The following is a 142,200-nucleotide window of genomic DNA, read 5'->3' as shown; positions in this document are numbered from 1 at the left end:
TGATGTCTGATTTTGTAGCTGAACCTAACCAGACAGTTATTGAAGTGCAAAGGACAGACTCAATGACTGCTGAGTAGAACTGTATCAGCAGCACCTGTGGCAGGTTGAACTTCCTCAGCTGGTGAAGGAAGTACAACCTCTGCTGGGCCTTTTTCACAGTGGAGTCAATGTGTGTCTCCCGTTTCAGGTCCTGTGAGATGGTAGTGCCCAGGAACCTGAATGACTCCACTGCTGCCAGAGTGCTGTTTAGAATGGTGAGGGGTTCAGTGTTGGGGTGTTCCTCCTAAAGTCCACAATCATCTCCGCCGTTTTGAGCATGTTCAGCTCAAGGATATTTTGACTGCATCAGACAGCCAGCTGTTCAACCTCCCTTCTGTATGTAGACTCATTTCCCAGGTTGGCCTATTCGGCAACACCGTCGAGAACTTTGCCCAGCAGTTCTCGACGGTGAAGCAGCTGACGGAGGCAACCCGGCACATCCTGCCCCGGTGCGGCTTAAGATCCCACACCCCGCCTGCTTGTCGCCAAGGGCGTCCCCCTGCGGTGACTGCACCGGCTCTGCCGCAGCCCACCCCTTCGGCCTGGCCCCAGCATGGAGCCCACCGCAGGAAGCAGATGCCACCTGTCTCACGGCCGGCTGCCAAGAACCTGCGAAAGGCTTCGAAGCGCCCCTGAGACGGGATACCCAGGGACGACGGAACCCACTGCCTTGGAGCAGACCACTCCATCCCCCGGTGGAGGGCTGAGAGGAGAATCTTTTGTTGCCTTTTCATTTAATTTCACTGCATGCCCAATTGGCTGCAGTACCCAACAGTTCAGCAAAAGAGTGGTTTCCTCGTTCCCTGGGTCACATACCCGGTGTGCACAGCCGTCATCATGACCACCGTCCACCATTCCATTTTGGCAGGTTTGGTGCTCCAGCGGTGGTCTCCCCGCCCCTGCATGCCCAGCTGTGGCACAAATCCGCCCTCGATGTGACAGTCTCCACGTGTCACGAGGACAGGCCTCTTCCTCCCCCATCCCAGGCTGTTCCGGGAGTGATCACAAGGAGCCAAGTAAGTGCTTCGATGTCCCTGAACTCAGCATGGCCACAACATGGCATGGCACCTCAGGCTCCGCGAGGCCCCACCCGCCGGTACATCCGACGAGATTGTCCCCATGGTCCCCCTCGCCTGGAGCTTGGACGTGTGGCTTGCGCTTTCCAATCCGTCGCGATGGCTGATCCGGACCGTCCGACTCGGCTACGTGATTCAGTTCACCAGGCGTCCGCCCAGTTTCAGCAGTATCCACTTCACCTCAGTGAAGGGTGAGAATGCTGCTACCTTGTGTGTGGAGATTGCTACCCTCCTACAGAAGGATGCGATAGAGCCTGTCCTACAAGTACAGAACCGGGCTTTACACAGACTCCCGTTCAAGATGCTGATGAAAAAATGCATTCTGGCGAGCGTCTGGCATCAAGATTGGTTCACGCCGGTAGACCCGAAAGGACGCGTACTTCCACGTCTCGATTCTACCTCGACACAGACCCTTCCTGCGGTTTGCATTTGAGGGTCGGGCATATCAGTACAAGGTCCTCCCTTTCGGCCTGTCCTTGTCCCCTCGCGCCTTCATGAAGTTCGCAGAGGCAGCCCTTGTCCCGCTAAGGGAAGTGGGCATTCACATCCTCAACTATCTCGATGATTAGCTAATCCTAGCTCACTCTTGGGATGTGTTGTGTGCACATAGGGACGTGGTGCTTTCGCACCTCAGCCGACTAGGGCTTCGGGTCAACTGGGAAAAGAGCAAGCTCCTCCCGGTTCAGAGCATCTCTTTTCTCAGCTTGGAGTTGGACTCAGTCTCATTGACAGTGCGCCTCACGAACAAGCACGCATAGTCGGTTCTGACCTGGCTCCTGGGGCATATGGCATCCTCAGCGGTGGCCACTCCACTCGGGTTGATGCATATGAGACTGCTTCAGCACTGGCTTCAGACTCGATTCCTAAGATGGGCATGGCGCCATGGGACACATCGCGTGGCCATCATGCCAGTCTATCACCGCCTCTTCAGCCCTTGGACCGACCTCACATTTCTATGGGCAGGCATTCCCCTAGAGCAGGTCTCCAGGCGTGTCGTGGTTACAACAGACTCCTCCAAAATGGGCTGGGGCGCTGTATACAATGGGCATGCAGCTGCCGACTCATGGACGGGCCCGCGGCTGCGTTGGCACATCAACTGCCTCGAGTTGCTGGCAATTCTGCTCGCCCTGCGGAGGTTTCGGCCATTGATCCAGGGCAAGCATATGTTAGTTCGGACAGACAACACGGCAATGGTAGCATATGTCAACCGTCAAGGCGGTCTGCGCTCCCGTTGTATGTCACAACTCGCCCGCCATCTCCTCTGCTGGAGTCAGCAGCACCTCAAGTCGCTGCAAGCCACTCACATCCCGGGCGACCTCAACACTGCAGCGGACACACTGTCACGGCAGGTTACCCTCAGGGGAGAGTGGAGACTCCACCCTCAGGTGGTCCAGCTGATTTGGAGTCGATTCGGCAGGCACAGGTAGACCTGTTCACCTCCCAAGAATCCTCCCACTGCCCACTCTGGTACGCCCTGACGAGGCACCTCTCGGTATAGACATGCTGGCACACAGCTGGCCCCCTGGACTTCGCAAATATGTGTTTTCCCCAGTGAGCCTACTTGCACAGACCCTGTGCAAGGTCAGGGAGGATTAGGATCAGGTCATCCTGGTTGCACCCTACTGGCCCACCCAGATGTGATTCTTGGACCTCACCCTCCTCGCGACAGCACCCCCCCCCCCGGCAAATTCCCCTGAGGAAGGACCTTCTTTCTCGGGGACGGGGCACCATCTGGCACCTGCGACCAGACCTCTGGAATCTCCATGTCTGGCCCCTGGACGGGACATGGAAGACTTAAGCGGCCTACCATCCGCGGTGGTAGACACGATCACTCAGGCTAGGGCCCCCTCTTCGAGGCACCTGCATGCCTTTAAGTGGCATCTGTTTGCTAAGTGGTGTTCTTCCCGACGCGAAGACCCCCCAGAGATGCGCAGTCGGATCAGTGCTTTCCTTCCTGCAGGAGAGTTTGGAAGGGCGGCTGTCCCCCTCCACCTTGAAGGTGTATGTAGCTGCTATAGCGGCACACCACGACACAGTGTACGGTAAGTCCTTAGGGAAGCACGACCTGATCATCAGGTTCCTGAGAGGCGCCAGGAGGTTGAACCTCTCTGTAGTTCTTCAGGGTCTACGGAGAGCCCCCTTTGAGCCCTTGCAGTCAGCTGAGCTTAAGGCACTCTCTTTGAAGACTGCCTTCCTGACTGCGCTCACTTCCATCAAGAGGGTATGAGACCTGCAAGCATTCTCTGTCAGCAAAATGTGCCTGGAGTTCAGTCCGGGCTACTCTCATGTGATCCTGAGACCCCGACTGGGCTATGTGCCCAAGGTTCCCACAACCCCTTTTAGGGACCAGGTGGTGAACCTGCAAGCACTGCCCCAGTAGGAGGCAAACCCAGCACTGACGTTGCTGTGTCCAGTGCGCGCTTTACGCATCTATTTGGATAGCACGCAGAGCTTTAGAGTCTCTGAGCAGCTCTTTGTCTGCTTTGGTGGACAGCGGAAAGGAAGCACTGTCTCCAAGCAGAGGATCGCCCACTGGCTCATTGACGCCATAACAATGGCATATCACGCCCAGGACGTGCTGCCCCCGGCAGGGTTACCAGGGGTGTAGCGGCCTCCTGGGCCTTGAACAGTGGCGCCTCTCTAACAGACATTTGCAGAGCAGCAGGCTGGGCAATACCCAACACCTTTGCGAAGTTCTACAATCTCCGGGTGGAACTGGTTTCGCCCCATGTAGTGGCATGCACAAGCAGGTAAGTCCGGGCAGCTGGCCAGGTGTATCACATGTGCATAGCGCCTTTCACCTCCCCTGAGCTGAAGACGTGTGCTGTTGACTCCCAGTAGTGTTCACAAACTGTGTTCCCTAGATGATTTCCTCCGAGCCCTGTGGCAGATGAGTTTGTGGAGAAACTCACTGCCGGCTCAGAACACGTGCTAACTAAGCCCTGTACTGGGGTAGGTGCTCTGCATGTGGTGGTTCCCCATAGGTAACCCCATGCAACGTATATCTTCCGCTAATTCGTTTCCCTGTTGGTAAACTGCGTCTTTCTTGGGCAGAGGCCCCTCTGGTGGCCCCAGTCGGTTAATTCCTTTTTTGGGGGGAGAGGAAAAGAAAAAAAAGAGGATAAGAGGCCTGTCTTGGGCTAGCCTGTCTCTATCTTTTGGGCAGTCGACTTGTCCCCAAAGGGCCGTTCAACACTCATAACAGCGTTGGGGGAGGTTACGTGTCAGCCTGGTGCGCTGGCTACGAGGCACACAGTGGTCTGCCCATCACACACTGGCAGTTCACGTAACACAGTTCAGCCAGTTGCGGCGTTTCCTGTAGGGACCCCTAGTGTCACTACATCGACACAACATCGAGTGAGTGACAGATAGGGAATGTCCTGGTTACTTGCATAACCTCCGTTCCCTGATGGAGGGAACGAGACATTGTGTCCCTCCTGCCACAATGCTGAACTACCCGCTGAAATGGCCGGGACCTTGTCTCCTGAATGAGTGGTTGCATACCAGCTCCTTTTATACCCGTATGTCCGGGGGAGTGGTATGCAAATACCACTCGCCAATTTTCATTGGCCTTTTATCAAAGACCAGAGGTGTCTCGGGCTCCCAAGAGTGACCCCTAGTGTCACTATATCGGCACAACGTCTCGTTCCCTCCATCAGGGAACAGAGGTTATGCAAGTAACCAGGACGTTTGTTGTTGTATTAACTGTTAGTAGCAGCAATATTGGATTTTGCCTTGGATTTTGCAGCACTGATGTTTGGTGGGTTAAGGAATGTTGACCATCTGAGAGCCATCAACTTGTATTCACAGCACTGATGCGCACAGGCCTTGATTATGCGTATGTGAACCAAACACACAAATAAAGAATCTACCCAAAAAGTATACTTACTGTTATAAGTCCAAAACATTTGTTATTTTCCCAGTGTGTCTGTGGGGCTAATTCACTAATTCAACAACAGTTGCAACACAGTATTTCAGCACAAAACAATGTGACTTATTCACTAACCATCCACAATCCAGTTTATAGGCACTAAATACACTGAATTAAGTGGTTGTCATTCTTTTGATCACAAACATGCCTCCTTTGTAAATCAGGCTTTTTATAGGTTGTGCTTTATTCACAAAACTCAGCACTGTTTTCCAGGTGTAATGTACTGTACAGTACAGTCCCAATCTTAACAACCTACAGTAGTACTCAGAATCAACCCACAAGATTGTGAAATGCACCATGCAAAATGCATTCAGCACTATATCTGTGGGTGTGTTCATGGCGTTACCTGATTTGCATAATTCCATTAATGAATCTGGTGCTAAAACAAGACAGGTGCAAATTAACTTTTTTTTTTCTTAATAAATTTCCCCATGTGTTTTTTAAGTCAAAGCTACATTCATTCATCAAGATTTAGAAATGAAATTTCAAGGGAGAAAACAAGGAAGAGAGAGAGAGAGAGAGAGAGAGAGAGAGAGAGAGAGAGAGAGAGAGAGAGAGTGTGTGTGTGTGTGTGTGTGTGTGTGTGTGTGTGTTTTGCATTCATGCATGTGCTCTATGCTCCCATTGGCACTGTGTCTACCAGTTAGCCGAGGCCTGTGGCAAGGTAAGTGCCCTCTTGTACTATCAAGAACTTGCTTTTTCTTCATGAGCTGCCTCCCTGAATGAAATAATCCCGACATACCCAAACTGGCTCCTGTCAAAGTGATTTTACCCATTAACACACACATCCTGCACTCCTCACTCTTGGCTCTTACATTAATTCAAGACGATTAAACAGACATCATTCTCATCTTTAAGTCACCAGCAGAAGGCACTTCATGAATAGGGTACAAAATAGGGCCTGAAACATTTTTTATTATTATTATTGATTTCTATTTTAACAAATGGTCAGTAAAATAAAGTGCTTAACCAACAGAAAAAGGGCTAGCTAGTTTAAGACCACCAGAGGCTGGTTTTATTGATAAACTTATATTTCCAATAAACAATTGTGGAGCTTAATGAATGCAATCAACACACCACTATTTGTAAATATTGAGAAAATGTAATGAGATTATTTACTTTTTTTCCAACCATGGCGTATAGACCATTTCAAGGACAATAAGAGGGGAATTAGAATGCTAATGCATGTCTGGCTCAGAAGCATTTCCGGTAGGGGCAACCCAGAACTGTCATAAGAAAATGACTAGCACGTCCTTTTGAAGTCAAGCTAAAATAGAACAAATGAGATGTTTGAAAAAACTGAAAATAAACAATGAGGAGTCATTACCGGATCCTTTAAATAAGTCAACAAATTTTCTCAAAGAACATCAAAAGTTTACCTGAAGTGACTTATCCATGCTGATACTGAGAGCATCTATGCAAGAGAGATGCTCACAATTATTTTCTCAGCGGGGAGATCAGGAATATTGGATTGCTCCTGTTATAATCAACAAAGCCTTTCAATAAAGCTGTCTACGTGACCTGCGTCAGCGGAAGGATTTCTTTTTTAATGATAAAAATATTTTTCTTACTTCTTTCTTCTGGATAAAAGCATCTGCTAAATGACTAAATGAAAAAGTATGACTTCATTCATTATAATGGGAGCAATAGTCACTTTTAGAGCTCTACCTCTCAAATTTAAAATTTGTTGTTATAAATTTCAATCACCTACCAGTAATAAGATGTTTGCTACAGTTGTTAGTACTGTCCATCCAGTCCATCCAGCTGTCTTGTTTCACTGAAGCAGTTCATGCGTCCGTTTGTCTTTGCTTTTTCAGAGATGTAAACACTTTAATTTCCATAAGTTCCAGCACTGTAAACTCTAGTCATTAGTCATTATTCAACATTTTTGAGGAAACCTGCTGCACTACCAAGTTTTAAGTAAAGTTACTCAAAACATCTTGGTTACATTCGTAACCTCCATTCCCTGATGGAGAGAATGAAACGTTGTGTCGATGTAGTGACACTAGGGGTCGCTCTTGAGAGCCCAGAACACCTCTATTCTTTTTAGAAAAGGCCAATGAGAATTGGCGAGTGGAATTTGCATGCAACTCCCCCGGACATATGGGTGTAAAAGGAGAAGGAATGCCCACTCTCATTCAGGTTTTGTGCTGAGGAGCCGAGACAAGGTCCAGCAGAGAGGGCCCTGCCCAAGGGAGATGAGGGTCTGCCGACAGGGAGACCGTACCACGGAAAATACATCACAGGGGGTTACCTGAGTAATTGGCACCTGTGGAGCACCTATCCCAGTACAGGGCATATTAGTACCCATAGTGGGTCTGGCTGCGAACTCCTCCGCCAAATTCGCGAGCCACGGGGCTAGGGAGGAAGGACATCCAGGGTCCATGACTTCGTGAACTCGACTGGGGATAAAAGCACACGCTTTTGCCTCAGGGAAGGGGAAAGGCGCTATACGCAAGCGATACACCCGGTCAGTTGTTCCGTATTACCAAACTCTACCTGTTCGTACCTGACAAAACACGGGATGAAACCGGCTCAACCCGGAGATTGTAAAATCTTGCAAAGGTATTGGGTGTAGCCCAGCCCGCTGCTCTGCAGATGTCTGCTAGAGAGGTGCCATGGGCCAGTGCCCACAAGGATGCCACACTCCTAGTAGAGTGTGCTCATATTCCCAAAGGGGCGGGCACGGCCTGGGCCTGGTATGCCAGAGCAATGGCATCCACGATCCAGTGGGCAAGCCTCTATTTGGAGACAGTGTTCCCTTTCCACTGTCTGCTGAAGCAGACAAAGAGCTGCTCAGAGCATCTAAAGCTCTGTGTGCGATCCAAGTAGGTGCGTAAAGCACGCACCGGACACAGCAATGACAGGGCTGGGTCTGCCTCCTCCCGGGGCAGTGCTTGCAGGCTCACCACCTGATCCCTGAAGGGGGTCATGGGAACCTTGGTCACATATCCCGGCCGGGGTCTCAGGATCACTTGAGAATCTGCCGGACCGAACTCCAGGCAAGTGTCGCTGACAGAAAATGCTTGCAGGTCCCCAACCCTCTTGATGGAGGTGACCGCAATCAGGAGGGCCGTCTTCAAGGAGAGTGCTTTCAACTCGACTGACTCTAGCGACTCAAAGGTGGCTCCGCGAAGGCCCAAGAGGACTGTGGAGAGATCCCATGAGGTGTGCTTTGTCGGCGTCCCTCCTCTCGACCAGATTCAGCCACAGGTGGCACTCCTGGACCAACAAAGTGGACATCACCTGCCCGAGTGCTTGCGCTGTGACCTTCATCACCCAGAGGGTGAGGTCGGTCGCCGAGTGCAGCTCCTGCAGCACATCAGGATCAGGACTACCCACGTGCAGTTCTTTTAATGCCTTGGCCTGGTGTACCTGCAGGAGGGCCATGGCATGCAGGGTGGAGGCGGCCTGTCTAGCGGCACTGTAGGCTTTGGTTGCCAGAGACAACGTAGTCCTACAGGCTCTGGAGGGGAGCGCTGGATGATCCCGCCAGGTGGCGGTGTTTTGTGGGCACAGGTGCATCGCAACTGCCTTATCCACCCGAGGGACCTCCATGTACCCGTGGACCACCCCACCATCGAGGGTAGTGACAGCGGACGAACCCGGAAGTCTGTTTCGGGCAGCAAAAGATGCCCTCCACGACCTCGTCAGTTCGCGTGCACCTCCGGGAAGAAAGGAACTGGAGGGGGCATGGCCATGAGCGGCGCCCCGAACCCAGGAACCAATCATCAAGCCACGAGTGCTCAAGGGAGGGTGGAGGGTTCCAGTCCAACCCAATACTCGTGGCGGCCCGGGCAAGCATGGCGGACAGCTCTGCGTCAGCCTCAGACTGGGCGGGCAGACCTGAAGGTGGCAGCCCAGTCGAGTCCTCAGCGATGCAGCGATCGAAGACTCATCTTGCTCGCAGGCCCCGAAAGAGACATCAAGCTGGCCATGAGGCGGGCTGGTCTCATTTCGGAACCGGACTGGAGCAAACGAGCATGCTGGGGCACGGGAGGTCCGCGGGGAATTACCCGGCAAGACCACGCCCATTGAACTCCCCAAATCGCCTCCAGCGCCAGCCGGGCCGGCCTCATACCTGTGGGTAGAAGGTGCAGCACAGGGGCAGCTAGAGTGACTTTCCCGCTTCGGAAGAAGGAAAGCCGCGACCACAACATTGCCATGGTCATATTCTCACAATGAGAACATGAACCATCCACAAACGCTGCCTCAGTGTGATCACTGCCCAGACACATGAGGCAGCGCCCGTGGCCGTCGGAGGTGGAGAGATAACGAACACATCCAGGAATCGCACAAAGATGGAAAGGCATCTTTATAAAGACGGGTCTTTAGCCTGTAAACAGTGGCACAGCTTTGCATTATATTTTTGGTAATTAATAATAATAATAATAATAATAATAATAATAATAAAATCTACTATAATTAAATGAATATCAATTCAACAGATTTGGTATACATTCTGACTTTTGGCAGATACTGTCAAGAAGGTCAAAACCCCTGAGGTGATAAAGGCCAAAATCCCTGACCAGTAAAGGAGGCAGTACAGACATTTGATGTGTTTAAAACCAGCTACTTATCAGCTAGGTTAATTTTATGTTAAATAATAATGTATTTAATTTATTTAAAAGTTCTAATTATAAAAACAACGATATTTGTGCCTTTGATGCATTAAAAAAAAACTCTTGGTACACCAGAGTGAGTATACAGCATTCATGGAAAGTGCCAGAAATACTCAAGAGGAAAGCAGGGAATTGTCTAATCTTGCTGAAGATCTTGTATAATGTTGAATATGTGAAGAAATCACATACTGTATCATGGCAAATCTCTCAACGATTACTGTCACAATATGTAGCACAGTAATTTTGCTAAAAGTGTTAAGTTGATAAAGTGAATACACATGTGTGTACTGTATACTGTATGTGTGTGTGTGAGAGAGAAAGGGACTGACCTATAAATCCAGACTAAGGAGGGTTGGGCTGAATGTTCTCCTGCGTGTTGCTTTGCACTACATCCCAGAGTATCCAGATAAAGGAAGGATGCAGGATATAAAAGGGCTGCTCAGGGAAGTTCTTTCTGTGAGTAATGTACGGAGTAAACCAGTCAAACTCAGGATGCTGGTACTACTGTAAACAAGAAAACATTACAATCAGTAGAACGTCCTGACACTTGAGCCCCCTTTACACCTGTCATTAAACTGTGTTTTTGGTGATCGGATGAATCATATAGCACTTGACCACTTTAAAAGCCAGATGTAAATGCACCAAAGACACATTCAGATCACTAAAACCACATTCGGAGGTAGTCAGGAAAAGAAGCTCACGACATATGATGAAGGTGTAAATGCGAATGCATTTTCAACATGTCCATATACCTAAATAATATAATATGTAAGTGCTGTTTTCCATTTTGTGCAGGTGAGTGCAACCATATCCCTATCCAATCACACTGGAGAGAGTAATTGGAATGCAAGGTGTTCATACACTCCAGCTGGACAAGAAACACGTTTATGCCAGGTGTAAAGGGCCCCTTAGTTACAAAAAATACGGTCTGTAAAACTATATACAAAAGTATATTCATTACAGGTCTGCAAACATTTCACTACATTGTCCAAGAGTTGAAAGGATAGAAACATTATTTCAAGCAGTGTTCCCTTTTTGCTTAAGCCTATCTTAGGATCTCACTTTCATTCCCATCCATTCGTGTTCCTCATCCACTAACTGCATGCCTCTCAAATTAGCTGTTCTAGAAATTGAAATTGAAATTTTTGATTGCATCAAAAAGCAAACTGAAAAACATGTAGTTATCATTTTAGACATGGAAGACCACAAAAACTGGATGACCTCCTTAATGGCTCTTGTATTTGCAACATTATTACAGTGCAAATACACAACACTGTATTTTTGAGCTGCAAGACAAACGATGACATAAAACTATACAAGCAAAATTTAACAGGGTTGAATGCCATGAGTTTCAGGTTCTCTTTTCAACACACTATGAATTACTTACCTTCTGCATGTCAACATTTTAAGGAGCAGGATCCCAGGCTACCAAGGTAATATTCTTATATAGTGAACTGCTGCTGAATTTGTGGCTGGGGTTTGCTAGAATCTGTTAGAAACCAAAAAGGACATGTCCATTTAGCCCCTGCAGGCAGAGAGAAAGAATAATATTGAGTGTTTCTTTGTGTATTACTGCAAATGACCCTCACCTGAGAGTTAACAATATGAATGGCTGTCTTGCCGCCCAGATGTTTTTCATAACCCTTGGAGGGTGCACCATTGAAATGGAGCATTGCATCATGGGAATCTAGAATAACAATTTGTGGCAAAAATGGATGTCAATCAAAAGCGCTATTTATGTTCATATTCATGTACAGTGGGGTGGTGACAGTGAAACTTCTCCTTAAGTAATAAAATAGTCTATTTACTGGACAGATTAAATGCCAAAGATAGGCTAATAACACAGGGTACTACTAAGTGGTTAAGGTTTTAATGGTTAGCATGGCAGTTCTATACTTGGCAAGTTAATCACTCGCATATGCGTCAAAATTTCACGCTATGCGACTAACACATGTCAGTTATTAGCCACTGGCTAGTACATATTCAGATTTCACTCACCAGTGATTGAGCTATGTATCACTGCATGTTGTGTCTCATAAGCGCACACACTTTGAAGGAAATAGGGACAATCATACATTATGAAATATTTTTACTTTAATATAACACTGAAAATATTAAAGAATTTAACAAATAGGCAATGCAGGTGTTTGGTAAAAATTATTAGTTTTGGTATAGTAAATAATTGTTATTATATAATTATAGTACACAAAAAAGCAGAAAAAACGTCTGCGGCAAATACCGAAAAAGCTTACATATCCACACTGCTTCGGTGCGTATGCTCAAAAAATTTAATCCAAAGAAAGTGAAGGCTCGCACACAGATTTCCATAGAACAAATCTTTCAGGAATTTTCAGGAGTCCAAAAAGTGCAAAAGTGCTCATTGCAGAAACAAAACATTTTTGAAAATGTTTTGTTTCTGCAATAAGCACTTTTGCACTTTTTGGCCTCTTAATAAAATTCCTGAAAGATTTGTTCTATGGACACTCGTGTGTGAGACTCACTTTCCTTGGATGTAATATAATTCTAAGATGCTATTCTACTCACCACAATTGTACAGAGCGGTTATCTGAGTTACTGTAGACTTTGTCAGTTCGAACCGGTCTGGCCATTCTCTGTTGATCTCTCTCATCAACAAGGCGATTCCGTCCACAGAACTGCACCTCACTGGATGTTTTTTGATTTTGGAACCATTCGGAGTAAATTCTAGAGACTAGTGTGAAAATCCCAGGAGATCAGCAGTTAAAGAAATACTCAAACCAGCCCATCTGGCACCAACAATCATGTCACAGCCCAAATCATTGAGATCACATTTGTTCCCCATTCCGATGGTTGATGTGAACATTAACTGAAGCTTCTGACCTGTATCTGCATGATTTTATGCACTGCACTGCTGCCACATGATTGGCTGATTAGATAATCGCATGGATGATTGCTGGTGTCAGAAGGGCTGGTTTGAGTATTTCTGTAATTGCTGATCTCCTGGGATTTTCATGCACAGCAGTCTGTAGAATTTATTCTCAATGGTGCCAAAAACAAAAAACATCAGTTCTGCTGTTGGAAAAGCCTTGTTGATGAGAGATGTCAACAGAGAATGACCAAACTGGTTAGAACTGATAAAGTCTACGGTAACTCAGATAACCACTCTGTACAATTGTGGTGAGAAGAATACGTCACGAGGGGGAGCTACACAATATTAGGCAGGTGGTTTTAATGTTGTGGCTGATTGGTGTATGTGAAGATGCCCCCTTCCTGTTTAGCTTAATATATTTGTTTCAGTTTTCAGTTGCATTACACTTACATGTCGTTTAAAGTCTGGTGAGTAAAAACTAAAGGCAAAATGTTACAGTTTTGGTAACATTTGATGGACAAGTATATTATGCATGACTAATCAAAGCATCTGTCTACTGTTCCCTATCTGTCACTCACTCGACATTGTGTCGATGTAGTGACACTAGGGGTCACTCTTGAGAGCCCCGAACACCTCTGATCTTTGAGAAAAGGCCAATGGGAATTGGCGAGTGGAATTTGCATGCCACTCCCCCGGACATACAGGTATAAAAGGAGCTGGCTCGCAACCACTCTCTCAGATTTTCTTTTCGGAGCCGAGCGGTTCTATTCATTGAGCTGAATTCTTCCACCCAGTTCATTCACCTCATCGACTGGATTTACGGCACATTTCAGCGGCTTCTCCCCCTCTGCACCGGTGCAGTGCAGAGAATGCCCCTGGGTGCTTCGGCAGACAGAAAGAGTATATTCTTCTCTCTGAAAAGAGTATATTTTCTCCTTCTAAAAGAGTGGCACTTACAGGAGCATCTTTTTAAAGATGCCTTTCCGTTTGTGTATAATTCCTGGTTGCGGTCGTTACCTCTCTGCTTCTGATCGTTGTCTTATGTGTCTGGGCGCTGTAGGTTCTACTGGTTGTTTAGATCAGTGTTACTATCAGAAATAATTAATAATTATTTCTTTAGTTATTAATTAATATTTAAATTTAATAATAGAATCTAACTCATTAAAACCTCATACGGGGCACCAGTAAATGTAGTGCGCTACGTTCAGGAGTGGGTTTGGTTATTAGCAATAATTAATAATTATCAAAGATAATTATCAATTATTAAAATCAATAGAACATTGATTTGAATCAGTATTAGCTCTTTTAATCCTTCACATCAACAATCAAAGATAACCATCAAATTCAATAGAATATCAATTATTATCAAAGACAATCATTAATTATTAAAATCAATGGAACATTGATTAGAATTAACACTAGCTTATTGATCCTTCAAATTCAACAATCATCAAAGATAATTATCAATTATCAAAATCAATAGAATATTAATAAGGATTAATATCGCTGGGGCACCACCCTGGAATCAGGGACTAATAACCAGACAGTATAACAGTTTCAATAATAGATTGTTCTCTTAAGAAAATCGACATTCAAAAGGAAACAATGAAGGCTTGAATCCGAGCACTGACATCCCCTGCCAGCATTTGACACAGATGTATGCAAAACAAACCAAAACACTTCTCTTTGAAATATAATAAAGTTTATTTATGCAGTAATATCAATTAATAATCAATACAATGCAGTCAATAAACTTCTGACTGACAACTACAAACTAAACAGTGACATGATTAGATATGGTAACCAAAATAAGCCTATAACACATGAGAGGAAGGTAGGTGTGTGTGTGTGTGTGTGTGTGTGTGTGAATGTGTGTGTGTAAGGTGTGACGTGCACAAAATGGCGGACGTGACTCTCGTGGAGAGTACATCATGTGAGATTTCCGGCCAGAAAATATGGCCACGAATGTGGGCGGAGAGAAGCCGGTTAATGGCGTCTGCCCATTTACCGCGTGTCTCCACTTGTACGATAACTTAGGGACAAAGCTGAGCTTTATCACGAAGTTATCTACTAGCTAAAAGTGTGTGCGAGAATGTTTGTGAGGGGTCGCGTGGTTAGTACGAGAGAGAGAGAGAATAAAGTGGCGGCACCAAAGCTGGTTTTGTGATCGTGGGAGAGAAAGCAGCTGTTAGTTTATCACTCAGAGACACAGTGGACAGCTTGTAAACCATCCTGCGGTCTTTGGTTCTTTAATGGATAAACTCAGTTTGCCGGTCTCACTCGCGATGGCGGAAATACACAACAGTCCAATGTGGTTGGACTACAACACAGCAGATCTCATTCGTGATAACAGTACATTACAGTAATACCTTGAGCATTATTAGCAGCAATGAGCAGACTCGGCGGTCCGTAAACTGTACAAGCAATAACCTTGATACACATGAATAACACACTATAATATTCTATCTCTGCCCAGACGTAAACCTCTTACTTGAATCGTATGAGGACACAGGTAGAATGTGTGTTCATCCGTCCTTTAACTCCGACTCGGTTCTTCGAAGCTCAGGTGATGACGGGAGGCCATTTCCTCGCTCTGTCGGTGGGCGGTATGGCTGCTGATTCTTGGCGGGCTGGCAGAGAAATCAGCGACGTCGACTTGATTGAAGCCCCGGTACATCCGACGCAAATGTCCTATTTGTCCCCCTCACCCAGAGTTTGGATGCGTGGCTTGCGCTTTCCAACCCGTCGCAATGGCTGACCCGGACAGTCTGACTCGGCTACGCGATTCAGTTCACCAGGTGCCCGCCCAGGTTCAGCGGCGTCCGCTACACTTCGGTGAAGGGCGAGAACGCCGCTGCCTTGCGTGTGGAGATCGCTACCCTTCTACGGAAGGGTGCGATAGAGCCTGTCCCTCCAACCGAGATAAAGAAGGGGTTTTACAGCCCCTACTTCATCGTACCAAAGAAAGGCGGTGGGTTGCAGCCAATCTTGGACCTGCGAGTACTAACCGGGCTTTGCACAGACTCCCGTTCAAGATGCTGACGCAAAAACGCATTTTAGCAAGTGTCCGGCATCAAGATTGGTTTGTGGCGGTAGACCTGAAGGACGCATACTTTCATGTCTCGGTTTTGCCTCGACACAGACCCTTCCTGAGGTTTGCCTTCCAGGGCCGGGCGTACCAGTACAAAGTCCTCCCCTTCGGCCTGCCCTTGTCCCCTTGCGTCTTCATGAAAGTCGCAGAGGCAGCCCTTGCCCCGCTAAGGGAAGTGGGTGTCCGCATCCTCAACTCTCGATGACTGGCTAATCCTAGCTCACTCTCGGGATTTGTTATGTGCACACAGGGATCTGGTGCTCAGGCACCTCAGCCGGCTGGGGCTTCGGATCAACTGGGAAAAGAGACATCTCCCTGGTTCAGAACATCTCTTTTCTCGGTTTGGAGTTGGACTCAGTCTCGATGACAGCGCACCTCACAAGCGAGCACGCGCAGTCGGTGCTGAACTGTCTGAAGGCATTCAGATGGAAAACCTGGGGCATATGGTGTCCTCAGCGGTGGCTACACTGCTCAGGTTGAAGCATATGAGACCTCTTCAGCACTGGCTTCAGACTGGAGTCCCGAGATGGGCATGGTGCCGTGGGACACATCACATGGTTGTCACACCGATCTGTCACCGCCTCTTCAACCCTTGGTCGGACCTGGCATTTCTATGGGCTGGAGTTCCCCTAGAGCAGGTCTCCAGGCATATAGTAATGTCCTGACTATACTTTGTGATCAGTTTAATGCCACTTCGGTGCCTTGTTGATGAGAGAGGTCAACAGAGAATGGCCAGACTGGTTCGAACTGACAAAGTCTACGGTAACTCAGATAACTGCTCTGTACAATTGTGGTGAGAAGAATAGCATCTCAGAATCCTATTCTGAGATGCGGGTTGGTGCTGTTTTGGCAGCATGAGGGGGAGCTACACAATAATAGGCAAGTGGTTTTAATGTTGTGGCTGATCGGTGCATATTATCCCAAGATGTTGCATTTATCAACTTTTTTAGTAATTAAAAATGTTTTACTCCTTTTTTTAACATAATTTTTTTAATATATTTTAATTTATAGGATTGATTGATTTAATTGAGCTCATACTGGGCAAGTGGGGGGGGCACTCCTTGCAGAATACTATATAATAATTACATAATAAATTAATAACCGCTTGCTTGATCTGAAAAAGTACTTGTCATTTTAAAGCTTAGAATATGGAATTTACAATGCATATAGTTGATCCTACCAATTCTTAAATCATGCTTTTTAATTTGCTAACAAATTAAAATCATCATTTGCAAATTTGTTATCACAACAATTATATTCAGAGCTGGTAAAACCATAAAAAAGATAATATAGCCATATGTTAGATATTGTTGGAAAGGTCTCAATTTGTAGAATGCAATGAGCAAATTAGTTTCACTCAGAGGCCAAACTGCAGTGAGTTATACGTTTCTATTTTCGTGAGTGCACTATTTTATTTTATACAGTGGAACATTAAATTAAGTCCCTGACAATCATGTCGTAGCCGATTTTGAGAAAATAATATATTTTTTTTAAATATAATTATTGTCATGGCTTATTTTTCAATTATTATCATTATGTTTATATTTACAATTGTATTTATGATCTAATTTATATTGGTATGTTTCTTCCCTTTGTTGTAGAGTGATTTTTAAGTCACTGCAAAAAGGGCCGGTGGAAGAAGCTGGACAGAGAAAAATGTTTGGATTTGTTATGATTTTTTTGACCACTTCGTTATTTTGAATATATTTTCATTTAGTTTGAACTGTAATTTGAATTTAGAAATATATTTGGTTTAATTTTGTTGTGTTTCAATAACATTTTTGTCCGATCCTGTTTGTGATTTTCATGGATAGGATCTCCATGTGTGTGGAGCCAAGGTGTGGAGTCCAGTTTGGGGGACTCAGGATTGCATCCCTGCTATTTGCAGATAATATGATCCTGTTGGCATCATCATGCTGTGACCTCCAACGTGCACTTGGGAGGTTTACGGCCGAGTGTGAAGTGGTTGGGATAAGGGTCAACACCTCCAAGTCTGAGGCTATGGTTCTCTTCCGGAAAAGGGTGGATTGCTCTCTTCAGGTAAGGAGAGAGCAGTTGCCCCAAATAGAGGAGTTCAAGTATCTCGGGATCTTGTTCACAAGTGAGGCAAAGTTGGAGCGTGAGATCGACAGGTGGATCGGTGCATCTGCAGTAATGTGGTCACTGTTCCGGACTGTGGTGGTGAAAAGGAGCAGAGCCTGAAGGCAAAGCTCTCAATTTACCAGTCTGTGTATATTCCAACCCTCACCTATGGTCAAGAGTTTTGGGTAGTGACCGAAAGAATAAGATCATGAATACAAGTGACCGAAATGAGCTTTCTTCATAGGGTGTCAGGGCTCACTCTAAGGGATAGGGTGCGAAGTTCTGACATCCAAGAGGGGCTCGGAGTAGAACCACTGCTCCTCTGCATTGAAAGGAGCCAGTTAAGTTTGATCGGTCATCTGATTAGGATGCCTCCTGGACCCCTTCCTGCGGAGGTGTTTCGGGCATGTCCAACTGGGAGGAATCCCAGGGGAAGACCCAGAACACACTAGAGGGATTATATCTCTCGGCTGGCCTGGGAACGCCTCGGGATCCCCCAGGATGAGCTGGAGGATGCGGCCAGGGAAAAGGACATATGGGCTACTTTGTTTAGTCTGCTGCCACCGCGACCCGGTCCCGGATAAGCAGTCGAAGATGGATGGATGAATGGATGGTGTTTCAATAAATGAATTTATTTTTTCAAAATCAAAATCGACCGGTAGAAGTGAAATGTGTGCCGATACAATCACTGTTAATACTAGGCTAGCCATGATTTGTGTGTCAGTAGATGAAAATGATTAATAATACTTACATTCTCTATAATTTAAAGGAGCATACATCCAAATTCTAAAGAAAATCACATTTTCTATGTGTTTAAAAGAAGCTTGTCACTGTCATAGAAATATGCCTGGCATTTATCAAGGACGCAGTTAATTCACAAAACAGCGCAAGTCCATATTTCTATTCCTTTAATTCATTGCATACAGTCCATTTACACTACCAACTTCTTTGAATGAGCTGTCTTTGTTTAAATCGTTGGTGCTTGAGGGAATGGACTATATAATAGGACGCAGATGCTGGGATAACCAGAGAAAAACCTCAGAATTAATTTGCACTTGGCCCAGCCTTTTTGCACGTTGTGCACTTGATTTCACCAAACCCACTTGCACCTAGACTTAGCATATGATTGCACGAAAATACCAAAACTTTATGGCCATGCTCATTGACTTTGCTCTTATGACTTATGTCATTAAGTTGCGCTTAATGCTTGCGCTCTTAAAATAGGGCCCTTAGTGTATAAAATTCCCACAGACACACAAATATAATAAACGAGCGTCTTTTTGTCAAGTCTTTCCTTATTACTTCCTAAAACATACACATAACATAGACAATGACAAATCATAACTTACAGCAGACTATCCCAATTCAAAGGAGCCCAAACACTACATAATATGAAGAGTAGATCTTTAAATATTCCTCAAAGAGTGTACTTGAAATGACGATGCACAAAAGGGCCCTCAACACACTTTGTGTGTGTGTGGTTTTGGGTGGTTTACGAGAACAATTTTGTAGGTTACAAACTGGTAATTATGAGGGTATTATGCCATTAATGTGGTTTTTGAGGACATTTCTAGTGTCCCCATAATTCAAATTGCTTAAAAGACATACTAAATGATGTTTTGCAGAAAAATGCAGAAAGTTTTTTGTGAGGGTTAGGTTTAGGGGTAGGGTTAGGTTTAGGAGACAGAACCTATAGTTCGTACAGTATAAAAATCATCACGTCTATGGAGAGTCCTCATAAGGATAGCCGCACCAACGTGTGTGTGTGTGTGTGTGTGTGTGTGTGCACATGTCCGAGGACTTTGTGTATGCAAACACACATTTACATACAGTATGTGCTCTTCTAAATGATTGAGATGTACCTGAACACTTAATATTTCTGTATTTTGTTGTCTAATCCATTCATTTCCAATAGTGATTTTTGACTGGGAACACAAAAAGTGTAACAAAGTGAAATCAAACCAAAAAAGTTGAAAGAAAATGGTCCAGTTGTTTGTGATTTCAGATACCAAATGCGAACAAAGTTAAGAAATTTTATACTTGTATAAAGTGTTCGCATCTTCGAAGAACTCCTATTTACAAGTTGTAAACTTGGAATTCTATGAAAGCTCCAATTGACAGTCGTGACATCATGTAAATATGGCAGCGACCTCAACACAATAGTAGTGAATACATATTTCTGTTTGATGCCATTTTCAAATATAGACTTAATTTAGTTGTATTGTGGCTTAATTTATTTGTTTTGTCTTAATTTGTATTGTGGCTTTATTTAATTGTGTTGTGGCTTAATTTATTTGTGTTTTGGCTTAATTTATTTGTTTTGTGGTTTAATTTATTTGTGTTTTTTCTTAATTTCATTATTTTGTGGCTTAATTTCTTTGTGTTGTGGCTTAATTTCATTGTGTTTTTGCTTAATTTATTTGTCTTGTGGCTTAATTTCGTTGTGTTGTGGCTTAATTTCGTTGTGTGTTTGTGGTTTAATTTTGTTGCGTTGTAGCTTAATTTATTTGTTTCTTTGTCTTAATTTTGTTGTTTTGTGCTTTAATTTTGTTGTGTTGTGGCTTAATTTTATTGTGCTGTGGATAATATCATTGTGTTGTGGCTTAATTTCATTGTGTTGTGGCTGTGGCTTAATTTTATTGTGTTATGGATAATTTCATTGTGTCATGGCTTAATTTTATTGTGTTATGGCTGTGGCTTAATTTGACTGTGTTGTGGTTGTGGCTTAATTTAGTTGTGTTGTGGCTTAATTTATTTGTTTTGTCTTAATTTATTAGTGTTGTGGCTTTATTTGTGTTTTGGTTTTATTTTGTTGTGGCTTAATTTTGTTGTGTTGTGGCTTAATTTCTTTGTGTTTTGGCTTAATTTAATTGTGTTGTGGCTGTGGCTTAATTTTATTGTGTTGTGGATAATTTCATTGTGTCGTGGCTTAATTTTATTGTGTTATGGCTGTGGCTTAATTTGATTGTGTTGTGGTTGTGGCTTAATTTAGTTGTGTTGTGGCTTAATTTATTTGTATTGTGGCTTAATTTATTTGTGTTTTGGCTTAATTTATTTGTTTTGTCTTAATTTATTAGTGTTGTGGCTTAATTTGTGTTTTGGTTTTATTTTGTTGTGGCTTAATTTTGTTGTGTTGTGGCTTAATTTCTTTGTGTTTTGGCTTAATTTATTTGTCTTGTGACTTCATTTCTTTGTGTTGTGGCTTAATTTCATTGTGTTGTGGCTTAATTTCATTGTGTTGTGGTTTAATTAATTTGTGTTTTGGCTTAATTTATTTGTTTTGTGGCTTAATTTCTTTGTGTTGTTTCTTAATTTTTATGTGTTGTTTCTTAATTTCTTTGTGTTGTGGCTTAATTTGTGTGTGTTTTGGCTTAATTTATTTGTCTTGTGGCTTCATTTTGTTGTGTTGTGGCTTAATTTCATTGTGTTGTGGATAATATCATTGTGTTGTGGCTTAATTTCATTGTGTTGTGGCTGTGGCTTAATTTATTTGTGTTTTGGCTTAATTTATTTATTTTGTCTTTTAAATTGTATTTATTTATTTTTTATTTTTTTTGTATAATTTTTTTTTTTTTGTTGGCTTTTTTTGTGTGGCTTTTTAAAAAAGATTTTAATTTGTGTTGTAGGTTTATTTTGTTGTGTTGTGTCGTATTTATTTATTTATTGTAGCTTAATTTCTTTGTGTTGTTTCTTAATTTTGTAACTTTGTAGCTTAATTTATTTGTGTGGCGGCTTAATTTCATTGTGTTGTACCTTCATTTTGTTGTGTTGTGGCTTTATTTAATTGTGTTGTGGCTTAATTTATTTGTGTTTTGGCTTAATTTATTTGTTTTGTGGTTTAATTTATTTGTGTTTTTTCTTAATTTCTATGTGTTGTTTCTTAATTTCATTATGTCGTGGCTTAATTTCTTTGTGTTGTGGCTTAATTTGTTTGTGTTTTGGCTTAATTTATTTGTCTTGTGGCTTCATTTCGTTGTGTTGTGGCTTCATTTCGTTGTGTGTTTGTGGTTTAATTTTATTGTGTTGTAGCTTAATTTATTTGTTTTTTGGCTTAATGTTGCTATTTTGTGCTTTAATTTTGTTGTGTTGTGGCTTAATTTCATTGTGCTGTGGATAATCTAATTGTGTTGTGGCTTAATTTCATTGTGTTGTGGCTTAATTTTATTGTATTTTGGTTGTGGCTTAATTTAGTTGTGTTTTTAATTTTGTTGTGTGGCTGTGGCTTAATTTAATTGTGTTGTGGCTTAATTTATTTGTGTTTTGGCTTAATTTATTTGTTTTGTCTTAATTTATTAGTGTTTTGGCTTTATTTGTGTTTTGGTTTTATTTTGTTGTGGCTTAATTTTGTTGTGTTTTGGCTTAATTTCTTTGTGTTTTTGCTTAATTTATTTGTCTTGTGACTTCATTTATTTGTGTTGTGGCTTAATTTCATTGTGTTGTGGTTTAATTCATTGTGTTGTGGCTTAATTTCATTGTGTTGTGGCTGTAGCTTAATTTATTTGTGTTCTGGCTTAATTTATTTTGTCTTAATTTTTATTTTATTTATTTATTTGGGGGCTTTTTTATTTGTGTTGTGTCTTATTTTTATTATTATAATTTTTGTGTCTTCATTTCTAAGTGTTGTTTCTTAATTTTGTAGCGTTGTAGCTTAATTTATTTGTGTGGTGGCTTAATTTCGTTGTGTTGTGCATTCATTTTGTTGTGTTGTGGCTTTATTTAATTGTGTGGTGGCTTAATTTATTTGTGTTTTGGCTTAATTTTTATTTATTTTATTTTTTTTATTTTTTTGTGGTTTAATTAACTCTGGGTAGCTCAGTGGTAAAATACGCTGGCTACCACCCCTGGAGTTTGCTAGCTCGTTAGTTCGAATCCCAGGGCGTGCTGAGTGACTCCAGCCAGGTCTCCTAAGCAACCAAATTGGCCCGGTTGCTAGGGAGGGTAGAGTCACATTGGGTAAACTCCTCGTGGTCGCTATAATGTGGTTCGTTCTCAGTGGGGTGCATGGTGAGTTGAGCGTGGTTGCCGCGGTGGATGGCGTAAAGCCTCCACACGCGCTATGTCTCCGTGGCAACGCGCTCAACAAGCCATGTGATAAGATGCGTGGGTTGATGGTCTCAGATGTGGAGGCAACTGGGATTCGTCCTCCGCCACCCGGACTGACGCGAATCACTACGCGATCATGAGGACTTAAAAGCACATTGGGAATTGGGCATTCCAAATTGGGAGAAAAAGGGGAAAAAATTAAAAAATTAATAAAAAAAAAGCATTATTAATATCAATGGCTGAGGTAAAAATTTCACCACCAGCAGATTTCACTGAGGGAATGGTAGAAAAAGACTCTCTCTGTTTTATATATCTAGCCAGAAGCTTCCCTGCTTTGTCCCCTAACTCAAAGTATGACTGTCTTGCCCTGAACAACCAAAAGCAACAACATAGTATTATATCTATATTTCAATCGGGTCAATTCTCTGAGGCCATCAGACGACATTCAGCACTTCAGCTCTGCCTCGGCACTTTTAATATTCTCTTCCAACTCTACGAGTTCTCGTGCTTTGGATTTTTTGAATGAGGCATACTGTGTGATCAGACCCCTAAGAACTGCCTTAAATGCCTCCCAAGCCACGCCCACAGAGGATACTGAGGACCAGTTGGTCTCCATATAAACATTGATTTCAGTCTTTAACATTTGTTGAAAATCAGGATTTTGCAAAAGGGATACATTAAAGCACCAACTATATGATTTATTTTTCTCTGTATGTGGCAACATCTCTAAACTCACCAGGGCGTGATCTGAGATTAAGATATTTCCTATTGAGCAATCAACAACAGATGGAATGAGGGATTTATATATATAAAAAAATCAATTCTAGAATAAATCTTATGAACTGATAAAAAAAATGTATAATCCTTACCAGATGGGTTAAAAAGTCACCAGATATCTGCAAGACCAAGATTTTTACACATCCTGTGAAGTGTCACTGTTGCTCTAGGGGGCTAACACACTTTTGCTTCACTATGATCAAGGATTGAGCCATCAATAAATTAAAGTCTCCTCCAAATATTATATCATGAGGGGTGCTAGCGGTTTGCAACATCCCTTCAAGATCTGTAAAAAAAGATCTGATCAACAGTGTTAGGTGCGTAACTATTAGCCAAAATCAACCTTTGCCCCTGAATGTCTGCTAAAACAATAATGACTCTTCCTATTTTATCTTTAATCTGTTTGAGAAAGTTGAATTGTAGATGTTTATTTATCAATATAATGACTCCCCTGCTCTTACTTGAGCCAGCACAAGAAAACATCCTGGTTACTTTCGTAACCTCCATTCCCTGATGGAGGGAACAAGACATTGTGTCGATGTAGTGACACTAGGGGACTCTCTTGGAAGAACCAAACACCTCTGCTTTTCTGAAAAAAGGCCAATGAGAATTGGCAAGTGGAATTTGCATGCCACTCCCCCAGACATACGGGTATAAAAGGAGCTGGTATGCAACCACTCATTCATGTTTTGTGCTGAGGAGCCGAGACCAGGTCCCGGTCATTTCAGCGGGTAGTTCAGCATTGTGTCTCGTTCCCTCCATCAGGGAATGGAGGTTATGAAAGTAACCAGGACATTCCCTATATATCACTCACTCGACGTTGTGTTGATGTAGTGACACTAGGGGTCCCTATACAAAACGGCACAACTAGCTGAACTGTGTTACGTGAACTGGCGGTGTGTGACGGGCAGACTGCTGTGTGCCTCGTAGCCAGTGCACAGGCCGTCACGTAACCTCCCGGAACAAGTCGACTGCCCAACTACAGGGACAGGCTAGCCCAGCCGAGGCCACTTTTCCCTCTCCAAAAAGAGTGGAATTTGTTAACTGACTGGGAGCCATAAATGTCTGCAACGGGGGGTGTCCCTCCCAAGGGGAAGACACCGCGGAGACCACACCGCGCCCAAAAAGGGGGGGGGGGTATTTTGAGTGTAATACGTCACATGGTCTTACCGAGTCTTGTCGGAAGTATGTCATGTGTAGAGGTCCCATGGTAGGTCCTACCCGAAGAGGGAGGAGTTTCTACAGAGCATGGTGACCAGGGGCAGAGGGGCCTCTGCCCAAGGAAGATGCAGTTTGCTGTCAGGGAAACGATTTTGCGGAAGATATCACATGGGGTCGCCTTCGGGGAACCAGCACATGTGGAGCACCTACCTCAGTACAGGGGCTCATTAGCGCACGTACTGGGCTGGTCAGCGAGTTTCTCCACAAACTCAACTGCCAGAGGGCTAAGGAGGAAAGTCATCCAGAGATCACAGTCTGTGAACACGACTGGGAGTCAAGAGCGCACTTCTTCACCTCAAGGGAGGGGAAAGGCGCTATGCGCAAGCGGTACACCCTGCCAGTTGTCCCGGAACTTACCTGCTCGTGCCTGCCAATACACGGGACAAGACCGGCTCAACCCGGAGATTGTAGAACCTCGCAAAGGTGTTGGGTGTTGCCCAGCCCGCTTCTCTGCAGATGTCTGTCAAAGAGGCGCCACTGGCCAGGGCCCAGGAGGCCGCCACACTCCTGGTGGAGTGGGCTCATAACCCCGCAGGGGGTGGCAGGTCCTGAGCCTGATATGCCATCGTGATGGCATTGATGACCCAGTGGGCGATCCTCTGTTTGGAGACAGCGTTCCCTTTCCGCTGTCCACCAAATCAAAAAAAGAGCTGCTCGGAGCTTCTAATGCTCTGTGTGCGATCCAAATAGATGCGTAAAGCACGCATCGGACACAGCAATGCCAAGGCTGGGTCTGCCTCCTCCTGGGGCAGCGCTTGCAGGTTCACCACATGATCCCTAAATGGGGTCATGGGAACCTTAGGCACATAGCCCAGTCGGGGTCTCAGGATCACTTGAGAGTAGCCCAGACCGAACTCTAGGCATGTTTCGCTCACAGAGAACGCCTGCAGGTCCCCTACCCTCTTGATGGAAGTGAGCGCAGTCAGGAGGGCAGTCTTCAAAGAGAGTGCCTTTAGCTCAACTGACTCCAGGGGCTCGAATAGAGCTCCTCGTAGGCCCCGAAGGACCACAGAGAGGTCCACAAGGGGATGATCTGGGGGGATTCAACCTCCTAGCGCCTCTCAGGAACCTGATGATCAAGTCGTGCTTCTCAGGAGGACACACTTGGCAACAAGCAGACGGGGTGTGAGAATTTTGAACCGTGCTGAGGCAAGATGTGCTGAATAGCCTCTGTCTGCCGTTTTATCGCCGAGAACTGCTGGGCGAAGTCCTCGATTGTGTCACCGAACAGGCTGACCTGGGAGATGGGGGCGTCAAGGAACCGTACCTTGTCAGCCATAGGTGGCGCTCCTGGACCACCAGGGTGGGCATCGCCTGCCCGAGAGTCCGTGCCGTGACCTTCATCGCTCGGAGGGCGAGGTCGGTCGCCGAGCGCATCTCCTGCATCAATCCCAGGTCAGAACTACCCTCGTGCAGTTCTCTTAGCGTCTTGGCTTGGTGCACTTGCAAGAGAGCCATGGCATGCAGGGCGGAGGCGGCCTTTCCAGCGGCACCGCAGGCCTTAGTCGCCAGAGACGACATAAACCTACAGGCACTGGACGGGCGGCCCCGCCAGGTGGCAGCGTTTTGCGGGCACAGGTGCACCGCAACCGCCTTATCCACCTGGGGAATCGCGGAATACCCCCTGACAGCCCCACCATCGAGAGTAGTGAGAGCGGAGGAGTTCAGAGACCAGGTCCGGGCAGTGAAAGGTGCCTGCTGCGACCTCGTGAGCTCCTCATGCACCTCCAGGAAGAAAGGGACTGGGGTGGGGCGCGGCTGTGAGTGGCGCTCCAGGCCCAGGAACCAATTGTCAAGCTGCGAGGGTTCAGGGGGGGTGGAGGGTTCCACTCCAGCCCGACGCACGCAGCCGCCCGGGCAAGCATGGCTGCCAGCTGCATGTCAGCCTGCGACTGGGCAACCTCACCCGAAGGTGGGAGCCTAGTCGAGTCTTCAGCATCAGCCCACTCTCCGATGCTGCAATCGAGAGCTCATCCACTTCGCGAGCGCCGAAACGAGATTGCAAACTCGCCCTGAGACTTCCTCTAAGGAAGGAAAAAACCGCGATCGCAATGTTGCCATGGTCACGCTCTCGTAGTGAGAACATGGCACATCCACGAACGCTGTCTCAGTGTGGGCAGCGCCCAAGCACGACCACAACCATGAAATACACACAAATGGAAAGGCATCTTTAAAAAGACACTCTCTGTTAATGCCACTCTTTTAGAAGGGAAAATATACTCTTTCAGTAGGAAGTATATACTCTTTTAGCTGCTGAAGTGCCCAGGGGCATTCTCTGCACTCCACCGGTGCAAGAGGGGGAGAAGCCGCTGTAATGCGCCATAAATCCAACAGCTTTTCGAGGTGAATGGAACGGCAGAGGATTCAGCTCACTGAACACAACCGCTCGGCTCCGAAGAGAAAATCTGAATGAGTGGTTGTGAGCCAGCTCCTTTTATACCCGTATGTCCAGGGTAGTGGCATGCAAATTCCACTCGCCAATTCCCATTGGCCTTTTCTCAAAGATCAGAGGTGTTTGGGGCTCCCAAGGACAACCCCTAGTGTCACTACATCGACACAACTTCGAGCGAGTGACAGATAGGGAACTCAGGTATCCTCAGGACATGATGTAGATGATGCATTCTAATTTTCTTTTAAATCTGATAATCCTTTTAAAAGATATATCACTTTCTAATAAAATTAAATATGGTGAAGAGACAGTATGGTTGATATAGGAAGAATTGTTATCATTGAAATCCACATGACCTCAGGATTTCACAGACACCAACCCCATGATTTTAGGACATACATACATACATACATACAAAAAGTAATGAGCAAAAAAAGCAATTTTTCACAGTTCTTGACCCATTGGTGGTGCTGTCAAAAAACTCTGCATGTGCCCTCAGACCATGGTCCTCATGAAGCAAACCAAGTTTCGTTTCGATAGGACAAAGTATTGCCGAGATACAGTCTCAAATCCATTTTCACATTGACCTCGTTAACTTTGCAATGCTGTAACTTTTAAACAAAGACGAAAATCAAAATTCTGTATTATAATTTCTGTGCGGCTTGGTCTGGAGAATATTTCAAGACCTTGTTTAGACAAATCAGACAAAGTTTGAAGGACGTGAAACTTTTAAACTGTAAACATCATAATCCAAGATGGCAGCCACTGTAATGGGAAGAGTTTTGATGTGAGTCCATTTGAATCAGCAAGAGAATTGAAAGTGAATTTTTTTAACTGCTGGTGGCACTATGGAGTTTTTCCTAGAGGTCCCAATTTTTTTTTAATGTACCGTAATTTCAAATCAGATGATTGCAACACTCTCCAAAAAAGTTGGGACAGTCAAATGTTTACCACTGTGAAACATCACAATTTCTGCTAATAACACTTATTAAGCATTTGGGCAGTGAAGACACAAATTTGTTAAGTTTAGAAAGTGGAATTTTCCCCCATTCATCCATTATGTAGGTCTTTAGCTGCACAATTGTTTGTGGTCTTCATTGCCAGATGGTGTGCTTAATAATGTGCCACACATTCTCAATTGGAGACAAGTCAGGACAGCAGGCAAGCCAATCTAGCACCCACACTCTCTGCTTACACAGTCATCCACTTGTAATCCGGGCAGTATGTGGCTTGAAGTTGTCCTGCTGGAAAATGCAGGGATGTCCCTGGAAAAGACGACACTGGATGGCAGTATATGTTGCTCCAAAATTTGTACATATCTGTCTGCATTTATGGTGTTCTCACAGATGTGCGAGTTACCCATGCCATGAGCACTGACACACCCCTGGCCCATACAGACATAGGCTTTTGGACCTGACACTAATAACAGTTTGGATGGACCTTTTCCTCTTTGGCCCGGATAACATGACGGCTGTGTTTTTCAAAACCTTTTGAAATGTGGACTCTTCGGACCAAAAAACACAGTTCCACTGTTCTACTTTCCATCTAAGATGAGACCGAGCCCAGAGAAGTCGGCAGCGCTTCTGGACAGTGTTGATGTTGGGCTTCTGCTTTGCATAGTAAAGTCTTAACTTGCATCTGTGGATGCAGCAGCGAGTGGTTTTGACTAACAAAGGTTTACTAAAGTTATCCCAAGCCCATGTTCATGACATCTATTACAGATGAATGACGTTTTTTAAGACAGTGACGTCTGAGGGATCAGAGATCATGTGCATTCAGAAGATGTTTTCATCTTGCCCTTTACGCACCGCGATTTGACCAGATTCCTTGAATCTTTTAACAATATTGTGCACTGTATCAGGTGAAATGCCCAAAATCCTTCCAATTTGTCTTTGTTCTCAAAGTGCTGGATTAGTTGCTGAAGCATCTGTTGGTAAATTGACAAGTCTTAAACGATCCTTGCTCTTGAAGGACTAGGCTGTTTTTGGAGGCTCCTTATACAGTATACAGTACTATGACACAATTGCCTCACCTGTTTAACATCTCCTGTTTCACAAGCGTGTTGCCATTCCGTGTCTATGCAAGCGAGTGACACGATTAAACAATTGATCCTGTTTACAATCAACAAAGCTGTCTACATTGCAAGCATGCAACATTGGAGCGATCTAGTTTGCCTCGTCACATCATGGTGCTTGCTCATATTTCAGCAACTTTGACAAGAATGTCAGAAATAGCAAAAATTATTTGTGTATAATGATACCAGAACAGCTGCAGGGTGAAGAGAAATGCTTAAAATATATTGTTTGAAACACGATATATACAGGTATATCCTGTTAAACTTATACAGGTATTTTATTTACCTTGTCAATTAGTCATTTTAATAATAAGTAGGCCTGTGTACTGATTTTCATAATATAAATACTATATTATTAATAATTTGCATGCATAATATTCAAAATATGACCTTATCTATCTTTATTACACATTGTTATCAATTTTAAATAAAAATCATAACTTAAATAGCAGCAAGGTCCCCTCTTTCAGATTTTCATCTGTTCATTTTCAGTGCATTTTGTCAACTTTAAACTGGAGACCATAGACTCTTAAAGAGATAGTTGATATTTTCACCCCGATGCAAATTTAACTGCAACTACAAACATTAAAACCAACTGAATTGCTATAATCAAGAAATCCTAGTCTCCTTTCGACTAGCTAGCCATTTATGGCCTCCCGGTCATGACTCCTGACCTATTTAACCTTGTATTATAGCTTTAAATCGCCTCTTTTCAAGGTCAATTGCCTCTTTCACGAGGTCAATTTCCTCTTTTCCAAGGTCAATTAAGCTTTCATTTGCACCTACTTGATGTATCTTAACGTTTGTTCTACCATAGATATTCAACAAAGAATGAAAAGTGTGCCAACCAATTCTGGTCTCCCCTACTTATTTTTAATTTTAAAGAACAGAATCTGGTGAGTTGAAAATAAAAAAAACAGGTAGTCTTTTTGAACCATGTTAGTGGATGCTAGTCTTTTGCCTCTCTCCTGATGTAATGCCAAATGAATACTGTAGTTTTGTGGATTAAATTTAAACAGACTACAAGGCCGAAACAGAGCAGAAAGACTGCTAGATTGCTATAATTAAATACCATAGTAATAACAATAACACTGTGAAATTACATTCAACTCCAAAAAAAAAATAAAAAAATATATATATATATATATATATATATATATATATATATATGTAAACTTCGTTAAGTGCATGTGGTTTTATATTTAATTACTAATACAATCACAGAGTTTAAGTGAAACTGTAAAATGTGACCTAAATGTATTTTATTATCGGTATATGACCACCTAAAATAAGTGATGATATGTATGGCCGCCAGAACAACGAGTAGGCTTTTGACCAGGAACTTTCAATCTATTAACACAATGCCACAGCACCCTCTGAGTGAATTGTGTTTTTTTTTTTTTTTTTTTAAGTATACAGAGCTTCTCTCTAAACACGCACTGAGCTGCGGGAGGCGGGAGCGCAACTGATGGCACTGGCAAGACAGACAGTCCGACTAAGCTGATCCACCAATCAGAATGTTAATTTCAGATGCAACTGGATATTTGCTAATCAATTATATTTTCTGTTTCAGTGAGGGGCGGGACTTTCCATTCATAAATTAACAGTATGCCCATCTCTTCAGACACTACAACATCACTGTCTTACTACTTCTGCCATATGTGTCTATGGCAGAAAAAGTATGAGTTGTATGGTAGTATGCAATTCCAAACTCAGCCTATCTGTTTGCATCCCGTAGGACTACCAAAAACACCCACTATACGACACGCCTACTCCAAGTAACGCCCCACTTGGATCATAAAGCCATTATATTGGCTGAGAGAACTTATTTAGCCATATTCAGTCAGCATATGATTCATGTTATCTTAACTATTGGTGCCCCATGCGGTGCATAATTTAACACCTTTTATCTTATTTTTATTATTCTCAAGTTAGGTAAAGTAAGTCTGACCTAAATTATAAGCATAAATTATACTTACAACCTGGACAGAAGACTCCTTCGTTGTTTGTCCTGGATCACGAACTTAAAACATCAAATATCAAACCTCAATAGGCAAATTACTTGTAATCAATAAAATGTAATTAATTGGTTACAATTTATTTTCTTGCAGTCAAAAACGTTCTAGGTAAATACAAATTAAAGAAAAACAATCAAAGGCAATTTCAGCTTGGCATCTAGGCGTCGTAGATACTGTCCAAAACAGAGCAGCATCTAAGGTTCTTATCAGTCCATCTCTTGTAAGCAAAATATTATATTTAATACACTGGTTAAAATAAGGATGCAGGGTAATTGCATTTTCTCCATTTTACACAACACTATGTACATATCACAAATAATTACTTTTTAATTATATGTCACATATGATATTATGTATTCAAAGATATACATGGTCAAATTAAACATTTCTCTTATCTGTTTTCTCAAGTTAGCCCACAAGCTAAGCGGCCAGCCTATTAGCTTGGCTACCCTTTGCTTCTTCTCCTCTTCATTTTCGTCTACGTTTTTCCCTCATAGTTGCCCCCTAGTGATATGGTGGTATGATTGTGTCCAATAGATCTTTTTTGTTGCAAAATATTCAATATTTTTATAAACTTTTTTTTTTTTATTTTTATTTTTTTTTTTTGTGGTTAGGGTTACATATAGGGGTAGATTTAAGTTTAGGTTTAGGGTAGGGATAGGTGTAGGTGTAGGTGTACAATTGCAGCAGGACTCCAAGTAAATGCAACAAACACACCCATTAGAGGGGGCTTAACTGTAGTGGGCGTGTCTTGTAGTGAGTGTTTCTTATAGTAAGGGTGACGGAGTCACCTCTATTTTACCATGATGGTGTAGGGGGGTCTGGGGGCATGCTTCCCTGGGAGATTTTTATTTATTTATTTATTTTGCAAAAACAGAACCAAAGCATTCATTTCTGGTGATTTTAGGAGCTTTATTTGAACATTTTCTTTAGTATCCTACATATATTGTGTAGCATTAATGAAACCATGGACTAAAAAATATTCACACCTTTTCATATATTAAGTTTATCAAAGTTACCTTTCTCAAAAGCCTGCTGTGGCAGTTTCATGGTACAGTGATGGTTCAATATGGTGAAACCTTGGTATTTTTATAATATATCATGGTAGTAGGCTACTCCAAGGAACATGTCCTATAAACATGGTATTGGCTTGGTAATTTTTGCTACTTTTATGTGATTTCATGTAATGTTAATATTTTGATACACTTTTATCTAGAACATGTCTTTACCTGCAATAGACAACTGCTCACAGGCTGCACACACTCCCACATGACCTTCTTCATCACTGGCAAACGACTGAATGAAGATGCAGATTTTCTTTCAATGATTTGTAAGTAAATATCCACTTCATTCATCTTTGTTTTTGTTACCTGTCTTCTAAAGCATCCGGTTACTGTTTTACTGTGTGACAAAGTACTTCAAACGATTCAGCCTGCAACGTTAGACAAATTAATTGAGAAGAACTGTCTCAAAAGAGTGATTTTACGCATCGGGCATTTCTCCGATTCATGAGTCTATGGCCGTGTTCACAATGGCATACTATCCATACTACTCTCATTGTTTTTGCCAAACACAGATATAACAGAAACAGTAATAGTATGGAAGTAAGGCATTCAGTACACAGTCTATATGTTCCGTGGAGGTTGCCACAACACCCTATCGGAATGCACAAGGTGCATTTTGTTCGACACAAATTGGACACATGCTGAAACTGGTTCGATAGATTGCGGTCTTGTCACCTACTGGGTTGACCGGAATTTCCACTAGTGCACTCACTTCTCCTCATTAGGAAACTAGAAAGGATGTTTAGGCAGAGAACTTAAAGGCAGTTCTTTAGAGTTCGACACAGCTGTGCTTTGTAACCCACACTGTACAGCCCATTAAATCAAATCAAATCAAATCACTTTATTGTCACACAGCCATATACACAAGTGCAATGGTGTGTGAAATTCTTGGGTGCAGTTCCAATCAACATAGCAGTCGTGACAGTGATGAGACATATACCAATTTACAATAACATCAAATTAACAACACAATTTAAACATCTAATATACACATAATTACACACAACAATATACAAATAATAACATACACTGTACAGTATACAATACGCTGTTTTTGTTTTTTTTGTTTTTTTTTGTTTTTTACTATATAGATACACATTATTCAATAAAAAGTAAAAATTAAAATATATATATAAAAAAAAAAGTATATATATATATATATATATATATATATATATATATATATATATATATAGAATGTACAGTATTGTACTGTATTGACATTCAGGCTGTCGGTTGATAGTCAGTTGTTAAGAGAGACATAATATAATAATAATATAATTTATGACAGTCCGGTGTGAGATATAAGAGTAAGAGTAATAAAGTGCAGTGCTGATGTATATTGATCATGAGAGATCAAGAGTTCAGAAGTCTGATTGCTTGGGGGAAGAAGCTATCATGGAGTCGGCTGGTGCGGGTCCTGATGCTGCGATACCGCCTACCTGATGGTAGCAGTGAGAACAGCCCATGGCTCGGGTGGCTGGAGTCTCTGATGATCCTCCGAGCTTTTTTCACACACCGCCTTGTATATATTTCCTGGAGGGAGGGAAGCTCACCTCCGATGATGTATTTGGCAGTTCGCACCACCCTTTGCAGTGCTTTGCGGTTGTGGGCGGTGCTATTGCCGTACCAGGCGGAGATACAGCCAGTCAGAATGCTCTCCACAGTGCAGGTGTAGAACCGTGTGAGGATGTGGCGGTTCATTCCAAACTTCCTCAGCCATCTCAGGAAGAAGAGGCGCTGATGAGCCTTCTTCACAACGACTTCAGTGTGGACGGACCATGTGAGTTCCTCAGTGATGTGGACACCCAGGAACTTGAAGCTGCTGACTCTCTCCACTGGTGCTCCATTGATGGTGATGGGACTGTGTTCTCTGTCTTTTCTTCTGAAGTCCACCACAAGCTCCTTTGTCTTACTGACATTGAGGGAGAGGTTGTGCTCCTGACACCAGTGTGTCAGAGTGTGCACCTCCTCTCTGTAGGCTGTTTCATCATTGTCAGTGATCAGACCTACCACCGTCATGTCATCAGCAAACTTAATGATGGCATTGGAGCTATGTGTTGCCACACAGTCATGTGTGTACAAGGAATACAGTAGTGGGCTGAGAACACAGCCCTGTGGGGCTCCAGTGTTGAGGATCAGTGATGAGGAGATGTTGCTGCCTATTCTAACCACCTGGCGTCTGCTTGACAGGAAGTCCAGGATCCAGCTGCACAGCGAGCTGTTTAAGCCCAGAGCCCGGAGTTTCTCATCTAGCTTGGAGGGCACTATGGTGTTGAATGCTGAGCTGTAGTCTACAAACAGCATTCTCACATAAGTGTTCTTTTTTCCAGGTGGGAGAGAGCAGTGTGTATTGTAGATGCAATGGCATCATCAGTGGAGCGGTTGTTGCGGTAAGCAAACTGCAGCGGGTCAAGATTGAGTGGCAAGACAGAGCAGATGTAATCTCTGATTAGTCTCTGGAACAGGCACAATGGTGGATGTTTTAAAGCATGTGGGGACCACAGACAAAGAGAGGGAAAGGTTGAAAATGTCCGTAAAAACACCAGCCAGCTGGTTCGCACACGCTCTGATGACGTGGCCCGGAATGCCGTCTGGACCCGCGGCTTTGCGGATATTCACCCGTCGGAAGGATCGGGTTACATCCGCTACAGAGACGGAGAGTGAACTAACCTCTGTAGCTTCAGCCGCGAGAGCTCTCTCCGCGAGGGCGGTGTTATTTCCCTCGAAACGAGCATAAAAAGTATTTAGCTCATCCGGTAGAGAGGCAGCGGTGTTCATGGCGGAGTTTTTATTCCCTTTAAAGTCCGTGATGATGTTAATTCCCTGCCACATGCTTCTAGAGTTGGTGGTGTTCAACTGTCCTTCAATCTTGCTCCTGTACTGGCGTTTTACTGTTTTGATAGTTTTTCGGAGGGCATAACTGGCTTGTTTATGCTCCTCCGCGTTCCCGGAATTAAAAGCAGAGGTCCGACTGACCCATTAACAATGCTCAAACATAATGCACTGTTTTCTGCTAGCTGTCATCCAAATGGATCAGTACAGCCGGTGCCCACAGTCTTCATGATGGCTTTGAAGGCTCTGTGCAATGTTGAATCCTCACTGGACCAATTACAGAATCTGGCTGATTGTTGGTATGCTTGGAGCCAAAGTTCTGCTTGGTGTATTTTGAGTGTAGACATTATGTAAATTCTTATGGAAGTTGAACAGTGCTCTTTGAAGGAAAAGTGTGTCAGCAGAACAATAATAATAAAATCAGTCCACATTTCTATAGTCAGATCAAAGATTGGCATGACAGTTAAGACTTGTGAGCAGTTTCCCTGTCTGACGTGGTGTGAAGATTCATAAGAAGGTCCTTTCAAATCAGATGTAACAGATCTGAAAAAAAGACAAAAATACACAACCATGGTGTGATACCTAACATTGATAAAGGTCAATAAGAATGTTTTTGTTTTTTTTTACACTTAAGTTTATAGCCAACTCACGTGTCACCTCAAGAACATAAATTACTATATCACCACCAGTATGACTTTAATCAAAACATTCCACCTTCATGTCTCTATTCCAACTGACTGAGGAAATCTTAAAAGCACTAGAAGAAATCTTTATAAAGCATTTGACACAGGCAATCAACACATTTAGTTATAAAAATAGCAACACTATGGTATACCTGGAGTTAGAATGGTTCAAGCATATCATGGAAGAATTCTCTCTGTGAATAAAAGTACACTGAATGTGGTATTCCCCAATGCTGGGCCCTTGTTTTTTTATATGATGTCAACAGCATGTCCTCAAAGAACACATTCCTTATCTTATTTGCCAATGACACCAATCTTATTATCTGATAAAGATGGACATAATTTAATCTTACCATAAACACTTAACTCTCTAAAAATGATCAGTGGTTTAAAAAGTAATAAATTTCCCAGTCCTCATGTTCTGCTCTAAAATTGCTTCAGCAATTTTTTTATTCATGTGTATTTTATGAATAAATAAATACATACATACATACATATGGAACATACATACATACATACATACTGTATATGTAAACTAGAGTTTTATGGCCAGTAATGAATATTTATGGCTGGTACATTTTCCAACAACATGATCACACAGGAATTCAGCATGTTGCTTCAGAATGTTTCAGCACCCTGACATCAGCCCCATTATGCCAAGTTATGGACCAGAGCCGTATCCCATCAGACATTTATGCATCTGTTCAATTGTGTTTACCTTCTCCTGTATTGTGAACTGAACCGTGTTTTGGCAGCAGCATGAGAAACCAAGGTTCTGTCCTGCATTGAAACCAGGAAGTCATTGCGTTACTTAATCAGTGACAATCATGATTCGTAGGTTCCATTTTCTCTTAAAAAATAAATTTTTACTCCAGTGACAGTTAGGTGTAGGGTTGCGGTTTGGGTGTAGAGTTAATAAAATATGCATTCCTCTTCACTGTATTACATCTTTTACAGCTAAAGACAACTCTCTTTAGAATTCGCTTTTGGTGCCCCTCTATGGGCTATTCACCTGGAAACTAGAGCTCACACGTGCCTTATGTCTACTGTAGCCGAAGCAGTGTGTGAGGTGAGCCGAAGCAGTGTGTCACAACCAGGGGGCACCTTCAGGATTTAATCTGAGGGTTCGCATAGAAATCTGCCTAATAAAGCTTATATCTAGGGGGGTTCGGGGGATTTTTTATTTTTTTATTTTTTGTGCAAAAAACAACACCAAAGTGTTCAATTCTGGTGACTTTGAGATAAGCATTTGTTTTATTTTCTTGAGTATGAGTAGCATTCATGTAACTATTGGCTAAAGCATTTCTTCCAGTAACCATTTAGAACAGATGCGTTCTCACGCTAAAAAAGCAAAATGCACCACAACGAATAGAGCAGAACGCAAGTGTCTCGAGATGCGTTTTTATCAGTTGAAGAAGTTCTTTTAACTTGACACAGCGTCTAAAAATGCAGCACTCCTGTGAGAGATGCTAAAAACACAGTGAAACGTGACGCAGTTGACAAAAGACATCCATCTAGCGAATATTTATATGGAAAATGATCCGCACGAGCGGACATGAAAACACATTGTTTGAACAGCCCCTTGATCACATGACACAACACTAGCTCAAGTTTCTCAAAGTTACCTCTCAAAAAGACAAACTTTTGATTGTTGGTACATTTCCACTGTATCCAGCGCTGTTTGTTCTCTGTATTCGTAAATATCCCGATACTGTTTTACTGTGTGAGAAACCGCTCCAAATTATTCAGTGAGAGAGTGGTCCGAATAAATTGTACTGAATCATGAATCTATTCAGACCGTTTTGCAAGCCCGTTTGGCCAATTAATTGAAAAGAACAGACTCCAAAAAATTATTCATTTGCAAATTGGGCATTGCTAGTTCTTTTAAACAGCCAACTGAAATATGGGACACATTTCATGATAGGTGAAATATTCTGAGAGTAAATATTTCTCAGGTCAGTCGGAGCACTGATGGTACGCACAGTGTGTACGGCCGTACAGCTGCAGGCGCCACTGGTCACAAGTTTCATGTGGTGTAAAACAGGCATTTTGATTTAAAAACACTTTGCACTTCAGCCACTGGGGGCAGTGCTTTGAAATTTGGTAAGCACAGACAGAGTTTAGCTCAAGAAAAGTCATCCTGCTGTGAGATCAGGCTGTTTCTAAATTCAAGTGTGAAAATAGTTCATTTTGGACCTGGAAAGTAAGTGTTTTCTTAACTGTAATAGATTGACTTTTGCTTAGTCCGTCAATCTCTTTTCAAGCACACAATTCTCTCCAAACATTCCTTACACAGACTGGGTTAAATATGTACCTAACAATGACCCTTTTCCAATGGGAGCAGCAAAGCATAGTACAAGTTTAGGCATGATTTTCTTTTAATTTTAAGATATGTGCTCATACATTCATAGATGTGGTCATATACATTACTAAAGCTTCTTGCAAACTGGTGTGCTGAAAAAATCATTTGATTAGTAGCTGATGCGAATGGATGAATTGAGTAGATTACAGTTCTTGCACATAAAAGAGCTACCACTGAAAAAAAAAAAAAAAAATTGTGGTGAATTTATGTCTTGTACCTCTGCGAAACAGGCTGCCAATACGTACAATATGTGTGGGATTAAAGTTGAAAGAGCATGTTGTAACTGAACAGGAAGATCCAGTTTGATAAAATAAAAAAGTATTTGTTCCAAACAATAAAGAGGTCATGACTTCTAGGAATGCTGATCTTTTTAAATGGAAAGTGATTATCATATACAGCGAGGTTAGACCACAAGTATTTTAAATGACCTCCATTTTTTTCTTCTCAGCTATACTAGGCTCCAGCTACTGTTCAGTATGTGCTCCCATGGCATGAGAAAGGAGGCATTGATCCAGACTGTCTCATCCTGGTATTGAATGTCACTTACGTATTGTAAGGGACTCGACATGGAGGTGAAGGTAGAATCCATATGCAAGAAGTTTATTATAATCAGCAAACAAATCCAAGACACTAGGCAGAGACATAATCGTTGAAGCAGGCAAAGTAGTCATTACACAGGTAATCAGTCCAACCAGGCAAACAGAGCAAAACAGTAATCCAATAACGGTAATCCAGTGAAACAGGCACAATGGTCATAACAAGTAGGCAAAGAAACTGGCAATACTTAGCAAAGTCACAAACAGGAAGTAACCATACAAGAAACAGTACAGTGTCAGTATTCGGGAGAGGGCTCTATCTGGTGGTCGGCTAAAGGGATACCAGCCTCATTCGTCACACACATATTGCTTACAGCAAACACATTGTTTACTACACAAGCATTAGCACACCCATGTTTTACACTTGGATTAATATAAAGAGGCAAGGAGTTCTACATTAGCTACATTGTTTTGCCTACATTGTGGGGACCAAATGTCCCCAAAAGGATAGTAGAATCTGAAATCATCTACATTCTCCCTTTCTCTGACTCTACAGATAAGGTGAATGACATGTTGGATGTTCTTACAGTACATATGAATTAGTTTTTTTGAATGTTGTCTTTGGATTTTCTTTTTAATTTGAGCTACTCATAAATATATATATATATATATATATATATATATACATGAAGATTAACCCAGCATTGTTCCTTAAAATCTTCCTAAGTAACTGTTAAAGGGTTAGTTCACCCAAAAATGAAAATGATCTCATTATTTACTCACCCTCATGCCATCCCAGATGTGTATGACTTTCTTTCTTCAGCAGAACACAAGCAAAGATTTTTAGAAGAATATTTCAGCTCTGTAGGTCTTTACAATGCAAGTGAATGTGATTAGACTATTGTAAAAAAAAATTTAAAAAAAATCACAAAAAGGAAACATAAAAGTAATCCATATGCATCTATATCTTCAGAAGCAATGTGATAGGTGTGGGTGAGAAACAGTTCAAATTTAAGATCTGTTTTTTTTTTTTTTAATGCTAAATATCCACTTTCACTTTTCTAAACAGGTATCACATGTGGTTTTCAGATGTAAAAGTGAGATTAAAAGTAGACATTTAGAGTAAAAAAAAACACAAAAAAAAAAGGACTTACACTGGCGGCCAAAAGTTTGGAATAATGTACAGATTTAGTTGTCTCAGAAGGAAATTGGTACTTAAATCACCAAAGTGGCATTCAGCTGATCACAAAGTATAGTCAGGACATTACTGATGTAAAAAACAGCACCATCACTATTTGAAAAGAGTCATTTTTGATCAAATCTAGACAGGCCCCATTTCCAGCAGCCAACACTCCAACACCTTATCCTTGAGTAATCATACTAAATTGCTAATTTGGTACTAGAAAATCACTTGCCATTATATCAAACACAGCTGAAAGCTATTTGGTTTGTTAAATGAAGCTTAACATTGTCTCTGTGTTTGTTTTTGAGTTGCCACAGTATGCAATAGACTGGCATGTCTTAAGGTCAATATTAGGTCAAAAATGGCAAAAAAGAAACAGCTTTCTCTAGAAACTCGTCAGTCAATCATTGTTTTGAGGAGTGAAGGCTATACAATTTGGCTTGAAATTGCCAAAAAAACTGAAGATTTCATACAAAGGTCTTCAAAGACAAAGGACAACTGGCTCTAACAAGGACAGAAAGAGATGTGGGAGGCCAGATGTAAAACTAAACAACAGGATAAGTACAGTCTCTAGTTTGAGAAATAGACACCTCACATGTCCTCAGCTGACAGTTTCATTGAATGCTACCCGCTCAACACCAGTTTCATTTACAACAGTAAAGAGAAGACTCAGGGGTGCCAGCCTTATGGTAAGAATTGCAAAGAAAAAGCCACTTTTGAAACAGAAAAACAAAAAGAAAAGGTTAGAGTGCACAAAGAAACAGACATTGGACAATAGTTAATCGGAAAAGAGTGTTATGGATCTTAACCCCATTGAGCTTTTATGGGATCAGTTAGACTGCATGAGAAGTGCCCAACAAGACAGCCACATCTATGGCAAGTGCTACAGGAAGTGTGGGGTGAAATGTCACCTGAGTATCTGGACAAACTGACAGCTAGAATGCCAAGGATCTGCAAAGCTGATTTGAAGTAGTTTAAGAAGCACCACATTTTTTTTCAAATTGTAATAGTAATTTTTCACTTTATTAATGCCCTGACTATACATAGTGATCAGTTGAATGCCACTTTCGTGAATAAAAGTACCAATTTCTTTCCATAAGAGCAAAATCTGTACATTATTCCAAACTTTTGGCTGCCAGTGTACATTTTATTGTTTCTCACCAACACCTATCATATCGCTTCTGAAGATATAGATTTTACCACTGGAGTCTTAGGGATTACTTTTATGTTTCCTTTATGTGATTTTTGGAGCTACACAGGTCTGATCACCATTCACTTAGAGCTGAGATATTCTTCTAAAAATCTTCATTTGTGTTCTGCTGAAGAAAGAAAGTCATACACATCTCGGATGGCATGAGGGTGAGTAAATTATGAGATAATTTTCCTTTTTGGGAACTATTCCTTTAAATACAAAAGTTGTAAAAGTTCAGAGCTCCAATACAGCTGTTGCCCTATACTACATTAATATGTGGCGCATTTCAGAAAAACTTTTGCTAATGAAATGGAATTCACAGATACTGACTGAAAAGTCATACTGTGCTTCATTTTAATTAAAGCTCTGTAGGTTGTTATGGAGAGTAGGAAGAGACTGGAACAAATTGAACTGAAACAACCATGCAGCTACTATTTCTCTTCCTAAACATTCCTAGCTCCCTAATAAAGCGAGGAAAGGAGCTCACTCCAACTCTCAAAAATGTTTGACATCTAAGTCATTTATGTGTACTTTAAAGACCCCATGAAATAAAAATTTGACTTTTGTAGCTTTAAGTCCATGTTGATTTAGCTCTGAAGCCATCTGTTGTGTAGGTAATTCTAGCATGTGTTGATAGATTTTTCTGTGTTCGCTGTGTTACTGTATGCCTGAGGGAGTTTGACTGTTGATACTGTTTGATTGTGTTGGACTGGTGAATGTTTTGAGGAAGTAAACAGTTATCTTAAGAGTAACCGCCATTGCCTCATTCATTAACTTCTTTATACATAACATCATCTATATGCTAAATAGTGAGCTTAAGAGTAACCACCCTCGCCTCGTTCATTGTCTTCTTTATACATAACATCATTTATTTGCTATTGTACTTGTAAAAGTTTAAAAAAATAAAATATTAGCAGAGATTCACATTAGAAATTTACAGTCTTTCTCTTCCTGGAAAACACAAATATTGTATAATATTAGGCTAATAATATTGTAATATTGTGTAATGCCGGTGGCGGCACAAGGCGCTTGCCAGGGGCAGCACGGACACCACCTTCAGCATGAGCTCATCAGGCCATTTCATGGGGTCTGTAAGGTAAGGTTATTAAAGAATTAACATCTCAGGAAGAGGTTTTACGTATCTGGCATGGCAGGAAATGTTTTCCTGATGGTGAAAGACACAAAGTGCTATAATCAGTATAGCACAGCTGGCTCATTGTTTCTCAACATCCAGGACCAAAAAAAGTAAATAAAAAAATGAATGAATGAATGAATGAATGGATAAGATCCAAGATCCATGTGGCCTGACCTCAAACTGCCTTTTTTGTTAGACTACTTTGTTCTATGCAAGGAGGTCTATAATACCTGGAGACATTTCAATGGTAGTTGCTGGTGCTTGCCACCCCATGAGCACACATCGCGCTTGCTGCCATCTTTGCTCAAGGGCATTCAGTTCTGGGCATGGTACAATCACTTAAGGAGTAAATTCCATGTGTGTGTGACTTATTACTATGGAACTGCAGGCATGCAAGTCATGGCAACAATGATTGGCCAATGGCACCACGAGAATTCACACAGCCCCAAACCCTTCACTAACAAAAATCAAGGGGTCAAAGTTTGGCTGGTTAGCATGGTTCCGTTAGTAGCCATCATGTAAATCACAAATATTTAAGAAGATTATAGGTTATGTTTTGCATGTGAGGGCTCTTAAAAGCATGAAGTGGATTTGTCTGCTGCTTTTGACATAACAGCTCAGGATAGCCAGGCTTGAAGTCCTTGAGGGGCTTGGGACTGAAGCTAAGCAGGGTTGAGCCAGGTTAGTACCTGGATGGGAGACCTCCTGGGGAAAACTTTGGTTGCTGCTGGAAGAGGTATTAGTGAGGCCAGCAGGGGGTGCTCACCCTGTGGTCTGTGCAGGTCCTAATGCCCCTGGATAATGACTGGGACACTGTAAAAAGGCACTGTCCTTCGGATGAGATGTTTTAACCGAGGTCCTGACTCTCTGTGGTCATTAAAATTCCCAGGGCACTTCTTGTAAAGAGTAGGGGTGTACCCTGTTGTCTTGGCCAAATTCCCCCCATTGGCCCTTATCGGTCATGGCCTACTAATAATCCCCATCCCTGAATTGGCTACATCACTGTACTCTCCTCTCCACCAATAGCTGGTGTGTGGTGGGCATTCTGGTGCACTATGGCTGTTGTCGCATCATCCAGGTGGATGCTGCACACTGGTGATGTTTGAGGAGAGTCCCCTTATACCATGTAAAGCGCTTTGAGTGCCTAGAAAAGTGCTTTATAAATGTAAGGAATTATTATTAATTATGTTATTGTGTTGCCATCTGCTGGCAAAGTTACCCAAATTAATTCAGTTAAAATTATATTATAATTTAAATAATTATAATTTAAAACTATATCTCTCATGTTAAATAGTGTGTAGGGTGCCAATTCAATGTGTTACTTTAATGTGTTAAAAAAAATTAACACAATTAGTCATGCCTCCTGACCCATACATAAATTCTAATGTTTTAACTACTGTAAACATGACACAGAATCCTGAAAATGCTGCATTTATGACACTGAAACCCAGTTAGATGCTCCAAATGTGACTGTCTGATGTATATGTACATAGGCTGACAATTAAAAATAGTGCAGACGGAATACAAGTACGCATCCTGTGAGAACAGGACAGATTCACAAACTCAACGATACAGGAAAAAAAAAAAAAAAGCCACATTTTGTATTGTTTAATCCAATGTTTCCCAACCCCTTTCCTTGAGGCTCCTCAAGCCTCGACAGTACAAATTTTGGAAGTCTCCCATATCTGACACACCTATTTTAGGTCTTGAATTACTCTACTAGAGAAACATCAAAAATGTGTGCTGTTAGGTGGCCCCCAGGAACAGGGTTGGGAAAAACTTGTCTAATCAGAGCTTTACCCATCTGCCCATACTAAACCAATACACTTCATCAAACACTGATATGATCATATTGCTATTAAAATGTTCATATGGATTAAGACTGCTAACGGATGGTGTTCACTCAATGTGATTTTTGCTCAGTTAACTTAATTAAATCTAATGCAACACAATTCTTAAACATTTGGGTTTCAAGTAACTTACTATTGAATAGTATTACATTATATGTAACAAACAGTATTACACTGAACAATACTTTGCATATTATTACTGGATTCAGATTTCTAATGGGTGTTGTTAACTCACATTGATTTTTACTGCTGCTCAAATAACTTTAGTTAAAAATTAGCTAATGCAGTACAATTCTTAAGCATTTGGATTTCAACATAATTTCATTGTGTACAATCCATCTACATTAACTTAATCCAATTGTGTTGGGACTATGTGAATAGCATTTTTTGAATCAATGTATTACAGTTAAGTGTTATTTTAATTAGGGGTGTGCAGCGAAGCCATTATCTGTATTTGTTTCTGTTCATATGACAAAATTATCTGTATCTGTATTCGGGTTGAACTGGGTGTGGGTGGGGCTAACACCGAAAGTGTGTCAAAACTAAATAAAAAACGTCCAAGTTTTACTCTTAAATTTATAGTTTCTATTAATAAAATATACCTTGTATATGCCTTTTCATAATAATAGCCTTATAATAATAATCATAAGTATTCTTTTTATACAATTATTATTTAAAAAATATTATTTCATTATTTTTTTCCCTCCAGATGAAACTGAATTTGTAGGCTACATTAACTGTGGAATATGTTGTGGTTTCTCCTGGTATTTCAGATATTAATATCTGCATGAAACATAATTTTCATTTGTCTGTGCATGTATAACAGCATTATTTTGGAGGCAAGAGGTGTCAAGCAAAATCTGAAATGTCAAGCACCCATTTTGCAGTGAATGATAAATACAATATCAAACATTAAAAGAAATTAAAATAAAATCAATATAGCAAACAGGTGAAAATCCCGTAAGTCTATCAGGATTTTTTTTTACGATAGGACATCATTATTTAGTTGTTAAATAATAATAATAATAATAATAATAATAATAATAATGTTAAATTTATATAGTGCCTTACCAGAGTTAAAGAACACAACGTTTTCAAATTTAGTACAGTTTAAAGAAGAAGAAGAAGAAGAAGAAGAAAGACAGCATGTTTCAGTTTCTTCGATTTACATAAGGAGGAATATTCCTAATAGATGAATACTCTATGGAGCATTTAAACCTTTATGGAGCATTTTAACTTTTTTCTGAATAAAGTCACTTTTGTTTTGCATAGTAACAATCAAACACATTCACTTATATAAGAAGAATAATACAAAGGAGATATTTTGATTGAGGAAAAGTGACAATGAACATGTAAGGTTAGATATGGTGATTGACCAGATAAAACATTTTATGACATACAGTATTTTAATAGCGACAGAAGAAAGAAGTGATAGAAAATAGCAACTGGTGATAGAAGCTGCCCAGAGGGTCCTAAGAGTTCATTATTTCAGAACTGATTTATCATCTGAAAAGCAGTGCTGCTGTTAAGAAGTATGCCACTCCCATGGTTTTTATTTTGTGAAGGGAGTAATAAATCAGCATTACCATTTAGTGATTCTTTTTTGCTTATTCCCTTGACATTGTGAGTGAGGGAGAGAACACATTAATAAAAAGTTAAATCATGCAATAAATTTTTTTTTATAAAATATAACAACCCTAATAGCCAGTGTTATTGCATTCATTTTATTTCTTGCTATGTCATGTCGTCATACCATACCATACCATACCGAATAGCTGTAATACCAGTAAAGAATATGATTTGTCTGTCTATGGATATGTCCGTCATTTCAAAAGTTTTGCATATATCAGTCCTCAAGAGGCAGCATATCCATCTGCAATGAACAAGTAAATAATGTGGTGCATTGTCTCTGATGTTTACAGTACCTTGGGGAGAGTTAAGAGTGAAACTCACAATCAGCAAGTAGAAGCATCTTTTTGGCACAACCCAGCAAATACAACATCATGGCACTTATTATTATAGTATTTTTGTGTAAATGCAATGGTCAATTACACTGAATAGTGTTATTGCACCCATTCTGTTTAATTTCTTTTTTCTTTTTCTTAAAAAAAAAAGTTATGTGGATTTCTTTAAACACCCCAAATGCATTAAGATTAATTGTACACTCTGTAAATGATGGATCATTAGTGAAAGTGCTGCAACAACCAGCTTCAATAACCAGCTGCACTCCCATTTTTTCGTGTTGATTCTGCATGTTTTCAAAAGCAATCTTTGAAGGCTGGTGATATCGCATAAGTCAATTTAGCCCTCAGATAATTATATACATGTATTTTGCACCATGATCTGAGACTAAACTGGACATGCATTCTAATGAACAACTGTGCTTGCTGTCTGTCTACTTCTACTTATTACACTTACCAAGATGCATCTTTGCAGTCTTTATACACAGAAAGCAACAAACAATAGCCTTTTTAAGTAGGTGGTCTAAAACCTTAATATTCAACATAACATGATGACAGTAAACATTTTATAACATCTTTTGGCCCATTTCACTTAAATAAGTAAATATGTTTGCTCAAAATGATCAAGGAAAAGCACAACTGTCTCTGCATGTGATAGCATACATTCAATCATACAATCTCTGGACTAAACAAATCTTTATAGAACAACAAAGATATTAGATTTCCAGTAAAATTTTCCAAGTCTTCCAGAAAATACTGATGCAGGGATAAAGTGCATTATCCACCAAGATAAGTGAAGGTCCCTCACCACTGGTTTAGTAAACCAACCTGCTGCCATACTGTAGCTGTGCTCTGCCTGTGCTGTGTTGGTCTTGTGATCAAGATCCATAATCCAGTCCAGTCAAATTCAAGATTGATTTGAGCTCATTGAGCCCCTAAATTCTGCTAATCCAAACCAAAGGTCACTTTTTTGAGCCTCAGTAAGCATTTGTGTCCTCTGCTTGGAATCCACAAGCAAGCTTGACTTTCATGCCTGCCAGCCATAGTAACTTTTTTGAAGTTAGAGTATCACAAAGTCTGAATTAGCAAGAGAATGATTGGAATTACTTGATTAGAACTGTAAGTTTTGGTGAAGGTTTTACTTTTATACAGCTGGCAGGTTACTGGTGCCAAAGGGCAATAAGAACCATGCCCAGATAGCAGAGCAGTTACAGGTGGGTGTCACTGCTGTGTCAATAGGGCACTACGATTGGCCTTCATCTTCTCCAGTCTCTTTGTAAGGTGGCTGTTGGTTGCTTCTAGCTCATCAACACGGTCAATCGCAGATCTCAGCTAGAGAATAAACACAGCAGATATACAATACAATGACTTATTACATCAGTTACTGGTTAAATGTTTAGAATATTGCATGTTTTTCAATAATTCATAAGTAATGCAAAATGTTGCAGTCAGACTGTACCTCTCTCTGCAACTTGCGTTTCTCTACTTTTAGTTCGTCTTCCAATTTCTCCGCAGCCTCAGCGGCCGTCTTATAGCGGGTTACCTGAGACTCCAACCGAATGATCTGCCACATGACAGAGATTACAGTTTATGCAGGAAAGAAGGTTCGGGTTAATCGCATTCGTATTCATAAGTAATTGTACATAAAGTGTACATGTACATTTTTGTACGTTTTACTTTGTATAGACACTGAAACATACAATATCAACATATGGACAGCACTTAAAATGTTGGAGATATACAAATCTTTATGAATCCTCCGACAACTGTTTAACACTGTTGATGTTATGGTGTAACAGTCTCTCATTAATTGATTTGTATGTGTGTGTTGTCACAATGCTTCTGACCAGCCTTTTTTAAATTACACAGAGCAGAATATATTACCAAGTTAAATAAATGTCATAGAATGATGATTTCCTGTGGAACTGTCTGTACCACAACAGGAACAAAATTAACTACAAATAAAGGGAGCAACGACTAAAAGGAGAACATTATAAACAATTGATGATGAATTTTCATGCAAGTGTATGATTCAGAGTTTGTTCCCATGGACATAAAATGGAATACCCTTTGTTTATTTTATCCATGACTTACGTTTTGTTCAAGTGCCTTGACTTCTTGCTCAGACTTGACCAATTTAAATTTTAGGTCACTGATCTGCCTGTTAGCATCTCCTATAGAAACAAAATATTTTCACGATTCAATTTAATTACATTTTTATGAGTTACATTCAAATGTTTCGGAGGGATGTGGGAAAGGGAAGATGCTACATTCTCATGATCAAATGTCAATGGGGGGACTTTTTGCCTGACCTTTTGAAATGTCACTCTGATGCTGTATATTCAACTCATCACTCATGCCATCCTAGATGTGTATGACTTTCTTCTGCAGGACACAAAAAAAGATTTTTAGAAGAATATCTCAGCTCTGTAGGTACATACAATGCAAGTGAATGGTGTCCAACATTTTCAGGCTCACATACAAGCACACACAAGGCAGCATAAAAGTAATCCATAAGACTCCAGTGGTTTCATTCATGTCTTCTGAAACGATCCTATAAATTTTGGCTGACAAAATCTTGCCATTGCAGTCTCTAGGCATGATCATGATTTCATGCTCGATTACACAAATCTTGACACTAGATTGTGTTAGGAAGTAATCAAGCTTGAAATCATGATCGCCAAGGAGACTGCAGATGTCAAGATTTAGAGTGAATATTTAGTTATATTTTAGTCTGTTCTCACGCAAAACCAATTTGATTGCTTCTGAAGACATAAATTAAACCACTGGAGTTTTACGGATTACTTTTATGCTTTTTTTAGCTTTAAAGTTTTGTACCCAATTCACTTGCATTGTATGGACCTACAGAGCTTAAATATTCTTCTAAAAATCTTTGTGATCTGCAGAAGAATTCTGGGATGGCATGAAGGTAAGTAAATAATTCAAGAATTGTAATTTTTGGGTGAACAATTCCTTTAATATGATTGTATAATGTAACTTAACTTATATTAAACACGTGCGATAAATCCAAAGATTACCGAGTCTGTGACGGAATCGTCCGAACTGAGGTGAGAATGGAATGACAATGACATTTTGATGATGCAGGCAAAAAGTTGGTGCGGTGATGATTTGGTCAAGAAACTGCCCTGAAGTGTAGATAGGGTAGGTTTGATTTGCTGTCTGTAATGGTAAATTAAAAAAAAGTAGAAATACATGTAAATACACTCACTGAGCACTTTATTAGGAACACTATGGTCCTAATTAAGTGCCAGACGTGGTCTTCTGCTGTTGTAGCCCATCCACCTCAAGGTTCAATGTGTTGTGCATTCTGAGATGCTATTGTGCTCACTACAATTGTACAGAGTGGTTATCTGAGTTACCGTAGTCGTACCGCCTTTCTGTCAGCTTGAACTGATCTGGCCATTCTCCGTTGACCTCTCTCATCAACAAGGCGACATTTGATTACTGACCTAAAAATAGTGTAGTATTAAATGAGTCTTAAATATTTCAGCTACTACTTTTTAATAAGTTTATAATTGTAAACATTAGTTAACTACATTATTACATTACATAACCCAAAAATGAAAAAAGCTTTCTCTGCACTTACTGTATTAATCTTGGTTAATGTTAATTTCAGCGTTACACATGTTTACATAAGTTAATACATTATGAACTAACTGTATTTTCATAAATTAAAATTAACCAAGATTAATGATGTATTTTTTTTTATTAATGATAACTAATGCATTTTACTCATTTACAAATAGAACCTTGTTGTAAAGTTACCAATAATTACTTTTCATTTTATGATCTTAAATCTAGTCGTACCGCCTTTCTGTCAGCTCGAACCGGTCTGGCCATTCTCCGTTGACCTCTCTCATCAACAAGGCACTTCCGTCTGCAGAACTGCTGCTCAAATTATGTTTTTTTGGTTTTGGCACCATTCTGAGTAATCTCTAGAGACTGTTGTGCGTGAAAATCCGATGAGATCAGCAGTTACAGAAAATCATGCCATGGTTGAACTCACTGAGATCACATTTTTTCCCCATTCTGATGGTTGATGTGAACATTAACTGAAGCTTCTGACCTGTATCTGCATGATTTTATGCACTGTACAGCTGCCACAAGATTGGCTGATTAGATAAATGCATGTAAAAGTAGGTGTGCAGGTGTTCCTAATAAAGTGCTCAGTGAGTGTATATACAAATAGGATTACAGTGTAGACAAAGAATATGCAAAGGGTTTCAGGACAACACAACACTGTAGTAAAATATTACAAACCAGCCTAAATCAACACTTATCGTTATAGAGAATTGACTTCTAGGGTGTTAATGTGTATCTTACTCTGCAGATCTAGGATATGAGGGTCCAGACCGTTCTGTAGGTCATCCTCATCCATGCTTCCCGTCTCTTCGGTCCCATTCTTCTGCTTCTGCTCTACGGCTTTAAGCTTCTGCACCTACACACACACAGCTCAGTAAACATGCTGACAAGCATGACAATGTCCCCATAAGAAAAATTGTGATTTCATAAGACACTCACCCACAATATCAATTAAACACAAAGCAATGAAACAACAGCATAAATAACAGAAATCACCTGCTCAAGCAAACTCTCTCTCTCTTCTACCAGCTTTCTAAATCTGATCTCTGAAGCATACAGAAAAACATACAGCATACACAATCAGACAATGTATGTGCTATGTTACATAAAATATATATTATTGATGTAGTAAAAGACAGCTTTATATTTGTAACACACAAAATATCTGTCAGTTGAAAGCGTCATGGTTACTTGCGTAACCTCTGTTCCCTGATGGAGGGAACGAGACGTTGTGTTGATGTAGTGACACTAGGGGTCACTCTTGGGAGCCCGAGACACCTCTGATCTTTGATAAAAGGTCAATGAAAATTGGCCAGGGTATTTGCATGCCACTCCCATGAACATACAGGTATAAAAGGAGCTGGTATGCAACCACTCATTCAGGTTTTATGCTGAGGAGCCGAGACAAGGTCCGGCATTTCAGCGGGTAGTTCAGCGTTGTGGCAGGAGGGACGCAAGGTCTCGTTCCCTTCATCAGGGAACGGTGGTTATGCAAGTAACCATGACGTTCCCTATCTGTCACTCACTCGATGTTGTGTCGATGTAGTGACACTAGGGGTCCCTATACAAAACGCCGCAACTGGCTGAACTGTGTTACGTGAACTGGCGGTGTGTGGCGGGCAGACAACTGTGTGCCTTGTAGCCAGCGCACCAGGCCAACACATAACCTCCCCCAACATAGTTATGAGTGTCGAACAGCCCTTTGGGGACAAGTCGACTACCCAAAAGGTAGAGACAGGCTAGCCCAGTCGTGGCCTCTTTTCCCCTTCTTTTTTCCACTCCCTAAAAAAAAGGGGGATTATCTGACTGGGCCGACCAGGTCTAGTTGGGGGGTGTCCCTCCCAAGGGAGGGACACCACAGAGACCACACCTCGCCCAGAAAGAGGGGCTGTAAAACCCCTTCTTCATCTCGGCCGGAGGGACAGTCTCGTCAGACGTACCAGCGGGTGGGGCCTCGCGGCGGGGTGGAGCCTGAGGTGCCACACTGTGTCGTGGCCATTCTGAGTTCAGTGACATCGAAGTACTTACCTTGCTCCTTGTGACCACCCCCAGAACAGCCTGGGATGGGGGAAGAAGAGGCCTGTCCTCGTGACCTGTGGAGACTGTCACATCAGGGGCGGATTTGTGCCACAGCTGGGCGCTCAGGGGCGGGGAGACCGCCACTGGAGTGCCAAACCTGCCAAATAGAATGGTGGACAGTGGTCGTGATGACGGCCGTGCACACCGGATATGTGACCCAGGGAACAAGGAAACCACTCTTGCTGAACTCTTGGGTACTGCAGCCACTTGGGCATGCAGTGCAATTAAATGCAAAGGTAACAAAAGATTCTCCTCCCGGCCCTCGACCAGGGGATGGAGTGGTCTGCTTACCACCTCCAGAGCAGCAGGTTTCGTCGTCCCTGGGTCGCCCGTCTCAGGGGCGCTTCGAAGCCTTTCGCGGGTTCTTGGTGGCCGCGAGACGGGTGGCGTCTGCTTCCTGCGGTGGGCTCCACGCCGGGCCGCAGGGGCGGGCTGTGGTGGAGCCAGTGCAGTCACTGCAGGGGGACACCCTTGGCGATGAGCAGACGGGGTGCGGGATCTTGAGCCGCGCCGGGGCAGGATGTGCTGGATAACCTCCACCTGCTGCTTCACCACTGAGAACTGCTGGGCAAAGTCCTCGGTGTTGCCGGACTGGCCAACTTGGGAAATGGGGGCAGCAAGGAATCGTGTCTTGTCGGCCTCACCCATCTCGACCAGGTTGAGCCAAAGGTGGCGCTCCTGGACCACCAAGGTGGAAATCGCCCACCCGAGAGACTGCGCCATGACCTTCGTCGCCTGGAGAGCAAGGTCGGTCGCAGAGCGCAGCTCCTGCATCAATCCCGGGGTGGAACTACCCTCGTGCAGTTCCTTTAGCGCCTTGGCGGACTTGCAGGAGAGCCATGGCACGCAGGGTGGAGGTGGCTTGTCCAGCGGCACCGTAGGCATTGGCCATCAGAGACGACGTAAACCTACAGGCCTTGGATGGGAGCTTTGTGCGCCTGCACCAGGTGGCGGTGCTCTGTGGGCATAGGTGCACCGCGAGCGCCTTTATCCACAGGGGGATTGCCGAATAGCCCTTGGCCGCCCCACCATCGAGGGTAGTGAGGGCGGGGAAGCTGAAAGATTGGGACCGGGCAGTAAAAAGTGCCTCCCACGACCTTGTCAGCTCTTCATGCACTTCTGGGAAGAAAGGAACGGGGGCGGGGCATGGCTTTGAGCGGCGCTGAGAGCCCAGGAACCAATCATCGAGCCTCGAGGGTTCAGGGGAGAGTGGAGGGTTCCACTCTAGCCCGACGCTCATGGCTGCCCAGGAAAGCATGTCATCATCTCCGCGTCAGCCTGTGACTGGGCGACCGCACCCGAAGGGAGAAGCCCAGCTGAGGCTTCTCCGATGCTGCACTCGAGAGCTCATCACTTTCGCGGGCTCCGAAAAAGAGGTCGAACTCGCCATGAGATGAGCCGGCGGACTCATCCGGAAGCCCGATCGGGGCAGACGAGCGTGCTGGGGAATGGGAGGTCCGTGGGGGGATACCCGGTGGAGGTGGTCCCGTTGGGGTCCCCAAATCGCCCCCAGTGCTAGCCGCGTTGGCCTCATACCCGTGGGTAGAAGGACCGAGGCGGGAAGCCTCTGGGGTGTCTTGCTTTTTGACGAAGGTAAGCTGCAACCGCATCGTTGCCATCGACATGTTCTCGCAATGAGTACATGACCCATCCACAAACGCTGTCTCCACGTGAGCAGTGCCCAGACACGACAGACAGTGATCATGACCGTCAGAAGGCGAGAGATAACGAGCGCAACCAGGAATAACACACAAAGGAAAGGCATCTTTAAAAAGACGCGTCTTTAAAAAGACGTTCTGTGTGTGCCGCTCTTTTAGAGATATATACTCTTTTAGAGAAATATACTCTTTTATTTCTGCCAAAGCGCCCAGGGGCATTCTCTGCAGTGCAACAGTGCAGAGGAGGGAGAAGCCGCTGAAATGCGCCGTCAGATCCAGCAGAGGTGAATGAACAGTCGTGGGAATTCAGCTCAGTGAGCATGACCGTTCGGCTCCAAAGAGAAAATCTGAATGAGTGGTTGCATACCAGCTCCTTTTATACCCGTATGTTCGGGAGAGTGGCATACAAATACCACTCGCCAATTTTCATTGGTCTTTTATCAGAGACCAGAGGTGTCTCGGGCTGCCAAGAGTGACCCCTAGTGTCACTACATCGACACAACGTCGAGTGAGTGACAGATAGGGAACTTTGAATTCCCCTCTGGGTTCATGTTTACTAGCAGTAAAGTTACTTTGTGCATATTTCAGCATGTTATATTAATTCATATTATTAATATATATATATATATATATGTACAGGGGTGTCCAAAAGAGACAGCCTAGTGAAAATGCTTCTTTTCAGCATTTTTCTAATTGAATACAAAATATTTCATGACAAATATTATCACAATTTGAGTGATAAGTTGAAATGAAAACCTAATATGAATTTCAGAATTTCGTAGTATCTGTTATGTCCCCCACCTATTGCCTTAATATCAGCATGTGTTTGAGCATGCACTTGGCTTCACAACTTTGTGTAAAACCTGATGATCCATGTTATCCCAGCATATTTTGAGAATGTTTTAAAAAAAATATATTGTGTGCTTTAGTGGAAGCAAGAACATCCAACCTTTTCCCCCCAATTAGTAAACTTGGTCAATATCACAAATTTGCTAACATTTGATTACTGACCTAAAAATAGTGTAGTCTTAAATGAGTCTTATATATTTCAGCTACCACTTTTTAATAAATTTATAACTGTAAACATTAGTTAACTACATTATTACATTACATAACCCAAAAATGAAAAAAGCTTTTTCTGCACTTACTGTATTAATCTTGGTTCATGTTAATTTCAGTGTTACATATGTTTACATAAGTTAATACATTATGAACTAACTGTATTTTCATAAATTAAAATGAACCAAGATTAATGATGTACATTTTTTTATTAATGAAACTAATGCATTTTACTCATTTACAAATAGAACCTTGTTGTAAAGTTACCAATAATTACTTTTCATTTTATGATCTAAAATCTTTGTTTATTTCCAGGATTAAATATAAAATTCCCACTGCAGTTACATACAGTAGATAAAAAATGCTTCTGAGCTTACTGTTAAAACAATTTATTAAAAAAAAAATATTAGATATCAATAGTAAACTGTGCATGGGGTTAATATTATAAAATCAAATATTATAGTAGATATTACCTTTGTATATGTCCATTGATGAGAACATTGTACAATTACGATACAACAAACAGTTTTGCCATTTGCTTTTTATTTATGGTAACAAGTACAGTAATCACAAATAGAATGTTTTGAGTTGACAGTATTTGAAACACTCTTGACAGGTAATTTTTCAAATTTACATTTTTTGTTTCAGAATAATAATAAAAAAAAAGAATTCATTTGCATTAAAAATTTTTAAAGTAAAATTGCTACATTGTAACACAATTACAAGTTCTTGACAAAGAAATCAAAAGGATTTTCATAAACATCAGCAAATGTCTCTTATTGTCTCTTAAAAATTATGACACAAAAAAACTAAAGATCCTCTCAGTCTTAAGCTTGGTTGTAAAGAAAGGCTGTGTTTCATTTTCTATACTCAGTCCTCTCACAGCAACAGTTACATCTTTTGGAGGTTCATTGCTGTGCAAACTTACTTCATCCAGCTCTAAAAGAGCAGCATCCCATGCAACAGCTTCCTGACAACTATCGAGAAGGAAAGCTAAGCCCTTGTACTCTACTGGCATGCTAAATGAGTCTTCCTGTACACACTCTGGCTCAACCTCTGTCTCTCGTTGGTTCTGGGACTGTGCACCATTGCCTCCTTTTGTATTAAAAATACTCACTTCATTAGAGTCTTTGGCTTCAAACATGTGATCTTGAGAGGTTTTCATGGCAGCAATGATTCCTATGCTTTTCCCATTCTCTGTTTGCCTGCTCTGCGGTTCAAATTCTGTCATTGCAGATGTTATCTGACTCTTAGGTTTTAATGGATTCATTATCATATTTTGAGAGGTTTCTGGGCTTGAACCAACATTTCCTTCATTCTCTGACATGCTTTCTTTGTTCACAATCACAGTTACATGCTCTTCAACATTAATTGGAGGGCACTTTGCCTGTGAGGATTTAAATAGGCAATCAGTACACATGGACTTGTAATTTTCAGAATATTCTAAATCAGAATCCTCCTCCGCACACATTGACCATTTACTGAATGCTGCCATTTCTGATTCATATTGGGCCGTTTGACCTTGTGTTGAATTAAGTTGATTCCTCTGTGTCTTAATTCCTTCATTTAAAAGAGTTTCTTTTACAACTTGTGTACTAAATGTCCAGACTTCATCCTCAGATGGACAACTTTTTTCTTGGACTCTGCTTTCCTCTGATTGAGTTAGGGGCGTATCAAGCTTTTGTGAGTTTTCCTTCATGACTCCAGCTTGTCCAATGGCTGAGAACAGCTTACATTCTGGACTTTGAAGTTCAACTTCATTCTCTGACATGTTGAACCCTGTCTTCTGGAGAACTTGTCCTTGAATTGACTGAGCCCTTATTCCACAGGGTAATGCCAGAAGTCCATCTGAATATGAATCATCTTGAGGCATTGTGTGTTCCTTCAAACAAGAACCCACCACTGAACTGACCACATCAGCTGGCGAACACTTCTTTTTCTGTGCCTCAAAGCCTGTGGTCCCCTCTCTTGCATTCTCTTCTGTTTGTGGGGTGTAGACAGTGAAATCTTGCTTCACTTGTGTTTCTTCATTTAACCGATTTCCACGCTTCATTGACACCGCCTGAAGCACCTGTGTGTTCCCATAGTTTTGTGGGATCTCTGTCTCTGTACTTGGGTTTATCTGCAGTTCTGGACCTTTGTCTGTAACATTATTGGGATTGAGATAAGAGGCCAGATTGAAAATACCTTTTTGATTAGATTGAAAGAGCGAATCACAATTAAGATTCCGTTTAAACTGAGAATTATTGAATTGTCATTACTTTTGCTAAGCAACTTGCAGTGTTTATTTCTTGAATGAATTAAAGGCTGATTAATGGAGAAATAATTTAAACAGAGATGGCATCAGATGTGATTAATTTAGTTGTTGTTGAAAACTCAGCATAAAATGGAAATTTGTGTATGTAAAGATAAGTTATGAACAGCAGCAAGCAACATTTAATCAAAATCAGTAGGCAGTTTTGTTCTCAAAAGGGTAGTGCAAACAAAAAATATTTTCAATTAATCTGATTATTGTTTGATCAATTAATAGCATGTCATATTCCAACTATACTGCAAGAAATATATTACAAATATACTGCAAGAAAATACCATAAAAGCAAAATGCTAGAAATCTACATACTATTATTATAATTTAGTTACTATAATTTAGTTGCATTAGCTGATTAGATTTAGTGACAGTAAAAACATTAATGGAAAACTCTTGTCTTACCTAACATGCTGTCTCCACTCATGGTGGGAGTGCGAGCACCTTGATTAAATCGGGAGGATATTTCCACATCAGCATGCCCATCAATTACCCCATCTGCTATCTCTCCATTGGCTGTCACCTCAGATCCTAGCACTATGCCATATTTCTGTGCAGGAATGCAATGTGATATCAATATCCAATATTTTTCCTTTACCTTATTATGTTCATTTTACTTTGATCTCAAGATAATGATGGTTAATTTAATAACTTTAACATCCAGGCTGTAATTCACAACATTTCTTCTAAATCTCTACCTTTAAAGCATCCCTAAGCCGTGAAACCTCATCCCTGAGTGCATCCTGTTCATCATGGATTATGTCTGAATACTCCTTCTGCCTCTCTAATGCCTTAATGCGGTCATCCACAAAAGTGAACAAGCAGGGAGGGGAAAAAACAAATGAGTAAGGGAAAGACTTAAGGTTATGCTACAAAGGTTATTTGACAGTATAGAACATTCAGTTCCTTCATAAGTTATTAGCTTAATAAGTTACGGAAGCAAAGCAAGGATTTGGGGAATTCGAACAGAGACAACCAATAAAGAGATAAATTGTTATTTAAGGCAGGTGTTAAAATCTTGATGCTTGTTTTGATGTGATATGATAAGAATAATAGTTACAGAAAGTAAGTGTACCCGAATGTTTTTATCTTTCCATTCCAATGTTTCTTGCAGGTCAGAGATCTCTTTAATATAGTCCTCCTGCTTCCCACGCGACTGTTGGGCTTGCTGAGCCCCGGCCATTAGAGCAAGCACAGGAACAACAGATGGACAGGTAGAAGAATGTTAACCAGAAAATGTGAGAGAAGAAAACTACACAGAAATAAGACAGAATCAATCTACGTATGCCAGAAAGACAAAGAAACAGAAGAGTTTTGATGGCTAGAACAGTGGTTCTCAACTGGCTTTGCTTCAGGACCCAGATTTTACAAAGGACATCAAGTGATGACCCAACACAGTACCAAAACTGTTTTGTGTACAAAAGTAAACAAAAAGTCCTTATATCAAACGTAATACATTGAAATGTAATAATACCATTAACTGGATAGGCTCAACAATATGCAGACTTTGAAGTTGGTGACAGAAGGTCAAAAGTTCTGCTGCTGAAATCGGTCTGTGCTTATTAGAAATCAAACCACTGCACCCAGAGGCCGAAGCTGAAAGTGTTGTTGAACATATGGGCATGTGTGAGCTCCAGTTTCCTGGTGAAATGTCAACAGAATGGCACCAAACGCAAGTTTTATTTTGAAGTGAATTATGAAATTCAGTCAACAGGAATGCATATTTCATCGTCAGTGGATTAAAAATGTAATTATAGAGTGAAAATGCAACCTCTGAATAATGATAATCATTGTTTATGTGAACACGATTACTTCCTGGTTCCATGGGAGAAGAACATATATCTCGGAGGTTTGTTATGCAACTCTGTCAAAGCTCTAGAGGGAAAGGTGATCTTGCAAAATTGTCTGATGGGGATGCCACTTGTCAGTAAATAGGCAGAATGGGGTCAATTTCAGGGAATGTGAACATTTGGAAGCAGCATGACAATTTCCCATGCAATCATGTTGTCATATGCAAAAGGCTGAATATATATAAAAAAAAAATCTAAAATATTTATTTTGAGAAATTAATAGTTTCTTGAAAACAATCCAAAAAAATGTTTGCTTTTGTAGCTTCAAAATTTTGGTACCCGTTCACTTGCATTGTAAGGACCTACAGAGCTGAGATATTCTTCTAAAAATCTTTGTTTGTATTCAGCAGAAGAAAGTCATAAACATCTGCGATGGCATGAGGGTGAGTAAATGATGAAAGAATTTTCATTTTTGGGTAAACTATTTCTTTAAGTGTAGTTTTGTTCATGGATTTTCAAGGATGTCACACAACCTGTCTGTTACGATGCAAGAAATCCTGCCAGTAAAATAACAAGCTTGTCTAAAGTTATATACTAGTCAGGGGCTTCTGCCCGTACCCTAAAACAGATCTGTCCCTACATGGAAGTCAGTCCTAGCCAGAACGTTGTGTATGTGTGTCAGCTAGGGAACACAAGGCCACTCACCTAACATAGTGGTTGGATTTGAAAGTCCAGCACTGGCATTGGTATAGTTTCAATATCCAATTTCCAAAAACATTAATTTGTAAAGGGGAATTAGTACAAGAATATAGCAGGACATATGCACAATCTACTTGTTACTCACAGGTGGGCTCCGCCTATTGGTTAGTCAGTATTATCTCTAACCATGCACCTAACCACATCCTAATACTGTTTCTGTTGGCATCAACCTAATTTGGCTAGCTTCAACCAAGTGACAGAAGAAACTGCCCCAAAAATACTGCAACATTTGAGTGGACACAGCCTTGGAAATCAACAACAAAAGCATGGGAAGCATTTTCTCAAAGATTTCTTGATATTTTGCTGTACTAATGCACAATTATGGTTATTTTCATGTTATTATTTACATTTAGCACTTTTTTCTGTGCTGTACACCACCCTATCAATACAGACCTTCGACCCATTTTGGGTCACGACACACACCAGTTGAGAACCACTGTGCTAGAAAGCACTGTTTGGAGTGCTCCTTATCATTTACTAGTGTAACAGGAAATGCTTACCGCTAACAACTCTTCACTCTGCTTCAGCATTTCCTTCATTTCTTCAAACTGGAACTTCAGGAGACTGTGAGCATGCCGTTCTCGCTCGAACTCCTAACAAATATTCAAATGAGAAACCGCCCATCATAACTGCTATTTTTATTTATTCATTTTTTTTATCCCCTTTTCTCCCAATTTGGAATGCCCAATTCCCACTACTTAGTAGGTCCTCGTGGTGGCATGGTTACTCACCTCAATCCAGGTAGCGGAGGACAAGTCTCAGTTCCCTCCGCTTCTGAGACCGCCAATCCGCACATCTTCCATGCACCGATCCATGCACAAATTACCACGCACCCCATTGAGAGCGAGAACCACTAATCACAACCACAAGGAGGTTACCCCATGTGACTCTACCCTCCCTAGCAACCGGGCAATTTGGTTGCTTAGGAGACCTGGCTGGAGTCACTCAGCACACCCTGGATTCGAACTCACGACTCCAGGGGTGGTAGTCAACATCAATACTCGCTGAGCTACCCAGGCCCCAGCATCATAACTGATATTTAAGATTCTGTGGTACAACTCCCAAGATGAGAGCCAAAAACAGTTATAGTTAACTTTATGAACTGAATTATCTAATGACACGATAGCTCTCTGACTTTCAACATGCCATTATCTACATTTGGACATTCTAAGTAGCAAAGAATATTTGAAGTGTATCAATAAGATGCAGCCATGTGTGTCTTACCCTGGTTTTTTCCTCACACTTTCTCTGTGTCTCACACAGAAGTTCCTCCAGCTCCATTAGTGTCTCTCTCAGTGTGTCCACCTGATACATAAGATTTGTCTTCTCATTGTCTAGCTGAGCGTTGCACACCATAGCCTTACGGTACTTCTCTTCCACCTCCACCAGGGAGTCCTGAGACACAACGCATTCCAAAGGATGATCTTGTCACAAGTTTATTCCTACACTCACCAAATTATGAAAATGCAAAAATATGCACACTCACAAACACACAAGTCCACAGACAGTTTGATGCATATTGCACACAAAATTTTTCAAAATCAAGCCTTACCAAAATCAAAAGATAAAATCTGAATTCCAATAACAGAATACATTGCTTTAATTGCATGAACTGCAATTTTTATTAAAACATTCTTAAGCAGCCTCTTCCTGTATTAACTATGCAATCAGTGATGTTTACAATCATTGATACATTCATATCATGTTATGAATACACCAAAATTACCTTAATTTCCCGTATGGAGGCCTCGGTGTCAGCTGAAATCGAGGTATCACAGCTTCCTCTTCGTGATGACCCTCCACCCAGAGATGCAAGAGTTGCAGCAGAGAGGCTGGAGGCTGTCCTGGATCCCTAATGAAGATGTTTCAATATTTATTTCACATGGTGGATCACTTTATTGTGATATTAAAAACTGTATTTGTTAAGGGTCCCAACACCTTTTGACCCATACATTTCCAAGACCTTTCCAGCGGTTCATGATTAACATGGATAACAGTTTTTAAAAATAATTTCATGGAGATCTCACTGACAAGGGGCAAATAAAAGCCAAATAAATATTTAAGAATGGAACATAATTTGAATATAAAGAGTTCCATGACTTTTCTATGATTTTATAAATTTTCATTACTTTTTTATTACTCTTGGAAAGCACAATTTAAAGGGATTGCTTACCCACAAATGAAAATTCTTTCATCATTTACTCATCCTCATGCCATAACAGATGTGTTTGACTTTCTTTCTTCTGCTGAACACAAACAAAGATTTTTAGAAGAATATCTCAGCTCTATTGGTCCTTACAATGCAAGTGAATGTTGACCAGACATTTGAAGCTCCAAAAATCACATAGAAGGCCACATAAAAGTAATCCATATGACTCCAGTGGTTAAATTCATAACTTCAGATGCAATATAAGTGTGGGTGAGAAACAGATTAATATTTAAGTCCTTTTTCACCATAAATCTCCACTTCACTTTCAAAGTGTGAAAGTGAAAGTGGAGATTTATAGTAAAAAAGGACATAAATATTGATCTGTTTCTCACCAACACTTATCATATCGCTTCTGAAGATATGGAGTTAACCACTTGAGTCTTTTTTATGTGTCCTTTACCTGATTTTTGGAGTTTCAAAGGTCTGGTCAAAATTCACTTGCATTGTATGGACCTACAGAGCTGAAATATTCTTCTAAACATCTTTGTTTGTGTTCTTTAGAATAATGAAAGTCATACACATCTGGGATGGCACAAGGGTGAGTAAATAATGAAAGAATTTCCATTTTTGGGTGAACTATCCCTTTAAAAATTCCCAGATATTTCAAGTTTTTCCAAGACTGTAGGATCTATTCTTTACACCTTAAAACAATTATGGGGATGGGACTCTACTGACCTTTTCCAGGAAGTCTGAGCTTTCCTCCACCTGTGTGAAAAATGACATTATTGTACATTACATGTGTTCAGAGGCTATATTGTAAATTCATGCAGACTCTTTATTTCACTCCAAATTAATTTGAAAAAATCAAGATGCGAAACTTGTCATGAGAATTTTGGTGAGACTGCAGTCAATTAGAATTGGACCACATAGTTATGTTCCATGTATTATCCACTAGAGGGAGCAAGACAAACATGATTCATGCTAATTCCACACACAATACTGAAAGATTCTAGTTGGAAAATGGCTAATGCAGGGGAACAGAAGAAAATGTTGACTTTGAAACTGGCAGCCTAGGTGTTAACACTTTATAAAAGGTTGTATTTATTAACATTAGTAAATGTGTCAGGTATCATGAACTTACAATTAACAATATTTTTACAGCATTTATTAATCTTTGTTAATGTTAATTTATGAAAATACAATTGTTAGTTCATGTAAGTTCATAACGCATTAACAACTTTTAACGTATACTACTTTTAATTATAAATGAGTATATATTGAAATTAACATTAACTATGATTAATAAGTGCTCTAAAAGTAGGCTATTGTTTATTGTTAGTTCATGTTAACCAATGTAGATAAGTAATGTTAACAAATACAGCCTTATTGTAAAGTTTTAAAGAGGGCAGTGATGGAAAAGTGACGCTCACCACTGGACTGGCACGAGCTGAACTTGCCCTAGAAGAGGCCCTGGAACCAGAGCCCAGAAAAACTTTGTAGTCTGAAGGCTGACCAGGAAAGCAGGCACAGAGGAGAAAAAACAAAAACAGAACAATATGGACAGAGGAGTAGATGTTAGCAAGAATAGAGTGAGTTTCTTGGCATAAGAGGAGAAATATTTGAATTGACCGGCAAATGACACAGTACCATATAACACCATGCCCATATTGTGGGTCAAAACACACACACTGACATACATACAACATTTGTGGGTTTTAGTATTGAAGAAGAGTCAAACCATTCCGACTAGTAAACAACCAAAAATATAACACGTAATCTTTAAAAAGACAGAAAAAACCCAGATCAAAACAAGACTGGTTAACAATCAATTGCATGCAGTATTAAACTAGAAACATACACCATCAGTCCCACTCTGATCAGTGCCATATAGACATCTGAATACAAGAGTGGGAAAATGGAACAGTGCAGGCTCACTAGTGGCAATGTGTCTGCATTAAATTCCAAAACATTCCTAAGAGAGACCTCAAGACATAAAGACACAGACAACACCAAGGCAAGCCTGTGGTCTGAAAACAGAACCTTGCAGCAAGCCCCAGAAGCCCAGACTGGCTTCTGGGGCTTGGGTATCAGGTATTGTGTATCAGGCTGTGCCCCTGCCAGAGGGAGAGGTTTAGATAGGGCCTTACGACTCCAGTGCTGGAGCCACTGAAACGCCTACTGGCAGAGTATGAATTCTCTTCATGCAGTGAGCCCTGCAGACAGAACAGAACCTTTCACTATACACACACACTCTACACTATAAACCTTATAACATCACATTTACCTCACCAGAGTTGGAGAGTAACTAAGGCCACAACCACACTAATACACTTGAAAACGCATCTTTTTCTCTACGTTTTGGCCTTCCGTCCACACTGACACAGCGTTTTTTGACAGCGAAGTGAATACATTTGAAAATGGCATCTTTGTGCTGTAGTGTGGACAGGAAAAATTGAAATATCTGAAAACGATGACATATTTGTTGTCATGTGACGCAGTCATGTGATTCATTCAACTCCAAAAAATCAAGATTGTGGCCCATGTTGTAGCGGCACTGTTGTGCCTGCTATTCACTTTGATAATGCTGTTAAAGATAAATGTTACTTTGTGCAACCTTCACATTGAAATCCTTCATAGGCGACAGGAAGTTTACGCAGAATTGCTGTCTGGCAATGAAACACGAGGACATTTGTGTTTCAGGCTGTACATTTAATGGCAATTTTAAGTGAATTAAAGAGTTATACATTTCTGTGTGGACGAGCAACTTTTGGAAAACACTTGAATACGGCAGTGTGGACGGAGAGCATTTCGAAAATGAAAATGTCGTTTTCAAATGTATTCGGATTAATGTGGATGTAGCCTGAGGAAAAGTAGCACCACCACTAACTTCACTATATTTTTTCAGCGTGACATTAGTTCAGCTGTTTTCTGTTTTTAACACATTTAATAATGTGAACTGTTTTACAGATGAGCAAACTGAGGTAATGATCAAATGCGCTTACGTAACATGTCCACTCTCTCTCTCATTAGCAAGTATGAAACAAGTTTGATTCAGTTAAGTGAATCAGATCATCTGGAAGCTTCATTTAAATGAACCGATTAAAAAAACAATTCATCGATTCATTTGACTCCCAACACAGATGACTGCAAACCATTTTACATTTAGTTTTTTTGCAGCAATATACAAAATAATATTATAATATTTAGTTAAATAATTTTACAAAACAAAATTACATTAAGTTAGGTGCTACTGTTCATCAATATATTTCTGCCTCAGCTATATAAATTATGGTGTTTTCTAGTTTTATGGCCAAAAAAATCATATGACTATTGCAATTTAATTGCGATTTTGACAAATGTTTTACCTTATTAATACATTTTATATTTAAAAATTTCAGTGTTTAAAAACACATTTCATGAGGGAAATAATTGTTGTTGCATAAGTGATCAATGATAGCATCGAATATTTCTTTATACCTTTTTTTTTCTTTCTTTTTTCTTTATTCACCTTGCCTATCTCTGTTCTGTTCTCTCACTGGTACCTTTTTGTGCGATGCATTCTGATTAGTGAGATCTCGTCAGTGTACAAAAAATAGGCACCGATCAGAATAACGGATTAAACCAAAGAATTCTGAGTTAAAAAATCTTTTAAATAAAACTGCAGTTTAGAAATTGCACATGTGCATATCACAATTTTATTGCAATTACAATCAATTGTGCAGCCCAATTTTTCTGCCAGATTTGTGCTCTGGTTGCAAAAAATGACAAACAAAATCTCAAATCTAAGTTTAAAAGAAGTTTAACCCACAATGTAGTAAGCTACTTGTTATACTTTCAATGTAGTAAGCTGCTTTTTATTAGTAGCTTGTAGCGTAGCTAACTACTTTTTCAAAAGTGTATCTTGACTGTACTCTAACTGCTTTAAATTATTAGTAACCTATAGACTGGAAAGCTGCTGTTTTGGCAGACCCTCCAACACTGTACATCACACACACTCTGTATCTTTCAGACATGTAACACAAAACAGACAGTTTAAAAGGAAAATGAAAACTAATGAGCCTCTCATGACACTTTTATTTATCCAAAATGATACATCACCATGATATGTAATCTATCAGGGCTGCTTACAGGCAGGGGAGACATACTGTAACACATTAGGTAGAGGAAATGCTCATTACATTCAGAGGAGCTCAAAGGAAGCATGTTTATTGTAAGACAACACATTAGCCATTAACTCTAATGCACTCGGAAGTACTCTAAGCACTTATGGAATGACTAAATAAAGCATTGATTATACATTAGATGTCACTGTATGAAGCCATGGAAGCCAGAGCTATTGACATTGTGTCTTGTCAATACATGTGTAACCAAAGAAATTCAGAGTATCTGGTTACTAAAAAGCTCACATGACATGAATTGACACACACAACATATGTTTTTACGTTCATGACAATGTGTGCCATGTGTGCACTAAAATCAAACAGAGTGAACTGACAGTCTGCATGCTGGACTGCATGCAGATAATGTAGTTCTAGCTTGGTCAAAGGTCACAGAGATTACAAGTGTTGGAAACAAACCCTGTGACTTCTTGAGCAGGGGGTTTCACTAAAAAGCACAGAGGGCTAAAGACAAACAGACAGAAAGAGAGGAAGGAAAAAATACTTACGCTCATAACACATTTTTCTTCAAAACCACACATTACTCAGATGCAAAGATAATCCCCCTATTCTTACATTTTAATACATTTGATTTTTATGAATCACAACATTTGAGAACCCCTACCCAAGACCTGAACCATAAAAACCATGTTGAGATAAATCAGTACAACGTCTGATTTGAGTTTTTGAAAATGTAACTAAATTAAATAGTTTTAAAAACTATTCATCCCTTACAGCACTGTGAATGGTCAAATTTATTCAAATTAAATATTAACTAATTAACCTGTCGAAAAAACAAACATCCATCCATCTTAAACCAAGGTGGTTTACTTGGCCTAGTTGCCCTTACAAAAAATCGAGAGTTCTGGCAAACTTGCCGCAACTCGTTATTTTCACATGCAAATGAGCTTAGCTGCAAACTCTTCATTCTCACCAAAGGTTTGCTTCAGATTCACCACTACCGGTGAAGAGCTGCAAACTTCTGGCAAACATTTGTGGTGAACCGCAATCTCATTTGCATGTGAAAATAATGACTGGGAAATCTGCGCCAAGTTTGAGCAAATTTGTCAAATCTCTATATTTTTTAAAGGGTGGTTTTGAGCTGGTTTAGCTGTTTTGCCAGCTGGTTTCCCTACACCTCTAGAACTCGTAAACCTGAACAGCTGGTTTAAGATGGGGCTTTTTTTCCAGTAGGGTAGGTAGATTGCTAGCTAGATAGCGAGCTAACATTAGCTAATGTTACCTACAGTAGCTAGCTGATACTAGCCTTCAAAAACTCAACCCTGCTTATGATGATATCTGGGCACTTTTGATTTTCAACATAATATGGCATGGCACTATGGGAAGCACTAATTCTAATCTTGCATACTATTTAGGGCAGACAGTATGCAAACAGGAAGCAGTGCCAGTTTCCATGTTAACAGCAACTTCTCTGATTGGAGGATTAGGATTGTACTTCATTCAGAATTTGGCAACTAAACAAGATTTGTTTTAAAAATGTTGAAATCACATTGTCTAATGGCTATTACAGTAGCATATACCATCATTTAACAACCTCAGAACTCATGGAACGTCTGTCTTGAAAGGTATATTGAATATGATTTGAACTTCTAGAACTTTAATGTTGTGGTCTTCTGACAGTTGTTTGAGCATAAAGGTTTTTGTGAGATGACTGTGGAAAGAGGAGCGGTCAAACTGCAGAGAGTGTTATAAGGCAAACATAAAACAGGACAAATAATTCTAAAGGCAAAAATAAATGGAGGAATAAAAAGGGATTGTTAAAAGCATTTTGAGAGGGACAGACCCGTCCATTTTGTAGTCTGGCTGAAGACAGACTACTGGTGCTGCTGCAGAGATCTGTGTGGTTGCCCTACAGTAAGCAGAGAAGGACAAAATGAAAATGTGAGAATGAGAAAAAAAAAAGAAAAATAGCTGAGGAGACAGATTGCTGCTTAAGTGTGCTGAATGAATGAAAGAATAAAAAGCAGTGATGCAAATGGCAGTCATACAGAATACTTAATGATTTATTCATTATTAATTCACTTTTAATATGTATTAATTAATTAATCAATAAATAACCTACAGACAATCAAACTGGAATTTAAAGATTTAACATATCTTTAGTAATTTAAGCAATGATAGTGATACGATTCTTACATACACACAATCATACAAATGAGTGATTACACATTTGATAGAATGTGAAATGAAGTTGAAGGAATAGTTTATCCATAAATACAAATTTATTTTTGTTATCACTTACCATTCCAAATCTGTATGACTTTCATTCTTTCTTTTTTTTGTGGAATGTGGAATATCTTGGTAGGTTTTTTTCCATATAATGAAAGTGAATGGGGACAAATAATAATCCCCTAGTCCCTATTTACTCTCATTATATGGAAAAGAGTGGCTAGGATACTCTTTAAAAATTCACCTTTTGTGTTTCATGGGAGAGAGAAACTTGGTTTGGAGGAAACTGAGTTAGAGTAAATAATGACAGAATTATCATTTCTGGGTGAAGTATTCCTATAAAGAAAGATGCTCTATAAAGTCCATAGGCAATACGTTTAACTACATAACTAGACTGTTTCTTTTTGCGTTTCAATGGTGTGCAATATTTTTAACAGAAATATCTGTCAATTAAGACCTGAATATCTATTCTTATTTTATGTGCTAGAAGAACTTAATAATAAACTTAATATTAAAAAATGGGGGAAAACACTTTCTGTACTTATGTTCAAACCATCCCTCAGATATAGTATTAACATCAAAGATACTATTAGTGTTATTTTAATGTTAACTAAATCAACAAACACAGAGAACACCCTGCATGCCAGCTAAAAACTTTTTTTTTCTTTTTTCTGCTGACTAATCAAGGGCATAGATTTGGCTTGTTTTGATTATTATTGGGGGTTACCTACGGGGAATCTACCCCCTTGTGATTAACACACACACACACACACATACACGTGGTTAAACTATACTTTGGAATAAAGCTAGGCTGTGAAGGCTTACAAGGGATGTTGTTTAGTTAGTTAGTAGTAATTTCACATATACACTTTTTAATCCACAGCACACAAGGACAGTGCCTCTGAAGCAATCTAGGATTAAATGGCCACAACAGCGGTTTCCAGTCCATGCATAACCCCATCCATGATTTGAACCAGCAACCTTCAGATTTCTAATCACTAAACTACCACCCAAACACTTTGTGGTTACAATTGGTATCAAATCTCCAAATTAAAGTGGCAAATTTGATGTTTTTATGTTTCCCTGCTGAAAAAAACAGCTGAAAACAGCCTAGGTTGGTTGGCTGGTCCAAGCTCCCAGGCTGGTCAGTTTCCTGGCCTTAGAGGGGCTTTGGGCTGGGAGACCAGCTTAAACTAGCTAAGACAAGCCAACCATAAAAATTTTGGTTTTAGCCGTTATAAGGGTGGTTTTAGAGGTATCATCCAAATGGAGCCCATATTTTAATGCACACAAACATTTGGTAGAGTATTTGCAGGTATACTAACCCTCAAACTGCCCCGGCTACCAACAGACATCCGCTCATCATCATCTGATATCTGAGACAGGAAAACACAGAAAACAAAGAGTTAAGTACTGTGCTTTGGGTAAACATTTTTTGTGTAAAGACTCTCTTAGACCAGCCTAAGCTGGTAGCTGGTCTGTTTGTTGGTTTTTAGAGGGTTTTTGGGCACTTGTCGGCTAGTCAGGCAAGATGACCAATTAGTGGACCAGCTGAGCACCTGTTTAAAAAGGCTGGGAGACCAGCTAGACCAGCGTTGAATCAGCTAAAACCAGCAAACAACCTTAGGCGGGTCACAGTACATTTTGCACGTCATTCACTCCCAATAAAACGCAACCTCATGCAAAGAAATTTCATACTACGCTGCGTATCGAAAGTTCAAGTTTGGTGAACTCTGACACGCGAATCCATATGACAAAAGGACATGTGACCAATAAGCATGTAACAATTACTATTATAAAAAAATAAAAAAAACAAGCCCAAAATTATTTATTTTTTTGCTTAAACTTATTAGAGGACTCAACATAAATGTATTTTAAATCTTAAGTGACACAATGGTGTCTGACACTGGCAACATAAAGCAGAGCTCTGCATTTATCAGCAGATTGTTATGAGATAAACTTTAGAAAATCTTGAGAAAAATTAGACTGTCTATATTCAAGACATTTTAATTTTAATAGCACTTTTCACAATGCACATTGTTTCAAAGCAGCTTTGTAGAAAATCATGGCTTAAAGTCTTAAAGCCCCCAGTGAGCAAGCTAAAGGTGACTGTGGCAAAGAAAATAAACTCCTTTAAATAGTTAGTGGAGAAAAAAAAAAAAACCTTGAGAGAAACCTGACCTCTGGCTTCACGTTATATGTACATAATACAATATTATTTAGCGGTTAACGTAATTTGTTTGCCTACTTCCCCGGTTTCACTTTGCATGTAAACTTTAACAGTCTTACCGGTGTTGTGCTGAAATTGGACTCCCTGCCAGATTCTGACTCCCCGCTACCTGATTGGCCCTTATCCCTAAAGCCCACCACTACACCCACCCCTAACCCTAACAGTCATTGGTCCTTACCGCTAAAGCCCATCCCTACACCAACCCCTAAACATAAGGATATAGGGAATAAAAATTCAGCATGACACCGGCTTATCCAATGTGTGCAAGTGTTGTGCTCATAGCCGTTTACATTTCGATGTCAAAAGCAGAGAATAATTAGGGTTTCTTCCATTGTCATTTTTTTGAATGAGCTGATTTTTGATAGTTATGAGCATCTTGCTGTGCATGTAATCATGCTCTGTGTCGGCTGGGAGAGGCTGGCTGTTGCAAATTGCTGCTGCTTTTTCTGCCTCGCAAATCCACCGATTTGAGCGGTAATGTCTGTGTAAATAAAATGACATGTTTGATGTACTGTAGCACTGGGACATGACACCTTTGTTAGGAAAATGTGCTGTAACGCTACAATCTACTTGCCGTCTTCGAGCTCCCAATGTTGCATTGCTTGGTTTTAATCACACATTTATTTATTGTACAATACATTATCAAATGGGGAGCATCGTATCATAGGATATAATATGATACAATATTTTTACACCCCTAGTGACCAGTAGGCTAGGCTCGCAGCACCCCCTGCAGTGTTGGTCTGGTGTCAGACCCTTTCAGATTCTGATGAACCTCAATACTTTTCTGTTATCAACTTGCATCATCACAAACATTCACATGATGGAGAATACAATGTGGGGCTCTATATTTGTGTTTTATATTAATTTGGTGTCATTATGCACACTAGAGTGAATGACATTTGCGCCATTATTCAGCTGATGTGTATTTCCAGGAGAAGGCGACTATATCTGATGCAAACTGTCTTTTTTGAAGAGACAGCTGGTTGTGAGTAGTGCATTTGCAGCCCTGCTCATGTTCCCCTGCCACTCATGGTGCACATGTGTGTGTGTGTGCGTGTGTGTTTGTTTAGCTTAAACAGGCAAAACCACATGTAAAAGTTATTTTACTTCCTGAACAAGTGCGGATGAGTACAGGTTGCTTTCTCATGCATGCGAACCGTGCCACAGTTCCATTGCAACCGAGCTCAGACCACCTCTTACAGGTAGTCTCAGGTTTAGTACCATGGTCTGTGAAACAGCTTTCAAATTACCAATTTTTCATGCAAAGCGTGCTCTGTTTCAGACTAAACTGACAATGTGAAATCCCCCTTAGTTGACGGTTTATATGTCATTTGATTTGCTCTTGATCTTACATCATCAGCAAGCGTCAGATTATCATTCTTACTTTACCAATTTGACCATGTATTATGCTGCAGTTCCTAAAACGGTACCAGCCAAATGGCGAGTTTATTCTTCAAACATCGGTATTGTTTCTTCCACGATATACCATGTCCACAGAGGCACAATATTTGTGCAAATAAGGCATTATATGGCATTTTAATAGATTCGCAAATGCACAGGACACATTTTAAGCGTGCACACTTACTCTGCGAAAGCAGGGAGATATTATTTTACAGCAGCATATATTTGAGAGCATGTGTCCAGTTTTGTACAAGAGCAAAAGTAATCCATATGTGAGCAGGGAGATTCGCACCAACACAACTGTTAAATGGATGCGCTCTTGCATGACATGCATGTGCTCTCAACACTTAAAAATACTATAAGGCCATAGAGCTACAGTCTGTTAAGCTGGACTTTGGCAGGGCGGAGGGCGGGGCTGGGTCATGATTCTACACACCTGGCTCCTAATCAGGCTGATTAGCCCAAGAGGGATAAAGGCCGACCACAAGACGGGGCTCCCCGGCCTGAGAGAACGAGGGAGGAATGTAGCAGGGTGGAGGGCGGGGCCGGGTCGTGATTCCGCACACCCGGCCCCTAATAAGGCTGATTAAGCCCGAGAGGGATAAAGCCGACCGGAGACGGAAACAGCTGTCCGTAACTCTCTCTCTGTCGCAATGCCGTCTCCAGTCGGCCTTTATCCCTCTCGGGCTAATCAGCCTGATTAGGAGCCGGGTGTTTAGAATCATGACCCGGCCCACCCTCCACCCTGCCACAAGTACATTTTATTGCATTAATTTATCTTTTGATTTTACGTGGTGAATTTATCATCATTCTGGCGCCACCCAGTTTGAAAACCATGGGTATAGACTGTAAGATATGGTAAACAACTTAAGGAAAACTAGGGCATCTATAAAAAACAATTATAAAAAGGTGAATAAAAGAGAAGGATGGAAAGCGGAGGGAAAGATACAGACCGATGTGTGTCTCCGAGAGTGGCGGGAATACCGCTCACTGTCCTCCTGAAATGCAGAGCAGGAAAAAAGGAAAGAAAGCAGGAGGTTTTAGGTCAAAGGGCAGTAGCTATGCGATACAAGAACAGTAAACACCAAAAGCATATCACAGAAAAAGCAGAACCTAACATGCATAGTGAGAGATTATGCAGTCTGTCATATCAGGGTTTATTACAGGGCTCAGTCTGAGACAGGGTGTTTGGAGGGGGTGGGTTGAGTGCTTTAAGATGAGGGTCATGCGATCGTCCTGTATGTTATGACCACATTTGCTAAGTCCTAATATGTCAGATGGGCCTCCTACCCCCCCACCTACCACTGTTTCAGTAAAGCCTGTGAAATGAGGATCAGACACAGACTGCCTTAAGGCCCGGGTATACTTCATTTTTCTGCATTATGGATCAGATCACATCCAGCCGACCTCGTTGCCTTTCAAAGTATACTTTTCTGACCACAAACGAATATGAATGCCCACTACAACTGCTTTGAGATACTTTTTTAGTACAGTCAATGGCCGGCGCATGCACCGACAATGTGCAGAGACGAGGACCGTGTCCACGGGTCGTGAAAATCTTGGCAGCGTTGATTGTGCTGATGATGAAATTTGCGTCACACATACTGTTTGCGGAGTGATCAGCAATGCGGACAACTGAAGTATACTTTGGCCTTAAGAAACACATGCGGCAGAACTGACATGGACATCGACCAATTAAATTTAATTCTCGGAAGGATACTGTAATGACATGACCAAAGTTACTGAACTGAAGGTTTGATTAACTGCATTCGGGACCTGTCATTGACTGTGTGAATTATTTAATGCAAAATCTAGTGTTGGCAGTCTACTGCATGCAGCAGTGTGGTTTAATGACAGGTCATACCATCCACTGTTCAATATGGCCCCATTTGCTGTCCAGCCCATAGTATTTCTAGTGCAGAGAGGAGAGCAAGATGGTCGAATGAGGAAGGGTTATGAAAGTATAATGAAAATACAGGAATATATTAAAAACAGGTGTAAAGCGAAAGGGAAGTCAGATAACCTGGTTTGAACACAGAACTGGTCCTGTTTTTTGTAACTTAAGCTTTACTATATGTTTGCTACCTGATACTCACAAAATTCTACAGCTTGTATTGTAATGATTAAATGAGGGAATTGTTAGAAATAAATGAAGAGGATGGAGTGGCAGACCTTACCTTCTGTGCCTGGTATATCTAATGAAGCAGCAAGGAGACCAGAATGAAGAGAAAGACAGAGAGTAAGACAGGTTTTCAGCAGGAAGATCATTAGCAAGAGGGAGACAATATAAAAATAATAAAAGAAATAAATAAAAGAGTGTAAAAGACGACAGAGGTCATATGTTAATAAAATAGGATAGAACTGATTTAAAAAAGAAAACTCTTAATAGCCTGAACATGTATTTATATTTTTAAGAAACTTGCTCACTGGGGGCCTGGGTAGCTCAGCGAGTATTGATGCTAACTACCACCCCTGGAGTCTCAAGTTCGAATCCAGGGTGTGCAGAGTGACTCCAGCCAGGTCTCCTAAGCAACAAATTGGCCCTGGTGCTAGGGAGGGTAGAGTCGCATAGGGTAACCTCCTCGTGGTCGCGATTAGGGGTTCTCACTCTCAATGGGGTGCACGGTAAGTTGTGCGTGGATCACGGAGAGTAGCATGAGTCTCCACGTGCTGTGAGTCTCCGCGGTGTCATGCACAGTGAGCCACATGATAAGATGCGCGGACTGACGGTCTCAGAAGTGGAGGCAACTGAGACTTGTCCTCCGCCACCCGGATTGAGGTGAGTAACCACGCCACCAAGAAGACCTACTAAGTAGTGGGAATTGGGCATTCCAAATTAGGAGAAAAGTTGCTCACCATATTATGGAACCAAGAACATTTTCCCAAATGTCTGTTAAGGATGATGCTGATTTAAACTGGCAAGGTATTCAAGTATTTGTTCTTTGTATCATATTATCTGTCCAATCAAATACTTTTAAGCTACTTTTCAGCATTTATACAGTATAATATACAATATAAAGGCACTTCACATAAAGCTAAGCTATTTTCAAAGAGGCTATTCTGAAATATGAAACCAATAAAGCAACACAAAACTAATCACTAATATACCTGAAAAACCGATAATATTCACACACTCACCTTATAAGCCATACCTGCCTCTCCATACATGTCATATCGTAAATTTGGTTTACTATTACAGACTAGAAATGATAAACATCACACACACCAATCTCTTCTATGTTCACATGCTAAGCAGGGTCTGTCTAGCAATACAAAGTACAGGAATGTTTATACACAATTTTCTCTGCGTCATTATAACTGATTAACACAGTTACAACAGGGTTTAAATACATAACAGTGCTTAGAGGGTTTAAATACATAACAGTTTCCACTCTAGATAAACTGTGGGAGCAGTACTGCAATCCTGAGGTGGTTTATGAGAATATGAGAGAATTTAAACGTCTTTCTACTGTACACTAAATCATATTATACAACATTCCCGGTCCACTAATTTGACAAATAAGCAGAGTTCCAATAGTTCTGAATGTTTATATAAAAATAAACCAAAATACATGAACTAAGCAAAAAAACTAACAAAATAAATAAATAAATAAATAACAATATCACACAATCAGTGTAAGATATATATGATTTACAGGATATTGGAGACATATTCTATATCATACATGATATTCACACTTGTTAGTGTGATATTGCTTGCACTGGTTGTATTGTGAAGTATGTTCATATTCAGTATATTGCTATGACACCTAGCGGTATAGATGCAGCATTATGCAAAAACAGAAGTTCTCAGTTACCAATCCTGTTGCAAAAAATTCATTATTTGCAGTCAACCATGATTAATATACTTCACAAGTTAAAACATCCAGTTAGAGGGGATTATCAAGATAAAAAAATCTGGTCTAACAGAGTCACGTTACTTTACCAAAAAATTTTCAAAATGATTTTCAAATTGCTTCTTATCATAGCAGTTTCCAGTTAAAAAAAATACTAGATGTGTTAAATGTGATTTTTATTTACTTTCACACAAATCTTGAGTAAAACAGCAGATTATTATTTCATAAACACTTACTGTACTTTTGCACTGTTCCTCACACAATGCTGTCTTATGACATCACATTTATTACAGCACATGACTTTTAAAAGTCATTACATTTTTTAAAGTAACAAAGCGATACATTTTAATATTTGCATTACTTAATCAACTACATTTACTAGCTTGTTCAAGTGTGATGAAATTGCACATTAGCTCAAGCCTATTACAATGCACTTGCGATGCAAAGAACTGGGGTCTGAGTCCTGAAGAGCGTGCATGTCGGTGTGCAAGCCGAAAGTGTCATAGAAACACCACAAAATGATGTGGTTGCTTCAGCAACTGGGTTTTTCAATCCACATTTGCGTTTATGACACTATCGGCTACACAGTTAATCTAAATAAAATCTAAATTGTGATGAGACATTTTGTGATTATTAAACCGTAAATGTCTGTGATTTAATTAAATAAATAAATACTCACTTAAAAGTTTATGTGGGCAGCTCTATTCTGTTTGTATGATATTAGTGTATTACACATTTTATAAGGACGCGTGGGGCTCATAATACAGTGATTTCAGAGCCCTATGAGTTAATATACACATTTTAAATAACCCCAAGGCACTGGGTATTTGTGGACAGCACATTATACAACTGTTGTGAACTTAGCTACACACAGAAACTCAAAGGTATTGCTGCAGTTTTTCACAAAATAAAAGCTATACAGTTTAGAACTCCTTGGTTTAATCTGGGGATACACCGATCCGATACCTGGATCGATATCGGCTCCGATATTGAAGCTTTTAGACGGATCAGGTATCAGTCCGATGAGCCCGATCCAAATCCAATACTGTGTGTTAGTCATGTTCGTTACTGTCAAGCTCCAAATATGACATAATAGAACCATAAAAACACCATTAAAGCAGTTCATATGACTCGTGCATTTTATTTAAAGCCACTTGAAGACGTGCGATAGCTCTGTGAATCACAAAAGGCTGTGTTTAATAAGTAAATATATAGTATGCACAGCGCCAGTGCTTTAGTGAATGGTGCTGCTCTGTTGACACAAACTCACGCACAGGCTGGTGATGCACTCTTGGCTATTTTTAGCCTTCACAGTGGTGTGCAATATTTGAGTGCTACTCAAGAACAGCATCTCAGATGTAGATGCTCAATAGTTCAGTTCACTTATAATACGCATTTAGAACAGAATTTACCAGAATTTGAATAAGAAGTGAATTAAACTACTGTGAACTTACCTACAAACAGACACATACAGGACTTCTTGGAGAGTTTAAAATGTCAAAATAAAAGCGTGATAGTTTAAAAAGTGCATTATTTAAATATATTACTGTTGTATTTAAAATTAAAATTAAAAGTCCATAATAATAATATTGATAACATTTTTTATTATTATTATTATTATTATTATTATTATTATTATTATTGTCATCATTAGTATTTTTTTATTTATTAATTTTGGGGGTGGGGACATTTCCCCTTTTTCTCCCAATTTGGAATGCCCAATTCCCAATGTGCTTTTTAGTCCTCGTGGTCGCGTAGTGATTCGCCTCAGTCCGGGTGGCAGAGGACGAATCCCAGTTGCCTCCTTGTCTGAGATCGTCAACCCGCACATCTTATCATGTGGCTTGTTGAGCGCGTTGCCACGGAGACATAGTGCATGTGGAGGCTTCACGCCATCCACCGCGGCAACCACGCTCAACTCACCACGCGCCCCACCGAGAACGAACCACATTATAGCGATCATGAAGAGGTTACACCATGTGACTCTACCCTCCCTAACAACCGGGCCAATTTGGTTGCTTAGGAGACCTGGCTGGAGTCACTCAGCATGCCCTGGGATTCGAACTAGCGAACTCCAGGGGTGGTAGCCACATCATTAGCATTTGTTTACCATTTATAACAATATTTAAGTTGAATGGGTTCCAAACAATAACTGTGTGAATGAAAAGTGGACTGATGTCTTACAACTAAATTGAACAAAAAAGAGATCTGAATCCTTTAAAGTCCAGATGCAAGTTGAAACATATTTGGGAAAAAAAAGAAAATAAAACATCTCGTTCCCTCCATCAGGGAACAGAGGTTACGCAAGTAACCAGGACGTTCCCTATCTGTCACTCAATCGACGTTGTGTCAATGTAGTGACACTAGGGGTCCCTATAAGAAACGCCGCAACTGGCTGAACTGTGTTACATGAACTGGCGGTGTATGACGGGCAAACCACTGTGTGCCTCATAGCCAGCTGACACGTAACCTCCCCCAACGCTGTTATGAGTGTCGAACGGCCCTTTAGGGACAAGTCGAATGCCCAAAAGATAGAGACAGGCTAGCCCAGTCGTGGCCTCTTATCCTCTTTTTTTTCCGCTCCCCCCAAAAAAAAGGAATTAACTGACTGGTGCCACCAGTTCTAGTCAGGGGGTGTCACTCCCAAGGGGAAGACAGCGCAGAGACCACACCCCGCCCAGGGGGGGGGGGGGGTATTTTGAGTGGAAATACGTCACATGGTCTTGCCAAGCTTTGTTGGAAGTATGTAATGTGGAGAAGTCCCATGGTAGGTCCTACCCTATGGGGGAGGAGTTTCTACGAGCATGGTGACTGGGGCAGAGGGGCCTCTGCCAAAGGAAGACGCAGTTTACCAACAGGGAAACGAATTAGCGGAAGATATACATCACATGGGGTTACCTATGGGGAACCACCACATGCTGAGCACCTACCCCAGTACAGGGCTTAGTTAGCACGTGTACTGAGCTGGCAGCGAATTTCTCCGCAAACTCGTCTGCCACAGGGTTCGGAGGAAATCATCCAGGGAACCAGTTTGTGAACACTACTGGGAATCAACAGAGCAAGTCTTCAGCTCAGGGGAGGTGAAAGCCGCTATGCGCAAGCAATACACCCAGCCAGCTGTCCCGGACTTACCAGCTTGTGCGTGCCACTACACGGGACAAAACGGGTTCCACCCGGAGATTGTAGAACCTCGCAAAGGTGTTGGGTGTTGTCCAGCCCGCTGCTCTGCAAATGTCTGTTAGAGATGCGCCATTGGTCAAGGCCCAGGAGGCCGCTACACCCCTGGTAGAATGGGCTCATAGCCCTGCCGGGGGCGGCACGTCCTGGACATGATATGCCATTGTTATGGCGTCAATGAGCCACTGGGCGATCTTCTGCTTGGAGACAGTGCTTCCTTTCCGCTGTCCACCAAAGCAGACAAAGAGCTGCTCAGAGACTCTAAAGCTCTGCGTGCGATACAAACAGATGTGTATCTGTTACAAACAGGGCAGTGGTAGCTCAGCGGTTAAGGCTCTGGGTTACTGATCAGAAGGTCGGGGGTTCAAGCCCCAGCACTGCCAAGATGCCACTGTTGGGCCCTTGAGCAAGGCCCTTAACCCTATCTGCTCCAGGGGTGCCGTATCATGGCTGACCCTGCACTCTGACCCCAGCCTAGCTGGGATATGTGAAAAAGAAGAATTTCACCGTATATGTGCAAATGTATAATGTGTGATAAATAAAGAAAATTATTATAAATGTAAAGCATGCACTGGACACAGCAACATCAAGGCTGTGTCCAGTGCATGTCTCCTCCTGGGGCCTAAAAGGGGTCGTGGGAACCTTGGGCACATAGCCCAGTCGGGGTCTTAGGATCACGTGAGAGTAGCCCGGACCAAACTCCAGGCATGTTTCACTGACAGAGAATGCTTGCAGGTCTCCTACCCTCTTAACGAAAGTGAGTGCAGTCAGGAGGGCAGTCTTCAAAGAGAGTGACTGACTGCAAGGGCTCAAAGGGGGCTCTCCTTAGACCCTGAAGAATTACAGAGAGGTCCCATGAGGGAACAAGGCGTGGTCTGAAGGGATTCAATCTCCTTGCACCTCTCAGGAACCTGATGATCAGGTCGTGCTTCCCTAAGGACTTACCATCCACTGTGTCATGGTGTGCCACTATAGCAGCAACATACACATTCAAGGTGGAGGGGGACAGCTGCCCTTCCAACCTCTCCTGCAGGAAGGAAAGCACCGATCCGACAGCATATCTCTGGGCAACTTCGCGTCGGGAAGAACACTACTTAGTGAACAGACACCACTTACAGGTGCCTCGTAGAGGGGGCCCTAGCCTGTGTGATCGTGTCTACCACCACGGGTGGTAGGCCGCTTAAGTCTTCCGCATCCCGTCCAGGGGCCAGACATGGAGATTCCAGAGGTCTGGTCGCGGGTGCCAGATGGTGCCCCGTCCCTGAGAAAGAAGGTCCTTCCTCAGGGGAATTCACCGGGGGGGGGGCTGTCGCGAGGAGCGTGAGGTCCGAGAACCATGTCTGGGTGGGCCAGTAGGGTGCTACCAGGATGACCTGCTCCTCATCCTCCCTGACCTTGCACAGGGTCTGTGCAAGTAGGCTCATTGGGGGAAACGCATATTTGTGCAGGCCAGGGGGCCAGCTGTGTGCCAGCTCATCTATACCGAGAGGTGCCTCGGTCAGAGCATACCAGAGCGGGCAGTGGGAGGATTCTTAGGAGGCAAACAGGTCCACCTGTGCCCGACCGAATTGACTTGAAATCAGCTGGACCACCTGAGGGTGGAGTCTCCACTCTCCCCTGAGGGTAATCTGCCGTGACAGCGCGTCCGATGCAGTGTTGAGGTCGCCCGGGATGTGAGTGGCTCGCAGCGACTTGAGGTGCTGCTGACTCCAGAGCAGGAGACGGTGGGAGAGTTGTGACATACAAACAAGGCGCCTTGATGGTTGACATATGCTACCATTGCCGTGCTGTCTGTCCGAACACATGCTTGCCCTGGATCAATGGCCGAAACCTCTGCAGGGTGAGCAGAATTGCCAGCAACTCGAGGCAGTTGATGTGTCAACGCAGCCGTGGGCCCGTCCATGAGCCGGCGGCTGCGTACCCATTGCATACAGCACCCCAGCCCGTTTTGGAGGCGTCTGTCGTAACCATGATGTGCCTGGAGACCTGCTTTAGGGGAACGTCTGCCCGTAGAAATGTGAGGTCGGTTCAAGGGCTGAAGAGGCGGTGACAGATCGGCATGATGGCCACGCGATGTGTCCTGTGGCGCCATGCCCATCTCGGGACTCTAGTCTGAAGCCAGTGCTGAAGCAGTCTCATATGCATCAACCCGAGCGGAGTGGCCACTGCTGAGGATGTCATATGCCCCAGGAGCCTCTGAAACAGTTTCAGTGGAACCGCTGTCTTCTGTCTGAATGCCTTCAAACAGGTCAGCACTGACTGTGTGCACTCGTTCATGAGGCGCGCCGTCAACAAGACTGAGTCCAACTCCAAGCCGAGAAAAGAGATGCTCTGAACTGGGAGGAGCTTGCTCTTTTCATAGTTGACCCGAAGCCCTAATCAGCTGAGGTGCGAGAGCACCAGGTCCCCGTGTGCACACAACACATCCCGAGAGTGAGCTAGGATTAGCCAATCATCGAGATAGTTGAGGATGCAAATGCCCACTTCCCTTATTGGGGCAAGGGCTGCCTCTGCGACCTTCGTGAAGACGCGAGGGGACAAGGACAGGCCGAAAGGGAGGACCTTGTACTGATATGCCCGACCCTCAAATTCAAACTGCAGGAAGGGTCTGTGTCAAGGTAGAATCAAGATGTGGAAGTACGCGTCCTTCAGGTCTACCGCCGCAAACCAATCTTGATGCTGGATACTCACTAGAATGCGTTTTTGCGTCAGCATCTTGAACAGGAGTCTGTGTAAAGCCCGGTTCAGTACTTGCAGGCCCAAGATTGGCCGCAACCCACCATCTTTTTTCGGAACAATGAAGTAGGGGCTGTAAAACCCCTTCTTCATCTCGGCCGGAGGGACAGGCTCTATTGCATCCTTCTGTAGGAGGGTAGCGATCTCTGTTTACCAGCTCCAAAGCAGTGTGTTTCGTCATCCCTGGGTCACCCATCTCAGGGGATCTTGAGCCGCGCCAGGGCAGGATGTGCTAGATAGCCTCCGTCTGCTGCTTCACCGTCAAGAACTGCTGAGCAAAGTCCTCGACGGTGTCGCTGAATAGGCCAACCTGGGAAATGGGGGCAGCAAGGAACCGTGCCATGTCGGCCTCTCCCGTCTCGACTAGGTTGAGCCAAAGGTGGTGCTCCTGGACCACCAAGGTGGACATCGCCCGCCCGAGAGTCCGCACTGTGACCTTTGTTGCCTGGAGAGCAAGGTCAGTCGGCAGGAGGAGAGCCATGGCATGCAGGGCAGAGGCGGCTTGTCCAGCGGCACTGTAGGCTTTGGCGTCAGGGACAACATAAACATACAGGCCTTGGATAGGAGCCTTGGGTGCCCACGCCAGGTGGCGGCGCTCTGCAGGCATAGGTGCACCGCGAGCGCCTTATCCACCGGGGGAATCGCCAAATAGCCCCTGGCCATCATCAGCTTCGCCGGCAGATTCATTCGGGGCAGACTAGCCTGCTGGGGAATGGGAGGTCTGTGGGAGGGATACCCGGCGGAGGTGGTCCCATTGGGGTCCCAAAATCGCCCCCAGTGCTAGCTGCGCTGGCCTCTGGTAGAAGGACCGAGGCTGGGAGCCGCTGGGATGGCTTGCTTTCTTATGAAAGCAAGCCGCGACCGCAACGTTGCCATGGTCATGTTCTCACAATGAGTACATGATCCATCCACGAACGCTGTCTCCGCATGAGTTGCACCCAGACATGAAAGACAGCGATCGTGACCATCAGAAGTTGAGAGGTAACGACTGCAACCAGGAATAACACACAAACGGAAACGCATCTTTAAAAAGACGCGTCTTTAAAAAGACGTTCCGTGTGTGCCGCTTTTTTAGAGAAATATACTCTTTTAGAGAAATATACTGTCTTATTTCTGTCGAAGCGCCCAGGGGCGTTCTCTGCAGTGCACCAGGGCAGAGGAGGGAGAAGCCGCTGAAATGCGCCGTCAGATCCAGCAGAGGTGAATGAAAAGTCAGCTCAGTAAACATCGACCGTTCAGCTCCGAAGAGAAAATCTGAATGAGTGGTTGCATACCAGCTCCTTTTATACCTGTATGTCCGGGGGAGTGGTATGCAAATACCACTCGCCAATTTTCACTGGCCTTTTATCAAAGACCAGAGGTGTCTCGGGCTCCCAAGTGTGACCCCTAGTGTCACTACATCAACACAACGTCGAGTGAGTGACAGACAGGGAACACTGTTTTTTTTTCTACTGAAGACTTGAAGACTGGAATTACTGTTCATTTTGCTGCTACATTATCCAGTATACTAGTTAATAATAAAGTGTTTCTTAATAAGCTATACATTTATATACTGAAATAATGTGTAGTTGGAGGTTTGTGTTTCTTTACATATTAAAGAGTACTCACAATTAGTTCCACACAATAATGTAAAGATGTTCTGATTATGATAACTGATTATGCAAAAAAACAACACTGGTATCGGCTTGGGGTCGGTATCGGCCGATACTGAGATTTCCGATATCGGAATCGGAAGAGAAAAAGTGGTATCGGTGCATCCCTAATTAACCGGATCACATAGCAGTTCCCGGTATAATTTTAAATATTTTTTACAGAAATATATTACTATTGTATAATAATAATATTAATAATAATAATAATAATTAATTGTTATATTAAAATTATATAATATTAAAGTTGACTGGGTTTGCAAAAATAATAATGAAAAGTATGTTGAGGCCCTATCGGAAAGTGGACAAAAACAGGTACACACTGGACAGGTACAATGTGTATACAAAAACGACGTCGGCTGGTCATATTATCTCAACATGGCGGTACCCATGATTGTACCCACAGCACCATATGTACAATAAAGAAACTTTTTCTCTAAGATTGATATGAATAGAGCCTCCAGGATGTTAAACATATATATCTTTTAAATACATTGTATTTTACTGTTACTATTTGTTTCTTTTTAAACATTTAGCAATTAGCTTAGTTTTTGGCAAAGTGCAAAAATTTACAAATGTAGGTAGAGCAGTTATCTATGTTTCTGAATAATAATGTATTGTTCCAGTGTGAAACAGTTACACTATATGCATATGCAAGACTTAAAAAAAAAAAGATCTATAATGCAGCTTATATCCCAAAATAAAACAGAAGTACAGCAGTTTGCAAAATGAATCATGTCCTGACCTCTTTCTGTTGCCTCTCTAGTTCCTTCATACGGATTTCTCGAGCTTCTGCCCGTGCTGCCCGTTTTGCTGCCAGTCTTGTCTCCGCCTGGAAGAGTAACAAAAAGAGAGAAAGAAGCAGATATTCAGTGCCAGATCCTGAATAGTGCAAAAACTAAACCTAAATCTGCTGGTTCTACTGGACATTCAAATGACCAAATACTGACATGAAACCAAATACATTACATGGCAGGCAAATAAACCAAACTGTGCTAAAAAATATATATATATTTATTTACATTTAATAAACAGGAAAATCAGGACTATTTACCTGTGTTGATGAGAAAGCCAAGGCAGAGTATGACAGAAACAAACTTGAACTGAGTTCAAGAGTTCTTCTTGAACTCTAAATGCAAAGCAAAAGCTATTCACAAGTTTTCAGTGATCAATTGCGCAAATTTGTAATCTCATCATTGATCTCAGCTGTAGCAGATGAATGCCAGTTTTGGGGTGGGTGGTCCGGAGACAACACAGTGTCACTCAAAGCATTGAAGTGGCTACCATTATCACTATAAGACCAGGAAAATGTTTAATTAAGAAAAAAAATGCCAACATGAAGGTTTAGGATTAAACATATAATTATATTTTCACACAACTCAAAATGTTAATAGACTGTTAATAGGTTGTAATATTGCAAGCAGACTGTGATTTAAAGTTGCCAATTCACACACACACACACACACACACATACACACACACACACACACACACACACACAGTGCCAGGAAGGAATAGCTCACTCACTGCCTGCAAGCTGTCAATTCCGGACAACATGTGAAGCCCAAAGCACAACAGAAAAAAAAAAAAACCATGCTTAACTATAAGCTGTTCATAAACCTTGAAACGTTGTAAAGGCTTTCAGCTCACTGCTTTCCACCATCAATTACAAATATAAAGTTCACCTTTACCAATTATGAACTGACCCTCACACGTTGATCTAACATTTTAAGAGACTAGAGTTTAAAAACTTCCCTCAGTTGAGGATATTTTGACCCATAATTCTGCTGCATGAACATGTCCAAAAGTACTCAGTAGAGGTCAGTGTTTTTAAAGTGTTACTCTGAAAAATGTAGTGAAGGAACTACCCAAGCATTTTCAACTGGACAACAGTGACATTGGAAATCTGCTTCTTGACATTTATAGCATCTACACCCAAAGCTACTCATAAGCATTTCATACTTTGCTAGAGTAAACAGAAATCTTACAGGTATGTTGTCATTATCATTTCCCATAAGCCTTTCTGTTTGTTAAAAACAAAAAAGAATATGGTGTAATACTTTTATATAACAATCTAGTTATTCAACAATACTCATTTGAGAACATTGCTGACAAAGTCCCTATTGGTTCTGACATTTGTTTGCAATCTTTTTTGTAAATCCAAACAGACTGCACGTATAATTTTATTTTTATTTAATCTTTTTTTAATCAGCAGGTCAATTTCAAAATTTTCATTTACAATAACGGACTGGCAATAATACATACACTGTCTGTAATACAATGTATGACAGTAAACCAAACTATATGTTATAATTCACTGTATGAAGACTGGCTAAATCTCTGGCACACTGGTCATAACAAGCTTGCCAAGCAACGGAAACAGACTGTTAGAAAGCAAATGCAGTTCTTTTGTCTACTCATTGAAAAGGAGGCATCAGACAAGCTTCTGTCCTAGATCCTGCTAAACAGGTCCACTGGTCTATCAATAGCATGCAGGGAGCTGGAGACTTCAGTGCCACTTTCACAAGCTTCTGTGACTTCTGAGACATATAACGATGGAAAGCATAAGACATAACGCAGAAACAAATTTGTGAATCCGTCTACTGATACAAACACAAGAGTGATAAAAAGAATATAAAGAGTTGCAAGCACAATACTCCTATCAGGTTTAACAATAATTCTGTTTTACCCATATTTAACACCCTAACCTTAATGTTCAGTTACATCACTGCATCACATTAATAAAAAATTATTTAGTGGAATATTCTTGTATACGTAAGAGGTAATGGTCAGTCGGTCATTGACAGGTGATCAGAGGTTTATTCCTCAAAAATGACCAGCTGACTATACATTATCCTGCTCATTACATGGCTACTTAAATATTTATATTTTTGGCTATACAAATAGTTGTGGTGATTTTAATTCATTGCTTATTTTGATAAAATTTTTCTTTGGCTGGTTCAGTAATGATTTTGCTTAGAGATTTAGCATATTTTTGCCTTTAATGTTATGAGTGACTCATTCAGCCATTGCCTCAACTGATTAGTTAAAAAACAGAGTCATTTACCACACAAACAATTATGGAAGTAAATAAAAATTATTTGTTCATTTAAAAGATTTATTCAAAAACATTGATTTGTTTACAAACAAAACACCACTGCTTTAGTTTCTTCTGAAATTATTTTCGCTGATGGAGAAGAAGTGCACAAACTGGCCATTTTTTTTTTAAAACATAAGATCAGTCATGAAAGATTTAGCTTGGTAATGTGGGTATGACATTGTGGCAGCGGGGGCATGGTCAAGCATCCGTCCGGAGAGAGAGAAAGCGGTAAGGGCGCTTGCACCTGAGCTAGATTATGTTTAACACCTGTCTCTAATTCCAGTGAGCATGGGGAGAGCGGCAAATAAGCAGCCACACCACCAGCAGAGAGGAAGAGAGAGTCTGGCACAAGGAAGGCCACGGTGTTCCTGATGCTGTTGCGTTTAATCTGTTGTGTTTGTGAAGCTGATGTGTCTAAGTAACTACATACCTGTGAAGCTAATGTTTTTAAAAATCTACATGCCTGTGAAGCTGATGAGTTTGTAAAGTTATGAAACATTAAAGTGGCCGATTAAAAGTCTTACCTGAGCCTGGAAAACTGCTTCCCTGTGTTCTCCTTCCCTTCTTCTTTGAAGTTGTGTTACATTGGTGCCGAAACCCGAGAATCAAGATCAAAGACAGTACACCTCATGAAGTCCTCACCATTGGCTAAGGTCCTCAAGTTCCTCGCCGGCCTACATCACTCCCACCAACAGGCCCTGCTTGAGCTCCAACAGGACCAAGATCATCGGTTCCATGAGATCCTCAGAGCTCAGGCAGAGGACCGGCAGGTGATCCAGAGCCTCCTAAGTCAGGGGAAAGCCCCGGCTGCGACTCCAGACAACAGTAGCCCTATGCCCCCGTCCATGCTCATGAAGATGGGGGCGGAGGATGACCCAGAATCCTTCCTGGACCTCTTTGAGTGGACTGCTGAGATCTGGGGCTGGCTGCGAGTTCAATGGGTGGCCCGGCTCGTTCCTTTGTTGTCCGGGGAGCCCCAACTCACAGCCCAACAACTGCCAGCGGCTAGTCTCCTGGACTATAGTGTCCTAAGGAAGACCATACTGCAACGGGTTGGCAGAAGTCCAGAACAGTACCGGTAGCTCTTCCCATCCATGGAATTGGAAAAGTCTGGCCACCCATTTGCCTTCTCCCAACAACATTGAGACGCCTGCTGAAAATGGCTGCTGGCGGGGGACCGCAGGGTCGAGGGAATTATCGACCAGGTGGCACTGGAGCAGCTGATCCGTCAACTACCGGAGAGGATGGCGGAATGGGTCCAGTGTCACCACCCGGCGTCGCTGAAGGAAGCAGTCCAATTGGCGGAAGACCAGATGATGGCGTACCCGAGGGCGGAAGAGCCCTCACACTCTCTTTCCCCTCCCTCTATGTTTTCCCCATCCTCTTCCCCCTCCCCTCTTCTCTCTCACTCTGCTCTCTCCCAAGAGCCCGTTCCTGCCCCGTGGAGGCGAGGAGACCCGCCACCGAAGCCGGTTCCCCGCGTGCAGGGTTTCCTGTCGCCAACAGTGCCCCGCCGCTCTCCCCCTCAGGTGGACGTGTCTGCCGACGCAGGTGCAGGCGAGGTGCCTGGGCCAGTCTGCTGGAGTTGCAGGGATCTGGGACACTTCTGGGATCAATGCCCTGTGATGGAGCTGGGAATGATGGTCCGGATCCCCGACACTCCGCAGGCTGCCCCCGATCGGCCGGAGCGTACCGGACACCGGTAAGAGTCAAGGGGTTGTAATCAAACCACTATCCACCAATGCTTGGTTCAACACGAGGCTTTGGGCACAGCTAAAATGGTGAGGGTGAAATGTGTGCATGGGGATATTCACAACTACCCTGTGGTGGCCCTTGTGATTAAATTCCGGGGAACAAAACGTAGAGTGGAGGCCGCGGTTAGTTCCCGCCTCACCCATCCGCTGATTCTGGGGACTAATTGGCCTGAATTTAGAAATGTATTAAAGGGAATATGCGCGGATGGGTCCTGCACAAAAGCGATGAGATGTGAAATGTGCGATGCTCTGGCAGGGGAGGCGGACCCAGGGTTGTCTTCGTCTGCTCCACGTCAGGATGACGTGATATCCCGAAGGGGATTTCCCTTTGGAGCAGTCGCGAGATGAAACCCTTAAGCACGCCTTTGACCAAGTGAGAGTGATCGATGGTCAACAACTCCGGCCGGGTGTCACCCTTTCATATCCTTATTTCACAATTATAAATGAGCGGTTGTATAGAGTGACGCAGGATGGTCAAACAAAGGAAGATACAACCCAGCTCTTAATACCGCAGAGCCATCGGGAAATGGTGTTTCAGGCAGCTCATTATAATCCCATGGCAGGTCATCTAGGGGAAAGAAAAACACTGAACTGCCTAATAGCCCATTTTTATTGGCCGGGCATTGGCGGCGATGTCCGCAGGTGGTGTGCAGCATGCCGCGAATGCCAGCTGGTGAATTCACCGGCCACCCCAAAAGCGCCATTGTGCCCTCTTCCGCTGATTGAGGTCCCCTTCGAGAGAATTGGAATGGACATCTCAGCATGCAGTGTTGCAGAGGCACTCTTCAAAAAATCTCCCAGGTGGGGATTCCGAAAGAAATCCTCACCGATCAGGGCACAACTTTTATGTCATGGACACTACGTGAGCTTTACAAATTATTGGGCATTAAATCAATCCGCACCAGCGTTTACCATCTGCAAACAGATGGCCTGGTGGAGTGATTTAATAAAAGCCTTAAAAATATGATTCGTAAGTTTGTGCACGAGGATGCTAGAAATTGGGACAAATGGCTCGATCCCCTGTTACTTGCAGTACGAGAGGTCCCACAAGCCTCCACTAGGTTTTCCCCATTTGAGCTGCTGTATGGGTGGCGCCCGTGCGGCGTGCTTGATGTTATACGTGAAGCTTGGGAGGAGGGACCTTCAAACAGTAAGAATGAAATTCAATGTTCTTGATCTAAGAGCAAAACTCCACACTTTGGGGCAACTAACACAGGAGAATTTGCTCCAAGCTCAAGAACGACAGAGCCGACTCTATGACAGGGGAACTCGGCTACGGGAATTTGCACCGGGAGATAAGGTACTTGTATTACTTCCCACATCGAGCTCCAAATTACTCGCCAAGTGGTAAGGACCCTTTGTGGTCACACGACAAGTGGGGGATCTTGATTATGAGGTAAAGTGAACTGATAGAGGGGGCGCACATCAAATATATCACCTCAACCTCCTGAAATTGTGGAGGAAGGCAGTCCCTGAGATGTTGGCTATGATAGTAGATAGGAGAGGGCGGAGCTTGGGCCAGAGGTGAATACAAAACACAATCATTTCACCCCGGTCACTTGCGGAGACCACCTCTCACCGTATCAACTCGCAGAGGTTGCCAAGTTTCAAAAGGAGTTTGCAGACATGTTTTCACTCTACCGGGTCGTACGGACCTCATCCAGCACCACATCGAGACTGAGCTGGGGGTGGTGGTATGTACCCGTCTCTACCGATTGCCTGAGCACAAAAAGAAAATTGTCTTGGAAAAATTGGATGCAATGCTCGATATGGGGGTAAAAGAGGAATCCCACAGCGATTGGTCCAGCCTGGTTGTTCTAGTACCTAAGAGCGACAGGTCTGTACGGTTCTGTGTGGATTATAGAAAAGTCAACGCGGTGTCTAAATTTGACGCATACCCAATACCTCGCGTTGATGAGTTGCTCGATCGGTTGGGCAATGCTTGATTTTATTCGACACTGGATTTGACAAAGGGTTATTGGCAGATCCCCTTGACACCAATATCCCATGAAAAAACAAGTTAGTTTTGTAGACAAAAATATATTTGTGCCATCATATTAATTTATTTCATTACAAAACTAAAATGTATTTTTTAAAAAGTTTTTGAAATTGTTGATTTGGACCAAATAATAAAGAAAAGCAGCCAATAAGTGCCCAACATTGATGGGAACTCCTTCAATACTGTTTAAAAAGCATCCCAGGGTGATACCTCAAGAAGTTGAGAAAATGTCAAGAGTACATGTCTGCAAATTCTAGGCAAAGGGTGACTACTTTGAAGATGCTAAAATATAATATAGTTTTGATTTATTTTGGATTTTGTTTAGTCACAACATAATTCTATTATTTTATTCTAAAATGTGAAGAAAAAAAAATTATGATAAAGAATGAGTAAGTGTTTCAAAACTTTTGACCGGTAGTGTATATAGTGTTAAAATATTGTCTCGTTCTCATGAACCCAGTATCATGTATCTTCTCGTCTCGTGAGCTAAGTGTATCGTCACACCCCTAATCAACAGGTCAAGCAACAACTCAGAACTGAAACTGAGCAATATGTAGATAAAAATTATAATGGAGAGGTGACAGCAGCTTTATTGTGGGATGCTGGTAAAGCAGAAAAGTTATTGCGATTACTTCAAACCTGAAGAATTGTAGACAAATAAATCTCAACACTCTTCAAAGTAAACTAAAACAATTAGAGATGAGTAACATGAAGAATTCAAAAGTGAATACAATCCAACAGATTAAGAAAATAAAAACACAAATAGACTCATTACAGATAGCTGATATTTCTGAAGCAGAGATATTATAAAGTAGAAGGCCAATCAATGAGATTATTAGCTAGAAAGTTACGTAAACAAAAAGCAGATTCATCGATTTATAAAATGAAAAATCCCAAAACTAAATTACTATGTCACAAATTAAATGATATCAAGAGAGCATTTGAAACTTACTATAGAAATTTTTATTCTCAAACACAGAACACAGAAACTTTTAAAATGGATTCTTTCTTTGGGTCTTTGAAGCTTCCTTATATTAGTGAAGATCAAAATATTATGCTGACTGCAAAAATAACAGATGAAGAATTAAATAGAACTATTTCTAGGCTTAAGTCGAATAAATCCCCAGGTCCGGATGGGTTTACATCAGAGTGGTATAGAGCATTTAAACAAGAACTGAACACAACTTTAACCATGCCCTACAAGTAGGTGAGATACCTCCCTCATGGCAGTAATCTCAGTGATATCGAAGGAAGGGAAGATTGCAAGTCCTGAATGTAGACTATAAGCTGTACACATCAATTTTGGCAAGGAGAGTGGAAATTATCCTACCAGAGTTAATTGGCTTGGATCAGACTGGTTTTGTGCAGGATGGGCAAATGCAAGATAATATTAGACGAACACTTCATATTCTTAAACACATACAAGACAATAGCTTAAAGGCCCTAATTCTAAGTCTTAATGCAGAGAAATCTTTTGACTGTTAATTGGGCATTTCTTTACAGCATACTGCTGAAATTTGGATTTCACAATTCATTTATAAAAGCTATACAGAATCTTTACTTTAGACCTACAGCAAGAATAAAGATAAATGTTGATTTATCAGGGGCATTCACACTGGAGCAAGGTACAAGACACCCTTTGTCACCTCTTCTTTTTGCATTATTTATTGAACCCTTAAGCCAGTGGATTCGACAGAATCAAAATATAAAAGTAATTTATATACAGGGAGGTGAACACAAAATAGCACTATTTGCAGACAATATACTAATATATTTAACAGACCTCTCACTTTCCTTCATAGAGTTAATGGAAACCCTTAAAGCTTTTGGTTCCCTCTCAGGCTTCAAATTAAATGTCCAAAAGACACAAGTATTGATGTATAATTATAGCCCTCCTGGTGAAATAGTAAAAAAGTATACATTTGACTGGCAAGCAAAATCAGTTAAGTATTTAGGTATTTACCTACCTAAAGATATGAAAGACTTGATGTCAGTTAACTATGGGCCAGTGAATTTGAAAATTAAAGCAGATATAACAAGATGGAATCTGATAAAAAATATTTAGTATGGGATCCAGAATAGAGTCAATTAAACAAAATATACTTCCAAGACTTGTTTATCTTTTCCAGTCTTTACCAATTGACTTACCTTAAAACTAGTTAATAGAATGGGCTAAACTAATGTCACGGTACAGTATATATGGCAAGGTAAAAGTTCTAGGGTAAAATATAAAACATTACAGTTGACTAAGGAAAAAGGGGAATGGCAGGGTCCCGGCCATTTCAGCGGGTAGTTCATAGTTGTGGCAGGAGGGCCACAACATCTCGTTCCCTCCATCAGGGAATGGAGGTTACGAAAGTAACCAGGACGTTCCCTATCTGTCACTCACTCGACGTTGTGTCGATGTAGTGACACTAGAGGTCCCTATACGAAACGCCACAACTAGCTGAACTGTGTTACGTGGACTGGCGGTGGGAGACGGGAAAACCATTGCATGCCTCGTAGACACCGCACCTGGCGGTCACGTAACCTTCCCTAATGCTCCTATGAGCGTCATATGGTCCACCGCACTCGTAGACAAGTCAACTTCCCAAAATGGGGACAGGCCGCCCCAGCCGTGACCTCTTCTCTTCTTTTCTTCTCTCCAAAAAAGAATGGAAATCGTTCAGCTGGGGGCCATAAATGTCTTCCCAAGGGGAAGACACTGCAGAGAACACATCCTGCCTGAAGGGGGGGCAATTGTGTAGAAATACGTCACATGGTCTTACCGAGTCTTGTCGGCAGTGTCGCATGTGGAGAAGTCCCCATGGTAGGTCCTACCCAGAGGGGACGGAGCTCTACAAACACGGCAACCGGTGGCAGAGGGAAACTCTGCCCAAGGAAGACGCGGGTTTACCAAAAGAGAAACTGTCTTGTGGAAGATACATCACACGGGGTTACAAATGTCATGGTTACTTTCGTAACCTCCGTTCCCTGATGGAGGGAACAGGATGTTGTGTCGATGTAGTGACACTAGGGGTCACTCTTGGGAGCCCAAGGGGAAGACACTGCGGAGACCACACCCCACCCAAAAAGGGGGGGTATTTTGAGTGGAAATACGTCACATGGTCTTTACCGAGCCTTGTCGGAAGGATGTCATGTGGAGAGGTCCCATGGTAGGTCCTACCCAAAGGGGGAGGAGTTTCTACAAAGCATGGCAACCGGGGACAGAGAGAAATTATTTTGCAAAAAATATCACATGGGGTTGCCTTCGGGGGTACCAGCACATGCGGAGCACATACCTCAGTACAGGGCCTCATTAGTGCACTTACTGAGCCGGCAGTGAGTTTCTCCGCAAACTCAACTGTCACAGGGCTAAGGAGGAAAGTCATCCAGGGATCACAGTCTGTGAACACTACTGGGATTCAAGAGCGCATGTCTTCCCCTCAAGGGAGGGGAAAGGTGCTATGCGCAAGCGTTACACCTGGCCAGTTGTCCCGGAACTTACCTGCTCGTGCCTGCCACTACTCGGGACAAGACCGGCTCAACCCAGAGACTGTAGAACCTTGCAAAGGTGTTGGGTGCTGCTCATCCCGCTGCTCTGCAGATGTCTGCCAAAGAGGCGCCACTGGCCAGGGCCCAAGAGGCCACCACACTCCTGGTAGAGTGGGTGCGTAACCCCGCAGGGGGTGGCACGTCCTGAGCCTGATATGCCATCGTGTGGCGTCAATGACCCAGTTGGCTATCCTCTGTTTGGAGACAGCGCTTCCTTTCTGCTGTCTATCAAAGCAGACAAAGAGCTGCTTGGAGCTTCTAAAGCTCTGCGTGCGATCCAAATAGATGTGTAAAGCATGCACCGGACACAGCAACGCCAAGGCTGGGTCTGCTTCCTCCTGGGGCAGCGCTTGCAAGATCACCACCTGATCCCTAAAAGGGGTCATGGGAACCTTGGGCACATAGCCCGGTCGGGGTCTCAGGATCACATGAGAGTAACCCGGACCGAACTCCAGGCACGATTCGCTGACAGAGAACGCCTGCAGGTCCCCTACCCTCTTGATGGAAGTGAGTACAGTCAGGAAGGCAGTCTTCAAAGAGAGTGCTTTAAACTCAGCTGACTCCAAGGGCTCAAAGGGAGCTCCCTGTAGACCCTGAAGGACTACAGAGAGGTCCCACGGGGGGACGAGGCGCGGCCTGGAGGGGTTCAACCTCCTAGCGCCTCTCAGGAACCTGAAGTCGTGCTTCCCCAAGTACTTACCATCTACCGCATCGTGATGAGCCGAAATAGCGGCTACATACACCTTCAATGTGGAGGGGGACAGCTGCCCCTCCAACCTCTCCTGCAGGAAGGAAAGCACCAATCCGACTGCGCATCTCTGGGGGTCTTCGCGTCAGGAAGATCACCACTTAGCGAATAAACGCCACTTCAAGGCATACAGGCGCCTCGTAGAGGGAGCCCTAGACTGAGTGATCGTGTCTACCACCGCGGGCGGTAGGCCACTTAAGTCCTCCACGTCCCGTAGAAGAAAGAAGGTCCTTCCTCAGGGGAATTCGCCAGGGGGGCTGTCACGAGGAGCGTGAGATCCGAGAACCATGTCTGGTTGGGCCAGTAGGGTGCTAGTAGGATGACTTGCTCCCCATCCTCCCTGACCTTGCACAGGGTCTGTGTAAGTAGGCTTACTGGGGGAAATGCATACTTGCGTAGTCCAGGGGGCCAGCTGTGTGCCAAGGCGTCTATACAGAGAGGTGCCTCAGTCAGGGCATACCAAAGTGGGCAGTGGGAGGATTCCCGGGAAGTAAACAGGTCTACCTGTGCTCGACCTAATCGACTCCAAATCAGCTGGACCACCTGAGGGTGGAGTCTCCACTCTCTCCTGAGGGTAACCTGACGTGACAGCGCGTCCGCTGCGGTGTTGAGGTCGTCTGGGATACGAGTGGCTCGTAGCGATTTGAGGCGCTGCTGACTCCAGAGTAGGAGATGGCGGGTGAGTTGTGGCATGCAATGGGAGCGTAGACCGCCTTGCCGGTTGATGTATGCTACCATCACTGAGTTGTCCATCCGGACCAACACGTGCTTGCTCTAGATCAATGGCCGAAACCTCCGCAGGGCGAGCAGTACTGCCAACAACTCTAGGCAGTTGATGTGCCAACGCAGCCGCAGGCCAGTCCAGGAGCCGGCGGCTGTATGCCCATTGCATACAGCGCCCCCGCCTGTTTTGGGGGCATCAGTTGTAACCTCGACGCGCCTGAAGACCTGCTCTAGGGGAACCCCTGCCCGTAGAAATGCCAGGTCGGTCCAAGGGCTGAAGAGGCGGCGACAGACCGGCGTGAAGGTCACGTGATGTGTTCCGCAGTGCCATGCCCATCTCGGGACTCGAGATGGGCTCGTGTGGCTGCCGCTGAGGATGCCATATGCCCTTGGAGCCTCTGAAAGTGTTTCACTGGAACCGCTGTTCTCCATCTGAACACCTTCAGACAATTCAGCACCGACTGTGCGCGCTCGTTCGTAAGGGGTGCTGTCATCGAGACTAAGTCCAACTCCAAACCGAGAAAAGAGATGCTCTGAACCGGGGAGAGCTTGCTCTTTTCCCAGTTGACCCGAAGCCCCAGTCGGCTGAGGTGCCGAAGCACGCGGTCCCTGTGTGTGCACAGTAACTCAAGAGAGTGAGCTAGGTTCAACCAGTCATCGAGATAGTTGAGGATGTGGATGCCCACTTCCCTTAGTGGGGCAAGGGCTTCCTCTGCGACCTCCGTGAAGACGCAAGGGGACAGGGACAGGCCGAAGGGGAGGACTTTGTACAGGCAAACGGGCACCTGGCGAAACGAATCGCGTAGCCGAGTCGGACGGTCCAGACCAGCCATCGCGACGGGTTGGTAAGTGCGAACCACGCGCCCAAACTCTGGGCGAGGGGGACCAAGGGAATGATCATGTCGGATGTACCGGCGGGTGGGGTCTCGCAGCGGGGTGGAGCTCAAGGTGCCACGTCTATGGGATCCGATCCCAGTGGACGTGCTGAGTCCAGGGACATCGAAGCACTTACCTGGCTCCTGCTGCCCACCATAAGATTGGCCGAAGGGGGGGTGAGGAGGAGTCTCGTCCCTGTAGTCCACCGGACCCGATCTCGTGTGGGCGTGTTTGTGCCACAGCTGGGCGCACAGGGGCGGGGGGACAGCCGCTGGAGTGCCATACCTACAAAGATGAGACGGTGGACGGTGGTCGTGATGACGGCCGTGCACACCAGACATGTGACCCAGGGAACAAGGAACTGCTCTTTTGATGAACTTTTGGGTACCGCAGCCTCTTGGACATGCGGCGAAATTAAATGAAAATGAAAAAAAAGATTCTCCTCCCGGCCCTCCACCGGGGGATGGAGTGGTCTGCTCACCAGCTCCAGAGAAGTGGGTCTCCTTGCCCCAGGGTTGCCCATCTCAGGGGCGCTTTGAAGCCTTCCTCGGGTTCTTAGCGGCCGGCTGTGAGACAGGTGGCATCTGCTTCCTGCGTTGGGCTCCACGCTGGGGCCGGGCCACGGGGGCGGGCTGCGGCGGAGCCGGTGTTGTTGTTGCAGGAGGACGCCCTTGGCGATGAGCAGACGGGGTGCAGGGTCTTACACTGCGCTGCGCCGGGGTAGGATGTGACGTATGGCCTCCGTCTGCTGCTTCACCGCCAAGAACTGCTGGGCAAAGTCCTTGATGGTGTTGCCGAATAGGCCAACCTGGAAGATGGGGGCATCAAGGAACCGTGCCTTGTCAGCCTCACGCATCTCAACCATGTTGAGCCAAAGGTGGCGCTCTTGGACCATGAGGGTGGTCAAGCGCAGGTAAGCCTGTTCGCTTCCCTGGAATCCTCCCACTGCCCGCTCTGGTACGCCCTGACCGAGGCTCCCCTTGGCACAGATGCACTGGCACACAGCTGGCCCCAGGGGCCGTGCTAAAGCGATGGTGTCAACGACCCAGTGGATGATCCTCTGTTTGGAGACAGCGCTCCCATTCCACTGTCCTCCAAAGCAGACAAAGAGCTGCTCAGAGCCTCTAAAGCTCTGCGTGTGATCCAAGTAGATGTGCAAAGCACGCACCGGACACAAAAACGAAAAGGAGGCAGACCTAGCCTTTTCGTTTTTGTGTCCGGTGCGTGCTTTGCTTGCAGGTTCACCACCTTCTCGTTTTGTGTCTGGTGCGTGCTGGGGCAGCTTCGCTTGCAGGTTCACCACCTGATCCCTAAACGGAGTCGTGGGAACCTTGGGCATATAGCCCAGTCGGGGCCTCAGGACCATGTGAGAGTATTCTGGACCAAACTCCAGGCATGTGTCACTGACAGAGAATGCCTGCAGGTCCCCTTCCCTCTTGATGGAGCTCAGTCTGGAGGGCAGTCTTCAAGAGACTGTCTTTAGCTCAACTGACTCCAGGGTTCAAACGGGGCTCCCCGCAGGACCACGGAGAGATCCCATGAGGGAATGAGGTGTGGTCTGGGAGGATTCAACCTCCTCGCACCTCTAAGGAACCTGATGATCAGGTCGTGCTTCCCTAAATACTTCCCGTCAACTGCATTGTGGTGTGCCACCATAGCGGCCACGTACACCCTCAAAGTGGGGGGGACAGCCACCCCACCAGCCTCTCCTGCAGGAAGGAAAGCACTGACCTGACTGCGCATCTCTGGGGGTCTTCGTGTCGGGAAGAACACCACTTAGCGAACAGACGCCACTTCAAGGCATACAGGCGCCTCATAGAGGAAGCCCTAGCCCGAGTGATCATGTCTACCACCGCGGGTGGTAGGCCACTTAGGTCTTCCGCATCCCATCCAAGGGCCAGACATGAACATTCCTGGAGGTCTGGTCGTGGGTGCCAGATGGTGCCCCATCCCTGAGAGAGGAGAACCCTCCTCAGGGGAATTTGCCAGGGAGGAGCTGTCACGAGGAGTGTGAGGTCCGAGACCCAAGTCTGGGTGGGCCAGTAGGGTGCCACTAGGATGACCTGCTCCTCGTCCTCCCTGACCTTGCACTTGACTTGAAAGTAGACTCACTGGGGGAACGCATACTAGCACGGCCCCCGGGGCCAGCTGTGTGCCAGTGCATCTGTGCCGAGGGGAGCCTCGTTCAGGGCGTACCAGAGAGGGCAGTGGGAGGATCCCAGGTAAGCGAACAGGCTTACCTGCGCTTGACCGAATCGACTCCAAACCAGCTGGACCACCTGGGGGTGTAGTCTCCACTTTACCCTGAGCGCGAGGTCATGCGGGATGTGAATAGCTCGCAAGGACTTGAGACACTGCTGACTCCAGTGGAGGAGGCGGCAGGCGAGTTGCGACATGCGACACGAGCGCAAGCCACCTTGGCTGCTACTGTACGCTACCATCGCCGTGTTGTCCGTCTGGACCAACATGTGCTTGCCCTGGATCAACGGCCGAAGCCTCCGCAGGGCGAGCAACATTGCGAGCAACTCGAGGCAGTTGACATGCCAACGCAGTCGTGGTCCTGTCCCGGAGCCCGCGGCTGCGTGCCCGTGGTACTTGCACTAAGGGGACTCCTGCCCACAGGAATGCAAGGCCCGTCCAAGGGCTGAACAGGTAGCGGCAGATCGGCGTGTTGACCACGCGATGTGTGCCGCGGCGCCATGCCCACCTCGCAACTCGAGTCTGATGCCGGTGCTGATATGCATCGACCCGAGCGGTGGACCAAGGCGGCTAATGTTTGTGCGCTAATGCGTAATAGTATGCGCATAAATGGTCAAATACACTTTAGAATTCCGCCAATGCCCGTCTTGGTGAGGCATTAATGTAAACGCAGTCGGTTTGGTCTAAAGTGAACATAAACAGTGGGACAAAAAGCGTATTTGCATCAAAATGTTGGACTTGAAGTGTACATCTAATCGAATTGAGCATTGTCTAGTAGGCTATGTCATATAAAGGCTATTAATCAAACAACAATAACAAGGAAATGAGAAAACCACTCACTACTTTTGGCTAACTTGAGTAGCTTTAAAATTATTAATGTAATAGAATAAAACAGTGACATTTTTAATAATAATATTTTGTAATAATATTGTTAGTTTTTTTAATAATACCAACCCCTGATGTAGAGATTGTGTTAATTTGTATAATAAATTACCAGGAAAGTAGAGATGATAAAATATTTTATAATTATGCTTAGCCTTTATCAAGTTTTTTCTAATGCCTGATAGAAAAGTTTTAGAAAAGAAAACCTTTGTAGAGCAATAATTCAGGCAGAACATTCCACCAGTCACAAGCTTCATAAAATTGTGCATCATGCATTAGAATGAGAACACAACTATTTCTGGGCTTAAAAGATACAAGAACTAAATCAATGTGGAACACTGTATCTCAAAAGGAGGACAATGTGGCCCCCCATGTGCTACTTAAAGAAATAGTTTGCTCAAAAATTTAAATTCTCTCATTATTTCCTCACCCTCATGCCATCCCAGATGTATATGACTATCTTTCTTCAGCAGAACACAAATTAAAATTTTTAGAATATATTTCAGCTCTGTAGGTCCATACAATAAAAGTGAATGGATGCCAAAATTTTGATGCTCCAAAAAGCACATAAAGGCAGCACAAAAGTAATCCATATGACTCCAGTGGTTAAATCCATGTCTTCAGAAGAGATATGATAGGTGTGGGTGAGAAACAGATCAATATTTAAGTCGTTTTACTATAAATTCTCCTCCCTGCTACCTATCATATCACTTCTGAAGACATGGATTTAACCACTGAAGTCACATGGATTAGGCTACTTTTATGCTGATTTATGTGATTTTTGGAGCTTCAAAATTTTGGCACCCATTCACTTGCATTGTATGGACCAAAAGAGCTGAGATATTCTTCTAAAAATCTTAATTTGTGTTCTGCTGAAGAAAGAAAGTCATACAAATCCGGGATGGCATAAGGGTGACTAAATGATGAGAGAATTTTCATTTTTGTGTGAATTACTCCTTTGAAGCCCGATGCGGCCCCTGTACCAAACAACTGCTCTTCCACCTCTATACATGATGCGCCAAGTGACCCAGCTTTTTTAGTGGAGTTTTTTTTTTTTTTTTTTTTTGCATTCCTTGCATTGTTCTGAACATGTTTTATGTGCAACAGTAACTCTCTCTGTCGGCATTAAGGGAAATTTAGACATTACACAAACTGATTTTAATGTAATTGTTTCATACATTGCGATATAAAATGGGGATCATTGTATTGAAAATAACTTTTTCATCTTTTCATTTCTGTAATCATGTCGCCCTTTTATTTTAATTTTTTCCATCAGATTCATGTAGTGTTTACAGTATCATAGATAAGTGATGTATTTTAAAAGTTGTCAGTCACAAACACCTATAAAATACCTATATTTTTTATTCTTTCTGTCAAACAGCCATAAAAGGGAATGTAAATTACAGTATGTGTGCTACATTTTTAAACTGCAGCATCGAGTTTTTATTATAAAGCGGCATAGCTTTCGTAACTCAGTACTCAATACTCACTACTCATGAGTACTTTTAAATGAGCTACTCTTTTACTCTTACTTGAGTAGTTTTTAGGACAGGTACTTTTACTCAAACAAAATTTTTTAAGAACAGTACTTTTACTTGTGTATTATTTTTCAGTACTCTTCCCACCCCTGATACAGTATATATATATATATATATATATATATATATATATATATATATATATATATATATATATATATATAATTGATTGATCGATTTTTTATTTTACTGAAATGATGCATAGTGTATTTGAATGGTTATTTTTATAGTTAAATTTTATTTCCCCCACTAAACACTTAAATGAAAAAAATAAAAAAGATGCTAAGGGATAAAATAACCACAGATCATAGCCACAGCCTTCAAAAATGTAATTCTAAAGTTTCAATGCAAGAATGTCTGCTGAAATACATCACCAGTAAAGAGCATTTAAAGTCTGAAAACATCCACATGCCAGTAGACTCCACTGATCCAAAGCTGAGAGCCTTTGATCAGTGACTCAGCATGGGATCCATGTGTATGCGTTAAACTGGAGCCTTATCATTAAAACCCAGACTTGTGTACATTCTCCAGTTTAGACATTTCGTTGGTTTCATGTTATGGTGGTTAAGTGAGCAAATGTAGCTGTTAGTGAAATAACAGTATTACCACTAATGTAAAATCCAACTTCACATCATCTCACAATGAATTCTACAACAACAACAAAAAAAACAAAAAACAAAAAAAAGAAAGAAAGAAAGAAAGAAAGAATGCAATGCAATCTGTTTTCTTCTTTGGCCGGCTTCCCTCATTGGGGGGGCTATATTTTGCACTTTAATGTTTAGTTTCTGGTTTTCTTAAACACAACACTGTAAAAACAGACGAATCTGACAGATGTTCTTATCCTCTGCTGTGTCAGGACCCCACAAGCCTCCCAATGGAACCATAAGGAACTGGATTCTTTCAGAGCCAGGAAAGAGATCAACTCTGCGAACTCACTTTTAAGAGCAAAGGGACTGTCCAGTACTATATTGCAATTGTTTAGGAACAAAAGATTCTGAAAGAAATACATAGGATTTGGTAATTCTTGGCTGAATACATGATTTTGTCAAGCATTGCTGGATGACTAATTGACACATTGCTGCTTATTCATCATTTGCTGTGTGAAGCCAAATGTCTGTGATAATCCTACATACAGTACCACACAAGTAGTATTCAGCAGAATTTAATCTTCTTAGATTAATGAATAATGATTAAACTACTTGCACTCACAAGTAGAGCCTGTACTTGAGATGCACTGTAGGATGTGTTTGTGGGAGTGTCTGTGTGTGTTAGTTGTTTTTGTGCAAATATTTGCATGTGCAAAATTCTTCAAAACATTGACAGAGGTCCAAGCAGGGAGCAAGGTATAACTGATTCAAATTACCATTCAGGAGCTTCTAAATATCTGAGATAAAATTTTGGCTATTGCACATGAATTGTTTACCTCACAATCCGCTTCCGGGCAGACCAGCTCAGAATAGACTTCTTTTAGTTAGACAGTCCAATAACAAAATCACATAGCCTTGGTGTACTCTTGATGTATTTGTAATAAGAGATGTCTTACCATAGGAAACATTTAGTAAGTTTCATTTACAGTTCACAGGGTGGAAATTAAGTTAAGAAAATTTCATCCAAATTTTTTTTTCATCTCACCCTCATTTCATTCCAAACCCATATGACTTTCTTTCTTTTGTGGAGCAAAAAGGAGACATTTTGAACAATTGTACGGTTTGCTGCCATGCAATTACAATAAATGGGGACTAACGCTTTTGAGCTTAAAACAATGACGCAAAAGCACCATAAAAGGATATTAAAAGTGGTCTTTATGACTCGTGCGCTATATTCCAAATCTTTTAATGTCAGCATACCTAAATATAAGTCATTATTCACTGATAATCTTCCCCTCCAGTGGGCTGTTAACTGCCGCAAATGGATCATTGAATTGGTGAGCTGAACATGATTTGATTTAACGAATCATTCAAACAGTTAAGTGAACTGGATTCATTGAAATGTTAAGATTCAAACTAGACTGACTCAAAAAGTCAGATTTGAATAATTCAGACCAATTTTATGACCCGATTCATTAAAAAGATCAAATTCAAAAGAACGATTAGTTCACAAATCGGACATTGGTACTTTTTAAATGAACCCTCATAAATGCACCAAGCAGAGCTAGGACATATATTTTCATTTAATAACAACTTAAATTATGGTCTGCTCATCACTCAAAGCTATTGTTTGGCTTCAGAGTATAGTGTATGATTCAAATTGTCATTATGAAGCTCTTAAATATCTGGGCCCATATTCACAAAACATCTTAAGGCTAAAAGTAGCTCCTAAAGTGGAAATTTCGGAGCAACTCTTAAAAATTAGGGGCACGTCACTCTTAATTTTAGGAAAATATTTTGGTAAAAATGTAATCTAAGAGTAGTTCATGAAGCATTTTAATGCTAAAAGTAGCTCTTAAACCCACGACAGCTTAGAAGTCATCCTGAGTAACTCACTAAGTAACTTAAGAGTGACTAACAAGTGATCCAAAGCATGGCTGCTGCTGTCAATACACATTAAAAACTATGTATTAGAATTAGAGCTGTCAGAATTAACACGTTAATGCATGTGTTAATTTTTCTTAAACGTGATTAACGCATTGACCGTTAATACAGCATAAGCACTGGTGTAAAGGGCGGAACATTTGTTACGTGTCCACCCGGAGTCTTTAAACTGACACACATGCCACAAACACACAAAACAGAGCCAGAGCCCTTCTACCAAGATGAGTCTACAAGCTTAGCATAAAACAGCATAACGCGCTGGTCCCATAGACATTCTATAGGCTGTACTGTCATAACACGCTACTTGACCGCTACGCTCTCTCCTATGATAGAGCCGCGGAGGTTGTTATCTCGGTAAATAAAAGGATCTCTGACAGCACTTCCCTGTCAGTGATAAAATGATGAAGAAAGGAGCTCTTAGCACTATTTGATGTACAAAACAAGCCTAGATGGGACTTGTGATAGAAATCAAGTATTTTTCAGCCTTTGTAAATGTGTTTGCAAATGCGACGCTGGCTTTGATGCTCTAATGCAAATCATGAATGCAGCTTCATGATTGCTGTAACAAAGCGGATAGCCACAGTCTACCAGCAGATTAATAGTGTGGAGGATAAGAGTTTAAGGGATTTTGTGCCCATTGCAATGAATATGCAGCCTATGTGGGGACTAGTTCTTTCAATTAGTCAAACTCCAACTTAGACTTTGGGAACTGTTTAATGTTACTTGAACTGGTGCTAAATTAGTGCATTTCTATTTTTATATTGTGGAAGGCTTTGTTTGGAAAATGTTAAAATCTTTAAGCATTATATTGCTACATACTGTTTTGTTATCTTTCCTACAATGGAAATGAATGAATTTTGACAAGAAAAGAAGTATATAGAGTGTCAAATTTAAGCACTTTTTAAATCTGCGATTAATCGCGATTAACTACACAAAAAAAGGTGATTAATCGCGATAAAAAATTTAATCGCTTGACAGCACTAATAAGAATATTATTATGACATTGACCATTTTAAAAGGTATCATCTGAATCACAACTGAGTTGATGTATTTTAATAATATAATATTATAATATTATCAATATTATAATGTTGACATTGACCTTTAAAAAAAGGTATCGCCTGAATCGCGAGGTTGTTTTCATTATTTTAAACTTAGAGATGCAGGTACCTCTCACATGAATAGAAACAACCCAATTACACTGGAGATAAAGGTTTTGACAACTCTGCTCTCCCTGGCCACATCAAAATGAAACTGTATAGCATGGATGAATTGAGAATTTCTGTCATCCATCAGCAGAATCATCTATCAAACTATATACATTATGCCCTCTCCAGACCACACATCGTCTCACAATTCACAGCTTATGTTTTCTCATGGATGCGTGCTTGCTGTAGAGAAAAAAAGGTGGCATTCACGGCCATCGTGGTGTATTGGATGAAGGATGAAGAAATGTTCATCAACCGAAAAATATCTATCTATCTATCTATCTATCTATCTATCTATCTATCTGTCTGTCTGTCTATATATTTATCTATTTACCTAACTATCCAAATATACTGTATATACTGTATATATATATATATATATATATATATATATATATATATATATATATTGTTGTCTGTCTTCACTGAAAAATAGCGGTTCCCTGCCTAACAATCACTGTGGGTGATTTAAAAGAGTGCGCTCATAAAACGTGACATCATCCATAGCAACAAGGTCAACTCCGCCTTACTCTTATCTTAAGATTTCCTTGGTTGCTCTTAGCAGTTTTGTGAATAGGTTTTAAGCAAAAACTCCTAGCTAGGAACTCTTTGGAGAACTCCTAGTGGTAAAATAAAAATCTTTGTGAATACAGGCCCTGAGATCCAGCTTTGGCAACTGAATGTGAATTATGTTTACCTCCGCTCCCGGGGAGACCAGCTCAGAATAGACTTTCAGTCCAATAAGAAAATCAAATAGCCTTGATATAATTTTGAAGTATTTTAAATTAGAGAACTCCAACCATTGGACACATTTAGTAAATTTCAAGCACTATTGACCTGTTTCAGTGACGTCACTTTTTCCTCGCAGCAACCATACTTATGAGCATCAGCGGGAGGAACAATGGCGATGAATGGAAAAACACCCGTAAAACGATATCAAGAAAAATCTAAAAAAATGCTTTTGATCCATGCAAAGTCACAAGAAAGGTGTATACAGGTCTTAGGTCTGCACAAATACTGCCAAATTTGACTTTCGCGGGCATTTAAATCTATTATTCGTCTTTGTACACTACTGTGACCGGTGAGTGCACACGCATACTGCTATGGTACATCACTGTAAACATCTCTCATTCAGAAGTTACAAAAGTTGTTTTCTGCACAAATTTGGTTAAAATATTACAAAATGTCTGTGATTATCCTGTCTGTATGAATGTAAGAGCTGCTTTTAACTCATGAAGAACACACAGAAAGCAACTGAGGCATTTAACACCAATGTGTTAGTATACAGTGCATTCAGAAAGTATTCAGACCCCTTCATTTGTTTTTTTTCCACATTTTTATTTTTTCAATTATTTATTAATTTTTTCACATCAATCTACACTCCATACCCCATAATGACACACCAAAAACAGATTTTTTATATCTTTGCAAATTTATAAAAAAGAAAAAACTGAAATATCACACTGACATAATTATTCAGTCCCTTAACGTACTTAGTTGAAGCAACTTTGTTAGCGATTACAGCCAAGAGTGGACCAGCAAGAGCCCGGACTTGAACCCAATCGAACATCTCTGGAGAGACCTGAAAATGGCTGTCCACTGACGGTCCCCATCCAATCTGAGAGATTTTAAGAGGATCTGCAGAAAAGAATGGCAGAAAATTCCCAAATCCAGGTGTGCAAAGCTTGTCACATCATACCCAAAACGACTTGAGGCTGTAATCGTTAACAAAGCCCCAGGTGGAGGTGAAGTAAACAGGGTAGAAATATATTACTTTTGTATAATGCAAATCTAATAATCAGAATAATAATGATAATTCAGAATTATATTATTATAATCAACCTGACGTGTCCCACAGTAATAATTTAGTATTATGCAATGTTCAACTGGGGTTTCAAAAATAAGCCAGTGAAGTAGATTTGCACAGTAAAAACACTGGAAGGTAAATAATGCTTTTTATTAAGCTACTATGTATCATTGTACTGTATATGCAATATAAATATAAAGTGCATATCAATGAAAATTATTGAATTTCATTCTCCCTTGTGTTTATTTAATGAAAAACTAATTATTATATTTTAATTTAATGTCTTTAATATATTGAATCTACTTGGCTGCAGTGGCTGTTTGGATGAAATGATAGTTCCTCTGATAAAATAAATACATAAATAAACACTTTTGAGCCATTTTAGAGCAATTACATAATTATCGAGATATATATCGAATATCATCAATTTGCTGAAAAGTATCGAAATATGATTTTTTAAGACATATCGCCCAGCCCTAATGTGCATTTCCAGTTTAATTCTATCTGAATCAATGATATCAGTGATAATGGTATCTATGCTCTCCCCCTTTATCGCTGCTTGACTTTGGCGAAATGAAGCCGGGTCACTTAAAAGATAAAACTTTAATAAAAGAAAATTTATTTTGAGTCTGGCAATTAAACAGCAGTATCACAATTTCATGATTTATAAATAGAAACAAAAATGTAGCATCCCAAAACGCAGCAAATTGAAAGTATATGGAATTTTGGTCATAAACATGGCGGCACGGTCATACAGTGACGTCATATGAAACAGGTTAATATTCCAGAAGACTGCAAGAAAGAAAGTCATATGGGTTTGGAACGACATGTGAGTTAGTAAATAAAGAATGAATTAACATTTTGGGCTGAAATATTCCTTTAAAGGCAGTTGTTATACAGAGCTAACACGAACATTTTAACTCTACACTCTGGGTGTCTTTGAACATGACGAGGCTCCAAAACAAACAACCATAGGCAAGGAGCAAGACTACAGAACAAAATTTGCACAGGGACAGAGAGAACAAACAACCAGAGTGTTCCTCCTCCTCCTCCACTCTTGCAGAGGGGTTAATTTGAATATCAAGTATGCTGATTCACACTTTGCCCAGATAACACAAGTATGTGTGTGTGAGTGTGTGTATGGGTAAGGTTACAAACTGGTAATTACAAGGGTATTATGCTATAAATGTGGTTTATGAGGACATGTCTAGTGTCCCCATAATTCAAATCATTTAAAAAACATACTAAGCTATGTTTTTTTGAAAATGTAAAAATGCAGAAAGTTTTTTTTTTTTTTGTGAGGGTTAGGTTTTGGGGTAGGGTTAGGGGATAGAATCTATAGTTCATACAATATAAAAATAATTATGTCTATGGAGAGTCCTCATAAGGATAGCCGCATAAACTGGTTTGACTGTAATTCTGAGTTATTGTAAAGCACACTTATGGGGGACGATTTGTTTTTTGTTTTCTAGGTGACAGAGTGCAAGAGATTAGATGGTCATGGCAAGAAGAGAGCTCCAGACTAATCTGCTCTTGGAGGAGCATAACGCATCACTTCCTGTTTGCTCCTCACCTCAGTCTACCCAGCAACTTAATTACAGGCTTACTGCAACCCCCCACACATACAATGGCCTACAAGCATCAGCTTTGTTTTCTACTGTACGCACAGAGAGCGGAAGAGGATGATAGATGACTCTGCATGACTAACGAGAAAACGGCACTGTGTCTCTTCATTCCTGGCACTTTATACCGGAGGTCTTTCTCGGTGAAACTGTCATCAGTAGCCTTGAAAGAAAGGATAATTAGAACTAGTGGTGTAGTTGGGGCCATACGCACGTATGCTTACTTTTTTCCCAGAGCTGTTTGCGTATAATGACTTCTAAGGATCAATATATATATAATATATATATACCCTTGGTATACCCACTTGTTTGCTGCTTTAGAAGTCCATAATCTACTGTCATGTTACCTTCCCTTTAGCCATATTTCATGCTGTTTTGCCATTAATGACTGAGGGAGTTTATGACAGTGAGTGGAGAGACACTCTGACAATGAAGCACTATCAGGTAAAATTAATAAAAGGAAAATATATGTTGCCAACCATCCCTTATAATAAGGAATTATCTTGTATTTGAAGGGAAAAAATGCATTCCATATTAAATCCATATGGGACGCTGTTTGTCTCGTAATTTAGCGTCACAGGCACAAACTGCTGAGAATGTTTCACAAATTGAGAGAAATGGACCAGAAACACTGACACCTTTCGCGTGAGTTGTGTGAGATATTGGGTATTGCTTTATTTTTATGTTTTATTTTTCATAAATCAAAAAGATAATGCAACAAATCAGGAAAAATCTAGAACAGGATTCATTATTTTCACACTGAAATTTCATGAGCTGCAACTGGCAGTCAAACACATATTGAGCTGCACATAACACATAATCTACACATAAGATACACTTCAGCTACGCCTAAGTTACACATACGTTACACATATTTATTTTCTCAGGCACTTATTGAGTCTAAATAGACAAACAACTTACATTATTTCAGTAGTACACCTAAATGACAATAGTCATATCATACCGCTCATGTGTTGCACTTGCTATAGTTTACTTCAATGTTGTTTCTATGTCAGCTAGCAATGTCAAATCAACTGAAACATCAGCGCCACCTTGAGTAAGAAATAACAAGTATAATACATATGAGTACATGTATATGGAATACTGATAATTCACCATTGCTGATAATTCATTGTTGCCACAGTAAAGTGTTTATTTGTATGAATATAGTACTAATTTCTCTTGTAATAAACAAAAAGTAGATATCATGGGACAGTAAACTTAATAGATATGAAATACTCCTAAACAATATACACTGGTGGCCAAAAGTTTGGAATAATGTACAGATTTTGCTCTTATGGAAAGAAATTGGTACTTTTATTCACCAAAGTGGCATTCAACTGATCACAATGTATAGTCAGGACATTAATAAAGTGAAAAATTACTATTACAATTTGAAACAAATGTTCAGAACTTCTTAAACTACTTCAAAGTATTCTTATCAAAAAATCCTTCATGTGTAGCAATTTGCAGATCTTTGCAGATCCTTGGCATTCTAGCTGTCAGTTTGTCCAGATACTCAGGTGACATTTCACCCCACGCTTCCTGAAGCACTTGCCATAGATGTGGCTGTCTTGTCAGGCACTTCTCACGCACCTCACAGTCTAGCTGATCCCACAAAATCTCAATGGGGTTAAGATCCATAACACTCTTTTCCAATTATCTGCTGTCCAATGTCTGTGTTTCTTTGCCCACTCTAACCTTTTCTTTTTGATTTTCTGTTTCAAAAGTGTCTTTTTCTTTGCAATTCTTCCCATAAGGCCTGTACCCCTGAGTCTTCTCTTTACTATTGTACATGAAACTAGTGTTGAGTGGGTAGAATTCAATGAAGCTGTCAGCTGAGGACATGTGAGGCATCTATTTCTCAAACTAGAGACTCTGATGTACTTATCCTCTTGTTTACTTGTACATCTGGCCTTCCACATCTCTTTCTGTCCTTGTTAGAGCCAGTTGTCCTTTGTCTTTGAAGACTGTAGTGTACACATTTGTATGAAATCTTCAGTTTTTTGGCCATTTCAAACATTGTATAGCCTTCGTTCCTCAAAACAATGATTGACTGACGAGTTTCTAGAGAAAGCTGTTTCTTTTTTGCCATTTCTGACCTAATATTGACCTTAAGACATGCCAGTCTATGGCATACTGTGGAAACTCAAAAACAAACACAAAGACAATGTTAAGCTTCATTAAATGAACCAAATGGCTTTCAATTGTGTTTGATATAATGGCAAGTGATTTTCTAGTACCAAATTAGCAATTTAGCTTGCCGGCGCGTCCTGCTGGATTTTTTCCGCATAACAGCGGAACAACTTAAAATACTCCATCATTTTTGGGCATACAGATAAGTGTAAGACATCATTAGAAACTATAAAGGGTCTACTTTTATTTGTGTAAACTCACAATAACAACAAAACCTTGTGCTTTTGTAAAATAAAGAAAATAAACAGGGTGTGCTTTCAGCCGTCTCTGTCTCCGCGAGCATCTTTCTGAAACACGTCACAAAAATGAAGTGAAACGCTGCGAATAATTATCACACAAACATGAAACATATGTCTAAAGTAAGCTTAAAATGTCTACTTTTAAATAAAACAATTCAAATTTAAAACAAATATTTTCCTGCAATGTAATCTGTATGAAACCAAGCGATGTACAGTTTCTCCTGGCTCAGCTCATTATCCCTAATGAGATCACACGCACCAGCAGAGCGCGCTATTCATACGGTAATGTCCTGAGGCGATCAATGCAAATGGTAAACACCCCCAACAATGCCTTAAAAAACATCAAGTTCATCATCAGATTCATTCACTTTCCTGCACGTTTGGAAGATGGCACGCTACACAGGTGAGGAAGCTCTACAGATGGTACTGGATAGTGACAAAGAGTTCACATTTTCCTCAGAGGAGAGCGGGACTCTGACGATGAATGTTTACATTTTGAAGAGCGATTTGATCCAGCCGAGGATACAATTCCGGATGAGTAAGTCAAATATTTTAAGTTTAGTTTTACTTACATTAGTTGAGATGCTATTTTATATAAACATGTACATATTTTACTAGTTGGACTATTTCCAGACTTGCCAGCCAGTATTCAGAGTATTGACATTTGAAATATGTCTCAATAGGCAAGTTTTAGTTACATGTAAATGTTGTTTCGCCTAAAGCAGTTATTTAAATTGTATGCTGTATGATATAAATATGATATGTAATATGATATAAAAATAATATGAATGTTTAGATTATATTTTAACTAGTGTTTATGCTGCCTCATTATCATCAACGAAGCTTGTGCTTGCAAATATCTGTTCGGGTGAAAATGTGTAAAATGTCCATATTAGAAAATCAGCATATTAGAATGATTTCTGAAGGATCATGTGACACTGAAGACTGCAGTAATGATGCTGAAAATTCAGCTTTGATCACAGGAATAAATTGCATTTTACAATATATTCAAATAGAAATCAGTTATTTTAAATTGTAAAAATATTTCACAATAATATTGTTTTGCTCTATTTTGGATCAAATAAATGCAGCCTTGGTGAGCAGAAGAGACTTCTTTTAAAAACATTAAAAAAAAATCTTACAGATCTATAAACTTTTAAACAGTAGTATAGGTCTAAAGTTTTTAAGTGAAGTCTTTATGTAAAGAAAATGTATAGTCAGATAATACATTCAATCCTTACATCTCCTCACATTCATTCTCTCTCAGGGGAGGGGTCTTTGTCTCCTCAGGTGTGAATCACATCAATATTCATGATCATCCATGCCTCCTCGCATATGGCCTTTCTAACACTAAAAGTATCTTACAAAAGTTAAATTACTATATTGTTTTGTATGAATGAGTGATCAGGATAGTTTTCACATCATTTTTGTAGCAAAAACTCTAGGCTACAAGATCCAGTTCTCAAAAGTGAACAAATGTTTAGTATGTGATATATGGCCTTATTTCAGTGACTCACAATTTATTTATTATTTTCTCAAAAACACAAACATGTACATACATGTTGTTCACATATTATTGTAGCCCAGTTTGTGCTGAATACAGTGTTATCAGACTTTAGCCATTAATATGTTTTTAAGCAACTGAAAAAAGCATAAATGTCAAGGCATGTCAAAACTTCTCCAGGGCCCAAAACACCCTCAGACCCCAGAGGATTAAAGTACCAGGGTCAATGACGTGACAGAAGTTTTTTTGTGTACATATGGTTTATTTAAATTTAAAAGGGTTAAAATTTGAAAATAAATGTACAAATTACTTGCATACATTCTTTTATTGAGGACATAGTCTAAAAGTTCTGGTTTTAATCAATTTTGAGAGAATATTTGGGGGATGATGGCAAAAATGTCAATGTGGTGTAACCGTAAAAACTTTGTACCAAATAATTAAACTTGCTTAAAAAAGGTGAAATTCTCAATAAAACACCCTATCAACTATTTTGGCCTAATCTTACATTAGAACTATTTAATAGTAATTAAAAGTAATGGAACACCATTGTTCTGAAAATTACAATGAATTTGGGGGATCCTGTCAGTCAAGTCAATTTCCTGAAGCATCAAGTTGGTGTAACTACCATTCAAGGAGCCATTTTGTTATGTGCAAGATGACCATGTGACAGGAAATGATATCACAGACAAAGACCCCTGATGACCCTAACTGCTGCATAAAAAGATTAGTAACTCTCTTTAAAATATTCTAGATAATTTGATGTTTAGGGTATGGTCAGGTATGCTTGTGTCAAATGTCAATTGGTATGACCCCAGTAAAACATTGATCATTCATCATAATTTTAAAAATGACTAGGCTATTTACTTAAAAAATTAAGTTTGAAATATTCACACCAAGGCCATGTGCTTGTGTCCATGATAATGCCTGTCAAGTTAGATTTTAAATTGATATGTCAAATGGTATGTTTTGCGCACACTAATAGAACTGTTGTTAAAATGTTCACTTCTACCTCAATATTTTGTTGTATGTAACCACTCTGATCAAAATGTATAGACAATTGCACTCTTTTTACATCATATACAAGGTGTGCACTCATGCAGAAATGTTTTTCAAATGGCCACACATGATTCTCCCTCTCTCTCTCTCACCCCCTCCCCCTCTCTCACACACAATTTTTGAAAACATGTTTTTACTCTGATTTGTTGTTGTCAGATGTTTTTCCTTCATTGAAATAAAATAAAACACCAAGTTTACTTGACTGTCATGCTTGATTTTCAGTGTCAATTTCTTCAACAAACAATGGCCTTTGACAAGCAATATGGTCAGGTGGTGTAACTGGTTTGTGTCAATTGGCATAACCAGTATTTTTCATAAAAATATGATAATATACAGGAAAATTAATGTGGAATAAAATGTACTCTTCTATTGCAGTGTAATAATATGTTTATTTTTTATTTTTACATAATTTGTCAAAGATTATTTAGAAAACAGAGGTGCTTTCAGCATATGTCCCGCTCAACATTGCAAAAACGCATACAATAAAAATTTAGAGATAATCCTAATAAAATATATTTTCATATGATATTTTAAAATTATATAATTATTTTGATGAGTACACTTACATACACTCTAGGTGGATAAAATGTGTAATATTTCTCATTCTTTTGTGGTTACACCACTTGACATTTTCAGGCGCATTTAGTGTTACCTTTTGTAAAAAACGGTGCAAATGTCATTTCAAATGACATGAAACCAACACAAATACAAAATGTACATTTGAACAAACCTTATGCATGCTTTTAAAAGATTTTTGAATTGCTCATCTTGCCAAACCTTATTTGTCATTGACCCACCAATTTCCTTCCAAAACAGCAAAATCTGTACCTTATTCCAAACTTTTGGCCGCCAGTGTAATTAAAAAAATATATATATATAACACTCTTACATACCTCAGGTCTCTAAAGACCCTATACAATTTTGGTATTTAAACCATTCTAAAAAAAATGTTTTTAGCCATTTTGAATTTGTGTGTGTGTGTGTGTGTGTGTGTTACATTATTTATAAGACATAGATTGAGGAATACTAAAGAGGTTTGGGCACAACTCCAAAAAGTGGATGAGGTACAGTAGGGCTGGGCGATATGTAAAAAATATTTTACTGAAAATATACTGCCTTAAAAAATATCGGAATATCCGATTACATCGTCAACCCCCCTGACGAGGGTCGGTGATTTTTTTATTTTTATTACTTTGCTTCATTGATTTTGCTTTAAAAATGTAATTCATTTATTGAAACACGGAAAACATAAACAAACGATATTTCTAAATTCAAATTGTTCTTTAAACTAAATAAAAAAGCAATAAAATAATGAAGTGATAAAAAAATCTTATTTAACCACCTCCCCAAATCCAAACATTTACCGTCTCCATTTGCCGTCATGCAAGGATCCATCAACGACACCAGATGGAAAATTACTAATAACCTACAGATTAAGAACTAAAGACAATTATAAATGTAAAAACAATAATAATAAAAAATAAATAAGCCTCATAAATTCCCTTATTTTCCCAAAATGATGCTGCCAAATGTGTGTTCTTATCGAATTTGCATTTGTATTTAATTTTGGTAATACAGTTAATGCTGCCTAAAGAAAAGAAAATAAAACTCAATTTTAGGTTCAAGGTGAACGTGTCTTGTTTTACTTTATGATTTAATCACTTTCTTCTTTGTTTCTTTAATACAAAGATATATATTACTGAACCTGCAGAGTCGAGTTCACAATGCATGCCAACCGAGTGGAAATAATGGAAACTAAACTAACAGCAACTCCAGAGATTATTGGAGATAATTTGCATCATTCTCATTGTCTATGAAACAGAGAAAAAAAGAGTAAAAACTCTTTACATGCACTTGTTCCACGAGACAGGCTTGCGCTGCACGCCGACATACGTGTGTTCCACATTACAGGCTCGTGCTGCACGCCTATGAACAAACAGCGAATCAGACACAAGCATTGATGGATTTTCTTTTGTCTGTTCTTAAAAATATACTAAAGTGTGTTTCTTCAAGCGCATGTCTTTGTGACTAACAGCATTTCTTGTCGTGTGTCAGTCCGAGACTTCTTACAGATCGCCCGCCTGTTACGGGTAGATGATCAAAATTACCCACGCATGAAATACATTTGGACGAGGAGCTGCAAACTGGATACAGACTTGTCGCATTTTGCGGGTGCTAGTTCACACCCTGGCCACTGTTTAATATATTTGGTGAGTTCCCAGATCCATGGTTTTGCCATTTCCCGATATTGTCGATCATTATCTGTTCACAATCGGCATCGGGATCTTTGTAAGACATCGTTGATATCCGATTACATCATCATATCGCCCAGCCCTAAGGTACAGAGGTTGGAGTGAGGTCCCGGGTCTCTACAGACCCGAGGTATGCGTTTAAGTGTTAACGTGATTCGTAATTTTTTTTACATTTCCTTTGTGATAAAAACAATTTACTTCCAAAACAACAACACTAATCCAAAGAGAAATACAAAATTTTCATTTCTCGCCCTTTCTCTCTTCTTCCTTGTAGTTGAATTAAAGCATTTTTCATTTCAGGTGTTATAGGGGCATTTCACACTGAACGCATTTTTGCTTCTGTCCAAGTTGTTTTTTTTATGTAAACAAGCTCTAGATGGACCTCTTTAACCAGTGCAGCATGCAGGAGTGCCTGTATACAGTACTGTATGTTTATAGATGAAGTACGGCCACTCCCTATACGCAGATTACACAGTCTGCGTAGGGCACCAACAACCAGAAAATTACACTGGCTGCCCTTCCTTGCACTTTTTTGAAGGGCCCTTAGCGGTCAAGGAACACTCTCCCCGTCAGACGATCGCCTCGCACAGCCCATTCCCCCATGGTCAGACAAACAGGGACTGGATGGTAGTAAACCACTTTTTTTATAGGACTACACTACTGACTAGAACATTTCATATGTCTGTGGAGCTTCACCAAAAGTAGGATGGAATGCAAAAATGTTGCACAGTAGTGTGACTCCTAGAGGGGCAATTAACACTGATTGTTGTGGAGAGGCTTATAGTCAGTGAGTGGAGACTGGCCAATCTGTTATGTGCTCTGCTACTACCCCATCTGGAAGGTTGTTTTACTGGACCTGTAGATCAGCTTAATTCCCTCCCCCTTATGGGTCAAAGCCATGCCTCTTCCTCACAAACCCCACCCTGTAGGCATGAATACCCATGAAATATCTTCACTAAGACCTACAGGCTCCAATACACTCATGACGAAGTTCTTCTTCATTCTTTGCTCAGAGCTAGGAAGAAGGTTGAAACAGCTGAGCAACGATATACTATTTGCAAACATTTGGACACCACCCTCTCCACTAAGTCTGGCATTTCAGAGGAGCATTTAAATATTAAATGTGCACTGTCATTAGAACAAACTAAATGTAAAACAAATGTGACACTAAATGTCTTATCAATGACTACAGGCTTAATTCTATGAATAGAATCCACATGAGAATTTAAGAAGCTGTTTTAACCCCTCAATTATTTTTTAAAGTACTGTAATATGCAGTAGATGATGTGTAATTTGACACATTTACATTCTGCATTCATGGCCCTAATGCTAATGTTAGGACACTATTTTTGTCATTATATGCACCAGTTACACTCTGTGTTGTATTTTTTAATGGACTTTGTGGCAACTCTACAATCTAATGTGTTCATGTGGACTGATCTTGACCGAGTAAAGAAATTAACCAGAAAATATGTTGAAAAAAATAAAAAAATTCTTACAGTAGGTCACTCAACTGCCCAAACCTTTTTGTATACAGTCCTATAATTAAACAAAACAAAGGCAAATGTATCAATGCACAACCAAATATCACTGACAAATACCTCTATGCAAATCTGCTTTCTCCTTTGCATGCTTGTTTTGTCACAACAAGGACAAATAATTTAAATTCAATGCCATCCTACAATATCTGTCTGCAGTTCTGTAAACAATGCTATAACCTTCAGCAAGAGCTCCTACACCGGATGTAGATGTTCTAACTGCTGGCTATTTTGTTTAATTGAAGCATTAGCTAAGGGTTAACATTTTAGGTAAACACAACAGGAGAGCAGACCTTCTGTTTACACTTCCATTTCACTGACTGCAATGTGATGGCAAGACCACACTATCACTTTTTTAGACACCGCACTAAATGTCAGTGGTACATACACACATACAACAAGTATCATACTATGGCAAGGTCTGTCATTTAAATTGGGAATTGTTTTATAGTCTTAGTGCTTTTATTAAACTTAAGCAATGACTGTTATATAGTGTTAATATATTTTTTGGCTTCTTCTTAACAGTGTTTACATTTGTGATGGCAGTTGCTTCTCATAGTCAGCATCACAACAACTGAATCAGCCAAGGGAAAGTCAGTGTGGTTATATAAGGCTGGGAAAGACTTTTTAAGGAGTTTTTAAATACTTTCACATGACTGTCATCACAAGAACTACAGTAACTAGCTCCATTCTGATGTCACAGAGAAACAAAGTTTACCCTCCACTGCTGCTACGGGGAAAAAAGATGAAAGAAAAGGGTTCATGTTTCTACAGGACAAGAACTGATTTATAGCAACAGGCCAAGGATTTGGCTGTTCCATAATAACTTTCCTTGGCTCGGCTGTTCCATAAAGACTGGTGTTTGGAGGATAAAAACACCTCAGCTGGCAATAATTTTGATTAAACTCATTACAGATCTTGGGGAGAGCAAATTGGCTGTCTGATTGAACCAGTATCTTACTGACTCCATCAAAAGTACATTAATTCATGTCATAAAACATAGATTTGACTGTGCCTCTCCTATTAAAAATACAAAGTTTGGGTACACATTTAACTTTGACTCAATTCTCAGTGGCTTTGGGAATTCGTCTGATTGTTAAGATTCCGTGACAAATCAGAACAACAAGAAAGGAAACATTTTTTAGAATGTAAAGTTAATTCTACTCCTCAGGGACAGATTCAACCTGTAAGAGGAGTGGTGAGTTTAAAAGAGGGTGGTTACAGAGTTTTACAAGAACACAAATATCAGTGGGCAAAGCATCATTACTTTTCCATCCCTTACTGGAGCTTTTTTTTTTAAAAAACTAAATACTCCTAATATATTTCATATTTAAAAAAAAATTCTATCAAGGGGACTAGAGCTGGGCGGTATGGCGATATATATTGTTGCAACGGTATAAGTGTCAACCGGTAGAGATTTTGCTATACTGTGTATATTGCAGTATGGAAATATCCATGTGTGTGGTGCTTAATCTGCATTTGAGACTAAGTCAGCTTGTTTACGTGGACACCAGAAAGCCATAAATTGCACGAAAGCTGCTTAAGATACGAAAGCGGCGCTATTTTTTTGCACTCCGTTGCTTCACTTTTCAGATGTCCCACCATTGCTGCTGTGTTTGTTTCCTTTAGGGCACTTTCAAACTATCACTTTTGGTGCGCACTTAGGTTCGTTTGATGTCAGAGTTTGGTTCGTTTGGATGATGTGAACGCTGTTTTCTGAATTTGCTGTTTTTCAGAATTCAAGTCTGCTTGAAAAGGTGTTCTGGGTTACGGTTCATATGAACTCGGATACGGCGAGCTGCTAATATTAACACAATCGTACAAAATTGTGTAGGTAAACTGCAGTTGATGGTGTTTAATTTGTGCCTTTGCATGCTTCCAATTGCAATTACTATGGTATAATGTGTTTCTCATGCCTGCTTGTCTGTCAAATAAATTGCCTTCAAAGAACAGCTCACATTCTTCACATCTCTTGTAATGCATCCACGGGCTCGCTGCAGACAAACGCTAACATTCTTCATATCTTTGCACATTAATGCATCCGCGGCGGAAAAATGCATGTAAGCATGTAAAATAATGGTGCTAAATCCAGAGACAAACTTCAATAGCTACTTCCCTTAACACAATGAAGACGACATCTTCTCGAGTTGTTACCTAGTTACAATGGGATACATCTGCCACTTGATGATGCAATCAGACCGCGGTTCGGCCCAAATAATATGATGTGAACAGAGACCAGCGGGGCACAAGTAAACGAACCCGGGTTTGGACCAAGCAATCGAACCAAGTGTGAAAGCACCCTTACTTTCTATCGAAGCCTGCTGCGGCATTGTGCTGCAATAGTGAGGTTCCCCATGTGCACTTGAGTGCATACGCACAGGCACACTCTTCAACCTATGAGAACGCTGCTTATGCATTTACATTGCCACATCATGGGTTTTGTTTCTTTGTTGCAATGCTTTGAGATACCATCACTTGAGAAACGTTATAATAATAATAATAATAATAATAATAATAATAAGGGCTGTCGATTAATGCGTTAATTCAGTGTGATTAATTATATAAAAAATAACGCATTAAAAAAATTAATATAATTAATCATATCCCCGGACCGTAATAAGGAATATTCCTTTCATCTGAGCAATTCAAGCATGGAGTATCACCTGTTCCCTGTCTGTCACTCAATCAACACTGTGTTGATGTAGTGACACTAGGGGTTCGATCTTGAGAGCCCCAATCACCTTTGCTTAAAATAGGAATATGCATGCCACTCTCCGCCCCGGACATACGGGTATAAAAGGAGATGGCGTGCACCACTCATTCAGATTTTTTCTTCGGAGCCGAATGCATGTTATGTTCATCCTCTCACCTTTCGCTACACTGCTGGATTCTTTCGCCGCATATCAGGCTTCCGTCCTGCATGGTCATCCTGCAGGTCCACCAGGCCAAGGCACTGAAAGACCTGGATGAGGGTAGAACCGACCCAGGGCTGATGCAGGAACTGCGTACTGCGACCGACCTCGCCTTACGGGCGTGCACCCTGGGCCGGACGATGTCCACTCTTGTGGTCCAAGAGCGGCACCTGTGGCTCAACCTTGCGGAGATGCGTGAAGCCGAGAAAGTCCGCTTTCTCGATGCGGCCATATCCCAGGGGGAGCTTTTTGGTGACACCGTCGAGGATTTCGCCCATCAGTTCTCGACGGTGAGGAAGCAGACCAAGGCAATTAAGCACATCTTGCCATGGCCTTGCCACCTTCAGGCCTCCGAAGTCCCGCACTATCGGAGCCAGTACGCCGGCCTCAGAGAACAAGATCCTCCCGTGGGAAGTCGGCTCCACCTGCTGTCAACCGGCCCCCAAGAACCCCAGACGGGCTTCGAGGCAGCCCTGACACAGGCAGCCATGGGATGAGGCGACTGCCTCTGAGCCCGTGGTGAGTATTCAATCGCTGAGTGCCCCCTGGGCCTCTACACCCACATGGTCAATAAAAGAGCAGTTTCCTCATTCCCTGGGCCAGCGCACTTGTGACGGCCAGGCACTGGAAGTCTTTCTGGTCAATCAGGCGAACACGAATACCTCCTGTTCCTTCGTTCTCCGTTGAGAGACAGCCAGCGAACAGGTAAGTATGCTGGTCTCTGGGGTCGCTCGCCCACCCCAGTCACCAGCCACCGTTGCGGGCTTGTGGAGCAGCACATACCCCCTGGGCTGTCTTCAAGGTGGGGCACCTGCTGTGCCACGAACCACTCTGCCCGGGCATGGTAAGTCCAGTCGTCCCCTTGGTGCCGCTGTCGCGGAGGCTGGAGGCCTGGTTAGTGCTCTCCAGCGCCTCGTGGTGGCTCATCAGGACCATTCACCTCGGCTACGCGATCCAGTTCACCAGACACCCACCCAGGTTCAGTGGCATCCTCTCCACTACGGTGCGGGGCGTGGGTTGCTCCGTCCTCTGGGTGGCCCAATCTTGGATCTGCGTGCCATGAATGGCGTCAGTATGACATCAGGATTGGTTCGCGGCCATTGACCTGAAGGACGTGTACTTTCACGTATCAATCCTTCCTTGACACAGACCCTTTCTTCGGTTTGCCTTCGAGGGACGAGCATACCAATACAAGGTCATCTCCTTCGGTCTGTCCCTGTCCCCTCGCATCTTTACCAAGGTCGCAGAGGCTGCCCTGGCCCCACTGAGGGAGAAAGGCATAGGCATTCTCAATTATATCAACGACTGGCTAATCCTAGGTCACTCACGAGATCTGTTGTATGCACACAGGGACCTTGTGCTTCAGCATCTCGACTGACTCGGGCTTCAGTTCAACTGGGAAAAGAACAAGCTCTCCCCTGTGCAGAGCATCCCTTTTCTCGGTATGGAGTTTGAATCAGTCACTCTCAAGGCATGTCTTACGACCGAACATGCTCAGTCAGTGCTGACCTTCAGGCAGAAGGTAGTGGTGCCAGTGAAACAGTTTCAGAGGCTCCAGGGGCATATGGCATCCTCTGCGGCGGTTCTCCCCCTCAGGTTGATGTATATGAGACCGCTTCAGCACTGGCTACAGACTCGAGTCCCGAGGTGGGCATGGTGCCACAGCACCCGGTGTGTGACCATCACGCCACAGTGCCGTCAGACTTCCAGCCTTTGTCAGACCTGGCATTTCTACGGGCACATGTTCCCCTAGAGCAGGTCTCAAGATGCATTGTGGTCATGACAGATGCCTCAGGCTGGGGTGCTGTGTGCAATGGGCATGCAGTGTCGGGGCTCTGGACGGAGCACCAACTCCAATGACACATCAACCACTCTACGAGGCGGCTGTATGCCTTGAAGTGGCGTCTCTTTGTGAACTGGTGTTCTTCGCCGTCGGGTCTGTGCTGTCTTTCCTTCAGTAAGGGCTGGAGAGATGGCTGTCTCCCTCTACCCTGAAAGTGTACATGGCTGCCATAGCAGCTTACCAAGATATACTGGACAGGAGACCCTCACGACAGCACGACCTGATCAACAGGTTCCTCAAGGGTGCGAGGAAGTTGAATACTCCTAGACCGCGCCTGATTCCCTCTTGGGATCTCTCTGTGGTCCTACCTGCCCTACAGAGAGCCCCCTTTGAGCCCCTGGAGCAGGCCGAGTTCAGCACTTTGTCTCTGAAGATGGCCCTCCTGGTGGTGCTCACTTCCATCAAGAGGGTGGGGGACCTGCAGGCGCTCTCTGTTACCAGCGAATGCCTGGAGTTTGGGCCGGCACACTCTCACATGATCTTGAGACCCTGGCCCAGTTACATGCCCATAGTTCCCACCACTCCTTTTCAGGACCAGGTGGTGAACCTGCAAGAGCTCCCTTCAGGGGAGGAAGACCCGGCCTTGTCGTTGCTGTGTCCAGTTCACACCCTGCAAATCCCCTCGGAACAGCTCTTTGTCTGTTTTCGAGGACAGCAGAAGGGGAAAGCTATCTCCAAGCAGAGGCTAGCCCATTGGATTGTGGGTGCCATTTCTCTCAGGACTTGCCGTGCCCCTTGGGAGTCCGGGCGCACTCCACTAGAGGTGTTGTGTCCCTAGGCACTGGCAAGGGGGGCCTCTCTAGCAGACATATGCAGAGCTGCGGGTTGGGCTACACCCAATACCTTTGTGAGGTTTTATAACCTATGCATAGACCTGGTTTCGCCCGAGTGTTACGCGGTAACAGCAGGTAGACCAGGCGGCCGGTTGGGTGTACCGCTTGCATTGCGCCCTTCCCCTTTTTCAAAGGTGATAATGTGCGCCTTTTTGTCCACAACAGTTCCCTGTATCCGGTGAACCCCAGACACCTCTCTAATTCTTAAGCACCGTTCGGTGATGAACTCGGCAGAGGAGTAATGGCACCAGGCCCAGTACTCATGGTATGCCCCTTTCCAGGTGAGCCCGTGTGCTCGGGATCAGTGCTCCATGCATGGTGATTCCCTCTTGGTAATCCCGTATGATGAGTTTCCACTGTTCAGTTTCCCCTTAGGTGAAACCAGTGTTTCCTCTCGCCAGAGCTTTCTCTGCCTCTGCCACTGGGGCTGCATACCCTCTCTGTGGGTAGGGTCCTCTGGTGGTATCATTCCATATGTGAACTTCCCCGTTGGTAAGTCCATGTGAGGTATTCTCCATATGTTAACCTCCCTCCAGCAGGATGTGGTCTCCATAGTGCCCTCCCTCCTGGAGAGGGAAGAGCACTTCCCAGCGCTATTCTAGAAAGTGCTCGGTGGGAAATTGCTTAACAGCAAATCAGGAAAGACTGCCGGTAGCCTCCTCGGGTAAGTGCCTCCTCCCCCCCTTAACAGGACTAGGGAGACGCCTTACCTAACTCGCTGGAAGGTCACGACGTGGTTGAGCGCTCACTGTGAGGCACGCAGCAGCTTGACTGTGTCCACTCTTCCACACCTTGTGACATGGTTCAGCGCCTGCGGCGTTTCCTATAGGAACCCCAGGTGTCTACATCGACAGAACGTCGAGTGAGTGACAGACAGGGAACATCTTGGTTACTGATGTAACCTCTGTTCCCTGATGGAGGGAATGAGACGTTGTGTCCCTCCTGCCGCGGCGCTGAACCGGCCGCTGACATGGCCGGGACTCTCTATCGGCTTCTCAGCATAAATCTGAATGAGTGGTGCATGGCATCTCCTTTTATAGATCCTTTTATGTCCAGGGCGGAGAGTGGCATACAAATTCCACTTGCCAATTCTCGTTGGCCTTTACTATTTTAAGCAAAGTTGATTGGGGCTCTCAAGATCGAACCCTTAGTGTCACTACATCGACACAATGTCTCATTCCCTCCATCAGGGAACAGAGGTTACATCAGTAATCAAGACGTTTTCTCCAGGGGGCAGTAAGCAAAACTCGCTGTACAGGCAACACGTATCATATACAGACAGAGAACAAACCACTTACACAAGATGAGAACATGTTCTTGCATACAAACACAACTTGATGAAGAGCAAATCCAAAGGCAGGGATCTCAAGACGTGTTTTTTTAAGTTTCAAACTTTGTTTAACTTGACACAGTGACCTAAATTGGTATGTTTATGACGCAACGCAACTGAGACGCTCCAAAAGCATCTGTCTGACATAGGTATACACTGATGCGTCCTTAGACAAGCCTGGACCATAAATCTTGGACTGATTGACGAATTCAGTTGCAAAGTGGATTGCTGTGAAGTGTAGGCCAATGATAGGCTTTTGTTCAATAATATGGAAATAAACAATATATTGCATTCTAGTCACTTTTTGTATTGTCTTTTTTAATGCTTCACTTGTGTGACAAAGTAATGTAATTCGTTTTAATAATCTGTATTATAATTTTTTTATAATATATATTTTTTTATTTATAATTATTTAAATATAACTATTTATAATTATTTAATCATTATATATTTAATTATTGTTATTTGAGGGGCTGTCTCAGCAAATATTTAAGTATATGATTAATTGCGATTAATTAATCGGCATACCATCTTCAAAAAATGTAATCGATTGACAGCCTTAATAATAATATTGGTCTTTTCACATCAGACTGTGAAATGTGGCATATTCTGAAATTCATTGTTGCTGTAAGGTTGATCTAAAACCAAGTTAAGTGTTTTTCATTTTCTTTGACTATTTTCATCAAGTTCCAAATAAAGAAAAAGTGATCAAATGAGATTAAGTACTTTTCGTTTAGAAAGTAATTTAATTCACTTACTAGATTATCCAAAAATATACACTACCACATAAATATGGAATATGCAAACACATTTTTGTTGATTTTTAAGAAAAATACCTATATTGTGATCTGTTTCGACCTCACTCTGACCGTCACTATGGTCTAAATAGAACGATAACCTTCGTTCCACCTGCTCTCGAGACCTTATGTAAACAAAGTCATGCCCATGACCCTGGAAGCAGAACGTTACGCACTTATAAAAGCGGGTTAAACTTCCGGCTCGTTCTCTTTACCTTTCTCGCCTCAGAGACCTGGTACAGGTAGGAACCGAATTAATATTTGTTTATTCACCATTCAATTCATCACCCAGGTGGTGCAGGTGCCTTGTGTCCCTGTGAATTGTGGTGTTTTCTTGCATATGTTTTGTATTATTTGGTACCATCACTCAATTCATGCTGTATGTGCCTGTGAATTTTGATGAGTTTTATTGCATTATTCTGATATTCTGAGGCTAGTTTCTAACATACTAGCCATTCAATATTATGGATTATTTCTGTTTTCTTTCAGAGTATTCATCAGTTAAATCTAGTGAATATACTTCATTATAAAATTTTGGTGAGTTTCATTGCCCTTTTGTGCCCTATATCACTGTTCGCAGTCATTGGGGTTTGATATAGGCCTGCCAGGTACGTTTGCATACTGTTGCGGGCCTTTTGCTTTGATGGGCTTGATTTACCCTTCACTGCTGTTCGCAGTCAGTGGGATTGTGTGGGGCCTTACCTGGTGTGGCAGGGGTATCATGGCCTCTCAGTGCTGCCGATTTTGTCGATCAGCTATGGACCCTCGTGATGGACATAGGGAATGCCCTTCATGCCTGGGGATGGCTCATTTGAGGGAGGATGTGGATAATCCCTGCAGGGCAGCTTGTGACCTGTCCAGAGAGGAATGATTTCGCCACACTAATAGGGTGTGTGGTTCTGTACCTGAGCGTGGTAGGGAGAGGGAATGCTCATCAGACAGGCCTAGTCATAAGCATTCTCGCAAGCACTCACGTGATCGTAATGACGCCGCACACAGATCAAGCTGTGAGAGGGTAGTTGAAGTAGCTAAACACACAACTCCTGCTCCACCAGCAGAAGGTGGCAACACAGACACTCAACTACAGATCCTGGCAGCTATTCAGAGTTTATCGCAGAGGATGGACAGAGTTGAAGCTTGTCGCTCATTCTCACCATCACTACTTCCTGGTCAGGAATGCGTTCCTCCACCTGGGCAACAGTGTCATCCTGACAAAGACACAGAGGATGCTGATGTATTATCTCTTCTTGCTCCCCACTCGCTGTTCGATAATACACAGCAGTCGGAAGGAGGGAGCCAATGGGAGAAACCCCATTCGGATTCCGCCGAAGTGGATGAGGAATCGGCAGTGAAGGAGGATTTTCCAGCGAATACCCTTGTTACTAGGGTATTTAGTGCAGCAAAGATTGTTGGTTTGCAGCCTTCTTTGCCTGATCCTGCTCCTGTTGGGGGTGTCTGGGAAGGCATATCTCAGACTAATTCTCCACCTTGCATTCCAGTGGCAGATTATTATACCTCAGTGTTGAGGACAGCATGGAAGAAACCATCTCAGAAGCCCCAATTCAATGCAGGCTGTAGACGGTTGGCCAATACCCGTTAACCAATGGAAACTGGACTGGGGGACATGCCGCCAGTAGAACAAGCGATAGCATCATGGACTGCTCTGGGACCAGCCCGTGCATCTGCTAACCCTCGCTGTCCCAGGAAGGAGTGTGCGAAAACTGACCATCTGATCTCATGATCTTTTAATGCTGCTGCACGTGCAGCTTGTACAGGCAAAGGCTTTGGCTATCCTCTTAGCAGCCCTAAGGAAAACAGTAAGTGCGGATGACCAGGATTCTAAGAACCTTGTTGATTCTGCTCTGGCAGCCCACTCAAAATTGACACGCGATGTGGGGGAGGTTATGTCTTCAGCCGTTTTATGTCGTTGACAGATATGGCTGGCACAAACCACTTTGCCAGAGACCATAAGAAGCGAACTAATGAATTTACCAGTAATGCCCGGTCATGTCTTCCATTCAGATTCTCAGGAAGTGCTGGATAGGGCTGAGTGCTCCATTACAACGAGAGAAGCTGTCCAGCGGGCTTGTCACAAACCAGCTCCAGTCTTCAGACAAGATCTTAAGAAACTCAAAGGCCGCAACACCCTGCTTGACCTAGACACATGAGTGGCGATCCTGTTAGTGTTCAGGGGCAGAGCTTTTGTGTCCAAAAACAAAATCCTGCCACACATCCCCAGAGGAGAACTCTCAGAACAGAGAAGCTCTCGGAGGGGTGCAGGATGTGATGGCGGTCCTGCGTAGGGGTCAGGGGCAGGCCGTCGACTGTTCCTCCCAACTTTCATGGTTTTATCCACAATAGCTCACGGGTAACAGCTACAGTTTCGACGGCGCCGTATTGATGGAAGAGGTGCAGACTCTTTTACAAAAAGGAGCAATTGCAAAGGTGCCCTTCAACACACAGCAGATTGGGTTTTATTCAACCTATTTCATAGTTCCAAAAAAAGATGGTGGTCATCATCCCGTTCTCCATCTCAGGCACCTCAACCAGTACTTAAAAATTCTTCCATTCAAAATGATTCATACAAAGATGATATTGCAGTCCATACGTGCAGGGGAATGGTTTACGTCCCTGGACTTAAAAGACGCATATTTCCACATTCCAATTTGTCCAGAGCACAGGCCTTTTCTCCGTTTTGCTTTTCAAGGCCAAGCTTTTCAGTTCCGGGTTCTACGATTCGGCCTGTCTTTGGCACAGAGAGTTTTTACTCAGGTGATCTCAGCCGCCCTAGCTCCCCTTCAGTTGCGGGGTATCAAAATCCTGCCATATCTGGACAATTGGTTAATTTGTGCTCCTTCTCTAGAGCAGGTGATCAAGAACACGGAGGAACTACTAGCTCATATTCTGTCCCTGGGGTTCACGGTGAACTGGAAGAAGAGCTGTCTCCAGCCTCAAAAGCAGGTAATTTCCTGGGGCTATATTTCAATTCCATAACAATGGAAGCATGTCTCACTCCCCAGAGAACAGACAGCCTGGAGAAGGCATTAAGTCACTTCCAGAAGGGGAAGCTTGTGACAGCTCACAGGGTTCAGAAACTGGTAGGACTGATGGCGGCAGCATCAATGGTGATTGCTGAGGACACATCCGATACAGAGATGGTTCAATTATTTTCATCTTCATCCAAAAAAGGACAGAAGAACAAGGCTGTTGGTGACACAGGCATGCATGCGGGACTTACTCCATTGGAGGGACAAGGATTTCCTCCACAGGAGAACCCCACTAGTCAATCTTCCTCACAGGAAGAACAGTGATAACAACAGATGCATCACTGACAGTCTGGGGAGCCATTTGGGAAGGCAGGTCAGTAAGTGGCAAATGTGACCCCCCTTGGTCATCAGAACACATAAATGTGCTCGAACTGAGGGCTGTTCATCTCGCTCTCAAGGGTCTGTTACCGTTTTTACGCCACAAGCATGTGCTAGTGAGAACGGACAGTACCTCGGCAGTTTACCACATAAATCAGCAAGGTGGGACGAAATCACTACGCTGTCTCCAGGTGGCAACGGATCTGCTGACATGGACATGGCCACGGCCATCCTCATTGAGAGCAATCCACATCCCGGGTGTGACAAACAGAGCAGCCAACATTTTGTCCAGAACAGGGCCTCTCCTAGGAAAGTGGCGGTTACACACGGAGGTAGTAGCCCAAATTTGGGCTCGATACGGGACAGCTCAGGTAGATCTTTTTGCCTCCAGGGAGACGACCCATTGCCTGGGATGGTACTCCCTCATGGTACAAGAAGGCAGCTTAGGTCTGGATGCTCTGTCACAAGAGTAGCCGACAGGCTTATTATACGCCTTTCCTCTGATTTCCCAGGTCCTCCAGAGGATCAGGGAGGGTCATTACACAATTCTGCTAGTTGCTCCATGCTGGCCGGGAAGACCATGGTTCCCGGACCTAGTTCAGCTGATTCAGGGTCCCCCGTGGCAACTACCATCACGGGCGGATCTTCTGTCCCAAATAGATGGGCAGATTTGGCATCCAAACCTGATTGCACTGCGCTTGTGGGTATGGCCTCTGCAGAGTCCATCCCTCAACAGCTAGATGAAACTGTACATGAGACATTGAATAATGCCAGAGCTCCATCTACTCGCATTAATTACTCCATAAACTGGAGAATTTTTTCAGAATGGTGTTTAGGCATGAATATTGATCCAAGAACCTGCTCTGTGCCACTTGTCCTTAGATTCCTGCAGTCTCAACTGGACCAGGGCAAAGCAGCCAGTACAATCAGGGTTTATGCCTCATCTATTTCAGCATCTCATGGGGGAGTTGATGGCCAGCCAATAGGCCAACGTCCCTTGGTATGTCAGTTTCTGAAGGGAACTCGTCGCTTGTGTCCAAATCGCACTTTGCGGATACCAAATTGGGATTTGCCTTTTGTACTAGACTCTCTCACTTAGCCCCCATATGAACCTATGGCTGATGCAGATTTAAAAGCTTTGTCTCTCAAGACAGCTTTTCTCTTGGCTATATGCTCTGCTAAAAGGGTGGAAGAATTGTGTGCTCTATCCACTAGTGATGATTGTTTACGTTGGAGGCCAGATGGCACAGGGGCGACACTCTGGCCCAACCCTGCCTTTTTACCAAAAGTACTTAATCCTCAGTTTAGAAATCAAGTTCTGGAGGTAGTTAAATTTCAACCCCCTTCTTCTTCACAGGCTGAACAGCAGAGTTTGCTCACCCTATGTCCAGTAAGGGCATTACGCACCTATGTAAAATTTATTCTCAGCTTTTTGTTTGCTATGGAAAGGCCAGACTGGGGTTGCCACTTTCTAAGCAACGTTTGTCACATTGGTTGGTTGATGTTATTTCCCATGCTTATACGGAAAGAGGGTTGCCAGTTCCTATGGGAATACGGGCCCACTCAACTAGAAGAACACTGGGGCGTTCAAGGTAAGAGAACGAGCTGGAAGTTTAACCCGCTTTTATAAGTGCGTGACGTTCCGCTTCCAGGGTCATGGGCATGACTTTGTTTACATAAGGTCTCAAGAGAAGGCGGAACGAAGATTATCATTCTATTTAGACTGTAGTGATGGTCATCCTTCGGTCTCACAGATCCATAGTTATATTCATAACATATGATATATACTGTTACCATGATAAAATAAAATTACTCATAACGTGATACAGAATTTTGGTCATGTTGCCCACATCTATAAAGGGGACCAGCTAAAAATCAAGATGAGGTCAAGGTCAATTAGAAGAAAGAAGGGTGTTTGGGGAACTTGTGCAGCTCTGGAATTTGAAAAGGACAGTCTACGTGTGGATTCTGAAGTGAAAATGCTTTCCAGATGTGGTCAGTTGATCCAAGAGGTCACAGAACATCAAAGACATTTAACTGATAAAACCTGAATATCACTATATAGAACCAAATGGCATTAATCACAAACCTTTGACTTTTAACATGCCACCATGCCTTTTGAAACATAAGGAATACGCTGACATTTTTCAGTGTGTTACATGGTAATTACAACATCATTGCATTTAAAGACATTTTGACCTTAATAGCATTTGATCTATGAAAGCCAAACCATCTGGACTTTTCTATTTTCAATGCAGTGAACAGTGAGTTATGACAACAGAGATCAACAGCAGATTTCAAACTATTTGTAGAAGAGTATAAAATAGCATGCATGACTAAACCACTGCACCTGGCACCATTTATTTTGGCAGAATGACACAAATTCTCCTTACAGCGAAAACCTACTTCTCGTTAAGAACTGGATGCTGCTCTGAATGGGCTCTGTGTATTTTCAGCAACTCGAGACTATTTGGGCCATTTGTTGGGTGTGATGTGCCGCATCAGAGCAGTTTCTGTGCAGTCTGGGGTCTTCTTTCGGATTTTTCGTTTGATCTCTCCTTTATGATGTCACACAGATGTGCAGATATCCAAGCATGGAGATGCTGAGGCTAAACTGCACTAACGCTAATGTGGATGATGATGCAATTTTTTTTTTTTTTTTTTTTTTTTTTTTTTACCGCTATAATTAACCCATTCTATTTGCGTTTGATTTATAATGAAGTATTCCCTCTACTAACGTGCAATCATGTAGGTCATGCTAGCAACAACGCCTTTTAATTCAGACTGCGACGAATAATGTGTCTTTGTCATTCACAGGTTCCTATTATTTCTGTGTATGCGTGTGTGTGGATTCCCATTCACATATTAAGGACGAGCATTATCCATGTCTTTTTTTTTTTTTTTTTTTTCTGACTGCATGAGGAAAGGGGAGAGTAGGCTACAGCAGAACCAACAAATACCGTTTCATTATTCAGCAGAATCAATGAGGATTCAAATGAGACATTTGAAGATTTTGCGCAGTATGATAATAGATCTCAGTTTGTAACAGCACAAGAAATTTTGACAACCCCAAGTCTTACCTCTCGGGCTATTTGGCTGAGAGCATCATCCTCCGCTGATAGTTTCTCTCGGTTGGAAATTCTTTTCCTCCCCGTTACTTGAGTTTCCATTTTAAATTCCCTTATACTCTGGCACGCACTAATACAAACAAATAAAATAAAATAAATAAAATCACTAACTTAAGTGTTTCCAGTTAACCGTTCAAAGTGTCATGGTTGTGACAACCAGCAGATCATGAATGAATAAATTGTTGCCTGCCTGTAAAAAAAATAATAAAAAATAAAAAATAAAAAAAAATTAATAAAAATAACAAATATATATTATATTGTAATTGTTAGCAAAAAATGGAGAGCACTAGGACACATCCTCCCTTTGATGCCACATCGTCTCCATAAAACGTATGAATATTTGGCGGTAGCCTGTTGCACATTCAAACGAAACCTCGATGTGTAAAAACATCATAAATGAGATGGAAAATGACAGTTAGATGCGCCATGACCACCTAAGACCATATAGGCATTTCTGAGGCATTCCAGTATTCCATCCTGGCAATAGTTCGGTGTAACGTCCAAATAAACAAATGAAGAATAAAGTAATCGGTCCATAGTTGCATTTGCTTCCAGTTCAAAACGATCCCGGATGATTAGCGTCCCTGAAGTGAAAATACAGAAGCCCAACGTGACACGTTTTGATTTCAGCCTGTAACGCTGGACTCACCATGGGCACGGAGAGTGGGCGGGACCTGTGGGTGGGACCTGCACGTTGCCTTTAAATACTTTCCGTCTTTTCTCATCTAGGACAAGTTAGCAAAATCTTTTCAGAATCATATTAGTATAGAATATGATTAAGACAGTGGTGAATCTATCTATCTATCTATCTATCTGTCTGTCTATCTGTCTGTCTGTCTGTCTATCTGTCTGTCCGTCCGTCCGGCTTGCCACAGTGTGCTATAGAGTTGTACACTCCCAGCAAACAGGGGACGTCCCCCAGACGTTGCGAACATCCACTTAGGTCCGCATTTGGTCCGCTTTGTAACGTTCGCTGGCGGACGTTCCAAGGGCCTCCGCATTTGGTCCGCTTTGTAACGTTCGCTGGCGGACGTTCCAAGGGCCTCCGCATTTGGTCCGCTTTGTAACGTTCATTGGTGGACGTTCTGAGGACATTCCGAACTTCGCTACAAGTTCAATTTTCGTCCGGGCCAGAGTTTGCGACCGTCCCTCATCTGACATTTCCATAACAACACTTCCAAAATCCATTCGCCCATGTGTTCCCATTTATAATCAGACCTAACTGACACCTTGCAACTCAGACAAAGCAAAAATTAAACTAACCCAGACAACAAAAAAGGTCCTCAGAACGTCCCCTAAATGGCCTCTGTGAACGTCCCCTAAACGTCCTGAATGGACATCCTATGAACATCCCCTAAGCGTCCTGAATGGACGTCCTGTGAACATCCCCTAAGCGTCCTGAATGGACGTCCTGTGAACGTCCCCTTGAACGTCCGGAGGAGGCAAGAGGACTATAGCTCCATCAAGAGACTGTATCAGACTACAATGTGCAAGACGTTTTGTTGGTCCTCATGCCTCGAAATGATTTATAGGGTACAACGGGGCTAAAGGCACACCATACGGATTTTTGTTGTTGTTGTTGTTATATCAAGATTGAAAAAATAAATAAATAATAATAATTTACTTTTATTGATTATTGATGGAGCGACGTAATTGCTGTGACAAGAAATAATAACGGAAGGTTGTTTTTATTAAAAGTATTAAAAGAAGAAGAAGAAGAAGAAGAAGAAGAAGAAGAAGAAATTACAAGGGAGCTTTTTACCCCACATTTGGGGTAGGCCTTCAGGGCAGGAGGGTTAAAGTGACTGTACTGTAGAGACAATAGTTGGCAAAATTTGTCAACTTATGCAAATACTTCTGAGACAGCAAGATGCTTTTTTGAGTAACAAATTAAGATAATACTTATTCAAAACCTCTTCAGAAAAGGGTTAATAATTTTCTGTTAATTTCATTGCCATTTGGCATTTCATAACATCTCAAGTATTCTATAAACAAATTATTATCCATTGTAATTGGATCAATCAATGTGAGCCCACTTTAAACATTATTTATAACAAATCTATTCACCTAATTTAAGAAAGTGTTTATGGGTGCCTTAAAGGTGCACTCAGTGATTTTTTCCTCATTAAAACGTTTAACTCCTAAAGACATGAATTGTAAGACTGCAATATATGTAGGAAATCATGACCACCCCGCTTTCATGCCTCACTGCCCACTTCACAGGCAGTGATTTCCATATGAAAAAACCTCGTAAGGACACGGCCTATCAAAAAATCTGCAAAATTGCTGCAAATTTGACGCAAATTCACCTCTCCTTATTTTCACATGCAAATGAGCTTATAATTTGCATCAGATGTTTGCCAGAATTTTGCAGCTCTTCACCAGTAGTGGTGAACCTGCAGCAAACCTTCGGCGACAATGAAGAGTTTTCCACAATTGCACATTTGCCTGTGAAAATTAATAAGTGGTGAATTTGCCAGAAGTTTGCATCAAGTTTGTGGCAACTCTAGATTATTTTATAAGGGTGGTTTCGGACAGCCTTCCAATGCATCAAAACGTTTCAGTTCCTCTATTTCTAGTAGCATTTATCCCAAAGTATACTTTGGGTTTGACGCAAACGCTTAGCGTCTTGGTAAAGTCAAATGCTCAGCATTTTAAAGTATACTTCATTTGACTGTGTGCGCATACACAGATGGTTGGCGCATGCACTTTAAGGCTGCTATGAGATACTGGACTATTTCTCTTCAGGAGTTTAGACCCATAAAGATGTCTTTTATAATCCTTCAGACTCGAGTTATACAAATGCAGGTATCTCCTGACCTCCTCACACACGCGCTCTTGATGTGCACATCCACTGTTGTTGTTTTCGCCTTCGTCTCCTGTTGTTTACCAGTAATTACATCTTTTTGCACTACTTTGTAAAAGCAACAGCCCGATTGTGAATGCTGTAACTTTGTGGACCCACTAGTGCTAATAAATCCAAGTGCATGCACATACTGCGCGTTCAGAGTATGCACGGATAGAAAAATTGGCCCGCATGCCTTTAGTGTTTGAGCATTTTGTTGATGGCAAAATTTACGTCAGTATGCAAAGGTATAGCGTTCACATCTAACCGTAGTATACTTTGGGCTTTAAACTTACCCAACAGTGAATTTGTATGACGAGAGGACGTATGACCAGTAGGAGTTCAAAACATCACACAGACCTCTTGGCTCAATAAAAAGTATGTGGTCAGTATTTCAAAGCTGCATGCTTTTATTGTTGCAGGAAAGGTAGTAGATAGCATATTTTAACATTGTAATACAATATTATTTGTAATTTGTAATTATTAAAACTGGAATCTTTTGAGTGTGACATAATATCCTGTCCCTTACAGTGTCTGAAGTAATGCTGTGTTCCATTCAAATTAGAAAGTCAGAATTTCCAGCTTCCTACTAGGAAAAGTGAATTGGAACGCCACTTGAAGTCAGACTTCCAACTTGGAAACTTGTGCGGAAATCTTTGACTCCAATTTTACTGAGATGTGGTTGCATGATGATACGCAAACATGTCGGAATCGAAGTTGCAGAGTTAATGATTAACATTCACTTTTATTAAATAATAAAACTTGTTTAGCAAACGTTTGCAGAGACAGATGTTCAAAACATGGTAAATTACACTATTTTTTGATAATCATACAACTGTACAACAAAAGCTAGCATTGCAGCATCGTTTACCAATTTGGTTGCTAGGAGACATCTCCGGTGACAGTAGACCACCTGCAAAGCTAACAGGAACATTGCAGTTTTGTTTGCTTATATGTCATCTTCCGAGCATCGGGCAATGGGTTGGAGATCGGAGATGGGTCAATGATATGATGCCTTCTTATTCTGTATTTCTGAATTTTAAATTTTTATACCTCTAAAATATACAGTATGAAACCACTTTTAACTTTCCCATGTTTTTTTAGGTATAAGTATTTTTTTCATACTTAAAATGTTAAAACATCATGTGGTGTGACCGTCCACCAATAACTTCCCTTTAGAAAATATATTTAACAGCACACAAAAGGTTTTTGAACTTTTTATATTTGGCATAATTCCATAACTGTTCTGTATTGATGAGCAAAACCATGATGTACATTTATTATTATTTCCATCATAATACATAAATAACTGTTGTCTCATGTTGATTGATTTATGAAATATTATGTGTTTTATGAAAGGCCATTTTGAGACTTTAGTTTTTTAAAGTGTTTAAGGAGCAGAAATTACATCATACAGCAACATGCAAAGGACTCCTGGATACATGTTGAAGGTCATTACCACCTTTAATGTTTTTTTAAATAATCACCTTTTAAACTGCTGGTGTGTTGTTGCCAAAATTGACCATCATATTGTATGACCTCAAAAAGATTTTATCAAAATATCTATAATTTTCTATAATTCTAAAGTTCATAATTGCCTTGTGTGTGAATAATGTCTGTTTTGCTGAGGTGGGCAATTATTTTGCCTGCAAATTATATTGAATATGAAAAACATCATGTGGTGCGGTCAAATGTCATGTGGAGCGACCATTACCGACATTGTCTATGATGGAAATATGTCATAGTTTTTAACTTTCTGTACATCCATGTCTAACTCAGAAGTCACACATATTCATTTTAGTTCATTCATTCATTATATATATATATATATATATATATATATATATATATATATATATATATATATATATATATACACGTATACACACACTGGCGGTCGAAAGTTTGGAATAACGTACAGATCTTGCTCTCATGGAAAGTAATTGGTACTTTTATTCACCAAAGTGGCATTCAACTGATCACAATGTACAGTCAGGACATTAATAACGTGAAAAATTACTATTACAATTTGAATTTTTTCAAAGAGTTCTCATCAAAAAAATCCTCCACATGCAGCAATGACAGCTTTGCAGATCCTAGCTGTTGCGCATTAAAATCCCAGGAGATCAGCAGTACAGAAATACTCAAACCAGCCCATCTAGCACCAACAATCATGCCACAGTCCAAATCACTGAGATAACACTTTTTCCCCATTCTGATGGTTGATGTGAACATTAACTGAAGCTCCTGACCCATATCTGCTGATTTTTTTATGCACTGCTGCCACACGATTGGCTGATTAGATAATCGCATGAATAATTTGTTGGTGCCAGACGGGCTGGTTTGAGTATTTCTGTAACTGCTGATCTCCTGGGATTTTCACGCACAACAGTCTCTAGAATTTACTCAGAATGGTGTCAAAAACAAAAAAAAAATCCAGTGAGCGGCAGTTCTGTGGACGGAAATGCCTTGTTGATGAGAGAGATCAACAGAGAATGGCCAGACTGGTTCGAACTGACAAAGTCTACGGTAACTCAGATAACCGCTCTGTACAGTTGTGATGAGAAGAATAGCATCTCAGAATGCTATTCTGAGATGCGGGTTGGCACTGTTTTGGAGGCAGGTAGTTTTAATGTTGTGGCTGATTGCTGTATATGTATATATATATATATAATCAGCCAGTCATGTAGATGGGTCAGGAGCTTCAGTTATTGTTCACATCAACCATCAGAATGGGGAAAAAATGTGATCTCAGTGGTTTGGACTGTGATATACACTACCGGTCAAAAGTTTTGAAACACTTGACTGAAATGTTTCTCATGATCTTAAAAATCTTTTGATCTCAAGGCGTATGCTTAAATGTTTGAAATTAGTTTTGTAGACAAAAATATAATTGTGCCACCATATTAATCTATTTCAATATAAAACTAAAATTTAATAAAAAAATAAATTAAAAATTTTTTTTGAAATTGATGACCAAATATTAAAGAAAAGCAGCCAATAAATGCCCAACATAGATGGGAACTCCTTCAATACTGTTTAAAAAGCATCCCAGGGTGATACCTCAAGAAGTTAGTTGAGAAAATGTCAAGAGTACATGTCTGCAAATTCTAGGCAAAGGGTGACTACTTTGAAGATGCTAAAATATAACACAGTTTTGATTTATTTTGGATTTTGTTTAGTCACACCATAATTCCCATAGTTCCATTTGTGTTATTCCATAGTTTTGATGACTTTACTATTATTCTAAAATGTAAAAAAAAAAAAAAATTAGAATAAAGAATGAGTGTTTCAGAACTTTTGACCGGTAGTGTATATATATATATATATATATATATACAGTACTGTGCAAAAGTTTTAGGCACTTGGGAAAAATGTTGCATAGTGAGGATGTCTTCAAAAATAATGCCATAAATAGTTTTCATTTATCAATTAACCTCATACAAAGTCCAGTAAACATAAAAAAAGCTAAATCAATATTTAGTGTGACCACCTTTACCTTCAAAACAGCACCAATTATCCTAGGTACACCTGGATACAGTTTTCTTGGTTGTTGGCAGATAGGATGTTCCAAGCTTCTTGGAGAATTTGCCACAGTTCTTCTATCTATTTCAGTTGTCTCAGTTGCTTCTGTCTCTTCTTGTAATCCCAGACTGACTCAATATTCAGTAGGGGGCTCTGTGGGGATTCTATTTGCAAAAGAAATGTTTGGGAGTCTAAAATGTATATTTCCTATTGACACACTAAAGCTGAAAACATAAATAACCATATTAAGACAAATGTTTTTGTGAAGCATCTTATGTGCCTAAGACTTTTGCACAGTACTGTATATATATATATATATATATATATATATATATATATATATATATATATATATATATATATATACACACACACACACACACACACACACACACTCAAAAAGACAGACCACTTTCTTAATTGTCCAGTTAAATTTTATGGCAGACAATCAGTTTCACATGTTGTATATGTGCATATAAATTCAATACCTCTTCAGCCACCAGACTTGCATTTGAGTCATTTTTATATTGACATGCTTTCTTAAAACCATACTAAATTAAAATGCCTTGGTAAAATGCTGAATGAAAATTTTACAGATTTAAAGGGATGGTTCACCAAAATATGTTAACCATCATAATTTACTCACATACCAAGAAATGAAATGTTAGGCGTATGTATAGAGACTGACAGCCTCAGTCCCCATTCACTTTCATTGCATGGGAATAAAAGCAATGTCAACATTTACAATTTGTGTTCTACATGGGGACAAATAGATCATATGATTTTGAAACAACATGAGTGTGAGCAAATTATGACAATTTTCATTTTTGGGTGAACAGTTATAAGGGCAGCCAAAAGAAGACAATGTTAATTATTTAGGTAAATGTTTATTGCACTTTCATTTGAAATTTGAAATTTGGAAATAATATTTAAGTCTGACTTCACATCAGAGAACAATAAAGGAGCATATTATACATTTTAAAATGGATCCTGTTTTGAAGCTGGAACCAATAAGTTTCGAAGCAGGTGAGTCAGAGCTTGAAGTTGATGGGCAAAGCATGGGGAAAATCTGAAAAGATAGCAATGAGTCAATGATCACTGTCTGAATCTGAAATAGTATTTAATAGAATTCATATTTATTGCCTTATTGGGGGAAAAAAATTATTATATACATTTACATAATGTGGAAACCATTTCTTACAACAGTAGATCTTGTACAAACCTTAATATAAAGGTATTTATGGTATGTCTGTTATCATGATTCATGTTTTGTAAAGGCACTTCTACTGTAGCTGTGCTGCTGTTCTTCTGCATTAATGCTTTTTATTTCTCTCAATAAAAACAAATCAAAACAATGCAGTAAGGTTTGCATAATCTTATTGTGTTATATGAGATTAAGAAGTAACAGCTTCAGACTATGAGAGTCAGGATGCAACAGTGCCAGAAGTTTGGATACTACAACATTAAGATCTATACTCATGCTTTGACTACACAAACAGATATTTCCCATTGCGTAGACAGGAATTTCAGTCTAGAAACTTAGTTAAGATTGAAGTAGAAGACTCTAATGCTGACCTGGAACAAAGACACGGTGAGCCAAGTGTTGGAATCCTATTAACTAGAAAGCCACATGCATGACACACAAACATATTGTCACCAGAACTTAAGACTCTAAACTGGGCTTTTTTCATCTTTTACAGTGTGACAGGACATTATCCTTGGTTATATATGAGAAAAACTAAGACAAACCTTTGATTCATTCTGCTGATCTTATACGCTGTTTGTTTGAAGTGGCACTTGTAAACTGCACATACCGAATGACCTTGTGAATAAACCACGCCCCGCCTGTTGGTGTGTGTATATATATATATATATATATATATATATATATATATATATATATATATATATATATATATATATACACACACCGATCAGCCACAACATTAAAACCACCTGCCTAATATTGTGTAGGTCCCCCTCGTGCCGCCAAAACAGCACCAACCTTCTCACCACAACTGTAAGGAGTGGTTATCTGAGTTACTGTAGACTTTGTCAGTTCGAACCAGTCTGGCCATTCTCTGTTGACCTCATTCATCAACAAGGGAATTCCGTAAACAGAACTGCTGCTCACTGGATATTTTTTTGTTTTTGGTACCATTCTAAGTAAATTCTAGAGAATGTTGTGCGTGAAAATCCTAGGAGATCAGCAGTTACAGAAATACTCAAACCAGCCCATCTGGCACCAACAATCATACCACAGTCCAAATCACTGAGATAACATTTTTACCCCATCTGTAAATCTGTAAAATGAGACCGCCATCTAGTGCTAGCTGCTTTTATTACACAAAGTTACGCGTGGATCTTTAGATACTTGTGTGTGGATCGTGCAAAGCAAAGCCAGCAGGAAGGAAGTCTCAAAATTCAAATGAATGAAACAGAAAACACACAAAAAGACATCAATGAATGCATTTGGTTCACAAATGCACATTCGATACTTCACGAGACCAATTTGTGTTTCATTTGGAACATCTTCATTTGGTTGCATCCACAAACTGTGATTTATTTGTAAAAAAGGGAACATTTATATTCACAAATATGTCTCTATTTGTACAAATAGCAGCACATTCATTTAATTCTGAATTTCACAGACACAAGTTGAAAGGCATTTGTGTGTGGATAGTAAGATGCATGTATGACATTTATCAAATTGAGGGATGTGTATATGCATTTGAGAATAATTTTGATACTATATTCATCCCATATATTTCTACCTCTCCTGTACAATCCTGGACCTCATTTTACAGTGGATTGTTCATTTCAGAGGACGCTGTCCTTTTCGCCAGTACATACCAAACAAGCCAGTGTAAGGGGGAGGCCACCCACTGGCCCAAGGACGGTATCCAATGGCATGGCTGAAGGTCTCCTGCATGTTCTGTCTTATCGTGTGCATTCAGTTTAAGATATTTCATTCCAATTAAATAACTATATTATTCATTTTATGATCCCCGTTTATTTTATCTGACTCCAATTATAAAAGTTTCCAAGGATATATTAATGTTCCAATCTTAATTATTATTATTAAATTTGGTTTAACATTTGATCATCGTGTTTAACACTATTTTATATTGTACTCGTTCATTCGGATTCCTATCGCTTAGAGAGTCTTGCGCTGGCCGTGTACGCGGATCTCACGGTCACAAATACGCCAGTATTGGTCATTAAAACAGTAACTGACTAAATACTAATTAGATGGCTGCTCATGCTTGCCCTTTTATCTAAAAGTATTTTGTTTAATCCCCTTAGATAGTAAACACTTAATTAGAGTAACATTACTTCTACCCAGAGGTCATGACCGCAAAATTTACAAAGATAGACCAACAATACTGGAGTTAAAATAGCTTTACATAATCATGCCATAGTTTCCTATGTACACTTAGCTAGAAAATATTACAATAACCAGAAGTTTAGACTTCACACTATTTAGGCTTGGTCGACAACTTCATGTTGTCCTAAATGGAAATTCCATAATGAGCCTGTACACTCTAAGTACACTAGAACTAATGCAAATTTGTTAGTCAGAGCTCTAAAGTCTCAGTCGGTGTGCCCCATGCTCCACTCAGAACTGAGCTTTAGTCCGCTACTAACCTTGTCGTAGATTTGCGGAAACATGGACTTAACGTAATCTACTAAAGACAATAATTTCAGAAGAAATCAGAAGAAAATTAAATGTAACAATTTATTTACCAAGTAAAATAATACATTCATAAATTCCAATTAGACAATAATAAGTCGAATTTAAACATTTATCAAAACATAAGAATTGCATACCTGGTAGAGAAAACTACACATGGCAATTGTATGGGATATCTGACTACAGACTCCCTTATTCCTTTGTCATCTCTCCTTAAATATCCAAACACTGTGTACCAAATGGATTTATGGGCGTACACATCCTGGTGCCAGCCTAACACCAGCAAAATTTGGGATAAAAATAAGGACAGCCTGTGATGCCAAATAAAGCTATGCATGGAACATGCACATTTGCACAGGGAAGCCACATGGTGGAACACCTGAGAAAAATCAGGGGATGCAGGTGGTGCTTGAAATGAGTAAAGGGCTGCAAGGTCATTGCATAACGAGTGACAACTTTTTTTACATCCTATGGCCTTGGTGTTGAGCTATACAAATGAAAGCAGACCATGATCGGAACAATAAAAAAATACAAATAAAAAATAAGTCTGAGCTTCCCAATGAGCTATTGAATATGCAGGGCAGAACACTGCTCTCTTTAAAATTGGCTTTCACTGAAACTGTAACAATTGCTTGATTCTGCCCAAAGAAAAGCAAGAATGTTTTTGTGGTGAGTACAGTGCACAAAGTTGCATCACTGAGTGCAAGAGAGGACTTGAAGCCAGAAATTCACCTGAACTATAATTATATTATAACTATAATCATACAGAGACGTCAATAATGTGAACTCACATTGGTTCTTGCACATGTCGTGACCAAACGTTATGACATTATGACACAAGAATCAGTGATGTCATGTGTATTTTTTTTTATGAAATACTTAAGATGAATTACAACTGAATGACATGCATGAATGAAATACATGATGTCCATTCAACTGTTATTACATTTATTAAAACCCTGAATTTCTTTTTGTCTACAGGGATTACAAAAAGTGCTTTATTTTGTTTGTTTCATGGAACTGATTTTGCTCTGGTCTTTTTTATACTAATATTAAACCTCATGCAGTCTTATCATCATTTGATGCGACCACACATTATGTGGTATAACCAATCATGGCAGTAAAAATATTAAATTTAGAATTAGATATTTCACTTCTTTTTCTGAAATATTAATAACTGATCAAATATGCTTGTGTGGATCATTTTGTTATACTTTTCTATAAATGTTGTGGGTTTTAAAGACAAAAATGGAACTGTAAATTTCACAAACACCTGAAATACTGCTATTAAAAGATAAATATGAAAATATTACTTAGGCTTTGTTTACACAGGCAGAAAAACGTTCAGATTTTTTTGGCCTATCTGACTCAATTCCGTTTAGGTTTTTGCAGTCTGAACAGGACAAAAACAAACATTTTCAATTTTTTCAAGCCTGTTATTTTAAATATTACGGTCGCAACACATTACTTTTTTAGGGGCAAGAGCAGATTAAATTGGAAAAAACACATGAACTAATTAAATACAATTAAAACAAAACTGTTCAAATATTTGATCTATGCAAAAAAAAAAAAAAAAAAAAAAAGCCAAAAAGCATCTTTCTCCATTGACCCTTGATCTGCAAAAAGTCTAGCCAGTCCTGAGAGTCACATGCGACATACATACACTGTTTATTGTGTTTGTTAGGATTACAGCAGAAACCTTACACCTACCCCTAAACTTAACCCTAACCATAACCCCTAAACCTAACTCGGGGGCATTTTTTGCCAGGGGTGGAAAAGGGGTGGCAAGAGTCGAGTAAGGGGTGGCA

General features: G+C 41.4%; 1 protein-coding gene across 12 annotated transcripts; it reads right to left on the bottom strand.

Moving 5' to 3' along the window:
• Positions 1–45,754: 45,754 nt before the first annotated feature.
• LOC127446378 (leucine-rich repeat flightless-interacting protein 2-like) lies at positions 45,755–130,995 on the bottom strand. 12 transcript variants are annotated; one of them, XR_007898208.1, is made up of 23 exons: positions 130,763–130,952; positions 130,281–130,398; positions 83,560–83,646; positions 73,573–73,590; positions 73,260–73,307; positions 72,349–72,393; positions 69,087–69,137; positions 67,376–67,441; positions 63,562–63,627; positions 62,845–62,922; positions 62,150–62,179; positions 60,992–61,117; positions 60,490–60,660; positions 59,766–59,858; positions 57,792–57,884; positions 57,415–57,507; positions 57,122–57,266; positions 50,612–50,661; positions 50,357–50,471; positions 49,051–49,192; positions 48,325–48,397; positions 48,107–48,186; positions 47,522–47,576 (listed from the first exon to the last, which is right to left on the bottom strand). XR_007898208.1 is itself a non-coding variant. In XM_051707282.1 (22 exons), exons 1-22 carry the CDS (start codon positions 130,789–130,791, stop codon positions 47,234–47,236), a joined length of 1,818 nt encoding a protein of 605 aa, XP_051563242.1. In that variant the 5' UTR covers positions 130,792–130,952; the 3' UTR covers positions 45,755–47,233. The 12 variants fall into 12 exon arrangements, 11 of the variants coding, with proteins under 11 accessions (XP_051563242.1, XP_051563243.1, XP_051563234.1 ...); XM_051707282.1 differs by lacking the exons at positions 48,325–48,397; positions 49,051–49,192 and adding an exon at positions 45,755–47,344 and having other exon boundaries at positions 47,472–47,576; XM_051707283.1 differs by lacking the exons at positions 47,522–47,576; positions 48,107–48,186; positions 48,325–48,397 and having other exon boundaries at positions 49,007–49,192.
• Positions 130,996–142,200: the final 11,205 nt, after the last annotated feature.

Source organism: Myxocyprinus asiaticus, chromosome 9, assembly GCF_019703515.2.
Source record: "Myxocyprinus asiaticus isolate MX2 ecotype Aquarium Trade chromosome 9, UBuf_Myxa_2, whole genome shotgun sequence".
Classification (NCBI taxonomy): Eukaryota; Metazoa; Chordata; class Actinopteri; order Cypriniformes; family Catostomidae; genus Myxocyprinus; species Myxocyprinus asiaticus.
Note: the sequence above shows the minus strand (reverse complement) of the source record. Positions and strands in the feature narration are given on the sequence as shown.

Excerpts from the sequence above, each read along its gene's own strand:
- LOC127446378 (XM_051707272.1), bottom strand. The coding sequence starts at position 130,791 with ATGCCTCAGAAATGCCTATATGGTCTTAG. Across the intron at positions 62,180-62,844 it reads CAGCTCGTGCCAGTCCAGTG|GTGGAGGAAAGCTCAGACTT; the intron begins GTGAGCGTCACT and ends TTTTTCACACAG. Across the intron at positions 59,859-60,489 it reads AGTGTGAGGAAAAAACCAGG|GAGTTCGAGCGAGAACGGCA; the intron begins GTAAGACACACA and ends AATATTTGTTAG.